The sequence below is a fragment of the Lutra lutra genome, chromosome 7 (genome assembly GCF_902655055.1).
Source record: "Lutra lutra chromosome 7, mLutLut1.2, whole genome shotgun sequence".
NCBI classification, from domain to species: Eukaryota; Metazoa; Chordata; class Mammalia; order Carnivora; family Mustelidae; genus Lutra; species Lutra lutra.
The window spans coordinates 4,709,743-4,844,779 of NC_062284.1; the positions used below are offsets into that span (position 1 = coordinate 4,709,743).

At 44.1% G+C, this 135,037-nt stretch overlaps 1 protein-coding gene across 1 annotated transcript; it reads left to right on the forward strand.

The window, feature by feature from the left end:
* The first annotated feature begins 14,697 nt into the window (after positions 1–14,697).
* On the forward strand, positions 14,698–116,179 carry IQGAP1 (IQ motif containing GTPase activating protein 1). The gene is made up of 38 exons (XM_047735760.1): positions 14,698–14,854; positions 16,601–16,700; positions 47,172–47,328; positions 49,171–49,248; positions 53,661–53,737; positions 59,588–59,655; positions 60,585–60,698; positions 61,269–61,447; positions 62,139–62,223; positions 67,300–67,463; positions 68,290–68,374; positions 69,078–69,241; positions 69,443–69,603; positions 69,981–70,105; positions 71,844–72,007; positions 84,035–84,125; positions 84,318–84,485; positions 85,275–85,417; positions 89,729–89,899; positions 90,607–90,690; positions 90,787–90,858; positions 90,951–91,020; positions 91,398–91,606; positions 92,678–92,833; positions 93,075–93,238; positions 93,753–93,977; positions 97,308–97,448; positions 97,541–97,625; positions 98,635–98,867; positions 99,450–99,582; positions 100,777–100,879; positions 101,406–101,541; positions 101,938–102,025; positions 104,640–104,852; positions 105,800–105,966; positions 108,025–108,147; positions 111,760–111,868; positions 113,855–116,179. The coding sequence occupies exons 1-38, from the start codon at positions 14,800–14,802 to the stop codon at positions 113,966–113,968; spliced, it is 4,974 nt and encodes a 1,657-aa protein (XP_047591716.1). The 5' UTR covers positions 14,698–14,799; the 3' UTR covers positions 113,969–116,179.
* The last annotated feature ends 18,858 nt before the right edge of the window (positions 116,180–135,037 follow it).

A 135,037-nucleotide genomic window follows, 5' to 3' on the forward strand; every position in this document is an offset into this window, starting at 1 on the left:
GTACCTATTTCTTTTTTTTTAAGATCTTATTTATTTATCTGACAGATGGAGATCACAAGTAGGCAGAGAAGCAGGCAGAGAGAGGGGAGGAGGCAGGCTCCCTGCTGAGCAGAGAGCCCGATGCGGGGTTTGATCCCAGGACCCTGAGATCATGACCTGAGCTGAAGGCAGAGGCTTTAACCCACCGAGCCAGCCAGGAGCCCCATAAAGCACCTATTTCTTAAAGCCCCTTTGAAGTACTCCTTTTCCATGAAATATTTCCGGATTTCCTCCATCAGGCAGACAGGATCTCCTCTGGATCTCTGGAACCCTTTCTATATCTTGGGTTTCACCTACTTTTTATTTCTTCCTGTGTACTTGTCTAAAGGGCAGAGACTATGTTTAATTCCACTTTGTACCCTTGTTTGTACCTGGTGCAAAGTAAACATTTCATAAATTTTTGTTGAATCATACTCCTCCCCTACTTATAAAATCTTTAATAGTTTCCTACTGTCTGTAGGAGAGAGTTGGCTCTCCTTATTGTAGAAAGTAAGACTCTGACATGAGCTCTGGCTCTGACCCTCCATTCTCGTCTCTTCTGGTATGACCCTACTGTTCACCCCAGATACGACTCTTCATCTACAGTGAGGCCCCAGGCCACGGATGTCCAGCAACTCTCCCTGCAGCCACGATCCCACCTGTCTTAGCGGCCCGTCAGATTCTCTAAAACACAATCTGGGGACCCTGAAGCCAGAAGCTCGCTTTTACTCCTAAGCAGAGCTTTTGCTCTGAATCTGTCATCTGTGGTCGGGGTATATAACATTTCTTCCTCCATGTGAAACCCAAAGCACTTCAGATTTTAGCCTGGAGTCTGGCCCCAGCCAAGCTTGTCCCAGCTCTTCAGGGTCACAGGTGTCTCACAAACAGGATATAGAAGTACGGGACCAACCCCACATTGTATCTCTTCACCTTACTCAGTTTAATTCAGTAAACACTAATTTCGCGCCTATGACATCCAGACCCAGACCAAGGTGCTGTGGATACAGCTATAAACGGGACAGTCCTCTCAAGAGGTACATAGAAGGGCCCCCGGCTAACTCAGTTGATGGAGCATACCACTCATGATCTCGGGATTGTGAGTTTGAGCCCCACATTACACCACATTGGGTGTAATGTTTACGTAAAATAAAGAAATAATTAATTAATTAGTTCAAAATCTTTTTTTAAAAGATTTTATTTATTTATTGACAGAGAGAGAGATCACAAGTAGGCAGAGAGGCAGCAAGAGGGGGTGGGAAGCAGGCTCCCCGCTGGGCAGAGAGCCCAATGCGGGGCTCAATGCCAGGACCCTGAGATCATGACCTGAGCCGAAGGCAGAGGCTTAACCCACTGAGCGACCCAGGCACCCCCAAAATCTTTTTAAAATTTTTTAAAAAGAGAGAAACACATAGAATAGTTTAGGGAAACAGACCTACACAGAGTTTCAATACAAAAAGGAATATGTGAGGGGCACCTGGGTAGCTTAGTCCGTTGGGCATCTGATTCTTGATTTCGGTTCAAGTCTTGATCTCAGGACCCTGGGATCCAGCCCCACATCAGGCTCAGTGTTCAGCAGGGCGTCTGGTTAAGGATTCTCTCTCCTTCCCCCCTCTGCCCCTCCCCCTACTCATGCGTGTGCACATGTGCTCGCTCTCTCTCTCAAATAAATAAATCTTAAAAAAAGAAAGAAAAGAATATGGGAGCTAGAGAAGGGCTATCCCGAGCATCAGGGAAGGCTCTTTGAAGGAGGGTGTCGCTTAGGGGAGCTGGTATATAACTGACAAGATGAATGTGAGGCACAATCATGAAATTAAGCTTTGTTTAAGCTTTACACGTGAATTCTCCTCCATCAGATGCTCCGATACATGAGGGTGTTGCCAATGATTCCACTAAAATGAACAACACGATCAGTACTTATGGGTCAGAGAGCCTCGCTCTGTACTGTGCAGAACAACCTAGAACTTGGCCGTTATCTCACCAGACTGGATGTGGGTCAGCTAACTAGTGTCTTAAGGAAGAACATGGCTGGCATATGTGTGTGTGTCATTTTTTTCTGCGATAGTCTTTACATATGCTTCAAGTCTTGCGGTACTTTAAGTTGCTCTATTCTAGCAATAGAAGTGGTGGTAGAAATGTTCCCAGTCTGCCTGTAATCTCGTGAAAGGCCTAGTAAGATTGTCTCTTCTCCATATATACAGGAGCCCACAGGAGAGTGGCATTCCACCAAGGACCTGAGCATTCTGCCACCTGTGTATAATCTTTAAAGGGAATGAGGAACGGTGAGGGGAGACGTTATTTATAACCCCTCTCACCTGAAGCATCCACCCATTACCCAACCGATAACCTGTCATAACTGAGGAAAGAGTTGATCACACTCCCTGCAAGGACTGGGTGTCTTTCTAAAGAGGTTTCACCTGGACTTCTGTAAGCATCAAGTGGCCTCCGCTCTTGGAGACGAGTGAGGGAGCTGGGGGTAAACCGGACACATGCACACATGGGTATGCCCTCGCACAACACGTTTTTACAACTCCCTGGCTTTGTTTACACTATTTGTCCAACTTGAGCTTTCTCACACTTTCCACGGGTCATTCCTTGGAAGACTTGTTTAAGTAATACCTCTTCTAGGAAACCTTCCACCATCTAATAAAAACCAATGGTTCTTGGGGTGCCTGGTTGTCTCAGTAGAGCATGTGACTTTTGATCTTGGGGTCCTGAGTTCAAGCCCCAAGTTGGATGTAGAGTTTACTAAAAAAAAAAAAAAATTGGGGCGCCTGGGTGGCTCAGTCGGTTAAGCATCTGCCTTCGGCTCGGGTTATGGTCCTGGGGGTTCTGGGATTGAGCCCCTTGTTGGGCTCCCTGCTCAGCGGGGAGCCTGCTTCTCCCTCTGCCCCTCCCTCTGCCTGTGATCACTCTCTCTCAAAAATAAATACAAAAAAATTGTTTTAAGATTTTATTTATTTATTTGAGAGAAAGAGAGTGCCTGAGGGGGAAGAAGTTCAGAGAGAGAAGCAGACTCCCCATGGAGCTGGGAGCCCGATCTGGGACTCAATCCCATGACTCTGGGATCAAGACCTGAGCCAAAGGCAGTCACTTAACCAACTGAGCCACCCAGGAGCCCCACATAAAAATTTCTTAAAAATCAACTGTTCTCTGCTCAGCGCTCCTAATGATTTCTCGATGTCCAAAAGCTACATGAGAGTCCTTCGTCATGTCTGTGCTCATCATGTTCCCTGGTGGATACGGCCTCACAAACCTTCCCGCTCAGTTCTCCTGGTAGCCGCTACCGCAGACAGGGGGAGGCATATCAGCAGACAAGTGTGTTCACGCACGCCGGCTTTCGGTCAAGTGCAGTGTGAATCCAGGGTACATCGCTAATTACCTGTGTCATCTTTGGAAAATGAGTTAACTTTTCTGAGTCTGTTTCCTTATCCTTAAATTCGGAGAATTATAGTAGTTCCTGTCTCACAGGCCTGTTATGACAGTCAAATAAGATGACTCACAGCAAGGATTTAGAGCCGGACCTGGAAGGCACTCATTACAAGTTAGCTGTTGTAACGAGCAACACACTGTCGTCCTGTAGATGTTTAAAAGGCGTGTGGTGAGGGAACCCGGCAGGTGCGGGCTTGTCTCAGGATCCAGGCCTGCCAAGGAGGTAGCTCCTTGCTTCAGCCTCCTCTTCTCTCCAGACTTTGATGAGGCTACCTTCTGAGCTCTTGGTTCCTCACGGGTCCTTACATTTGTCCTCTCTCTTTCTCCTTGAAACTGTACTAGTGCCTTGTGGCCTACTCTAACCCCAGTCCGGAAACCAATGCCCCAACTCCATTCTGGGCTGACTTCCTGGCTTCCTCCCACAGCTCCAGGTCTCTGTTCTTAGTTGTCCCTAGGCCAGGACACAGATGTTCACAAATGTTTTTTGAAGGGTTTCCAGAGGGAATCAGGCATGTGTAAAAAGTGAGTAACAACTCCTCACTGATAGAGGCCCATAAACTGGGAGGTGGTACTGAATAGCAATTGGCCAGAGATTTTAGAATCAGAAAGACCTAGGCTTGGTTCCGAAGTCTGAATCTTATCACCTTGAGCAAAATACCTAACCTATGTGTACCTGTTTCCTCACTTATAATATGAGGATAATTATATCTCTCTCACAGAGTTATTGTGAAGATTACATAAGACAATATATATAAAACACCTAGCACATTCTAGAACATAGCCAGCAGTTGGTAAATGGCTGCAACCATGAACAGGTAGTTAAAACGCTTTGCTTCTTTCTGAAAACCAGTGAGGTTGAAGTATCTAAAGTCAGACTACTTGCCAGGGGCTCTGCTCAGACGTAAGATCCAGAGAATCTGAAGTACAAGGCAAAAATTATTTGTCAGAGAGAGAGGGCAGAAGTAGGGGAGTGGCAGGCAGAAGGAGAAGCAGGCGCCATGCTGAGCAAGGACCTTGATGCGGGACTCGATCCCAGGACCCTGGGATCATGACCAGAGCTGAAGGCAGATGCTTAACTGACTGAGCCACCCAGGCACCCCCATTTCATGCAAAACTTAATTGTCAGCATATTTGGTAAGACTACCTTTGAACCACCTCATTCCCCTCCAGAGTCACCCAAATATCCCTAGGAATATGTATTAGTTTCCTGCTGAAATCTGGGCAAGCTTGACTGGATTCTTTGCTCAAGGTCTTATAAGGCAAAAGTAAAAATATTCACTGGACTGGACTCTTATCTTGAAGATTTGGGGAAGAATCAAATCTAAGCTCACTTAGGTCGTTGCAGAAAAAAGTCCCTTGTAAACGTGGATCGGTCGAGGTGCCTCTTTTCTAGCTGGCTCTTAGCCAGGGGTCACTCTCAGCTCCTCAAGGTTGCTGTCAGGTCCTTTCCATGTGGCCCCCCCAATTCTTAAAACTGGCAATGGCCCACCTGTGCTTTGAGTCTCTTTGACTTCTACTACCAGCTGGAGAAAACACTCTGCTGTTAGAAGGCTCAAGCGTTTACCTGGATAATCTCCCTATTTGAAAATCAACTGATTAGGGGTGTTTTGGTTTTTGCCTCTGGTTTCAGCTCAGGTTGTGATCTCAGGGTCATGAGATCGATCCCCAATAGGGCTCCAACCGCAGTGCACAGTCTGCTTGAGATTCTCTCTCTCCCTGTCCCTACTGCTCATGCTCTGTCCCTCTCTTAGTGACTAAATAAAATCTTTTTAAAAGAACATTTTTTAAAAAGATTTTATTTATTTATTTGACAGAGGGAGAGAAAGTGAGAGTGGGAATACAGGCAGGGGAAGGAGGGGAGAGAGAAGCGGGCTTCCCTCGGAGTGGGGAGCCTGATGTGGGGCTCGATCCCAGGACACTAGGATCATGACCTGAGCTGAAGGCAGATTCTTAACGACTGAGCCAACCAGGTGCCCCGTTTTTTTAAAAAAATATTTTAAAAAAAGATTTAATTTAGTCACTTGAGAGAGAGAGAGAGAGAGACAGAGACAGAGGCAGAGGATGAACAGGGAGAGAGAAAAGGCAGCGGAAGAAGCAGACTCCCTGCTGAACTGCGAACCTGATGTGGGGCTCAATCCTGGGACCCTGGGATCATGACCTGAGCTGAAGGCAGACATTTAATCATGTGAGTCACCCAGGTGCCCCTAAATAAAAAAATCTTTTTTAAAAAAGCATCAACTAATTAGTAACCTTAATTATATCTGCAAGATCTCTTCAAAAGAGTACCTCAAAAGAGTAGTGTTGTTGTTGTTTTTAAAGATTTTATTTATTCACTTGACACAGAGAGAGAGAGCACAAGCAGGGGGAGCTACAGGCAGAGGGAGATGGAGAAGGAGGAGCAGACTCCCTGTTAAGCAAGGAGCCTGACGTGGGGCTCAATCCCAGAACCCCAGGATCACGACCTGAGCCAAAGGCCGACGCTTAACCAACTGAGCCACCCAGTTACCCCCCCAGATTTGTGTTTGACTGGATGCCTAAGGACTGGAGATCTTGGGCAGCCGTCTTAGAATTTTGCCTGCCACAGCATAGTTACAATCCCCTGAAACCCACCCCCCCTCAGTCCCTTGAGTTCCTTGACACGGGACCTTTGGGGTGTTGAGAAGCTATTGCCTCTGATTTCTCAGCCTCATTCACAAGATGCTGGTATCCAAAACCCTGTAAGTTCTCATACAAGGGACCAAATCAGTCAAAAGTGTTACTGTCTGTCCTAGGGAATGCATCGTTCTGGAAGATTTCTGTATAAACTCTATAAAAAGCAAATCTTAAAATTCTGACATTAAGGATGCCACATTTATTAACTATTCATGTTGAGTTTATCTACCCAAATGTCTGTCTTTGAAGAGTTAATGATCTGTTTGGGAAGATGGCTAAATAAATTACTAATTATAATTCAATGAGCTAAGTGCTATAGTAGATTCATATAAGGTTATAGACTTCCTGGAATCAAAGACAACTTTAAAAATATATATATATTTAATTTGTTATTTGAGAAAGAGAGTGAATGAGAGAGAGAGCACAAGCAAGAGTTGGGAGGGTGGGGGGTGTGGGGAGAGGGGACGAGGGAGAAGCAGAATCCCTGCTGAGTAGGAAGCCTGATGTGGGGCTGGATCCCAGGACCCTGGGATCGTGACCTGAGTCAAAGGCAGAAGCCTAACCAACTGAGCCACCCAGGTGCCCCTCAAAGACAACTTTGTTGTTGCATCATCAAATTCCAACAGCCTTTTGGGACATTAAGAATATCCTACGGGCACCAACTGGCTCATGGAACTCTTGATCTTGGGGTCATGAGTTTGAGTCCCACACTGAGGGTAGAGTTTACTTAATATTAATTAAAAAAGACTATTCTGTCAAACGTATATGTCCTAAAGATTTTATTTATTTATTTAGCCGGGGGAGGGGCAGATGGAGAGGGAGAGAGAGAATCCCAAGCGATTCCCCTGTGTGGGGAAGCCCAACGTGGGGCTCGATCCCACAACCCTGAGTTTATGATCTGAGCCAAAATCAGGAGTCAGTCACTCAACTCACTGAACTACCCAGGTGCCCCTCGAATGTATATGTTTTTTAAAAAACTTGACTTACAATAGCATATGTTTATCACTGGAATTACTTACTAGCCTCTTCTCTAAACCAAACTTAGAGTAAAGACTCTAACTTTTTTGGATCCACTAAACTTTTCTTGAAGAGTGAATCTGTCATCAGTTCTAAGTCTGAAAGTTCTTTGACCTTTCCTGAGAAATTTGTTAAGATGTGCAAACAATGACCATCCTGTTACTTTTCCACCTACTTCTCAATCTGGTAGTTGACTAGTTTTTTGTTTTTCTGTTGTTGTTTTTTTTTTTCCAATACTGATTGTAAGACCTATCCTGATTGCAGAAGTATTAAAATGTGAAAAACTTGGGGCTTATTTTTGAAGATATATGGTTTCTAAAGGCTACTGAAACATGAATGAGGAAGTGATTAAAATTTTGCCTGGGTGAGGCGTGACATTTGACTTGGATCTAGGAAGTTGAGTAGGACTTTCCCAGGCAGATAAGGGGATTAAAGGTATTCCAGGCCTAGAAAAACTTCTGTCCTGGTGCTTATCTGAAGCTATACTGTTAATGTTACTCTACTTCCAGGAGTCTGTAAATTCCTTGAGGTCATGAACCAATTCCATCTCCCAAAATGACCATTTGGCTAATTATTTTGTAATTTAATTTTATTTGATTAATCTATTTCAGAGTTACTAAGTTGATTCATATTTATACTTACTGACAGAAGGAGTATTTTGCGTAATTCATCATAGAAAACTTGGTAAATACAAAAAAGCAAACAAATTCCACACAAATCCATTGGAATTCCACCACCTGGAGAAACCATTGTTAATGGTGTATATGCTTCAAGGCTTTCTATTTCTATACTTTTAAAGCAAAAATGGTATCATATTTATCAGTTCATAATTTGCTATTTTCACTAAATCATCGTATTAGAAATACGGATCATCATTTGCATACCCAGCATCCCATTGGAGGAAATACTGCCTAGCTCATAGTTTTCTATCCTTAATTGGCTCTATCTCCTGACTACAACTAATTGAACTAAAGGGTTGGCATCTGATTGCAGGACAGCCCACCTGTGGGCGGTCAGAGACATACCCATGAGGTGAAAAGATGAGCTGGGCCAACCATGCTTCTGGGTTATAGAATTGGGCGACTGAGACTATCCTCAAAGAAGCTGATGGTGTAAGGATGCTGTGACCTTGAATTAAAGCCCTGGCAAGTCAAATAAATAGAAGTCAGAGTTGTGAAGGAGCAGAAAAAATTAGAACGGAGGAGGCTGACAGTCAAAAAGAGGTAGGAGCAGACCTGCAGAGAAGTGGAGATACCTTCAACCTTCCATTAGTCCTGTTTTTCTTTCTTTCTTTTTTTTTTTTTAAAGATTTATGTATTTATTTGAGAGGGAGGGAGGGAGGGAGAGAGAGAGTGAACAGGGGGAAGAGAAGGAGAGGGAGAGAGGATCCTCAGGCAGACTCCCCACTGACAGTAAAGCCTGACATGGGGCTCGATCCCAGGACCCCGAGATCATGACCTGAGCTGAGAACAAGAGTCAGCCGCCTTACCAACTGAGCCACCCAGGGTCCTCTAGTCCTGTTTTTCTCGCTCCAGTTCCCATCCATACATATCTTTATTATAATGGCCTCTCTTCTAGTCTATTTTCTCTGGAGGTAGAACAAGTGGGTCTCTATCTCCTGTAGCCAGTCAAGCATGACCAGAACAACAGATCATCCCAGTTATGACTATAGAGCATTTTATTGTGTGGAAGCCCTTGCTGACTTAAAAGCCTAGCAATGGGGGCACCTGGGTGGCTCAGTGGGTTAAAGCCACTGCCTTCGGCTCAGGTCATGATCCCAGGGTCCTGGGATCGAGCCGAGCCTCACATCGGGCTCTCTGCTCAGCGGGGAGCCTGCTTCCCTTCCTTTCTCTCTGCCTGCCTCTCTGCCTACTTGTGATCTGTCTGTCAAATAAATAAATAAAATCTTTAAAAAAAAAAAAAAGCCTAGCGATGGGCATTTAGCTCATTTCCAATAAGTATATTTATTGCTAATTTTTGCACATTAAAAATAATTACATTATGGGGGGGTCTGGGATGGCTTAGGAGCATGATTAAACTCTTGATTTCAGGGTTGTGAGTTTGAGCCCTATGTTGGGGGTAGAATTTATTTAAAAAAAAAAAAAGAGGGGGCACCTGGCTGGCTCAGTCGGTTAAGTGCCTGCATTTGGCTCAGGTGATGATCCTGGGGTCCTGGGATCCAACCCCTTATTGGGTTCCTTGCTCAGCGGAGAGTCTGCTTCCCCTTCTCCCTTTGCTTCTCCCTTCCTCCTCCCTCTTTCCCTCTTGTGATCGCTCTCCCCCCCTCTCTCAAATAAATAAGTAAAATCTTTGAAAAAAAATTCCATTGTGATACATTCCAAGAGAGGGACTTCTTGGTGGAAGGAAAGCTGCTTAGCGTCACATTGGACTTCAGCAAGATTGTATCCATTTAGTCCAACCAGCTGTGCAGGAGACGGTGGCTTCAGGAGACGGTGGCTTTTCTCAGCCCCTTGCCAACAGTATCAATTAAAACAAACAAAACATTGCTACTCTGATAGGCAAGAAGTACTAAGGGACCAATTATGATCTTAATGTGCATTTTCCTGAATCTCCTGTTTATTGACCAGGCACTTGGGCTTTGTCATTAGACTTGGGGTTTGAGTTCAGGATCTACCTCTTGCTATGTGGCTTCCGTTAAATTACCGGTTCTCCATTTCTCACCTATAAATTGGAGATAATGGATAATGATAGTTCTTTTTATTTATTTGTTTATTTATTTATTTATTTTTGCAGGGGTGGGGGTGGGGTGAGGCAGGAGCAGGGGGAGAGGGAGAATCTTCTTCTTTTTTTTAAGATTTTATTTATTTATTTGACAATGAGAGAGAGAGATCACAAGTAGGCAGAGAGGCAGGCAGAGAGAGAGGGGGAAGCAGGCTCCCTGCTGAGCAAAGAGCCCGATGCTGGGCTCGATCCCAGGACCCTGAAGACCGTGACCCGAGCCAAAGGCAGAGGCTTTAACCCACTGAGCCACCCAGGTGCCCCGGGAGAAGGAGAACCTTAAGCAGGCTGCATGCCCAGTGCAGAGCCCAATGCCAGGCTCCATCTCACCACCCTGAGATCATGATCTGAGCTAAAACAAAGACGCAGATGCTAAACCAACTGAGCCACCTAGGTGCCCCAGTTCTTTTTCTTTTTCTTTTTTTTTTTTTAAGTAATTTCTACTCTCCTAATTGAGCCAGCCAGGCAGCCCTGATAGTTCTTACTTTGTAGGATTATTATGAGACTCTGATTAGAAAATAAATACAAAATATTTAGTCCAGTAAAGCCTTAGTACCTTTCAGTTATTCTGATTATGAAGAATGACTTAATTTGTGACCCTCAGATGAAGCTTTGTGACATATCTGAAATTCAGTGGAATATTGATTTAAATACCAGTTAGAATTGCATGGTCCTAGGAATAAGAAAGAATGCATGAGGGGTGCCTGTCTGGCTTACTGGGTAGAGTACACAATTCTTGACCCTGGGGTCATGAGTTCAAGCGGCACTTGGTCCTAAAGTTTACTTAAAAAAAAAAAAAAAATGCATGAGCCCACTAGGTTCATATCCTTTATCATTAGAAAAAACATTTATGTATTTGGATTCCACCCATTACAAAGGTCTTTAGAACTCAAATAAAAACACATGTATGTATTTTAAAAAGCGAAGAAATACAAAATAAAATCAAAAGATAAACTGGGGGCGCCTGGGTGGCTCAGTGGGTTAAGCCGCTGCCTTCGGCTCAGGTCATGATCTCAGGGTCCTGGGATCGAGTCCCACATCGGGCTCTCTGCTCAGCAAGAAGCCTGCTTCCCTCTCTCTCTCTGCCTGCCTCTCCGTCTACTTGTGATCTCTCTCTGTCAAATAAATAAATAAAATCTTTAAAAAAAAAAAAAGATAAACTGGGTAGGACTTGAAGATTTCTAAGAGTAGTCAGAGGAATAGATAACAAGTTTTGCAATCTATGACATAATACGAAAAGAAGCTCAAAGTGACAGTTGGCACAGTGAAAAGAATGGCTCTGAAAGTTTGCAGGTCCAGGAGTTATGTCTGGTGGAAACCTCTGATCAAAAGTAATCTTAATTGGGGACGCCTGGGTGGCTCAGTTGGTTGGACGACTGCCTTCGGCTCAGGTCATGATCCTGGGAGTCCCGGGATCGAGTCCCGCATCGGGCTCCCAGCTCCATGGGGAGTCTGCTTCTCTCTCTGACCTTCTCCTCGCTCATGCTCTCTCTCACTGTCTCTCTCTCAAATAAATAAATAAAATCTTTAAAAAAAAAAAAAAAGTAATCTTAATTAATTAGGTTGGAAACTTTCTTAGCAGCTCTGTACCTTTCAACTCAGAGAAGCTTTAAAATTAAGTTCAGAAGAGTTTAATGGGGTAAAAACTATGGGATTAATATGTTGGGATTCGGAAGAAATGCGTGCATATTTCACATTTTATGCACTGTTAATGTTTTTCTTTCTTTTTTTTTTTAAAAGATTTTATTTATTTATTTGACAGACAGACAGAGAGAGTGAGCACAGGCAGGCAGAGTGGCAGGCAGAGGGAGAGATAGAAGCAGGCTCCCCGCTGAGCAAGGAGCCTGAGGAAGGACTTGATCCAAGGACCCAGGGATCATGACCTGAGCTGAAGGCAGCCACTTAACCAACTGAACCACCCAGGCATCCCAATGTCAATGTTTTTCTTTTTAAGATTTTAAAAAAAGTTTTAATGTAATCTCTCCCCCAACATGGAGCTTGAACTCACAATCCCCTCCCTGCTCAGTCGGGAGCCTGCTTCCTCGTCACTCTGCAGCTCCCCCTGCTTGTGCTCTCTGTGTCAAATAAATAAAATGTTAAAAAAAAAAAAAAAAAAAAGACTCAGATTCTCTACCAACTGAGCCAGCCACGTGCCCCTGAACTTGCAATGTTTAAGAAAATTTGGCTCAGTAGAGTGACAGCCTCATATGTATAACTGAGTTGGTTTTGGACTTAAGCTTTTGGGTTGAACTCTTACTAATTTTGCACACATAACTGGGCCATCTAAGAGAAATTTAGATTCATTTATTTGTAAGTTTGATCTATAAGGATTGCTAAGCTTTGAAAGTTCCTAGGTTAGACAGTTGAAGAAATTGTATAGAAAACCCAGTAAATTAACTTTATAGGCATAATTTTAAATGTTTGGAGATGTTGAATTAACTAAGTTTGTGAATGGGACCAAAAATTGTTCAAAGTTTCTGAAAAGTGATTGGTAAAATATGTCAGGTATAGAATAATAAAATTTCTAAGCTGAACTTGAGTGTTTAGGAACTTTTGAATTTGTAATAAATCAAACCTTTGCCTGTTTTATTTATTTATTTTTTGAGAGAGAGCGAGCACCAGTAGGGGGTTGGAAATGGAGAGGGGGAGAGAGAATCCCAAGCAGACTCCACACCCAGTGTGGGCGGGTGTGGGGGGCTTGATCTGACGACCCTAAGATTATAACAGGAGCCAAAATCGAGTCAGAGCTTAACCCACTGAACCACCCCCACACCCCAAATCCTTGCCTGTTTTTTTTTAAACTTTATTTATTTAGTTATTTGACAGAAAGAGATCACATGTAGGCAGAGAGGCAGGCAGAGAGAGAGGAGGAAGCAGGCTCCCCGCTGAGCAGAGAGCCCGATGTGGGGCTCGATCCCAGGACCCTGAGATCATGACCTGAGCCGAAGGCAGAGGCTTAACCCACTGAGCCACCCAGGTGCCCCCCCTTGCCTGTTTTTTAATGAAAGGTATTTCGTTCTAGGTTTTCAAGATTCTCACTTTATTTTGAAGAAAGACCAAAGAGATTGCAAATGGCTAGATCAAAAAGCCTCCAGTCAGGGGATGCCTGGATGGCCCAGTTTGTAGAGCCTGTGACTCTTGATCTCAATCCCCACACTGGGGGGCAGAGCTTACTTAAAAAAAAAAAAAAAGCTAGGTTGTGAAGGGGCTTATTTGACATACTAAGGAACTTGGACCGTATTCTGAAGGGTGTAATAAGGAAACAATATAAAAAGGAGGAAAGCAAGGGCATTTGCACTTTAGGAAGAATATGCTTCTGACACTGGGGAGCTGCCTGGCAGAAGAGGCCATAGAGATGGTGACAGTCTGAGCAGTAGGACAGAGGTGATAGAGACAAAAGCAAGGCACTTCAGAATGCTGACTGGATGTAGGGCGTGAGGCAGGGAGCCAGACTGTGTCCTGAAGGCCAAAGAGCACTTGCATTAACAGAGAAGATAGCAGGAACAGTCTGTGTTCAACACATTATATTTGAAGTGTCTACAGGATTTACAGGTGAAAACGTCCATTACACAGCTGAAAAGACTGAGTCAAGTCATCCACAGTCTGGTCTGGAGATGTATGTTTACAGCTCTTGGGCAGTATAAGGTGAGCAGGAATAAAAATACCGAGAAAGTGTGGGCAAAGGAAAAAGGGAAGAGGTTAAGGACAGAATTCCGTAGAATACCAGTACTTTAAGGGCAGGCCACAAGCCAAAAAGGAGAAGGGACATCCCTAAAAAGGGCAAAGAATCCCCTAAAAAAAGAACTTGCCAAGAACAGAGGCAGGGAAACCAAGGGAAGGAAGCTTGGACAGATCTCCTGCCTTAGCCACCACTTCTCAGATAGGAGCGGGGCTGAGCAGTTTGCCAGCGAATCTGGGAGGGGACAGGCCAGACCGTGCATCCGTGGTGGCAGTCTGGGTCCTGCTTTCATCCCACAAGAACTTTGGGCCACTGCAAAGGAATCCTTCCTCCAACCCTTTGGTGCAAAGGAGTTTAGCTGGGTAGACAGGAGAAAAGAGGGGACCGTCCTTTTATTTCAAGCCTTTTTTATTTATTTATTTGACAGAGAGAGAGAGAGATCACAAGTAGGCAGAGAGGCAGGCAGAGAGACAAAGGGAAGCAGACTCCCTGACAAGCAGAGAACCCCATGGGGGCTAGATCCAGGACCCTTAGACTATAACCATAGCTGAAGGCAGAGGCTTAACCTACTGAGCCACCCAGGCACCTGATTTCAAGACTTTTTTAAACTTTTATTTTTATTATTATTTTTTAAAATTTTATTTATTTGACACAGAGAGAGAGAGTACAAGGAGGGGAAGCTGCAGAGAGAGGGAGAGAGAGAGAGAGAAGCAGGCTCCGGCTGAGCAGGGAGCTCTACGTGGGGCTCCATCCCAGCACCCGGGGGGGTCCTGACCCGAAATGAAGGCAGAGGCGTCATCCACGGAGTCCCTCAGGTGCCCCTTTCTTAAACTTTGAAGTGGACTTATTTAATGCTGAATTTCATCCCGGCCCATAAGCACTTGTTTCTTCTGTAACACCTTTTTCTTCCGCGCAACCTCTACTCTACTCTACTCTGGTTTAGGAACACCTCTTTTTCCCCGTAAATCGGCCTTTTCAGTCCCCGACCAGCCCATGGGGCGGTGGCCCGCAGGGCAGGGCTCCAGGGCGGGGGGCGGCCACCCCGGCAGAGCCGAGAGGACCTGCCTCCTTCCTTCCGCCTCCTGAGGGCGTCGCTGCGCGGGGCGGGGCCCGCAGGGCGGGGCGCGGGGGCGGGGCGGGGCCGGACGGCAGGGCGGGGCCTCAGCCCGCCGGGCAGCCCGCGCACTCTGCAGGAGCTGTAGCTGCCGCCGGCCGCGCCTTCAAGGTCTCACCGCTTCCTCAGCAGAGACCCGGGCTCGGCCGCCATGTCCGCCGCGGACGAGGTTGACGGACTGGGCGTGGCCCGGCCGCACTATGGCTGTGAGTGCGGGGGCTCTGCGGCACCGGGGCTTGGGGGCCGGGCTCGCTGCCTCCGGGGCGCCGGTTTCCCGGGGGCTCGGGCGGGCGGGAGGGTGCGGCAGGGCGGCTGCGGGCCGCGCGGACCCGGAAGAGCCGACCGGGCCGGGCGGCGGGAGGGAGGGGTGGCGGGCGGCGAGGCGCCCAGCCGGGTCTCCGAGGCGGTGGCGAGGACGCGGGCGTCCTCCTCTCCGGGACCCGGACGCCACGACCCTCGGCCCCACCCAGCGCCTCCCGCCTCGGAGTCCGCCTCCGGGAGCCGCCGAGATTTGGCGCGGGGGGGACGACCTCGGGTGAGGTGGCAGGAGGCCTGGGCAGGGCGTGTCCCGGAGACCCGGGCTCCCTCGCGCTTCGCGGGGAGGCGCTGCCCCGACTGCTGCCTGCGAGCTCGCCCCGGGGTGCGGACCTGCCCGGCCCCAGGCCAGCGGAGAGGGGCGGCCCCGGGCGGGCACTTCACCTTTCTCGGGCTTAGTTCCCTCGCACAATTTAAAAAATTAAAACAAGAAAGAAAGAAAGAAAGAAAAAAAAAAAACCCAACCCCATGACTTCCTCATTTTCTGAACCTCATTTTCTGCCGCTGTCCGTGGGACGTCATTGAACTGTAGGTGGGAGAGCTGTGCCGCCGGCCGAAGGCGAGCCCTTCGGAACCCGGAGATTTCGTTTTTAGTGTGTATTCTCAGGATAAGGGTCCGTTTTTAGGGTACTTTCACTCAACAGTTATGTGTGCGGTACTGTGTCACTTTGTGAAATTAAAGATGAGTAAGATCAGGCCCTGCCTTCCAAGAACGTTTTAATCAGACAGGGACAGGTGTACAACCTAATGACAGGCAGGTGCAATAAAGATAAAAGGGGCAGAACCGGCCCGGCAGTAGGGTGGGTGAGGAGGAGGGGCTTGGGGGAAGGCAGTGGGAACACAGGTAGCCGCATTTCAGCAGGGAGCCTTGAAGGAGTGAAAGTCCGACGGGGCAGGGCGGGGTCAGAGAGGAAACTCGAGGAAAGAGCATGAATTAAGGTCTTGAAGGGTAGAAGGGCACAGTGGTGGGATGAGAAGGGGCCGGGAGAGGGAGAAGAGTTTCTAAAAATAGTTGGGGCCAAACTGGGAAAGGCCTTGAGTGCCATCCCAAGGAATTTGGAGTTTATGCCCTATCCTGGGTGTCCATGAAGGAGGCAGGTTGACACGGATTGCCTGGGTTTGAATCTGGATCCAAGCGCTGATTAGCGGTGGAGCTAAGACCAAGCCAGCCTGTTACCTCATCTGTAAAACAGGAGGGATGATCACAGGACTGCAGTGAGAGGATGCTCGGAAAATGCTTCGCACAGTACTGCCATTTAGTTCTCAGTGATTGCTGGCTTTGGTTATTAATAAAAAAGGGAAAACAACATGATCAGCTCTGTATCAAGAGAGAGTCTGGCAGATAGACCAGAGCAGATCTGGGCCAAAATCTAAGTCCGTATACTTTTTTCAAGTTACAATAAAATTTATTGTTTATATAGTAAATAATGTTTATGTTCTCATAGGGGATGAATGTATTTGAAACCCCGTAATTGCCATTCTAGGAAAGTCATTGTAGTACATCCGGCTGTCCATGTATCTCCACAGGTTACCCTGCCTCTTTCGGTGACTAACAGGAATTTGATGCTGTGGCATTCTTTTATCGCTCAGAAGGGTTACAGGTCCTTGTGTTTACGTTCTTTTCTTTCATGTTCTAGCTGTCCTGGATAATGAGAGACTCACTGCAGAGGAGATGGATGAGAGGAGACGTCAGAATGTGGCTTATGAGTACCTTTGTCATTTGGAAGAAGCAAAGAGGTAAAGATTGGCCGGCTGGAGAGAAGGGAGCTGTTATGGTGTGAACACAGATAAAGGTCTCTCTGAATGTGTTGTAGGTGTGACTGGAGGAGGCTGGTAGTTTGAAGGAGTAAGTATAGGTAAGGTATTTATTCATGGGAGCAAGTAGCCTTGATGGCAGTTTATTGTGAAACTCTTTGATGGGACTTAAATATTCTGAAAAATTTCCAGATATGTGTTGTTTGGTTTTGTGCTTATGATGCACGTTTTGGGCACTACCAGCTGTTTGGGAGAAATAGCAGTTTTTGTGTGTGTTTTTTTTAACTTTTTTTTTTTTTTTTAAAGTAGGCTCCATACCCAACATGGGGCTCGAATCAGGACCCTGAGATCAGGAGTCACATGCTTTATGCCTGAGCCAGCCAGGTGTCCCAGAAAGAGCATTTTTGAAGTTTGAAGTTCCTGGCCTTAATGTTTCACGGGTTCTTCACTTGTTTTAATATATGAATTGGATTCATTTTCTGCTTGGTAGTGCTCTGGGAACAGGCCCATCCATTTGGCAATGTTCAAAGTTTACCAAAGTCAGCATCCTCTGCTTTCTTTGTAAAGTGAGTGTATAGGGCAGCTTTCCTTTTTTCAGATGCTCCAACACCTTGCGGTCTTATTCTTAGAGTGTCAGTTCGCAATCAGTGGTTCATTTCTTTTGTTCTGTTGCCTGTGCTCCTTTACAAGGCCCCAGGGCAGATAGATGTAATTACAGATCATGTTTCCTATATGTGAGCTTTGGTGGAAAAGGCCAGTGTGGGATAATGGAAGGTATTTGTGATCAAAGTCTAATGAAAATCAAGGGTGTTTCAAATGGTGCTAATAAAGGTATTTTTGTTTGGTTTGGTTAATTCTGAAAATCTTAAAACAGTCTAGGAAAGTTCAGAGAACAATACAAAAAAAAATCCTCATATTTCTGAAGTTACAAGTGTTAGTCCTTTTCCTTTTCCTCTCAAAAGACACAGTTGGAGTCCCTTTTGTGCCCCTCCCTGGTCCCATTTTTCCTTTTTCTATCCCTGGTGTTACCTCTGACATGCTTTAGGTGTCTTGAATCCGGGCTTCTTTTCTGAGCTTTAAAGCTTTTCCTTTAGACTGGGGGGAGGGGATTAATGATGATTTAGGTGGGAAGAATGATAATAATACTTATTTTTCTAAATAGAAGGTTTAAACAGCAGGAAGTGAATATGTAATTAGAAAAGGGGATGTTTCAAAAAAAGGGGGGGGGATGTTTCTCATACAGAGTTTGTAAGGGCCCCATGGAGGGGGAGATTAAGTCCTCTGTTACTTAAACTGAACTAGATCTAGTTTTGGAAGGTCAAAGAATCTGAAAGCTGCAGCTGGCATCTGGGAGACCATCTTGTGCTCTGTTAAGCCTTTGGTGTCTCTGTTGAGGTGACTTGGGAATGAGAGGGAAGAACCCCAGCTCCCTTCCTTCCTCCATCTGAAGCACTTCTGCTTTTGTTTTAATCTTGGGTTTCCACACTGAAATTCCCTTTTAACACAGGCTGTCTGGGCTGCCACTGATGTAGTTCAGCTACTCCTCTGCTTGAACTCTTTCATTTCAGCGAGGACACCAGAGCCTGCGTTTGCATGGTCTACTTGTAGTTTTCTTGACCGATCAGTAGCTTTTTTAAAAAAGTCAATTCAGGGGTGCCTGGGTGGCTCAGTTAGTTAAGCAGCTGCCTTCAGCTCAGTTCCTGACCCCAGGGTCCTGGAATCCAGCCCCACATCAGGCTCCTTGATCAGTGGGGAGTCCGCTTCCCCTCCCCACTGCTTGTGCTAGCTCTCTCTCTCCAAAAAAAAAAAAAAAAAAAATTCATACAGTGGTTCTTAACCAAATGTGTAGTTAGTTAGATCATCTGGAGAACTTAAAAATACAGATATTTGGGCCTTACCATAGAGATTCTGGTTCAGAAAATCTGGGCTGAAGGTCTAGACATCTGTATATTTTTGTTTTTGTTTTTAAGATTTTATTTATTTATTTGTCAGAGAGAGCAAAAGCAGAGGGAGCAGCAGGCAGAGGGAGAGGCAGGCTCCCTGCCGAGCAAGGAGCCCAATGTGGGATTCTATCCCAGGATCCTGGGATCATGACCTGAGTTAAAGGCAGACGCTTGGGGCGCCTGGTTGGCTCAGTGGGTTAAGCCGCTGCCTTCGGCTCAGGTCATGATCTCAGGGTCCTGGGATCAAGTCCCGCATCGGGCTCTCTGCTCAGCAGGGAGCCTGCTTCCTCCTCTCTCTCTGCCTGCCTCTCTGCCTACTTGTGATCTCTCTCTGTCAAATAAATAAATAAAATCTTTAAAAAAAAATAAGAAATGCATTTAAAAAAAAAAAAAAAAAAAGGCAGACGCTTAACCGACTGAGCCACCCAGGGTTCTCTACATCTGTATGTTTTAAAGGCTTCCTGTGGTGCTGCTGGGCCCCCTTCACTGAGAAGCAAGATCCAGAAAGCTTTTAGAACTCGGCCTTGTGCTGGATTATGATAGTCTGACCAGAATGGTGTTTTCTGTCAGTCACATTTCCTTCTCCAAGTGCTGTAGCAGCAAGGCGCATTTCCATCTGCTCTGGAGTGCATTCCTTTCTGTCAGGTGTTTTTCCCAGAATTGAAAAGCAGCCTATTTCCTTAACATCCATGATCACCTGGAGGGTTCTTTAGCTGGACGCTTTTGCAAACTTAGGAAGTGACCCAGGCAGTGAGACATTGGTTACAGTCTTTATTTTTTATGCTTTGGGTTATAAGGAAGGGTATAATCGTGGCACATTGCCCTCTTGGCCTGGCGTTGTGGAAATGTGCCTGGTTTGTTTTATGGAAGCAGTCACAAGATGCCGTGGTGGTGGTGGTTATTGTTTAAAGCTTTGAAGAGAAAATCAACTTTGGAGGCGTGTATTTAGATTGTACTACCAGAAAGGGCTCGGAAGAAACCCCTAGAAAAGAAAACTACGATCCCTACTGGCCATCTGAAGTGGGTGCTGCCACCCCTAAAAAGCGTTTGAGGTAAACCACAGGCAAATCACCTGCCCTTCCGTATTAGCTGGGGCTTCAGCTCCTATTGGGTTTCCTGCCCTGGTGAGCTGGGCTCCACCTCGTGTGCGGTGAGGGCCGCACTTTCCTGTCTAGCCAGAGCCTGGCTTACCTTTTTGGATTGGCCCGCATCCTGTTTCCTTCACAACCTCCACACCTCCCAAGTTGGAGGAGCCCCAGAGCCTGGAATTTACACCCCTTCCAAGTCCAGGGGGAAAGATCAGAGAGATCCAAGGGAGAAAAGGTTCCCCTCTTTGGTTCTGTTTATAATACCGATGCTCCTCCCCTTCGAGTACAGGGGCTCCATTGTGTATCCTAGGACACTCCGTTTTCTCCCCTACCTGTAACAGAGCTCCTTCCCGAGAAGAGAGGAGATTGTGTAGAGAGCGTGAATATGAGTGTGTGGAAACAGTGAGTGGAAGGCTGCATGTAGAGAAATGACAGTGTGTTGTGGTGTGGATTTGTGTTTCCCTCAAAGGTTAAGTGGGAGAATTCAGGAGTGGTTCCATAGAAGAGTGCACCAGGAGTGGTTGGAAAAAAGAGAATATAGAGATTTCGCTTTTTCCTATGTTTTGGAGAGTAGCTTTAATATAGAAATGAATAAAATATCATCTGAGGATTCAGGGCTTTTTGCTAAGGACTGCAGAGCAGACCAGGCACTTTAAATGTGGGTTTATTTTTTTTAATTTAAAAAAAAAATTATTTATTTGACGAGAGAGAGATCACAAGTAGGCAGAGGGAGCGGGGGAAGCAGACTCCCCGCCAAGTATAGAGCCCGAAGTGGGGCTCGATCCTAGGACCCTGAGATCATGACCTGAGCCGAAGGCAGAGGCTTAACCCACTGGGCTACCCAGGCTCCCTAATGTGGGTGTATTTTTATGGGTTTATTTTTATCTTTTTGCCTGTTCTGATGGTGCCTTACATTTGTTTTGGCTAAGGGGCAGTTGTAGAGGTGAATAACGTTTCCACTTGGGGAGACAAAATTTAAATGCATGAGGTACAGGAAGTTCTTGAGTCTTGATCAGAAGGAAGTAATCGAAGGAAAGGTTAGAATGTCCACGTGAGCAGCCCCAAGAAGAGAACACATTGGGCCTGGCAGAGCCGGCAGCGTGCAGGTGAGGACAGTGCCTGAGAGGAGCCAGGAGAGAATTCAATTAGGTTAAAGGTCCCAGTACGAAGGGTGATCCTAGCAGTCTTTGAGTTTGACAATGAAGTGTGCCTTCTTTCAGAGGCTTGCTGTCTTGGGCCACCTTCCTCTTGCTGTGTCCCTACCCCAGCTGAAGGGGCAGGGTACCCCAGCCCCTTGTAGAAGGGGAACTAGGGGTTCTGGCTGGTTGGAGACCGTCAGAGATGACATGGTGTTAACAAGAGTGTAGCACCAGATAGAGACACTCTTCCTTCTGTAATTTGGGGGAATTGAGAAAGTATCATGGAAAGAAATCCAGTCTTAAGAACAAATTCTCTTTTGTGCTTATGTCTTTGTTGTTGGCATTGAACAGGATGGGCTCTTCAGATCTCTTCTCCTCTTCATGGGATCAGAATTCCAGTAACATCTGGATATATCCAGGCTGGCACACCGCGATCATGAAAATAAGTTAAAGACATTTAATTAGGCAAGAAAATAAAAAATGGATAGGTGAGGTGGCTCAGAAGTACAGCTTGCCCACCGGCTTCTAGAATCCCCAAATGGAGGAATATCACTTCATTTGTAGGAGGCTGATCCATGCTCTCCTCTTACAGATGGGAAAACTAATTTAATTGCCTCATGAGCCCCTGTGTGAGTAAGGGGGCCACGTTAATGTAGTTACTTAATGGCACGTTTGACTGAAAGCTGGGTATACTCATGTATTCATAGTTATTCAAGTAAAGTATGGGGTGGGATTTAGTCTTAACTCTTTTTTTTTTTTTTTAAGATTTTATTTATTTATTTGACAGAGAGAAGAGAGCACAGAGCAGGGGGAGCGGCAGGCAGAGAGGGAGAAGCAGGCTCCTCGCTGAGCAGGGATCCTGATGTGGGGCTCAATCCCAGCACCCTGGGATCATGACCTGAGCTGAAGCAGACACTTAACTGACTGGCCCATGCACCCCTAGTCTTAACTCTTAAAATGATGACACAGATGAAAAAATCTCTATTCTCTTTTCTGAAGCTTACCTTGGTGCACCTGCCTTGGATAGACTTACTAGTAAGAAGTTGGTTGCATTTAAAAGTGTATTGGGGTGCCTGGGTGGCTCAGTGGTTAAGCATCTGCCTTTGGCTCAGGTCATGATCCCAGGGCCCTGGGATCCACCCCTGCATCAGGCTCCCTGCTCAGTGGGGAGTCTGCTTTTCCCTCTCCCTCTGCCTGCTGCTCCCCCTGCTATTCTCTTTCTCTCTGTCAAATAAATAAATAAAATATTTTTTAAGAAGTATAAAAAAAAAGAAGTATTTGTTAAAGTTCAAACTAAGAGTGCTTTTGCACATGGTAATAATGTTACAAATGGGAAGATTAGCTCCTAGTGTAGCCAGGAAAATGTTTTACTGCTGTTTACCCTGTGGTGTAGCTGAGACACTTAGCAAAAGTTACAATTTACAAATGTGGAGAGTAGGGACACCTGGGTGGCTCAGTCAGTTAAATGTCAACCTTCGGCTCAGGTCACGATCCCACAATCCTGGGATGGAGTCCTGCATCAGGCTCCCTGCTCAGTGGGGAGCCTGCGTCTCCCTCTGCCTGCTGTTCCCCCTGCTTGTGCTCACACTCTCTTTTTCTCTTACTCCGACAAATTAATAAAATCTTTTTTAAAAAATGTGGAGAGTAACCTGATACATATTAGGCAGTCATCTGTCGTTAGTACTAAGTACTAAGAAAGGTCATATGACTTTAGTCTCATAATACTTATAATTAAATGAAACAGACATTTTAAATGTCTGAACAAAATGTTTTTAAAATCTTGACCGTTGAGATACGTGAAGTGAAAAGAATGAGGACTTTCAGTTTTGGCAGGTGTGATTTCTGATTCTGGTTTTGCAAGTTGTTTAAGTTGCAAAGTGAGTTGGTTAAGCATCTGCCTTTGGAGTGAGCCCAAGTTTGTACTTTGCAGAATGGAGACACCCCGCATCTTACGGAGGTGCCTAAGGTGCTGTGAGGGCTACGTGCCCAGCACAGTGTCTGAGCTACGGTAGGGCTGCAGTGAACACTCAGTAGGTATATTGTCTGTCCTGGTCCCTGGGGCAAAAGCAGATGTAATACGAAGATGTTGAAGTGTTAGTAAACGTTTCTGGAGAATTATCTGGGCACTTTCAAGGTCCTAATGGTTGGTAGCTCTAGTTTTTCACTTCAGATTTAAGCTTTTGTTTGGAAGGAAACACCAGAAATAGAGGGTACCTCTAGGGAGTGGAGTGTGGGGGTGGAGGGTGCGAGAAGACTTTTCCTTTTTATTGTAGAACACTTTGGTATGTTTAAAATGCTTTTTACAGTGATCATAAATTTTGTAATACAGAAGAAAGGAAGGGCTTAAGTAAAAGGAAAAACCATCTATATAATTTTTAGATCGTGGCATTCACAAAGTTAGATTTTTAAATTTCTATAGTATTGTCTTAATTACTATTTTCAGTGGTTACATAACATCCGTAAGTTATTTAGGCTAATTCCAGTTTAAAATCATTGCTTTGATTGCTGGATAGTTTAAACATTTTTCCCATGTACCTGTTATCAGTTTTATTTTATTGTGCAAACTGTTAATGATGTTTGTCTAGTAGGGTCATGAGGTTAACTTTCATGAACTGTCATAATATGGACATCAACGTTCTGTTGTATTTTTTTTTTTTTAAGATTTTATTTACTTATTTGACAGACAGAGATCACAAGCAGGCAGAGAGGCAGGCAGAGAGAGGAAGGGAAGCAGGCTCCCCGCTGAGCAGAGAGGCCGGTGTGGGGCTCGATCCCAGGACCCTGGGATCATGACCTGAGCTGAAGGCAGAGGCTTTAACCCACTGAACCACCCAGGTGCCCCCCTTCCGTTGTATTTACAACCAACATTTTCTCTTGGTTTTCCATTTTTTTTTTAGATTTTTTTTTTTTTAATTTATTTGACAGAGATCACAAGTAGGTAGAGAGGCAGGCAAACAGAGAGGCAGGGAAGCAGGCTCCCTGCTGAGCAGAGAGCCTGACTCCGACTCCGGGACTTGATCCCAGGACCCTGAGATCATGACCTGAGCCGAAGGCAGAGGCTTAACCCACTGAGCCACCCAGGCGCCCCTGGTTTTCCATTTTATTTGTTTTGTTTTTTTTTTCCCACTGTATAGAAGTTTTATTATTTTAATTTTTTCTGACTATTTTATTTTTAAGTAATCTCTACACCCATTGTGGGGCTCCAGCCTACAACCCCGAGATCTGGAGTCGAGTGGTCCACTGAGCCAGCCAGGTGCCCTTTGTACAGAAGTTTTAAATTTTATGCAGTTGAGGTGTTAAATCTTTCGCTTTGTAATTTCTTCTATAAATTCAATGCATAGGTAGTTTCATTTCTCTAAAGCCTTGCTAAAGTGTGAAGTTTGTATTGTTGGCTTTTCTTTGATTTAATGGTTTAAATTTTTTAGGAATCTAGGTCTTTAAATCTTACGGTGTTTTCTAAATTATTCTGTCATTCGAAAGTAATCTTGGGGCGCTTGGGTGGCTTAAGCCTCTGCCTTTGGCTCAGGTTATGATCTCCTGGGATTGAGCTCCCCTAGTTGGGCTCCTTACTCAGCGGGGAGTCTGCTTCTCCCTGTCCCTCTGCCCCCACCCCACCTCATGCTCTCTCTCAAATAAAAACAAAAAACAAAACAAAACAAATAACCCACAATCTTTTTACTAGCTATTGGCAATTGATATCTACTTTGTCAAATATTAAATTGTGTATAGTTCTGTTTCTAGACTCTTCATTCTTCTATGGCGAAATATATTTCATTTTCCTTTTTTTTTTTTTAAAGCTTTTATTTATTTATTTGATGGAGAGAGATGACAGCGAGAGAGGAAACACGAGCAGGGGGAGTGGGAAAGGGAGAAGCAGGCTCCATGCTGATAACGGAGCCCAATTCAGGGCTCAATCCCAGGACCTTGGATCATGACTTGAGCCAAAGGCAGATGCTTAACCCACTGAACCACCCAGGCGCCCCCTGACTTGATTTTCTAATGTCTTGATTTTTTTCCTGGTTCTGTTAATGACAGTTGCTCTGTCCTACTGCAGTTTTCATTTTGGACTGTTAACTCCTTTTCCCTCTCTGTTCTTGTTAACAGATGAAATGGTCTTTAATTAGTTCATGAAGAATATTGTGACATATATAGCATTCTTTTCAGGCAGAAGAAAGGAGCTTGCAGCCAGGAGTTGGGTTAAATAGTTCACCTGTTCCCCTTATTTTCAGTGAGTCTTGCAGTGGGCGTGGCCACAGGAAACCAGCCTCAGTCGGCCAGCTTAGGTATGGGCTGGCTTAGGTATGGGCTGTCGTAGGTCAAGGGTGGGGAAGTGTAACTGGGCTGAGCGGGCCGTCCTCTGATCAAGTTTGGCATGTATTTCTTCTGGTCTTCGAGGTCAGAGTAACAGTCGTGTTTATATATTTTAATGTTCCCAATGAAAAAAATAGTAAAAATACATTTGAGGGCCTACATTGGCATGTTCTAGGAGTTTAATTTTCTGGCTTTGCATGGTGACCTGTCCCTGATTTCAGCGTAATTTCTTCTGCTTCAAAGTTTAGCACTTTGGGGATATTGGTCGGTGGCAGGACCTGTTTGGAACATTTTTAAGCCATGTGGCATTGGATGAACTCCTTGCTGTTTCCAATTGAGCTGCTGAATAAACTCCTTCACAGGAAGTATTTGTATAAGAAAGTGCTGGTAGGCAAAGTGAGACCATCCGGAAGTGATTCATCTGACTGGGGCTGTTTGTTTAAAATTTGGGACTTGGTTGCCTAGAGACGATATCTCTGAGCAGACTGAGTGAAGTGCCACTTGAGTACGAGGCTGGGCTCCCCACCTGATTGAATCACGACTCTGCCGCTTGGTTTTTCTTCCAGAGGAGGTCCTGGTATTCTGATTTGATCCCTTTGCCTTGACGTGTGTGATTCAAACATCATAAACATATAATAAGTGAAAGATCTGGTTAATGTTTTACTTTGGAGAAAAAGTTTACTTGCTTAAGCTTGAATGTTTTTAATTTTTTTTTCTTTTAATTCTATGTCGGGAAGAATTACTTTGTCATTTTTTAATAAGGCATTTTATTACAGAAACCTCAATAGATACTTTCACAACAGCTAAAAGGAAACAGACTAAAACCCCAAAACCCAACCCTGCAGTTTGCAAGGACGTCATACTAGAAGGTATTTTCTGTCTGCCCCAAGATCACGGTCCTCCTCTGCCTCTTCACTGTCACCCTTGGGACCATTTGTTACTATTTCGTGAGCACTTACTGCACTCCAGGCGCCGTGCTCAGCGCTTTCCGTGTGTGCTCTGACCAGCTAGTCTTGAAGCCCCTCGAGGTACTTATTCTTATCTACATTTAACAGAAAAGAAAGCAAGGCTCCGGAGGCTGACTGGCCCATCCAGTAAGTGGTAGATCCGGATTTCAGGTTTGGCAAGTACTTACAGGGTCAGTCTGCCACTTAGTCCTACTGCTTCTAAAAATACTGACCGCAACCGTCACTACCGGTAACACAGCAGAATGATGATGGACTTGATATACAGCACGACTGTGAGATAGGCATTATTTTTATGGAGGGGAAAAAATGAGTTAGTATCCCTTGTCTGATGGTCTTGTAACTCTCCGCTCACTTCCGAGCCTGCTCTGGGTGACCCTAGTACTACAGATGCTGTCATCCTCTCTAGGCCTGGAAGGGGTGACATGTCAGTCCACCGTTTAAGTCTGCTGGTTCCTGGAGTTGGTAACTGCCAGGCTGTCCTATGGGCGAGGTACTGTCCGCGCCTGCCTGCCGCTCACTGCGGTCTCTGGCCTGCCCCTCTGACTGTCTCAGGACAGTTCTCTGATTGTCTCATGTCTTTGTTTTGTTTTGATTTGTCTCATAGCTTAATGTCTGACTAGAGTGTTGGACTCTGTCTTATACTTTCTTTATTCAGTGGAGAGCTAAAGATAGTGATGGACATACATAAGTAGCTATTAAATGTTTGTTGATCGGTAAAAGATTTAGTCATGCTTATGAGAGATGTAGTAAACATAGGGCCTCGTGGCTGGCTCAGCCAGTGGAACATGCAGCTCTTGATCTCAAGGTTGTGGGTTTGAGCCCCAAGTTGGGTGTAGAGATGACTTAAAAAATAAAATCTAAAAAAAAATATGATAAATGGAAAATCTAAGTTTAGGGAATTTTACAGGTGTCTAGAAGCACAATACTGTCCTGTGACAGATGTGTATGGTTAACTTTTTTGACCTATCTCCTGCTTACAAAGACTTTCCCTGGAAGTGGAAATGGATGCAGTAGAGATGATGGAGTAAAATATGGGGGTTCTGGGGAGGCCAGAGAGTTCCCAGTTGGTTTTCTTGTTCACAGCCTGGGATCTACTTTTGATTCAGCTTAGAAAAGCATTTCTTCTTCCCACTTGCTTGTTTTTTAAATAATGACCTCATGCAGACAGGAGTGGCAAATTGGATAGGAAATTGCCTTGGATTGTTTGGCAAGAGCTGTATTTTTTGGTGTTGTGGGTGGAGGAAAGTCCTGTCTAAAGGCCTCTATTTCTTCTTTACTCAGAATACCTTCCTGTTGACTCACTGGAAATCATAACGAAAAGCAGAAGGAGCGCTGGAGAGGCAGCTGCCAACCCAGGGCTTGGCTTCTGTTGGGGCAGATGTCTGGGGACTGAGAGGATGCTGGCTTTAGGCAAAATTGTAAGACTTTTGTAGTGGAAGGAGAATACTATTGTTGTGATGGGTATTTATCCATAATGTAGAAAACACCTATTTCTGGGGATCATTACTCAGCCACATAAAAATCAAAATATTTTCTTAGAATAGGATTAATTAGTGTTCCTAAAAACTGAAGCAGAAGAAACTGAAGTATAAAGGGAGGGAATGGGGAAAAATTAGAAAAGGAAAAATTGAAAAGGAGGAGGAAAAACCGATGATCACTGTAGTAAAATGATATGAAAATAATTTAAATAGAAAAAGCCTCGGGGCTCCTGGGTGGCTCAGTCTTTAAGTGTCTGCCTTTGGCTCAGGTCATGACCCTGGTGTCCTGGGATAGAGCCCTACATCATGCTCTCCGCTCAGCAGGAAGCTTGCTTCTCCCTCTCCCACTCCCCCTGCTTGTGTTCCCTCTCTTGCTGTCTCTCTCTGTCAAATAAATAAATAACAAATCTTAAGAAAAAGCCTCACAGTATAGCCAGTCATTTCATTATGAATAACATATGCCGGGGTGCCTGGGTGGCTCAGTCAGTTAAGCATCTGCCTTCTGCTCAGGTCATGATGCTGGGGTCCTGGGATCAAGCCCCTCATCCAGCTCCCTGGTCAGCAAGGAGCCTGCTTCTCCCTCTCTCTCTGCCTCTGCTCTCCCAACTTGTGCCTGCTCTGTCTCTGTCAAATGAAATTAAAACAAAACAAAACCCAAATAACATGCAGGTCAGATGACCTTTAGAACAGCTATAAAGAAACAATTTACTTACTACTTACAGGACTATTGTAACAAAATGTCTTTCTGCCCTGAAAACATACTGTTCTATCATTAGTTTGGACAGTGTTTCTTTTTCTTTTTTTTTTTTTTTTAAAGATTTTATTTATTTATTTGACAGAGAGAGATCACAAGCAGATGGAGAGGCAGGCAGAGAGAGAGAGAGAGAGGGAAGCAGGATCTCCGCCGAGCAGAGAACCCGATGCGGGACTCGATCCCAGGACCCTGAGATCATGACCTGAGCCGAAGGCAGCGGCCTAACCCACTGAGCCACCCAGGCGCCACTGGACAGTGTTTCTTAATCATTGGTTGAATTGGTAGTGCTAAGCAGTGGTTTGACTTTGAGGGTTTTCCTTTAAAAACTTGAGAATTCCCCCCAAAATATTTTTAGGCAGATTTTAGCTTTTTAACTAAAACTTTTTTCCTAATCATTAAAAAAAAAAAGAGAGAGATACTACATGAACCTGTCTTAGAGTCTATGCTGGGGTATACAGTGAAAAGCTGTGTCCCAGCCACCCAGTTTTTCTCCAAATGGAACCACTGTCATGAATACGTGTGCTTCAGTATTCAGTTCGTATAGATACAAGTCACTTTTATTTCCTTCTTTAGAAGCGATAGTGCACTGTACATTTTGCTTTGCATCTTGTGACTTATTCCACGTGAGTACATTAGAGTGCTGCATTTTTTTTAAAGATTTTATTTATTCATTTGAGAGAGAGAGAAAATGAGAGCAAGTGAGCATGAGAGGGGGAAGGTCAGAGGGAGAAGCAGACCCCCGCTGAGCAGGAAGCCCCATGTGGGACTCGATCCTGGGACTCCAGGATGATGACCTGGGCTGACAGCAGTCGCTCAATCAGCTGAGCCAGCCAGGCGCCCTAGAGTGCCTCATTTTTGTCTCCACATTTGCACAGCTCTTCTGTGTGTAGATTTAACCTACCGCTGCACATTTCCCCCAGCTTTGCTATTATTATTATTATTTTTTAATATTTTATTTATTTATTTGACATAGATCATAAGTAGGCACAGAGACAGGCAGAGAGAGAGGGAGAAGCAGTCTCCCCACTGAGCAGAGAGCCCGATGTGGGGCTCGATCCCAGGACCCTGAGATCATGACCCGAGCCGAAGGCAGAGGCTTAACCCACTGAGCCACCCAGGCGCCCCCCAGCTTTGCTATTATAAATAGTGCTCTAGTTAGCAACTTTTTGTGTTTGCCATCTTGCACTTGTGCATATTCTTGGGCGGTAAATTTCTAAAAGTGGAATTTCGGAGTCAAAGGGAGTGTGTACATTTAGTTTTGATAAATATTGTCAACTTTCTCGGTGGGGGGTTGTTCCATCCTCAATATATGAGAGGGCTGGCTTACCCATAATTTTACCAGCCTGGAGTATTAATAGTTTTTTTGAGTATTTGTGAATTTTGTAAGTGAAAAATGGTATTTCCTTGTAGTTTCATTTTCAGATTATCTAATTTTGAGTGAAGCTGAGCATCTTTAAAAAAAACTTTAATTAATTTTTTCTTTCTTTTTTTTTTAAGATTTTATATATTTATTTGACAGAAAGACACAGTGAGAGAGGGAACACAAGCAGGAGGAGTGGGAGAGGGAGAAGTAGGCTTCCTGCTGAACAGGGAGCCCCATGTGGGGCTCGATCCCTGCACTCTGGAATCATGACCCGAGTTGAAGGCAGTGGCTTAACCCACTGAGCCACCCAGGCTCCCCTCTTTTTTTTTTTTCTTTTAAAGGTAGGCTCCACACCCAATGTAGGGCTCAAACTTTTAAAACCAGGCGCTGAAGAGTCATGTGCTCTGCCAACACAGCCAGCCAGCCATCCCTGAGAGTCTCTATACGTGTCTAAAAGCCAGATGTATTTCTTTTTCTGTCAATTGTTTTAGTTGAACTCTTTGCTCGTTTTTCTGTTGAGTCATTGGCTTTTCTTTCTTTCTTTTTCTTTTCTTTTTTTTTTTTTAAGATTTTATTTATTTGAGAGAGAGAGTGCAAGAGAATAAGCACAAGTGGGTTGGGGGCAGAAGGAGAAGCAGACTCTGCTGAGCAGGGAGGCCATTGTGGGCTCGATCCTGGGATTCCAGGATCATGACTTGAGCCAAGGCAGGTGTTTAACCAACTGAGCCACCCAGGCACCCTGAGTTTCTGGCTTTTCTTACTGATTTGTAAGAATTCTTTATATATTGAGGGAATTGACTCATTAATAGAGTCAATAGAGAATAAAAAATTGACTCATTAATGGAATGTGTTTTAACAACATAGTTTTATTTCATTTTGTTCAGGTTTCCCACTAATGCTATTTCCCATTAATGGAACTACGCTGTCCTGTACCTAGACAGTCCATTTGCAACGATACCCCAGTATAGGATGTCACATTTTATTACTGTTAAAGCTCATCATTAGATTCAAGGTATTTTGAAAGGAGAACTGTCATGCAGTGTATTAACCATCCCTGCAGCAATAAGGCAAACTCAGATTCAATCAATACACATCACTGATAAGTGCCAATAAAAATGTTTTACCTGTAACACTCCCTAAAGAGCTTTCTTTGAATTTAAAACCTAACAGCTCCTTTCTTCATTGAGATAAAATTCGAAACATAAATTCGCCATGTTTAACCATTCTAAAGTATGCAATTCAATACTTTTTTCAATATATTCACAATGTTGTGCAACCACCATGACTATTTAATTCCAGAAATTTTTCACCCCCAGAAAGCTCACCCTCATCTAGCAGCTCTTTTTGAATATGGTTTATTCAACCGGCTGTATATCTTAACCCCTCACAACCTAGTCCACATTTATCCAACCTGTCATTGAAGTTGCATGAGACATGCTTGTAAATGCCTTGCTAAAACCTACACATTACTGTGTTTCTCTGATTCACCAATCTGGTGACCCTGTCCAAGAGGAAATGACGTTAATGTGAAAGGGCTTGTCTCGGGAAGTCCTGGCTGAATCCTAAGTGTCACTTCTTTCCTCACTAAGAGCTCATAAGCCATCTGTGTGACACTATGCTAGGAATTCTGCCTGAGACTCGTTTGCTAGACTACAATTTGTGAAACCTTCTCTTCCTTTTTAATAATTAATACATTTGCCCTTCTCCACTTTTAAAAACCACATTAAAACCAAAACAAAGCAAAAACAAAAAAAAAAAACCCCACAATTCTGTTCTGCCTAATGCCTTAAAGATTACTGATGACAGCTCATCAGTTATACCTACGATAATGGCTTTAATTTAAGCTAAGCCAAGAACGTGAGAACTCGAAGAATAGAAAGAAACTACAGATAAAACATGTAACAGTTGAGAACTGACCATAAACATGCCCCAAATTCTTACATGAAATAATCCCTCAAGTCCATTATTCTGGCAAAGAACAGCATTTCCCAATCCAATATATACTGGAGCAGGAGTGCCTGAGTAGCTCAGTTGGTTAAGCATTGGGCTCTTGGTTTGGGCTCAGGTCAGGATCTCTGGATGGTGAGCTCCAGCCCCGGGACTGGCTCTGTGCTCAGCAGGGAGTCTGCTTGAGATTCTTGCTCTCCCTATGCCCCTGCCCAGCTTACACTCTCCCTCTCTCCCTCTTTCTAAAGTCAATAAATAAAATCTTAAAAACAAAAACCCACAACTCTGGAACACCAGTTCTTTTAAGAAGGACGGTCTGTGAGAAGAGTCTGATCGTAAACTGGGTTTGAGAAATACTGTTTACACTATCTTCTCCCTTGGAGAGTCAGAACTTACAGCCCATGATAATGATTAACCCACAGAGGAAATAATCTGTTTAATTTGGCTTAATCCATAATTTCTAAAGTTTGACTACTAAACGCTTTCTTTCTTAATGCCGTAACACTCATTAGTAGAATATACCTCAAAAAATAGTGATCTGGAAAGTCAGCCACACAGTGTTCAAATCCTGAATTGTATTCTCCTTTAGCACAAAGAATAAATTATGGTAGTTTGGCAAGTTGATTCATCTCTAAACAGTATATATGCCAAAGCTGTTAATCTAAAACCTGTTTCCTCAATGCCAACTTCATTACACACTATTAATCTTTTTTTATGGCACAATACAACTTGCTTGAATGTACTCTGGAAAATTCTAGCTAATTTCTCTGAAATGATCTTTTTTTTTTTTTTTTTTAAAGATTTTATTTATTTATTTGACAGAGAGAAATCACAAGCAGGCAGAGAGGCAGGTAGAGAGAGAGGAGGAAGCAGGCTCCCTGCCGAGCAGAGAGCCCGATGCGGGGCTCGATCCCAGGACCCTGAGATCATGACCTGAGCCGAAGGCAGCGGCTTAACCCACTGAGCCACCCAGGCGCCCCTGAAATGATCTTTTTATGTTAAATTAATAGAAATGTGTCATATGCAAAAGGAAGAGGTTCTTTCACTGTCCTCTGTGTTGGTCAGGGGCTACCTGAAGTTGGTCTTCAGGTCTGGAGGCCATAATTTAAGAGGGATCTTGACAATAGTCTAGAGTAGGGATGGTAGATAGTGGTGGGATTCTTTCATACCTGCAGCAGGCCCTGCTGATAAATCAGAATCCTTTTCAACATAAGACCTGAGGAGCCACTCCCAATCAGTAGGAGTTGGTCCACTGGTTGAGACATGATTATTGCTCAAGGACTAGGGCATGTTGAATGAGCCTGACCAGAATGATCAGAGGTCTGTAAATTATAATGTATGAGGAATCATTGAGAGGACTCAGATTATTTAATATGGAGACAGTAGTTAGGGGGACTCTAGAAATGTAGAATCTCAGAAGTGCAATAGTCATCCAGTATAGGAATTCATTCAACTGTTAACATCTTGCCTATGTTATTTTTTAAAAGATTTATTTATTTGAGAGAGAGAGAGTGAGCATGTGCACAGAGGGGAGGGAGAGGGAGAGAGTCTTAAGCAGACTGTACTGGGTGCAGAGCTCGATCTCATGACCCTGAGATCATGACCTGAGCCAAAACCAAGAGTCAGATGTTTAACTGGTGTGCCACCCAGGACCCCCAACATTTTGCATACATCATTAAAAAAATCCCTGAAAATTGGAAGAGGGGTTTAATTTGTCACGTGTGGTCGCAGAGGAACAGAACCAAGCAATGGAAATCTGCTTAATATGAGGAACTTTTTTTTTTTTAAGATTTTATTTATTTATTTATTTATTTATTTATTTATTTAAGAGAGAAAGAGAGAGAGGAAGAACAAGTGGCAGATAGAGGGAGAGGGAGAAGCAGGGTCCCCATGAGCCAAATCAGATTCTTAATCGACTGAGCCACCCAGGCTCCAAATACGAGGAACTTTATAACAATAAGAATAAAGATATGGTGGGGCACCTGGGTGGCTCAGTCAGTTAAGCGGCTGCCTTCTGCTCTGGGCATGATCCCAGGCTCCTGGGATCAAGCCTTGCATCAGACTCCCTGCTCAGTGGAGAGTCTGCTTCTTCTTCTCCCTCTGCCTGCTGCTCTCCTGCTTGTGCTATCTGTCAAATAAATAAATAAAACCTTAAAAGAATAAAGATATGGTAAAATCTTTACCAAATATAAGGAACTTTTTAACAGTAAGAAATCTCAAAAAAAAAAAAAATTCCCAAAAAATGTGCTTTGGAAAAATCCATGTTGCAGAAGATTTTTAAGCATAGACTGTACAACAGCTGATGGAAGATTTTGTTCTAACCTAAGTACTTCTTGAGTTACTCAGAACAGTTTTTATTTTCATTTCCTGTGTTACTAAGAGGTACTTTTATTTTAAATGAACATTAAAAAAAAAAGATTTCATGATTTATTTGAGAGAGAGAGAGAGAGAGAGCACGAGACGGGGGAGGGGAAGAGGGAGAAGCCGGGAGGCTGACCAATGTGGGGCTGGATCTGAGGACCTCGGGATTGTGACCTGAGCTGAAGGCAGACATTCAGCTGCCTGAGCCACCCAGGTGCCCCTAAGTAACTTGATAACATTCTATTGCTCTTCTTCTTTTTTCTGACATGGCTGAAACAGTGGGGAAAAGCACTTTGTATAAAATAAAACAGGTAGAAAGCATTTCTGGGCTCTGTTCAGGCCCCTCTGAACTAGAACTGCAGAAGATGACAGCAGCTTAACGCAGCCTGTCCTTAGCGGGTGTGCAAATTGATCGCACAGATAGGGCATCACCATTTCAGAAGTTACTCAACATCAAAGGCTGAAAGGTCTAACTGATGTCACAAGATGACCTATAGCTGCCAGTGAAATGATGCAGTTAAATGTGTGAGAGTTTAGATGAGAGAAAGGTTATTTTATGGCTGAGTTTTGCAAGGTAAGCTGAAATTAGAAGGGAGAGAAGGCAAAGCCTAAATACGCATGTTTTTGTCTTCCTTTAGAGTTGAGAGTGTCTTTTTCTCCTTGGTATCCAGGAGATACTTCCATAGGGCTTTTCCACAAAGTAGATGCTCACTTGAATTGGGGCAAAGTGTGTGGAGTGTGGGCGTTGGGGTGGTGAAGGGAATTTCAGTATTGTGGGGATAGGAGCTTATGATGAATTAGTATTAGTACTTGGTTATGATTGAGACCTAAGTACTGTAGTCCTGAAGCCAGAGGGAAGGAACACTTTGTGTCTTTCAGTTACTTACTGAGCACCATGCTTCAGAGATAAATCAGAAAAGGATCCCACCCTTATATACTTAAATAACTATATTAAGAGGTTAAGAGGTCAAGTTTATTTATTTTTTAAAGATTTTATTTATTTATTTGACAGAGAGAGCACAAGTGGGGGAGTGGCAGGCAGAGGGAGGAGAAACAGGCTCCCTGCAGAGCAGGGAGAGCCCAATGTGGGACTCGAACCCAGGACCCCCGGATCATGACCCGAGCCAAAGGCAGTTGTTTAACCAACTGAGCCACTCATGCACCCAAGAGGTCAAGTTTAGAGGGAGTTTGGAGGAAGGAGAGCTTATTTTCAAGGGTAGATCATGGAAGAGTGCATGGAGGAGGTGACTTCTGAAAGTAACATTTGAATTGTCAGATGTGAGGCTGATCAAAAATTTTACCAATCTGTATTCTCAGTAGTCCCCTCCATCCCCAGCTTCTCGTTATGGCTTGATGACCTTCACTCTCTCTACAAACTCTTAATTTCTCTGATCCTAACAAATTTATCCCATGTCATTTAGCCTGCCAGCTTTACCTTCCCTGTAGCAATTGGAGAAGTATCTTTCTTCCTAACTCTTTTTTTTTTTTAAAGATTTTATTTATTTATTTGGAAGAGAGAGCACAAGAACACGAGCGGAGGGGTGGGGTAGTTGCAGAGGAAGAGGGAGAATCAGACTCCCCGCTGAGCAGGGAGCCAGCCGTGGGGCTTGATCCCAAGATCCTGGGATCATGACCCGAGTTGAAGGCCAGTGCTTAACTGACTGAGCCACCCAGGCATCCAAGTCTCTATCTTCTATGCATGGTTTGGATCCTATCCCTTCTGTCTTCTAGGGTCGTTATTCCGGTATTGTTAAGTATAACTTACGTTTTTTTCTGCTGATTCTTTTCTCTGTAGTAATAAACATCCTCATCCATTCAAGATCTACTCCCTTAATATACTAGGCCCTACTCTGATTATTGTCCCTTCTTTTCTTCTTTTAGGAAAAATTTGTCTTTACTCCCCGTTGTCCACTTCTTTATCTTGAACTCCTGTGGGTGTGATTTGTGTGCCCTCTTCCCCCACTGAAATTTCTCTTGCTCAAATCACTGATGACCTAATTGTTATGTCCGTTGGAAAATTTTCAGTACTATTTGAGAGAGAGAGAAAGAGAATGCACCCACACACTGAGTGGGGAGGAGCAGAGGGGGAGGGAGAGAAAGCATCTTAAGCAGGCTCCACGCCTAGGGAGAAGGCCAGTGCGGGGCGCAGTCTTCCCGACCCTGAGATCATGGACCTGAGCTGAAATCAAGAGTCAGATGCTTAACTGACTGAGCCACACAGGTGCCCCAATATGTAGCTTTCCTAATCTCGGTGGCATATGACACTCTACTCTGTTCACTTCATGAAATTTTCTCCCTTTTAACTGGGTGGCTTTTATACCTTTTTTTTTTTTTTTTTTAAGATTTTATTATTTGTCAGAGAGAGAATGAGCACAGCGGGAGGGGGGGCAGCAGGCAGAGGGAGAAGCAGACTCCCCACTGAGCAGGGAGCCTGATGAGGGACTCGATCCTAGGACCCAGGGATCATGACCTGGGCAGAAGGCAGATGATTAACTGACTGAGCCACCCAGGCTCCCCAGCTTTTTATACTTTTTGAATTTTAACCTTTGTATATATATTGCCTGTCAGAGAAAGTAAAGTGAAAGTAAAGTAGCACCTCCTCCAGGGAACACCCACCCTTACCCCAGGTCTGAGTTAGATGTTCCTGTCTTGTGTTTCTGCCACTCCTCACCACCGTTTCTTTTTTATATAGCTTTTCACAATATATTATAAATGCCTTATACTTTTCTCTTCCCCAATATACTGTGAGCCTCAGAGGGCAAGGAGTATGTCCTTAGTGAGTATGATAGTTAACCTCTCTGTGATCTGTTCTCACTAAGTACTAGATCTGAAAATTAAATTTCTGACCCATGACTTGTTCTGAAGGCTCCCCTTGTTCCCCCAGGGCTCCAGCAGCTGCAGCCGTAGGTGCTGAGGACTGAGAAGTGCTTTTGCAAAGAAATAACTAGCTGTCTTCTGCCTCGTAGAGGACTCTCACCTGGTCCTTTTCTCTCAGGCTGCTCACGGTCAGCCGTGACCGTGACCGCAGCTTCTGAGAGTTCGGATCACCTGAGGTCAGCTCAGCTGGAACATTTATTTTATTTTTCCACTTAAGGTTAAAAGGTCTTTCATGCTTTGTGATAGATGGTAAAGTAGAGACGGAGGGCTCTATAGGCCAGCGTGGTAGTTTTCCCTGGGGTCCGCATCTGAAGACTCTGGGAATGTGCAGTTAATCCTCTTAGCTTAGGGACTCTCTAAAAAAACTTCATTGAAGTAATAATTTACATGCCATAAAGTTCTCCTATTTTTTAATGTACGACTTAATGATATTTAGTAAGTTGACCAAATAGTGCAGTTGTTACCTTAGAGTAGTTTCCGTCACCCCAGGAAGAAGGGGGCTCTTGAAATAGGATAACCAGGGCACCTGGGTGGCTCAGTGGGTTAAGCCGCTGCCTTTGGCTCAGGTCATGATCTCAGGGTCCTGGGATCGAGGCCCGCATCGGGCTCTCTGCTCAGCAGGGAGCCTGCTTCCCTCTCTCTCTCTCTCTCTCTCTCTCTCTCTGCCTGCCTCTCTGTCTACTTGTGATCTCTCTCTGTCAAATAAATAAATAAAATCTTTAAAAAAAAAAAAAGAAATAGGATAACCATTAACATTTAATTTCTGCCTATAGACTTGATACAATTTATCCATAGACTTGATACAATTTATCCGTTCGGCAAAGAGTAAAGTTTCCCTTCTGTTTCTCAGTCTTTCTTACAGCTGTTCAGATTGGCTTAGTTCACACTCAAGTTTCTTTTAAAAGAGAAACTGTCAAGGTTTCTCATGTGCTTGCAGGGCTTGGAAAACAAGCCTTTATCATTTCTTGCTTGGATTACTGCTGGTGCTTCCCTCCATCTTCCTCACGCCTTAGGATACCTCCTCATCCATATGATCTGTACTGCTTGGAGTGACCTCTCAAGTTATATCCGATCATTTCATTCCTCTTTTTTTTTTTTTTTTTTTTAAAGGAGCCTCTATGCCCAGCCTGGAGCCCAGTACCCAGTGCAGGGCTTGAACTCAGAACCTTGAGCTCAAGACCTGACTGAGCCGCCCAGGCGCCCCTGATCATTTCATTCCCGTTTCAGATCCCTCTGAGGGTCTGCACATTCTCTCCGCTTGGCCTGACATGTTCACCCCCCTGACCACCACCACCACCACCCCACCCCACACACAGTCCTTCAAGACCTAAATGCCCTTCTCTCTGAGAAAGTAGTGCTAATGCCCTTCCTTCTTTAGCTGGTCAGGAGTTCTCAGTCGAATACTCTGCCTTTGTTTCCCTTAAGACGCGTTCCTACCACGCTGGGTTGAAATTACTAGGCTGTTTCCAGTGCCTCAATGGTGCTTAGACATGTTGGTGTCTGAGTAGAATCCTGATTGCCAGGAAGAGACTGCCCAGCTTGGGACGTTTTCAGCAGCGAGTAACCCTGGAATGTGGGGGCATCTGCTGTGCAAGCGGGGTGTGGTGACCAGAGGAGCGGCTCCTGGAGGAACCGAATCTCATGGTTTGGAGTAGTCATTTCCGGCATTGGTATGTTCCCCTCTGTATTGCACTGAGCTGGGAAACCACTGAAGTCACGTGCTCAGCAGAACCCGTTCAACTTGTTTCCTCCTCACAGACCCCTAATTCACATTCCCGCCCTGATTCTTTTCTCCCAGTGTGTGCTGGAGGTCTGGGCTTGTTTTAGGGCTTACCGCACCAGGAGTTCTCTGAATACTGGTTTCTTTGTCTTGCTCCGGGGTGGAGCGGGTAGGGCCCAGCCTCTAGTCCCTTTGACAAATGGTCTCAGCAGGACAAGGAAGGCAGGGTACTGGGTGTTCCTGGGATCTGGCTCTTGCACACACGTCCTCCTGTGTGTGGAACACGGGTGCACAGCGCCCATGACTTAGGGCCCCTGGGTGTGTGTTTGCATATAGTATCTCAGTTAATGCTCGCAACTACAGTGTTTTCACGGACAGGAAACTGAAGCTCAGAGAGGCTAGTTAGGTAAGTTGTCATTCTAACTTCCTTCCCTCATTACTCAGGGAAGAACTGGGTCTGTTTCTCTCCATAGCTGGTGCCCCCGTGTTCTTTAGAACGGTGCCTTCTTCCTTGGCTCTTTATTTCTCGTCTCTGCGGTCCCCTCAGCACTTGTTGCTTTCTTGCAGCCTGCAATTAAGTGCCTCTTCCTGAGTCACAAAGAGAGAGAGGTGCCTTCCTAGGACATGGCACCACCTCAGACCAACCCTTTCTCCATTCCTCCAATTTCTCTTCCCTTCTTAAACTTCCTGAAGTCTGCCTTTGCCGTTTCTAGTTCCCCCTAGAACTTGCTTTTCTGGTTGTAATCTCCCTTCCCCTGCTCACCACTCCACTAAGATGCCCCTCATGGGGATCACAGATGGCCTTCTTCCGTGTTTGGTACATCCTTTTTCCTAGGCCATCCCTCTCTCTGCAGCAACGAAGTTGGTGACCTCTCCCAGCTTCCTTCAAAGTTCTCCTTCCCTGCGGTCATGTGATTCTCTCATGTTTCTCATTTTACCTTAGTAGCCCCTATTTGTAATACATTTAAGTGTTGGTGTTCTCTGAGGCACAGTCTTGACTTTTTTTTTTTTTAGAGTTATTTATTTATTTAAGTCACCTCTATACCAAACATGGGGCTCGAACTCACAACCCCCAAGGTCAAGAGTCACATGCTCCTCTGACTGAGCCAGCCAGGCATCCCCTGGCCGTATTATATGTTGCTTTACGGTCTGTTTCTCTGGTGAGCTCATCCACTACCACCCCCCCGCCCCCCATGGTGCCACTCTTCCTGCCTTGTCTCCAGCTGGGTCTGTCCCCTGAGTTTTCCAGACTTGTGTTTCCACGGCCTGCAGGTTGTCACCACTTGATGTCCTGTTCGTGTTTCGAGCTGAACATGTTTCCGGCCTCAATTTATCGTTCTGGCCTGCTTCTGCCTGTGGCCCCGCCTCGCTGCCTGGCGTCCTCTTTCATTTAGTCATCCGCGCCGCAAGTCGCCACATCATCTTTTAAAATAAAACAACCTTTTGCCTTTTATAGAAGTTTCTGAAAGTTTACTAAACATGGTACATGTTGCCAGATTTTCTTCTGGAACAGTGTGAGAATGTGGGGTTTCCCCACGTATTAGACAATAATAAGTCACTATTGTTCCTTTTTATCTTTGCGGGTCTGATAGCCAAATAATGGTGTTATTGTTACTTTAATTTGCATTTCTTTGATTAGTAGTGAGATTAAGAATTTTTCCTGTAATTATGGCCATTTACTTCTTTTGTGAGTTGCCTGTTTATTTCTAGATTTTTCTAGGGAAATACTTGTCATTTTATTTATTTCAAGCATTTAAAATGTATATAGGAGATTGTTAATTTCTTGTTATGTTGCAGATTTTCCCCTCCAGTTTATCTTTTCTCTAAAAAAATTTTTTTAATTGCCTTAAGTTTAATTTTTAAAAAAATTTATGTATTTACTTGTCAGAGGGATAGAGAGAGAGAGCACGATAGTGAGCACAGGCAGGGGGAGTGGCAGGCTGAAGGAGAAGCAGGCTTCCTGTGAGCAAGGAGCCCGATGTGGGACTCGATCCCACCACCCTGGGATCATGACCTGAGCCAAAGGCAGGCACTTAACCGACTGAGCCTCCCAAATGTCCTGAAGTTTAACTGCTTTTTATGTAGCCACTTTATTTCCTGTTTTTGTTTGTTTGTTTGTTTGTTTGTTTTGTAGAGCCTAACACAGGGCATAAACCCAGGACCCTGAGCTCAAGACATGAGCTAAGATCTAGAGTCAGTTCCTTAACTGACTCAGCTACCCAGGCGCCCCTCCCTCTTCCTTTATATCTGCTGCCATAAATTTGTTTGAAAAGGCTTTTCCTCTTTCAGGATTGTACAACCATTCATCTGTATTTTTTTCCTCCTTTTATCTTACTCTTTAAATTCTCTAATCCATTTTTTAAATTTAAATTTAAATTTTTTTAAGTTAACTCTACCCCCAGCTTGGGGCTAGAACACATGACTGAGATGAAGAGTTGCATGCGCCACTGACTGAGCCAGCCAGGCCCCTGAATCCATTTGATGTTCTGTGTCATTAGCAAGATGTGAAGTCAGGACTTAACTTTGCTTTTTTTCCCCTTCTTTTTCTTTTCCTGTTGTCTATAAAGCCATTGTCTCCCCCTCCTACCCTTTACTCCCATCTGTCTAACCAGCTGTCAGGAGGGGTCAATTTTTCCCTTGTAATTACTCACCAGTTTTCTTTCCCTTCCCACCATTGCCCTAGTCAAGGACCTTAGTGGATTCCTCTGACCAACCCACTCTTTTGTTCAAAAACTTCAGTGGTTCCCACTGCCTGAGAATTAAAATGCTGGTGCTCCAGATACGTCTCTACTATGGTAACTCATCATTCCCCAAATACACCAGTTATAGTCATGCTTTACTTATTTTTTTAAAGTAATTTCTACATCCGATAGGGGGCTTGAACTTTCAACCCTGAGATCAAGAGTCATATGCTCTGCCAGCTGAGCCAGATGGGCGCTCCTGTTTTCGTGCCTTTTTGCCCTTCATTTTTGCTTTATCTCAGATATCACCTTTTCCCATTTTTCTTCTCTCCAAATACAATTTATCTTGTAAAGCCTAGTTGAAATATCATCCCACTGTAGCTAGTTGTTTAATCATCTCTGTTCCCAGGGGGTGATCTCCTTGAAGGTGGGTGCAGGCATTTAGCACATCTCAAGCTGCTGATAGCTGTTGCATGGTGTAGTCCATTAGAAATGTGTCCTGTGGGGGACAAGGGGCTCCTGGGTGGCTCAGTCAGTTAAGTGTCTGCCTTCGGCTCGGGTCATGGTCCCAGGGTCCTGGGATTGAGCCTCACATTGGGCTCCCTGCTCAGCAGAGAACCTGCTTCTCCCTCTCCCTCTGCCTGCTGTTCTGCCTACTTGTGCTCTTTCTTTCTCTGTCAAATAAATAAATAAAATCTTAAAAAAAAAAAAATAGAAATGTGTCCTGGGGCACCTGGGTGGCTCAATTGGTTAAGCGGCCCACTCCTGCTCTCCGCTCAGGTCGTGATCTCAAGACCCTAGGATTGAGCCCTGGCTGCACTGGGCTCCGAGCTCGGCGGGGAGTCTGCTTGATTCTCTATCTCCCTCTGCCCCGCCACTCTTTCTCTGCATATATAATAAATCTTAGGGGTGCCAGGGTGGCACCCCTAAGCATTTGCCTTTGGCTCAGGTCATGATTCTGGGGTCCTGGGATCAAGCCCCAGGTCGGGCTCTCTGCTTAGTGGAGAGCCTGCTTATCCCTCTCCCTCTGCCTGCCACTCCCCCTGCCTGTGCTTTCTCTGTCAAATAAACAAATAAAATCTTAAAATAAATAAATAAATAAATCTTAAAAAAAAAAAGGAAAAAAAAATGTGCCCTGAATGGATGTGTAGCCATCAGAGTGGACAGGTGTTTTTTTGAAAGATGATTTAAGGGGCGCCTGAGTGACTCAGTGGGTTAAGCATCTGCCTTCTGCTCAGGTCATGATCCCAGGGTCCTGGGATTGAGTCCTGCATCAGGCTCCCTGCTCACCGGAGAGCCTGCTTTTCCCTTTCCTCCCCACTTACACTCTCTCGCTATCTCTGTCTCCGTCTCTCAAATAAATAAGTAAAATCTTTAAAAAAAAAAAAAAGTTGATGGGCACCTGGGTGGCTCAGTGGGTTAAGCCGCTGCCTTCAGCTCAGGTCATGATCTCAGGGTCCTGGGATCGAGCCCCGCATCGGGCTCTCTGCTCGGCAGGAAGCCTGCTTCCTCCTCTCTCTCTGCCTGCCTCTCTGCCTGCTTGTGATCTCTCTCTGTCAAATAAATAAATAAAATCTTTAAAAAAAAAAAAAAAGTTGACTTAAAATATGTATAAAACAGAGCTCCATAGAAATAGGCTACATGTGAGAGGTAGATAAGATTATTACTTATGAGAATTGTGATCTATTTATATTAAAAACAAACCTTTATATAAACTCTCATTTTTCACACTAATTGTGTCATTGTCACCAGTGCTTAGTGTTTAATGGGCTTTTCTCTGGGTGCTTGATATAGGAAAGTCTGCTGATGAGGTGGAGTGCTATGGGACGGGGTGCTTCAGGAAGCCCAGCTTCAGAACCTGAGGTTTTGTTAGTGAATGTTCTGTGGTGGTAGCTATTACAGTTATTGAAGGAGACAGTAGATTGTAACAATAGAGTTTATTAATTCTTTAATTTTTTGGGTATTAACGTTTTATCAGATACATGATTTGCAGATGCTTTCTTCCTTTTCATAGGTTGCCCTTTCCTTTTATTGGTGGTTTCCTTTGCCTGTGCAGAAGCTTTTTGTTTGGTGTAGTTCCACTTTTGTTTATTTCTGCTCTTGATGCCTTTGCTTTAGCTGTCAAATCCAAAAATATTGCCAAGACTGATGCTAAGGAGCTTACCTGTGATATTTTCTTCTAGGAGTGTATGGTTTCAGGTCTTAACGTTAAGTCTGTAATCCATTTTGAGTTGATTTTTGTGTATGGTGTAAGGTAGGGATCTATGCAGATTTATTTAAAAATGTATTTATTAAGCAAGGGGTACCTGGCTGGCTAATTTGGTAGAGCATGTGACTTCATTTCGGGGTTGTAAATTTGAGCCCCACAATTTGGTGTAGAGATTACTTAGAAATAAAATCTTTAAAAAAATAAAATGTATTCAAAAAGCTAAATTAAATGCTTATGTTTTATAAGAAAGCTTTGTGTCTGAGTTGAAAATCAGTGTGGACTTACACTAAAATACCTAAAACCCTATTTAGTGGACAGAATCTGGAGAGATACTAGACTTTTTCCTGTATGGGATACCTGCAACTTGGCCCTGTTCATTCTGCTCTGTGGGGCTGAGCCCTGTTAGGTTTTTGGAGTGATGGGGTAAGAGTAACAGTGGTCTAGTGAAGAGGATTCTTAACTAGGAATCAGGGACCTGATTGATTCTGCCTTTGCCAGTAGCTAGTAGTTGACTTGGACAGATAGACCTTATACTTATAAAATGAGGGGGTTATATAAGTAGACACAGCCTTTGGCCAAGCTTTTGAACAATAAAAAAAGTTTCTTTAATGTTTATATTTCTTTAATTTTGGAGTTAGACTTCTAAGGTCCTTTCCTTAGGAGTTAATTCTAAATACAGCAGAACATTGTGCACAAAGATGTTCCTTGCAGTATTATTTAATACCTGAAACTATTTGGAAGTGACATAAGTGTCCAACGTAGGTGACCAGTTAAGCACTTTGGAGAATTTTTGTGTAACTCAGTCTTCAGAAATTATATAGTAACATGGAAAATATTCATAAAATATTGAGAGGTGTCTACTAATTTTCTTTAATGAATACATATTATTATATTGAAAAACAAAACAAAACCCAAAGGGATTTGCCCTAGAAGTGCTTTAAGTTCTTGGCTATCATCTTGTGATTCTGTGGTTTAGTGGCAGAGGGGGAAATCTCAGATGGGCTGTAGAGGACAGAAAGGGGGGTTTGTTGAATCTTCTCAGGACTATAGTAGAATCTAGACTTTGGCTAATATTAAAAATTAGAGTAACATAGCGCCCTACTGAGTGCTCTTCATTTTTCAAAGCAATATGGTCCCGATTTAACTTACTTTTATAACTTAATTCTTATAAATGAAACCCGTTGATACTCTCTTGTGAGACAGAGGTTCCCACCCTGTGTGTGGGAATATGGAGGGCAGCTTTGGGTTTGGGGCACGGAGAGACACTTCTGTATTTTGCCTCTTTATTCTAGCTCTCCCTTACCCCTTTTCATCAGATCACAGTTGCCTCTTCTTCTTCTGGCCTGACATTTCTGTGATGTGCAAGGTATTCTCTTCCACTCTACAAAACTTCTAGCTGTTAATCAGGCCTGCTTTACAGCAGTTTGCCTCTGGAAGGTGTGGATAAAAGCTTGTGGGAGATGACGCCATGGTTCCTCCTTTGACTTTGACTTTGATGTAGTCATTTCAGAGAAGAACCGAAACGCCTTTGGTAGCTAGCCTCGTTCAAGGCAAAAGTAATGCGCTGTGCTCTTTATCCATAGTCTATGTGTTTACCTTGTTTTGAGGAGAAAATAAGTAATTTTTTCTTCATAACGTGAAGGGCTGTTCTTGGCTTAGACTGCAGTTGTTCTAGGCTTGTTTCTGTGAATGAGAACACAAGTTCCACTGTCCCCTGAGAGCTGGGATTGGCAGGAGCCATTTGCCATATCCTTTTTAGCAATAAAATATTGGAAGGCTGATAACAGGAGATGAATCCTGGACTACAGCTGTTTTCCATACCAGTGAGGTGCATTCTTTTCCACTTTGCCCTTCTGGTCATTGGGCTCTTGCAGAGGTTTGGATTTTGTAGCTCTTACCCATTGGTATCTGTCTTAACTACCATGGCAGCCCTTCTGGAAAACTCATTTGTGTGTCCCCCTTCCTCCCCCCCGCCTCCTACCGCCATGATTTAAGTTCCCAGTACCTGAAAGAAAAGCCAGTGGTAAAAACTTATTATCACTGGGTATAGGGAATGATGAGAAAATTCTCTGGCCCATGCATACACCCCAGCCAGTATTTATTTAAGTACATACTATGACTATTTATAGAACTTGAGAAACACAGAGAAATTGTTCCTTTTCCTTACTGTTTTGTAAAAATTCTGAGCAGTAATCTCAGTTTGGAAAGTCAGAATTAATATAAGAAAGTCTATTCTGAATTATAAAAGTAGCAATTTTTAGAACTATCATAAATCTAAGGTCTGTTGTGTATCATTCAAGCAATTTATTAATAAAAGAATTACATAAAAATGCATATGGGGAGCCTGGGTAGCTCAGTTGGTGAAACATCTGCCTTCTGCTCAGGTCATGCTCTCAGAGAGTCCTGGTGGTCCTGGCATCAAGCCCCTGCTCAGCAGGGAGTCTGCTTCTCCCTCTCCCTCAACTCTCTCCTCGCCCTCCCCCTTGGTCTCTCTCTCTCAAATAAATAGTCTTTAAAAAAAGCAGAACCAGGGGCGCCTGGGTGGCTCAGTGGGTTGAGCTGCTGCCTTCAGCTCAGGTCATGATCCCAGGTCCTGGGTTCGAGCCCCACATCGGGCTTTCTGCTCGGCGGGGAGCCTGCTTCCTCCTCTCTCTCTGCCTGCCTCTCTGCCTACTTGTGATTTCTCTCTGTCAAATAAATAAATAAAATCTTTAAAAAAAAAAAAAAAAAGCAGAACCATCGGGGTGCCTGGATGGCTCAGTTGTTAAGCATCTGCCTTGGGCTCAGGTCATTATCCCAGGGTCTTGGGATCAAGCCCCACATGGGGCTCCCTGCTTGCTGGGAAGCCTGCTTCTCTCCCTCTGCTGCTCCCCCTGCTTTGTTCCTATTCTCACTCTGTCTCTCTCTGTAAAAAAAAAAAAAAAAAAAAAAAAAAAAAAAAAAAATCTTAAAAAAAAAAAAAGCCAAAGCATCATCTTTAAATGATTTTTATTTTCCTACACTTATGTTGGTAGAAAATACATGCAGATGTCCATTGTTTTATCTTGAGCCTCCCTGAAATCTCTTGAGAAATGTTTTAGGGGGAAATGCAGTCTCCTCCCCAACCTCTGACAAACACACATTCATTTTTACTGCTTCCATTGGCATTTCCTTCCCTGTTTCAGCTGAGATAATTGACTATTCATGTAACCCCCAAACACCCTTAAAAGCTGGACCTAGAAATTCTTTGTGGATTCCGAAACTGGAAGAGAACATACATTTGAATCTTTGAACAACTGAAGTGCTGCCGTCAGCTGTACATGACTTTGTTTAGGAGTTCTGCAGGAGTGACCTCGGGTTAGGGCCTGAGGTTTCTGGGCAGTCAGGGGCCGGGGAGCCAGTTGGCTCTACTGCCGCAGAAGGAAGCAGGGTAGAGAAGAAGGTGGCTTTGTTGCTCAGGAGTTTTCCTAAGATCTGAGTGGGTCAGGACAAGGATGTGTGTGAAATTGGATCTTAAAAGAGTGTTGCTTATGTGGAACTTAAACTCCTCAGGGAGAATGGAGTGAGTCTCAAAAGTCTCTTAAGGAGGGGATCAGACCTTCCCTCTGTTGTCACGTCCTTTCCCTTTTGTGCAGGTGGATGGAAGCGTGCCTCGGGGAAGACCTGCCTCCCACCACAGAACTGGAGGAGGGGCTTAGGAATGGGGTCTACCTTGCCAAACTAGGAAACTTCTTCTCTCCCAAAGTGGTGTCCTTGAAGAAGATTTACGATCGAGAGCAGACCAGATACAAGGTGAGTCCTTCCTTGCTTGGGGCTTAAATTTCCTTAAACTTGAAAGAGAAGATTTGTGGACTTTATCCTGTCCCAGAGTTATTGAGAAATATGTGTGAGTGTGTGTGTTCCTTTAAAATAAAACACCTGGCAGAGTGGAGAAGATAATGCAAAGTCAGGTATAGTAATGAAAGGTGGCTCTCTGTATTTTTTTTTTAATTAAAGATTTTATTTGTTTATTTGAAAACAGAGATCACAAGTAGAGAGGCAGGCAGAAAGAGAGAGGGGGATGCAGGCTCCCTGCTGAGCAGAAAGCCTTTTTGGGGCTCGATCCCAGGACCCTGGGATCATGACCTGAGCTGAAGGCAGAGGCTTTAACCCACTGAGCCACCCAGGTGCCCCAACTCTCTGTATTTTTGATACAATTCCTGTGATGGGGTATGTCTGGAAATCTTTATGGTACATGATGATTTTTTTTTTTTTTTAATTTCTTACAAGGTAGAGGAAGTAACTAGGGGGAATTACAACTTTAATTTTAACCAAGCACTGAGATCTATTGGCAAATTAAAGCAATAGCCTTGCAACTTTAGGGGGGAAAAAGATCCCTCTGTGACATTAAAATTTGAGGTAAATTGGAAAAGCAGTCCAATTTCAGGAAATCGAGGTTGGTGAGAGGCTTTGATTCTTGTGGCCCAGGGCCCTGAAAAAGAAAAATCAAGTTGGGATGTTGACAAGGACCAGAATCTGCTGTGGGGGAGCTTTCTTATGAGCAGCTATTTGGAGAAGGATGAGTGTAAAAGGTAGAGGAAGATTGCAAAACCAAGGGCAAGATGTAAGTGGGTTGACTGTGGAGTTGGGCCAGAACTTGGAATGAGCTAAGGATGAAGACAGAGTCTAAGGAGGTTTTTATGTTCTATGTTTATGTTCAAAGGACAACAAGGAAGGTACAGGTCCTCAACCAAAATTAACATTCCAAACCAAACAAACCAAAAATTAACATTCCTTTTTCTGAAGAGAGTTCTAGAGCTGTTCTGTGGAGCACTCTACAGTGTGGACAGAGCAGTGAGACATTCATTAATTAATTTTAAAAGATTTATGTATCTTTAGAGAGAGCGCTAGAATGAGTGGGCGGAAGCGGCAGAGGGAGAGAATCCCAAGCAGACTCCCCACTGAGCACTAGAGCCCAAGGCGGGTCTGGATCCCATGACCCTGGGTCATGACCTGAGCCAAAACCTAGGTCAGACACTCAGCTGACTGAGCCACCCAGGCAACAAGACATTTAAAACAAGAGTGAAGACTGCGTGGCAATAGGAATAGTAGTCCTGCCCATCTTCCCCTTGAGAGTAAATCTTTCTCTAAAATAACAGACCTAGAGATGTAGAGTGGGTTTTGTGTGTGTAGTATGAAAACCCTGATTGATATATTTAATGGTATCTGTCGATTTGTGAGTATTTTCTACATGCCAGATACCACCCTGAGTGCTCTATGTACATTTTCCCATTTCATCTTTACAACAAACTGGTGAAGTAGGTGTTACAGATGAGGAAGCTCAAAGAGGTGAAGCGACTTGCTCAGTGTCACCAGTAGACAGCCAAGCCAGGGACTGAATCCAGGATAACTGAATCCCGAAGACTGTGTTCTATAGACCACGTTACACAGGAAGATTCTCTAGATGGTTCTCAGATGAAGGGAGCTGAGATGTGGATTCGACTTTTTAGGATTGGAATGTGAACATAATGCTATAGACTTTCAATTTAAGGGGACCTTGCAAAGTCACATAAGGGAAGTTTTGCAAAGAGAGTCTTTATTTGGTATTTGCTTCAATATTGCCAGCAGTGCCTAACGGTCTCTTATTTGTTCTAGGCAACTGGCCTGCACTTTAGACATACTGATAACGTGATTCAGTGGTTGAATGCCATGGATGAGATTGGATTGCCTAAGGTAACTTACGTGAGATTCCGAGTTCTGGCTTACGTGAGGCTATGTTGGCACATAGTTGTCATTCTGCCTGTAAAGTTATTCTCAATTGAATCTTTAATGATATTCTTTCTTTCTATTTTTTTTCTTAAGTACTAAAGGATCTCTTTCTTCTGTTTGTTTTAGGGAATAGTTTTGTTCTTTCTCTTTTTTATTCCCTATCCCTGCTAACCTCACCCTAGAGAAGTTCCCTATGATGTCATTGACTTTTACTACATCAAACTGTAGACTTACATTAAAATTCACATGCCGTGAAATCCCATCTTTTTAAAGTCTACAATTCAGTGTTTTTATTTATTCACAATGTTGTTACACTAAAATTTGACTTTAGGAAATAGGAGGAAATACTTTAGAAGTTTCATTTTATAGCTACAGAATACTCCTTTGTCTGTAAGAGAACATGATGGGCTATTGTTTTATGTTTCCAGTTGTAGAGGCAATATGATGGCATTTACCTCCTGTATCTTGTTTTGGTCAAGGCTGTAGTCTTTGTTTTTTAAAACATCTTTCTTGAGGTACAGTTGGTATGCAGAACCTGCATGTGTACAGTTGAATGGGTTTGGAGTAAGTGTGTGTCCTCGAGTGTTCTGCTCAGGAATTTATTTTATTTAGCACCACTCTTCGTGAAATTTGCCATTCCAGCCTCCGCATCCCCTTCTGCTCCCCATCCCTGGTCCTATCCTGAACCCTGAAGGCCATGCGACATCAACTCTTAGAGGCATGGACATCTCTTTTGTTTTCCATATCCTTTGACCTAAGAATTCTACTTCTAGGAATTCATCCCACCCCCAAAATCAGACAAGCCCGAAAAGATGGGCACATAAGGGTTTTTCAGCATTGCTTAGAATAGAAAAGATAGCAGCCACATGTTCCTTCACTGGGGGCATTAACTGTGTGGCAGCCAGTCGAATACTAGTACAGCTCATTAGAAAGGGTGATATTAGTCTGTATTGACAAGGGAAGTTGTCTGTGAGGTGTTAAGTGGGAGAAAAAACCCGAATGGGCTAAGGTTATAAGAGTTTGTGTTCTGGCTAAGGTGAGATCACTATTTTTATGTAAAAAAATAGATCTCTTTTTATGTATGTATCATTTTATGTAAAAAATTTCCCTTTTATTCTTGGGAAAAGTCTGTAATGGGATGGGATTTCTGTGTGATGGCATTAAGGGGCGTTTTTATTTTCTTTATAACTTCCTGTGTAGTCTGAATTTTTGTAACCAAAGACAGATTGAAAGAAGTGAGGTAGGGAGGATCCGAGAGGGGCTAGAACCACTGGGAGACGAACATTTGAATATTCAGTACTTAGCTAGCACCAGTCAGTTTTGCATATCTGTTTTGAATTGAGTTAAATCCAGAGCCAAGTCTTGGCAGAAGACTAGCCTTTGTCCTCTTTTTTTCAGAGCAGAATGCTGAAGCTCTCTTCCTCACACTGGTAGGTTTGAGAATTAGGCCCACAAATGTCAGGAAATGCAGTGTGTCAACTTCTTACGCCTACTTGGCCTTTCTGTGCACCTGTATCTTGTTGTACCTGTTTCTTTTGTAGTATGCCTGATGGGCAATGATGATTTAACCTCTTTTAAATGGTACTAAGAGCTTTGTTAATATATGCTATTACTAGTAGTATTGTTACTACAAAATGCTTTTTTAGTGATATAATTTTACTACTTCTTTTGTTTACTAATGGTAGTATATTGTCCTGGACCACAGCTATAACAAACATAGAGATCCCCAAAGGCTTTCAGAGACAATAGGGCCATCATGGCTATCAGCCTGGAAATGTCCACTCTATATGATTTAGGTCCAGAAGACTTGTAATGTGGATTAATGATACTTAGCCTAAAAATTGTTGCCCATAATACAATGTATGATATATAATTGACAATATATATAATATATATAATATAATATAATAATATATATAATTGACAATACATATATAGTGTCTGTAGGGATATCTTCCCTAATTTTTTAATATGGTACATGTAGGCTAACTATAGAAGCTTAATGTGGTAAGTTTTTGGTTCTTCTCACTTTTGTCTTTTTGTTATAATTGGTCTTGTTAGCCACCTCTTCCAGAAAATATTTTGTGATTTTTGTCTTTGATTTTTTTTTTTTTTTTTTAAGATCTTATTTTTAAGGGGCGCATGTGTGGCTTAATCATTAAGCATCTGCCTTCGGCTCAGGTCATGGTCCCTGGGTCCTGGGATTGACCCCTGCATCGGGCTCCCTGCTCAGCAGGAAGTCTGCTTCTCTCTTTCCCACTCCCCTTGCTTGTGTTTCCTCTCTCTCTCTGTTTCTCTCTGTGTCAAATAAATAATTTTTTTAAAAAATCTTTAAAAATAATTTATTTTTTAAGTAATCTCTAGGCCCAGTGTGGGACTCAAACTCATAACCCAAAGATCAAGAGTTGCGTGCTCTCCTCACTGAGCCAGCCATGCACCCCTGACTTTGATTTTTAAATTGTTTTCAATCTACTCAACTCCTCCTCCATCTTCCTCTTGTGTTCTACCTCCCATTTCCTAGTTGTGGGGGTTCCTTAAGCTGCTGTCCTTATTTACTTACATTCTTGTTCTCATGGTTTCAGTTATTTTGAAGGCTTTGCTATAAGATAAACACACTGTTTCACATGGCTGCTGGACAGCTCTCGGATAGTTTTCTATTAGCTAGAATTCCTCCTGTCTGAGAGTAAACCTTCCTTTTCCCCCAAGTGAACCTCCCCTCCTCTATACTAAATGGTAGCCTGTCCTCAATTCCCCTGTCATCCCATCTCAGAATCTTGAGGTTACCTTGAACTCCTAAATGCAGTTATGCACCAAGCCTTCCTCATGTATTTGAAATGTTTCTTTTATCTGTTCAGAGAGGTTATCAGTGTGCCTCCTGAGCTTCAGTTTCTCCATGATTCAATGTACCCTGTGTCCTGTCTCCAGCCAGATCGTCTGAGGCTCTGTTTTTATCCCTGGCTCCACAGCTAGGACTTCTCTGGGGCCTGCATATCAAGTTCAGACTTGTCTGACTTTCGAGGCCCTCATAATTAGATTGCATCCTACCCTACCCAGCTGTATCTTTCTGTTACTTTCTAAAATGTATTCTGTGCTGTTTTCGGGAAGGGTGGCTCAGGGCGACCGTGATCTTTACCTTTCAGGAGATGATGATATCTCCATCTTGGAAAGTGAGCGTGCAGAGTTTGAAAAATGATCAAAAGACAGTTCGGTGCATCCCATCTCTCGAGGGGGGCGGTTCTTTCTAGTCGAGAGTCATAGGTATTGTGGGAAATACATGAAAACAGACAAACATGGTGGGTGGAGGGCTCTGACAGGCCCATGGTGCTGCAGGCCTCCTCCTGCTGCCTTTCACTGCTCATCCAGATTCTTCTGATGGCCTCAAAATTCTGTCTTTCACTTCTCCAGACCATTATCATCTCCTTTCTCCCTAAATTATAGAACAAATTACGTGGTGCCACATCACCATGAAAATAAGTAGATCTTGAAATTCAGGATTATACCCAGTCTAAATTTACTATGTTCCTGTTTGACCTCATTTGTTAATTCATTAAATGTAGAATCCCTTCCATGACCTTGGCTCTGGGCTTGGCATTGAAGATACAGCAATGAATTGCATAGACCTGATCCCTGCCTTCATGTAGTGTCTAGTCAATCAGATAATAACACAAGTAATTGATTATTTGTGACAAGTGCTAAGGAGAACCACCGGTCTTCCACATTCCCATATATCCTCTCTTTCACCTACTTCATCTGTGTATCTTTTTTCTTCTCCCAATCATGTAACAAATTTTTTTTTTTTTTGAAGATTTTATTTTTAAGTAATCTCTGTACCTGGTGTGGGGCTCCAACCTCACAACCTAGAGATCGAGTCACACACTCCACCAGCTGAGCCAGCCAGACGTCCTTGCATATAACACATTTTAATATTTTATAGCTTTTTTCCAATGTCTAAATGTAGTAGTTCACACAACTGAAAGCACTCCAGTAAATGCTCATTGTTGAGTTATTCTGTGTCTAGGCATGGTACATGGTAACTGGGCAGATCGCAGTCCTCCAGAGCTTCCCACATTGGCCAGTGGTTTAAACTGCTCAGCGCTGCGTGTCATCTACCCATTCTGAGTCTGCAGGAAGCAAATCCCTTTCACATACCTGGTGAAACTCAGTGGATTAACCAAATAAGGCTTTTCCAACTCGTGCTTTTTATTCTGTATTATAGCGTTTTATTCTTTGCATTACTTAAGATGAATTGTCTGTTCCTAATGAAGTTACTTGCTGAATGCCAATAATGTTTTCTAATCGTTTTATTTGTATAATTGGTGGTTGGTGAACAATGCAGTGGATGGATACCTTACTCTGCTTCTTTTATTCCTCCTTAGATTTTTTACCCAGAAACTACAGATATCTATGATCGAAAAAACATGCCAAGATGTATCTACTGTATCCACGCACTCAGGTAATCAGATTTTCTTGGTAAAATAAACAGACTGCTAAAGTGCCAGAGGTGGGGGCTTGGGGGCGGGCGAAATGGGTAAAGGGAGTCAAAAAAACACTTCCAGCTGTAAAACAACTAAGCCCTGGGGTTGTAACTTACTTCCCAGGGATTTGCGTTACTAATGATTTAGTGTGTGCTTGAAAGTTGTGGAGACAGTAGGTCTTAAAAGTTCTCAGCATGGGGCGTCTCAGTGTCTCAGTCGCTTCAGCATCCAATTCTTGGTTTCAGCTCAGGTCATGATCTCGGGGTCCTGGGATCAAGCCCTGCATCAGGCTCCCCCGTCGGGGGGGGGGGGGGAGTCTGCTTCCCCCCTCTCTCTCCCTTGGTCCCTCCCCCAACCCCACTTAAGCACACACGCTCTCTCTCTTTCTCTCTATCTAAATTAAATAAATATATCTTCAAAAACGTTTCTCAGCACAAGGAAAAAAAATCCGTAATTCTGTGTGGTGATGGATGTTAGTGAGACTTACTGAGGTGACCGTTCTGCAATATATACATATATTGAATCATTATGTTGTACCCTGGAAACTAATGTGATGTTACGTGTTAGTTCTGTCTCAGTAAAAAAGAAAGCAGTGTAGGAATAATGTCTGACTTGAATGTATAGCTTTTTGTCCATGGTGCAACGAGAAAGTTCTTACATTAGCTTCAGGATTTCCAAATAGAATGGGATACTTTTGTCTTAACAAAGTGGTGAGAAACAGCTGTGTTTTTCTAGGGACTAGGGAGAAGGGATTTATTTATCTCCATAATAGCAGATAATTTGGCTCTGAAAACAAAGTGTAGTCTTTCATTGTTGATCTAGTATTCCTGTGAACTGTGCATTTCAGCTGGGATGCAGTTCTGTTCTTTTTAATTAAAATCTCTTAAGAATTACAAAAAGGATGTACATTTCAAACTTATCACTGTTTACTGTTTTGCCACAAGCCAGTAGCTGAATTACAAAATACACTCACCATGTCTTAATAATTTAGTAGTGTAATTAAATTTTATCAACATCTTCAGATAATGCCAGCAACTGTCAAATGGTTGATTTTTAATTTACTTAGTTTTCTAGGTCCTCGCCAAGCCATTTGTTCATTAAGTAATGTTTATGCGAAACAGATATAACAGATAGGAACTGAAACAAAATATAATTTTTTCATAATTTCATAGTAGATTCTGAAGATGGCTTAATTTCAGACCCTTGGCTGTTGGAATCGGCAAAATACTGTATTGGAAGGAAGAGGCAATGTGTGTGGAGGGAGGGTGGGGTTCAGTAGATATGATAGCACCAAGTGGAGCGGGACAGATTTACCTGGTGGCCGCAGGGCTATATGAGAAGGTGGTCGAAGTGAGCGGGACATGTGGCTGGGGTTTCTTTGCTCGGGCTGCCCATTTTATGAAATTATAAGGCATCCTCTATGTGTGCTTAATAAATGTTAATTACATACATGAATATATGTATCATATTGACCCATGAGAAGCCTGTTGTCTCAGGTTTGATCAAATATGTGCCAGACCCTTTGGATCTCTGGAAGCCATGTGAAACCCACAAAAGAACGAACGTAGCTGAGGACCAGGGCACCGCCACGCTCTTGTGCCTTTGTTTATTCTGTTTGCACGGCCTGGATACCCTTTACTTCCGAGTTTAACCCACGTTCTTCTCCAGCTGCTACTGTGGATTGCCACATTTCTGGATGCCTTTTTTTTACTTTTTGTCCCTCAGACAGAATTAGCTGCTTCCCGTCTTTGTGCTCTTCTGGCGTTTGCACAGACCTCTTCAAGTGCGTGGCTTTCCATCATCCTCGGGTGTTTCGTTCTTGCTGCTGGCTTGCCCTGTACTCCTTGGGGGCAGGACTCCCCCTATCTTTGTGTCTCTAGTACTTAGATGCCTCACATGCACTAGGTAGTCAAAATCATACATTGTAACAAGCCTTCCTTCTCCTTCTCTAGCTCAAGGGGATATCTTCTGCCCTATAAATGAAAAAAGAAAATGGTACTTTCTTTTACCAGATGACTGTTCATGTTTGTCTCAGTGTATCCAGTCAAGTTTTATTTATTTATTTATTTATTTTAAAAAAGATTTTATTTATTTATTTGACAGACAGAGATCACAAGTAGGCAGAGAGGCAGGCAGATAGAGAGGAGGAAGCAGGCTCCCTGCTGAGCAGAGAGCCCGATGCGGGGCTTGATCCCAGGACCCTGAGATCATGACCTGAGCCCAAGGCAGAGGCTTAACCCACTGAGCCACCCAGGCGCCCGTCCAGTCAAATTTTAATTCAGTTCCCATCTTCTTGGTGAGGTTTTGTGATTTCAGTGACTCCCGCTCATTCCTCTGTCTAAACACCTATGTTTCTTTGTTTCTTAGTTCTGTTGTTTCTTGCATACATTCACTGTCTTTCTCTCTATTACATTATTAGCATCTTAGGGACAGAGGTCATGCCTTACATTGCTTTGTACCAAGGTACACATCATAACGGACAAACAAAAGTAACACAAGATTTAATAAAAAACAGAAGTGGGTGTTGTTTAGGGGAATGTTCAGATTGTAGCAATTTCAAGTGTATGTGTCTGAGCCAAAATCAGATTAACTCTGAGTGTTGTGATTGGCTCAGTGTTAGAGTGAGGTCTGCCTTTGTTGATAACCTTGTGAAGGTCGCACCTACAATGGATATCTGAACGTGGCCAGCAGGAGGCCCTGCTGGCGGAGCTCCTCTCTGTGAGTTCTGCAGCCACGGTTCTCCAACGTCACCAGGGTCCCAGGCCCCCAAAGTCCCTGAATTGGAGATGAAGCATTAACTGTGCCTTTCTCAGAATCGGAAAGGGAGGAAGTCTGCTATTATTATTCATTTCTCTTCAGTATACAGCCTGTGCTTGGAAATTATATACAGAGCAGTGTGTTCTGGTTGGTGATTTATGATTTCTTTCCTCCCTGGAGTGTTTTTCCTGAAGGGCTGGCCGCTGTTGATAGGCAGGCAGTGTATACCTGCTGGGAGCCTCCTCTTCAGCCCGTGGTACAGCAGTGTTCGAGAAAGGCACCTCGCTTCACTGTGTGTGGTGAGGCCCCTTCTCCCTTTTGGATTTGCAGTAACAGAAAAGTATTATTAGCTCCTTGTTTTCTCCCTTCCTGCCTTTCTTTCTTCTTCTCTTTTGAGATAGTCACTGTATTTAGTCCTGCTAAATTACTTTTCTGGATTACATTCCACCCTCAGATAAGACCCCAATTCTTTTATTCTTTTTTTAAATTAATTATTTTATTTATGAGACCGGGAGCACAAGCAGGAGTGCTGCAGAGGCAGAGGGAGAAGCAGGCTTCCTGCTGAGCAGGGAACCCAAAGTGGGGCTTGATCCCAGGACGCTGGGATCATGACCTGAGCCACCCAGGTGCCCCAAGACCTCAGTTCTTTATTTCCATTTCCTCTGATGTTTTATCTAAGAACTGATTTTGGGATTAAATTAGCCCATAATCCTAAAGAAATGTAAAAGCTGAAAATCATCTTGAAGTTTGTTTCAAACTCATTTGTTGGCAAAATCTGATCAGAATTAATTAAAGTTATTTAGAATATTTGTCTCCTTACTGTGATTATGTGTATGTTTCTCTGCAGAGTAATATATTATAAAATTATAATTATAAAAAAATAATATATTTTTTCAGGGCTGCTGCCTCAAGTCTTGCTGGTGTGTTTTGTAATACTGTATATACTTAAGTGAACAGATATTGTATAATACTGTATACACTATAAAACCTTTCTAATATCTGAGAAATCCTAAATTCATATCTGGCCCAAAGAATTTAGATCACGGACTGTGGACGGTACTAGATTCTGTTTCCTAAGCAACTGCTGTGTTTGTGTTTAAGAGCCTTTATAAACAATCTTTGAGATCAGCATAGTGATTTCTAGGTTGCTCTGCAGGCAGCAAAGATAAGAGGAATCCACACCCTCCTTTCCCCATTACTATAAAGTACAGGTTCAGTAGGAAAAAAAGAAAAGGAAAATGAACCTGAGCTCAATCATAGGCTGGCTGTTGTCCCCTAACAGTTACTTGTAAAACTGGGGAGAACAGGAGCAAAGATTGGAAAGGGGTGTTCACTGGTAGGATTGAAAGTTTCAGTTTCAGTTGACTACTCTTGGTTCTGGGCAAAAGGGTCAGAGTGACCATTGTGGTTATATTCATAACTCCAGCACCTCCTTAAAATATTCTCAATAATTGAGGTAAAAGAAAGATGGTGCCTATGTCTTAGCTTCTCTTCTGCTCTACTCATAGCTCGGAATGTCTTAACAACTTTAATTTACCTTTGAAAGACCTAAAAAATGAACTCACTCTTCTTGGGCTTATAAAAGTGACATTCTTGAAGTTTCTTGATGTGTGGCAATCACTTTCTGCTGTCCATGTAGAAATAAAAGAGTGAGAAATTCCTGAAGAAATTTGGAACGTGGGTAGGACGTATTATATGGGAGAAATAATATATATAGTGGGTACATGGTATAGATCCAGAATGTTATTGGCTATTTTGCTTTGGAAAATTTTGTTGAACAGATTTAAAGTCATTTGAGAGAAGAACATTGTATAATTCCATTTTGAACATCTTACTCTAAAAAACACTTAATCATATGCATATGATTCATACTTGTAGTTATCTGAGAAAATAATTAGCTACTCTGAATGTATAAATTCGAATGTCTTTTCCGAATACTTGACTTTTTTTAGATTATACATTTCTGTTTATCATATACAGTTTAAGTGCTGATCAGTTCTGTGAATGCAACATACATGATCCATATTCGTGTTTAGATCAAGCTGAGGTTTACAGATTATTTACACAAATTGTAGGTCACTCTGTTGAGTTTCTGTGATTTGTTTCCTAAGCGTTTTTAATTCCCTTACTGCTAGGCCGTCCGTGTCTTGCTCGTGTCCATCTTTGTCAAGTGCACTTCTTGTTGATTCTGATCTGCTGGGTCCTTAGAATCCAGTTATGGTCATTCAGGCTTGTAGACATTTTCTTATGCACCTGTCTGTCTGAAATGTCAGTATTTATTAATATATGTCAGGTTCCGGGTAGACAGTGGTGAACAAGACATTTATTGTTCCTGCCTTCATGAGATTTAAAGTTGAATAGATTTCTTTTTTTTTTATTTAAACAATAAAGATAAGATGTTTATTTAAAATTCATGAATTACCTGAAACGTTTCCATCAGTAATATGAATTCAGTTTAAATAAGACTTTTTATTTAAATCATTTTCATGACACTTTAAAAAAAAATTTGTTTATTTGACAGAGATCACAAGTAGGCAGAGCAGTGGACAGAGATAGAGGGGGAAGCAGGCTCCCCACTGAGCAGGGACCCCGACACGGGGCTCAATCCCAGGACCCTGAGATCATGACCTGAGGTGAAGCCAGAGGCTTAACCCACTGAGCCACCTAGGCGCCCCCATTTTCATAGATATCTTGTTAGTTAAAACTTATTGATCATAGGAGGGTATACAGAAGTGAAGGTTTCTCCACCTAGATAGACTATATTCACATGTATGATAACATCTAATTGCACACTGGATTTGTACCAGAACTGGGACTTGAACTTGTGTCTTCTGATTCCCAGCCCAGTGCTTTTTGCATTGCATCATGTGACTTTCTAGAACAATATGATGTAAAACTCAGAAAAGGTTCTGAGATAAAGTACAGTAATTGCAAAGGGGGATATGGCAGCATGCAGGGATATATATGTTCAGAATGTTTGTTCTCTTTATGATGACTTTCCTCCTTAATCTAAGAGCAGCAGCTGGGTGCAGCTGGGAGTCCTAACTCTTTTTGCATATCGTGTATTCTAGTTTGTACCTGTTCAAACTGGGCCTGGCTCCTCAGATTCAAGACCTCTATGGAAAGGTTGACTTCACAGGTAAGGAGTTACAGACTTGGCAGGAAATGCTTGATTTATGTGGAAATAGCCTGGAGAGTCAACAATACCAATCTTAAAGACATAGGGCTTAAAAAAACACTCTGGCAACAGAGATCAAAGAAGTGTAACTTGCTTCTCCTGGTGCATTGAGAAGACAGGTAAACTGGGAATTTCGAACTCTGTTCTCTCATTTTAGGAAGTACCTACAGTGGGCAGAGCAAGGGGTGACAATTTAGTAATTTAAAAATTTAACTTGTTTACCTTATTCTGTATGTATTTGCTTTTGTCAGATGCTTGAAGAGATGGGGGCTTTGGGAGAAAAAGAACAGTGGTATTATTGGTTGGGGTAATATAGATTCAAATCCTTTGAACTGGTCATTATTCTATAGACTTGGGAATTTTAAATTTAATAAAACTTTTATCTGTGACATTTTTCCTTCTGGGGAAGTTGTTCACCAGACCTGGGGAAAAGGGCCAAACCTTACATGTTGTTTTCTTTATCATTTGGCTTCCTGCCTTGGAAGCAGAATGGTCCCATAGCAGCTTCTGACTTGGTGTGTAAAGACATCTGGCTGGCTTGTGGGTCATTTGTTCCTGAGCTCCCTTCACAGCTGCTCCTTCCCAAGTACATTGTAGGAAATGCCACAAGTAGCAGTTTTGAGCAACTCTTTTCTGTAGGGCTCTTTCTCATGTTACACTGACTTTTGGTGCTCTTGATAATAGTAATAATAGTTAATATCTACTGAGTATATGCTTTGTGCCAGGCACTATGTTCAGTGCTTTCCATCTATCATCTCATTAAATCCTCGTAACAGTCCTAGGAGGCTGCTGCCACTTCATCCCATTGTGTAGTTGGGGAATCTCTTTCCTTCTCTGAGTTCTGGAAAGGTGCTTAATTTGCTTGCCTGGGTCTTCATCTTTTCCTGTAGAAGAGGAAATCAACAACATGAAGATCGAGCTGGAGAAGTATGGGATCCAGATGCCCGCCTTCAGCAAGATAGGGGGCATCCTGGCTAATGAGCTCTCAGTGGACGAAGCTGCGTGTAAGCAAGGAGAAACTTTGTGGGTTCAGATGGGTTTGTTGCTACCACCTTCAATCAGGAATACTGTGATGGTCCCAGACGTTAGGAGTTTTGCTAGCAAGCTTAGGTCGGTAGAGGGAGGTCAACACTGCTGTGGTCTTCTCTGCTACTGTTATTTGGAAGTGAGTGATTTTGATGAAAATGAAAGCATTAGAAAGTGAGTTCTACATTTCACTGTCTCTTTGGGTTTGTTATTTTTGTCATGGTACTTACGTGATGATTGAGGGTGAACATTGCTATAATACCTGCTTGCAAAGCTCTTTAACGAATATTTCCCTGTGAGATTCCAAACTCAGCATCCCAGACATGGGATCACAGGGAGAGCTGTGGCTCTGTGCATCCAAGAGGAGACTAGGCTTACTGGATTCAGGGAGCCATTCCTCCAACTCCAGTCATCATTTCTCTATCACAGTGAGCCTTTTCCTGCAGTAGGGGGTATGATGTTGTTCTGGGTGTGTCATGTACCTCCCTTACTCTATATAACCCCAGTGTTCCATGTTTTGATTTTTTAATTTAATTTTATTTTCTTAGTGCATGCTGCCGTTATTGCCATTAATGAGGCTGTTGACCGTAGAATTGCAGCCGACACATTTGTGGCTCTGAGAAACCCTAATGCCATGCTTGTAAATCTTGAAGAGCCCTTGGCTTCCACATACCAGGATGTGCTTTATCGGGCCAAGCAGGAGAAAATGACCAACGCTAAAAATAGGGTAAAAATGGAACATTTCTTCTTTCTAATTGATTTATATTCTTTCATTGTTTGATATGAGTCCATTTTAAAAATCAGTTTTCTTGAAGTATAGTTTATACACAGTAAAATTTACTATTTTACATGTATGGTTTGATGGGTTTTGACAAACGTGTGGTTACAAAACCATCAACCCCAGAGTCCCCCGGTCCCTCTTCACAATCAGCCTCCACTCCCCATCCCTAACCCCAGGCAACCTCCAGTCTGAATCGATCCCTGTATTTACCCTTTTAAGAATTACATATAAATGAAATGGATTTACATAGTATGCAGTCTTTTGGTATTAGATTCCAATTTGACTTTTATTCTTTAATTTTGTGTGAACCAATGAGAAGCTCTGAGATCTGGTCTTTGGGTGTGCCGTTCCGCTCAAGTCCGAGGGAAGGATGCAGGCTCCTGAGTGAGCAGAGTTCACCAGGGCTTCCTGCTCCTGCCCAGTTCTGGAAGCTTCCTTGGGCTTGTTGTTAACAAGTGGGTCTGCTTTTTATGTTTTTAGTTAAGAGCTGTGTAGCATTGCACCGTGTGCTCCATTAAGGATTTTAAACCACACCCTTATTCTTTGTTCTCTCCTGGCTGGGGGAGCAGTATAAGAGTGTTTCTGAGGTCTTCTTAGAGACCTGAACTGATTCATTGCACTTTTTACTCACTTTCAGACAGAAAACTCTGAGAGAGAAAGGGACGTTTATGAGGAGCTGCTCACTCAAGCTGAAATTCAAGGCAATATAAACAAAGTCAACAGTAAGTACGTCCCTGGGTTGGGTACCTGCAGGGATGCTGCAGAATAATGTGGGTGTTGATCTGTTCTTGGACTGACAACATGGTTTATTTACCTTAATTTTATTTTTATTTTTTTAAGACTTTACTCATTTATTTGTCAGATTGAGAGAGAGCGAGAGAACGAGTGAGCTCAAGCAGGGGGAGGAGGCAGGCAGAGGGAGAAGCAGGTTTCCCGCTGGGCAGGGAGCCCAATTTGAGACTCAATCCCAGGACCCTGGGATGGTGGCCTGAGTCGAAGGCAGATGCTTAACTGACTGAGCCACCTAGGCGTCCCTAAGTTTATTTTAGACATTAGTGGATTTGTTTACGAACTATTGCTTCTGCCTTTTTTTGTGTACATATGTCTTCTGTTTCAGATGCTATCTTCCTCAGGCAGGCCCTCCTTCTATCTGCTATAGCTTCTAGAACTCCTCTTGTTGGCTAATTTCACTCTTTTACCCTGTATTAACACACTTAAAAAAAAAAAATCTAAATAGGGATTTTATTTTTCCTTACTTATTTTTTTAAGTAGACTCCATGCCCAGTGTGGAGCCCAACACAGGGCTTGAACTCATGACCCTGAGATCATGACCTGAGCTGAGATCAAGAGTCGGACGCTTAAATGACTGAGGCACCCAGGTGTTCCTATTTTTCCTATTTTTATTTTTTAAAAAGATTTTATTTATTTATTTAGAGTGAGAGCAGGGAGAGGGACAGGGGGAGAGAGAGATCTCAAGCAGACTCCATGCTGTGAGTGGAGCCCGGAGCGGGGTTTAGTCTCACAACCCTGAGATCAGGACCTGAGCCAAAACCAAGAGTTGGAGGCCTGATGAACTGTGTCACCCAGGCACCCATATTTTTCCTATTTTTGAAAGTAATATTATAATTTCATCTTTATTTCAAAGAGTAATGCAAGTTATCCAGATATAAACCAAAACCACAAAAAAAATTAGACCTCCATTCCCTAGAAATAACCGGTATTGATTTTTTTTTTTTTTTTAATTTATTTGAGAGAGAGAATGCACGCACAGAAGCAGTGGGGAGGGGCAGAGGGAGAGGAAGAAGCCAGCTCCCCACTGAGCAGGGAGCCTGACCGAGCCACTCGGGTGCCCCACTACTATTGATATTTTTATGCATATCTTTAAAAATATATTTAAACAAAAATGAGATTATACCATTCTTACTGATTTTTCTCTATATGTGTTACATACTTTTGAGGAATTTATGTCTTAAAAATGTCATTTTCGTTTTGTCACTCTTTTGCTATAGAACCTGCATTGATTGGTTCCTCACTACTTGCCCAACAAAAAGCAAATCCCTAGCCTAGCGGAGTTTTTTAAAGATTTTATTTATTTATTTGACAGACAGAGATCACAGGTAGACAGAGAGGCAGGCAGAGAGAGAGAGAGAAGCAGGCTCCCCGCTGAGCAGAGAGCCCGATGTGGGACTCGATCCCAGGACCCTGAGATCATGACCTGAGCCGAAGGCAGCGGCTTAACCCACTGAGCCACCCAGGCGCCCCCCTAGCGGAGTTTTTAATGTGGTATTTTATGCATACAACTCTCTGTGTAAACTCATTTGCCTAATTGTGTCCCATATTCATTCTCTTCCTTTCTTGACTCATGAAAGTGTCTCGCTCTGGAGTGGCTTGGACCTGGGACTTGCTCTCTGGGCTTCTTACTAATAGTTGTGTGACATGGACCCCTGTGGCATAGAATTGTTCTGCCGATGGTGAGATAATGCATACAAATTGCCTGGTATTTAGTGAGTACCCATAAACATTGGCATTATCACAGCTTTTGCTGATTGTGTATTCCCACTATAATGCCCTCCTGCCTGATCTCTTACCTGACTCAGATTATACCCGGCATTCACAGTCCGCCTCACTTCGCACCTGCGCCCATTCTCACTCTCCCGTGGCATTTATAGACTAACTGCATAATTTTTCTTTTCTTTTAGATTTTATTTATTTGACAGACAGAGATCACAAGTAGGCAGAGAGGCAGGCAGAGAAGGGGGTGGGGGGAGCAGGCTCCCTGCTAAGCAGAGAGCCCGATGTGGAGCTCGATCCCAGGACCCTAAGATCATGACCTGAGCCGAAGGCAGAGGCTTTAACCCACTGAGCCACCCAGGCGCCCCTAACTGCATAATTTTCTGTGCAATTATATGTTGTCTTATATTGTTTGCCTTTGTTTCTGACATCTCTAACTTCTTGAAGTACAGATTACTTAGGAGTCCTGCTTCTTTTGAAATCCCTGTAATTCCTAGTGTAATGGTTAGACTCACCAGAAGAACTAAAAAGCTTATTTGATTTCAACCAGACTTGACCTTGTTTTGCTAAAGAGGATAATAACAATAGTAATAGTAATCTGTGTCCTCTGTGTTCACTGGGAGGCACTAATTTCTCCCTTGAACCAAGAATCTGAATAACTAGAGAGAACTTTACAGGATTTTACCAGCTCCGTATGATTGGGGGCTTTAAATCCCGACCAGGAGTCTTTTTATTCTGTTCCATCCTGATTCATTTAAGATAATGGTTTTCTGAATAGAGTAACAGTTGTTCCATTCACGCGTGGGTGATGTGTTGTGCTTTATCTATCTGTATGAATCCTAAGCCAGCAGATACAAACCAGAGTGTCCTTTTATCTTTAGTTTTCTCTGTGAGAAGAAAGTCCAGCATGTTTCTTGCTGCGTACACTGCATAAAACACTCTTTGTTTTAATAAGGCTGTTTTTTTCCTACTATGTTGTTTAGGATTTTATAACCGTTGTAGCTTTACCTGGCTAAGTCAGTGAGAGTCGGTTATAAACCTCTGGGGGAAGAGCTGTAGCCATATGTGCTTACAGTGTTCCTTTTGGGATGCCCCGGATGGCTCAGGGGGTTAAGTGCCTGACAGGGTCTCATCTCAGGTCACGATCTCAGGGCTGTGAGATGGACCGCCCCCCAACCGTGTTGTGCTTGAGATTCTTTTCCTCTCCCTCCGCCCTTCCCCCTCCACTGCCTCTCTCTAAAATAAATACTTCTTAAAAAAATTCCCTCAAGTAGCTTTCAGTGTAGCAGGGAAGATGGACCTGCAAGTGAGTAATTTCAGAGCAACTTGCTTAGAACAAGGTATCAAAGGTGTATGAGGTGCAGTCGTAGAAAAAGAAAGGAATAATGACTTCTCCTTGGAGGTTTGTGTAAGAACCTTCACTGGATAGACAGGTGAGGATAAGGCAGGATTCCCCAGAGAGGGACAATCTTTTCCTAACTGGAGAGCAAGAGAAGGTTGTGTGCTAGAAAGATAGGGAACTTTAGGTCCCAGGAATTATCTTAAATATAGATAGGATTCTTTCCCTGAGGGTGTGAGACCAGCATTGAAGCCACTGCCCCAGGAGAAAGCTGCAGGCCAGATAGTTAAAAATGAGAATAAGTTTTTATTTACCTTTTTAATAGAACAAGGAAAATTAGAACTTAGTGGAAGAAAGTATTTAAATAATGTTCTAAACTTCATCATCTTTATAGTATGAACGTTAGTACATGCTTATTTAAATTTATTTATGTAGTAAGAATGCTTCTAGTAAAAGCATAGTCGGCCAGATGCTTTTGTAGATGGATGATCTCAGATTCTCATCGAATACCTAGAGAAGGCCTGGTTGTTTACCTGTATTGGTTTTATTTTCTGTCCCCACTCCTGTAAAAGCTCTACCAGGACGGATATCATTTGTTCTGTTCACAGCTGTGTTTGGGGCACAAGGCAGGTGTTGGGTAAATGCTGTTGAGGGAGTGTGGGCGGGTCATTGGCTAATGGTCACAGGGACCTGCAGCCAGGACTCCAGCCGCCGGTGCCTTGGTGCGGTGATGAGTTAGCTGAGCTACAGGTGTGATCACTGGGAAGAAGTGAAGAGTCCCTTAGGCATTACAGAGATTTAAAAATTTTTAAATTAAAAATATTTTTCCTTTTAACACCTCGTATTAATTTTCTTTTTGTTTTTTGTTTTTACTAACATTGAAACATTTAAAATTTTTAAGTGCTGCTATGCTCCAGATATTTTGATTTTTAGTATTTTATTATTGATTTGTTTTGCTACTTCGGAGATAAAATCAGATCCTTGGGTGGAGCATGGTGGGAGAACTCTGTTTTCTTCTAAAAATGGGGAAACTGAAAATAATACAGTAATGATCACTTCCCAGTGGCTGTTATTTTTGAAGTCAGAAAATACCTTACTCTGACTGCCAACCTAAGACCTTGTTGATTTTACAAAATACAAAGTGCTTTCATGTATGTGATTTCGTTTAATCTTAACACAGTGAAGAATGTGTCTTTATTGTTTTCAGATTAAGGAACTCCTAGGTTTTCACTGCCAGATGTTAAAGACCTCTTGTGACCACGATCCTCTCCAAGTAGAGAATTCAAGAGGGTGTAGACAGCCGCTACCATTCCCCGGGGTCAGACCGCCCCTGCTGTCTGGGCACTCACTGTCCTGGTGTGTTCAGGAGGTAGTGGAGTAGTGAAGGGATTCAGACTGATGCTGTTAAGAAGGAATGAAGGCTTTTTAGTCTGGGCTGGACTGTCAGAGGGAAAGAGGGACTGGATGTATTTAAGCGTCAGCACTAGGGTGAAAGCTTTCAGTTTGGTTTGTTTTGTTTTTAAGGAAGATTGCCCAAAGATGTAGTACATTGCTGTGGGAGAAGCCTTCTCCTATTCAGGAGTTTCATCTAATAACAACTTGGTGTTTAGAGAGCATTTAGACATGCATTGGTTTGGGTTGGCGCCTCTTCTCTTGCTGCCCATATGGGTGCCAAGGTGTCTGCATCTGGAAGCTCTTTAGTAGGCCTGAGGCGTGTCCAGGAATCCATTAACTGACGAACAGCCTTACTGGGGACCCCTGGACCTGGTGACTTTAAGGTTCTCCTCTAGTCCCAAGATCTTGTGCTTCTGTGATATTCCAGAACAAAGGCCATCTGAACTATATTTCCCTCATCTGAAATCAAGATTGGTTTTGGGGAAGGAAGAGTATTTTAGGCTGTGATGCTCACATAGTGTTCTCATAAACTGTGGCCTTTTCCCCTCCTCAGCGTCTTCTGCCTTAGCAAATGTGGACCTGGCTTTGGAGCAGGGCGTGGCACTGGCCTTGTTCAAGGCCCTGCAGTCTCCAGCTCTGGGCCTTCGAGGGCTGCAGCAGCAGAATGGGGACTGGTACCTCAAGCAGCTCCTGAGCGACAGAGAGCAGAAGAGACAGGTAAAAGTCGGGCGGGCCGAAGCCACAGGCGTTCATGCACAGACATGTGACTTGTGTGTTGTCCTTTAATGATTTTGATGGGGCCTTTTCCCCCTGTAGTTAGAATATAACCTATGGTTTTTAGTATGACATTTTTCCCTGCATACAGATGAAGGTTTTTAAAATATCCTCAGGTAAAAAACACACTGTCTTTAGCTCTCTTTCGCTTTTCCAGTTGTAAGCTCTCTTAAACAGGTAGTACCTCCCTCCGAACCTAACCACCCCTTCACTGGAAACATGCTGCTTGTCCCCCAACTAAAAGCCTTGAGGAAAACCTGAGTCTCTTTTACTTTCTGACTTTGGGGATTTCTACTTAAAAGAAAGCACACATTACTAATTTCTTCCGGCCAGCACTGGGAAATGCTTAACGTGCAGGAAGAGTGGACTGTGGAATTGTACTCAGTGGGGTTTGTAGCACAAATGCGAGTGGCTTCCTTTTTTGTCTGAATGGGGACAAGCAAGTGTACATTTTGCAGACTCCCAGCATATACCAGCCAGAGTAAGCAGCACTGATGTGCTATTGAGTCTATAAAGCCTCTTGTGTCAATATTTTGATGCCTCTCACTGTTTTTTTTTTTTTTAATGTGCTTGTGTCTGAAAAGTCACTCTACCCCAGATCTGGCGGGGCTTTGGCTCTCAGGAGGACTGCCACTTTCTCCGCACGGAGCCTGATGCTGTCACTTAGTGCCGTGGTTCTTCGCCTCTGTGACTGCTGTGAAGATACCACCGTAAGGCCTGGAGGCAGAGGCATGAGAATCTTCACGTAAATGTTCTTTGCTTTTCTCAGGGTGGCCAGGCCGATCCCCTGCAGAAGGAGGAGCTCCAGGGTGGCGTGGATGCTGCAAACGGTGCTGCCCAACAGTATCAGAGAAGTACGGGTCCCCTCCCTGAGACCCTGAGTGGGGCTTAGGTCCCTGGGGCGTCTGAGGTCAGCTCCCATCACTCCAAGCCTGCCAGCCATAATCGGGTACAGGGTGCCTCTGGCAGGAGGGCTCCTCTAGTTCTCAGAGTAGAACCCGAGTCCCTATGGGCTCACTTCGGCTAGCAAGCACTTGAGCATTGGAGGAGACGACACTTCAGGGCTTGGTGGGTACCTTCTGGACGGTGAAAGAGAGAGAAGGACATTCCCAATGTGGGCAGAGAGGAAAGGGAAGTGTGAGCAGAGATGCGGATGCTGAAAGATGTATTGAGGCAGCAGTGGTTAGAATAAGATCTTTGTAGATAGCTGGGCCCGAGCTGTGTAAGACAAAGGCTTGGAAAGATTGTGGAAACCTTTGAATGGCAGCTTGAGAAGCTGGTACTTGAGTCTCCAGGCTGCCCGGGATGGAAGAGATGTTTTAGAAAGAGGTGCAGGACAAATTGGAGTGGAAACCGCTTTATTAGGACGTGGTTGGCATAGCGGACAGTTGCCCTGCACACAAAGGGGGAGGCTGTCTTTTTAAAGATGAAAGTTCCACTTCAAACATCACAGTTCTCAGTTCATCCGCAGAATATAACTCTGTCCTATGAGAACTGCGTCTCCTTCCCCTTGGGCCTTCCCAAGCCAGCTGCATTTCTGGCCCGTTCTCTGCGCAGGGCTGGCAGCTGTGGCAGCCATCAACGCTGCCATCCAGAAGGGTGTTGCCGAGAAGACCGTCCTGGAGCTCACCAATCCCGAGGCCCAGCTGCCGCAGGTGTACCCCTTTGCTGCTGATCTTTATCAGAAAGAGCTGGCTACCCTGCAGCAGCAGAGTCCTGAAGTAAGTCAGCCCCGCCTGTGTCGGAGAGCGGAGTGGAGTGGGGGTGAACTTAATCCCCACTTCTCAGTGTACTTGGCAGAGCTTTTTTTTTTTTTTTTAAACCAGAAACTTAGACTTCTTACGGCTTAATTGAACCTCTGACCTCCCTCTATATCCAAGACTGTCTGTCATCACCCTTTTCCCCTTCCCTTCTCTGTACAGCATAGCCTCACCCACCCCGAGCTCTCTGTCGCCGTGGAAATGCTGTCCTCAGTGGCCCTAATCAACAGGGCGCTGGAGTCGGGGGACATGAACACAGTGTGGAAACAGCTGAGCAGTTCTGTGACAGGCCTTACCAATATTGAAGAAGAAAACTGTCAGAGGTGGGTGCCCAGGGCGGTAGATGGGATCCGTGGGACACCGTTACTCTGTCTGTACTCTGTTGAGGGTCAGCTCTCTCTCTCACAACTTTGGGGTTGTGAGTTTAAGTCCCACATTGTGTGTAGAGGTTACTAAAAAAACAAAAAAGCACAACCTTAAAAGAAAAAGTGCTATCTTTGCATTTTCTTGTTTTGCTGAAGGTAACTCCTCAGTCTCAAAGCTGCCCCCTAAGATATGTGAGGCTGTCAGAGCCCCTTAGCTGTCTTTGGTCCTTGGATGCTGTGTCTCCAGTCTTCTCATTCCTGTCACCCCTGACAATCCTAAAGGTCCCTTTTCTTACATTGTGCTTAATCGCTTTTTTTGTTGGGGGGCGGGACAGGTATCTGGATGAGCTGATGAAACTAAAAACACAGGCACATGCAGAAAACACTGCGTTTATTACATGGAATGACATCCAGGCTTGCGTGGACCATGTGAATCTGGTGGTGCAGGAGGAGCACGAGCGTGAGTAACGGGCCCACCCATCCCCTCAGAGAATGAACCCGTGCCAGGTGGTGGGGTTCTGTGAGCTGCTTCTAAACGCCGCTCCAGCTAAGGTTGCATATTGTTTCCAAAACGTCAGGCAACCGCTCCAGTCAAGTGGTATGTAACCAGAACTTAAACTCTCAGGAGTGACTTGAGCGTGATCTGTTATTTTTAAATGTTTCATAACAGGTAGTTCTGACACTCACCACCCCGCCTTGGGTCATCCCGCGTGGGTGTAGGGCTCGGTCTTCCCTAAGACTCCTCTCGTTTCAGTCACCAGCCCGGGCTCTGAGGCGTTCCCAGGTCACCACACTTCTGAGCCACTGGCTGTAAACTCAGAGCTTCCCTCAGCAACCCCACCTCAGGTCCAGTCATGTGCTGGAATGACTTAGAGAACTCGAGAAAGTGCTATATTTATGATTATAGTTTTTTAAGTAAGGATACAAATCAGGACTGGCCAAAAGAGGAGACCAGTAGTGATCCCAAATATAGCGGGGACCCAAATGCCAAGCTTCTGTGTCTCAGGCAGCGTCTTCGGGATGTGAATCACAGTGAGGGAAGCTCTCCTGAACTTTGGCCAGGCAGAGGTTTTCAAGGATGATTGTGAAGGATTGATCAGTGGCCACGTAATTAAACTCCATTTCCAGTCCACCCCACCCCCTCTCTCGAGATAGGAAAGCTGGGCTGATACCACAATATCAAGGGGCTCAAAGCCCCCGTATTCTGATCACATGCTTGGTCTTTCCAGCATGACCAGCCCCCATGCTGAGGCTATGAGTGGGAGGAGGGGAGGCCACCTCTTTAGCCTAAACTCTGGGGTGGTCCTAGAAGCCGGGGTGGGAATAACAGATAATTATACATAATCCAGTCATTTAGGAAGTTTTTTTTTTTAAGATTTTATTTATTTGAGAGAGAGAGATCGAGAGAGTACGAGATAGGGGAGAGGTAAGAGAAGCAGACTCCGATGAGCAGGGAGTCCAATGCTGACTCAATCCCAGAACCACAGAAGCATGACCTGAGCCAAAGGCAGTCGAGGAACCAACACAGCCACCCAGACACCCTCATTTGGGAAATTCTAATGGGGTTAGTGGCACCTTCCCAGCAACTGAGGTCAAAGGTCAACTGAGTTTTTATTATACCACAGAATCTTTACAGAAGTAGCACAGCTGCCCGAGATACCTGAGGAGTGAACATTTCTAGTTTTAATTTGTTTTCCTCTGAAAAACAGTGCATTGATTGGTGAGAAGAGCCTTGCCTTAGGGTTGGGGAGCCCTGGGGTGGGATCCGCTGTCCACTTATTCAAAGTGGAATTTCGAGGAAGAAATCTCTGAGCCTAGTCTTTTCTTAAAGATGTTGAATCAGGGACTTTTTACGAGCCCTTGAATGCTAACATTTTGTGAATCAGAAATGGTTTCAATCATACTTGAAAGCTATACTATTAAAGCCAGTTTTGTCAAAATTCTTTTTCATGTAGAGCAATTAAAAATAAAACAGACGTGAGGTTTCAATTGGACTATGGATACCAGGGAGTTTGTTTTAAATGAAACAAACCAAAAATTTTTAAAAATTTAAATGTTGCTCAATATTACAGGTGGCAAATTGTAATTTGAGTCATGATAGCGCTTGGGTAGATTTCTGATTACTTAGCATGTTTAAAAATTGATGTGTTTATATCATTTCTTAATTAAAAAAATAACCTTTGTCCCTTCATATTTAGGGATTTTAGCCATTGGTTTAATTAATGAAGCCCTGGATGAAGGTGACGCCCAAAAGACTCTGCAGGCCCTGCAGATTCCTGCGGCCAAACTTGAGGGCGTCCTTGCAGAGGTGGCCCAGCATTACCAAGACACACTGATCAGAGCCAAGAGAGAGAAAGCCCAGGTGAGTGGAGTGAAGTTGTCCCTTTGTGTTCAGAGAACTTCCTCCCTCTGGGAATCAAGATAAAGGTAGGGCTGTTTCCTGGACACCTTTAGATTCAGAGCACTGGAGGGACGTGAGATATGACAGTACATGTTTCGACTTTGTGTGTGTGTGTGTGTGTATGTGGTTCTCTGTTGTTTTTGTTGTAAACACATCCCTATCTCTTTCTCTTTTTTTAAGAGAGGGAAGGGCTGGGAGGGACAGAGGGAGAGGGAGAAAGAGAATCTTAAACAGGCTTCATGCCCAGTGTGGATCTTGACTTGGGTCTTGACCTCACAACCCTGAGATCATGACCTGAGCTGAAATCAAGAGTCAGACAGATGCTAAACCAATTGCGACACCCAGGTGCCCCCCTTCTTGTGTCTCGTTAAGTAAGTTCTGTGTCAAAGTGTAAGATCCAAAAAATGTGTAATTTATACAAATTGTATAAATTTGTTGTTTATTTGTTGTATAAATTTTCAAAAGTTGAGCATACCGGGGAAAAACTTAACAGAGCAGTGTGCAGCATCCCATTCTGCTTCGTCCATCTCCTCTGCCCCACCTGCTGGGAACCACCATCCTGATTTTTAACACCACAGTTGAATTTTTGCCCGTTTTAAAACGGTATTAGAACGGTATATGAGTCCATTCATTATGTACTCTTTTGCTTCTGGTTTCTTCTGCCCAAAATAGTATTAGTGAAATTCATCTGTGTGGTTGCAGGAAGCAATAGTTTGTTCATTCGTATTGTTGGGTCCCCTTCCGCTCGGTGGTTCTAGATTCTGCTGTTGGAAATCTTGAATCGTTTCCCACTTTTTGGCTATTACAAATGGTGCTTCTTTGAATATTTTAGTACATGTCTCTTGGTAAATACATTTATCATTTCTGTTAGGTGTACATTTAGGAGTAGAACGTATGTGCCATAGGGAATGCACGTGTGTTAAGCGTTAGCAGATAATGTCATGTTTTTATGATAACTTTATTGAGATATAAGTGACGTAGCCTAGATCTCACCATTTCAGAGTGTACATTTCCGTGGTGTTCAGTCATCACAGAATTGTGCGACCGCCGCTGCAATCAACTTTAGAACACTTTTATCACCCCAAAAGGAAACCTGGCTCTCATAAGTCACTTCTCATTTTCCCTCAATCTCTCCAGCTCACGGCAACCAGAAGTCTACCTCCGTCTGCGGATTGGCCTATTCTGGACATTTCACGGACATGGAGTCATTAACATGTGGTCCTTTGTGACTGGCCTCTTTCACTTAGTGTGGTTTATCCAAGTTGTAGCGTGTACTGGTAGTACATCATTTCTTTTTATGGTCAAATTATATTCCATTGTGTGGCTTTAGCACCTTTTATCCATTCATCAGTTGATGGACATGGGTTGTTTCTGTTTTATAGCTATTAGGAGCAATGCTTCTATGAACATAGAGACTTTTGTAGCCGATTATAACACAAACATATCATTTAAAAAGTTTGTCTTACCTCTCAGCTAGTTTGTTGAGGAAATGGACAAGATTTATACCTCTTTTTATCATGTTGCTGAGTAGGAAGTTGCTTTGTATGTAGTAGACCCTCAGATATTTGTTCCATGGTTAAGGCATAATTCTGTTTTTCTAATTGTGATTGATCTCCTTTTAGGTTCTTCCTAACTAATAACAGTTCGTTGTTGGAAGGACGATACCTTTCTTTTCTGACTTAGAGGCTCCCTACAATGAGGTTCTGGTAGCAAGCAGAAGAAATAAATGAAATTCTTTTTTTTTTTTTTTTTTTAATTAAAAAAAAAAAAATGTAACTTCTACACCCAGGGTGGGGCTTAAACTCACAACCCTGAGATCAAGAGTTGCTCTACTGACAGGGCCAGCCCGTTGCCCCTCTAAAAGAAATTCTTAATTTAGGGGGTCAGATTCTTTCTGGAAAATCAAAGGTAGAAAAACAGACCAGGGCTTCTGTGTTATTGGAGCTTTTGTATAATCACACCTATGCAGGCTCTGTAAGTTTGGGTTGGGACAGAAGAGTGTGGGTATTACTATAGTGTTGATAGGTCCCCTTTGATTCCATTGTCAGGAGAGTAGTTGGCATTACCATGTCCTAATCATGTAAATGTGGCAAGTACAAGGTTTCATTTAAGAGGCACATGATTGTGCTGAATGTTGAAACACAGCTCCTGTTGTGTAGTCAGGAAACTTAGAAAAAGGGATCAACTGATTTCATTTACTTGGGTGAGAAGCAGTTGGCTGTAGGGAAGTTGTAAATGGAGTTCTCTGTCTTGGATATTAATTTGGGATCATTTGGATCAGAGCCTCTCAAACTTGGCTGATTGTTAAAACACTTGAAAAGTCATTTTTAAAATACAGATTCCTAAGCTTTAACTCTGTTCCTGCTGATTCAGAATCTCTAACTTGGGGCCTGGCTGCAGTAGTTTTGGGGAGGCCAATGGTGGCGGCGTTTGTTTTTGCTACCATGTAAGTCTGGAAGGAATCTTAGGTCTGATGGACAGAGGTGTGGGCTTTGGGCGAATAACCTAGATCTGGTTTGCTAAAAAAAAGGCAACCTCTGAAAAAGGAGAGAGTCGTTGGAGGGTATAACTTGTACCTGCTCTCACTCATGCTGTAAGCCTGACTGCTCCTTTTGTTTGGGTCCTGGCAGTTAAAGTTTTAGAGGATGTGACTAGAGTTTGAAGCATTTCCTTTTGCTGGGAAATAACTTTGAGAGTTCATCAAAGGAGGAGAAGGGAGGGGGGCAGGTTAGAGGAAAATTTGCTTCATACTGCCAGGCTTGGCTTTAGTAGACTGCATATTTGGTAGAATTGGCTTTTTTTTAGGCCTTAGCTTCGTAGTTCCTCTAGCCATTTTGGGAGTGGTTTTAAAAATAATCATCTGAGTTCTAAATTTAGCAAGCAAAAGATCTTAATTTAAATTTGGTCTGTAGTTTTCTTTTCTTGTGATATCTTTGTGTCTGGTTTTGGTATCAGGGTAATACTGGCCTCATAGACTGAACTGGGAAGCATTACTTCCTCTTGGAGGTTTTAGAAGAGTTTCTAAAGGGTTGGTGTCGACTGTCTTTAAACATTTGGTAGAATTCACCGGTGAAGTCATGTGGTCTTGTGTTTTGGGTTTTGTTTTGTTTTGTTTTTGTCGAATGTGTTTTGATTACTAATTCCATGTCTGTATTTGTTATAGGTCGGTTCAGATTTTCTTCAAGTGTTCTCTATGCTTCCTACTCTTTCTCATTGCCTTCTGGGAATTCCATTATGCATATATCGGTATTATAAATTGTGTCCACAGGTTTTTGAGGCTTGGTTCATTTTTCCTCATTCTTTTTTCTTACTGTTCCTCAGACTGGAGATTACTCCTCAGACTAATTTAAATTGACCTATCTTCAAGTTCACCGATTCTTTCTTTTGCATGCTGAAATCCCTCTAGTGAATTTTTCATTGCAGTTATTGTACTTTTCGACTCCAGAATTTCATTTCGTTCTTTTTAAATAAATTTCTGTCTCTTTATTGTTATTCTTTGGTGAGATATTGTTCTTATCCTTTTAGTTCTTTAGACATGGTTTTCTTTAATTCTTTGAGCATATTCAGAATATCTGAATTAAGTCTTTGTTTCCCTTTTTTCCTGTTTGAACCATGCTTTCCTGTTTCTTCCCCCTCCCCAACTTTGGTAGTTTCATAGAATTGTCTTTTCTTCTTCCTTTTTAAAATTTTAATTCCAGTATAATTACCATACACTGTTACATTAGTTTCCGGTATACAAGACAGTGATTCAGCAATTCTGTGCATTACTTAGTGCTCATCATGGCGGTGATCTTTAATCCTCATCTCCTGTTTCGCCCATTCTCCCACTCACCTCCATTCTGGTAACCATCAGCACATTCTCTATAATTGAGAGTCCAGTTTTTTGGTTTGTCTCTCCTTTTCCCTTTGCTCATTTGCTTTGTTTCTTAAATTCCACATATGAGGGAGGTCGTATGATATTTGTCTCTGACTGGCTTATTTTACTTAGCATCATACTCTCTAGTCCCATCCATGTTATTGCAAATGCAAGAGTGTTTTTTTATGGCTTCGTGGTATGCCATTTACCTTATCTCCTTTACCCATTCATCTGTTAATGGGCACTTGGGCTGCTTCTGTAATATGGCTATTGTAAATAATGCTGCAGAAAACACAAGGCTGCATATATCTTTTCACATAAGTGTTTTTGTATTCTTTGGGTAAATACCCAACCGTGGGATTACTGGGTCATGTGGTAGTTCTGGGTTTTTTGTTTGTTTGTTTGTTTGTTTTTGTTTCTTAATTTTTTAAAAAAAGATTTTATTTATTTATTTAACAGAGAGAGAAAGATCACAAGTAGGCAGGGAAGCAGGCTCCCTGCTGAGCAGAGAGCCTGATGCAGGGCTCTATCCTAAGACCCTGAGACCATGACCTGAGCCGAAGGCAGAGGCTTAACCCACTGAGCCACCCAGGCACCCCTTTGTTTCTTAATTTTATTAATTTATTTGAAAGAGAGAGAGAGAGAGCGCGCGCAAGCGCACTCTTGCGCAAGCACACAAGCAGGGAGAGGGGAAGAGGGAGAAGCTGGCTCCCTGCTGAGCAGGGGGCCCAACATGAGGCTCTGTCCCAGGACCCTGGGATCATGACCTGAGCCCTAAGGCAGATGCTCAACGAACTGAGCCACCCGGGCGCCTGTGGCAGTTCTATTTTTAATTCTTTTTTCTCAAACAAGGGGTCTCACGTGTATATTATTGAACCAACCAACTATTGCTGAAGCCAAGTAGCAGAAGAATCATTTCCCCAATAAAACATGTCTATCGTTCAGGTAGTAGCGATGCTCACAGAGAGAAGAAACAAGTTTGTGCTCTTCATGCAGAATAAATGTGTGCGCCGTCTCGTGTGTGATCCCTCATGAGCGCAGTCTGGTTCTTCAGTTCCTCCCTGGAGTTGTACCTGATTTTATTACCAGTTTTCATCCTTATCCCCTGGGGAATGGAGTGATTCCGCCTTTGTTTCTTGGCCGGAAGTTGCTTGATCCTGAAAGTCTTATGAGAAGATGCGGTGAGGAACAGCTGCACATACCATGATGGTGGGCAAAAGGAGAGAGCTAGGTTTAACTTTTTGAGGCATCTCCGTACTGTTCTCCGCAGTGGCTATACTGGTTTGCATTCCCAGCAGTGCAGGAGGGTTCCTTTTTCTCCACATCCTTGCCAGCGCTGGTTGTTTCTTGTCTTTTCGGGTTTTTTAGCCATTCTGACAGGTGTGGGTTGGTATCTCATGGTTTTGATTTGCATTTCCCTGATGATTGTGACATTGACATTCCTGGGTCTGTTAGCCAACTGTGTGTCTTTGAAGAAATGTCTTTTCATGTCTTCTGCCCATTTTTAATCGGGTTATTTGTTTTTTGGGTGTCGAGTTGTGTAAGTTCTTTACATATTTTGGATACTGACCCCTTATTTGAAATGTCATATGCAGATATTTTCTCCCATTTGGTAGGATTTCTTTTAGTGTTGTTGATTGTTTCCTTGCTGTGTGGAAGCTTTTTATTTTGATGTGGTCCCAATAGTTTATTTTTACATTTGTTTCCCTTGCCTCAGGAAACATATCAGAAAAATGTTGCAATGGCCAGTATCAGAAATTACTGCCTGGGTTCCCTTCTAGGATTTTTATGGTTTCAGGCCTCACGTTTAAGTCCTTAATCCATTTTGAGTTTATTTTTTTTTTGCATGATGTAAGAAAGTGGTCCAGTTTCGTTCTTTGGCATGTAGCTGTCCAGTTTTCCCAACACCATTTGTTGAAGAGACTTTTTTCCCATTGCATATTCTTGCCTTCTTTGTTGAAGATTAATTGACCATGTAATCGTGGGCTTATTTCTGGGCTATATACTCTGTTCCATTGATCTACGTGTCTGCTTTTGTGCCAGGACCATGCTATTTTGATGACAGCAGCTTTGCAGTATAACTTGAAATCTGGGATTGTGATACCTACAGTTTTGTTTTTCTTTTTCAAGATTACTTTGGCCACTCGGTGTCTTTCGTGGTTCCATACAGATTTTAGGATTATATTAGTCTGTGAAAAATGTTTTCAGTATTTTGTTGGGAATTGCATTAAATCTCTAGGTTGCTTTGGGTAATACGGATATTTTAACAGTATTTCTTTCTCCTAATCCATGAGCATGGACTGTCTTTCCATTTGTGTCATCTTCAGTTTCTTTTGTCGCTGTTTTTTTAGTTTTCAGAATTCAGGTCTTTCTCCTCCTTGGTTAAGATTATTCCCAGATATTTTATTATTTTTGGTGCAATTGTAAATGTGATTATTTTCTTAGTTTCTCTTTCTGCCGCTTCATTATTAACATATAGAAATGCAACAAATTTCTGTATGTTGATCTTGTAGCCTACAATGCTACTGAATTCATTTATCAGTTCTAGTAGTGTTTTAGGTGGAGTCTTTAGGGTTTTCTATATCATGTCATCTGCAAATAGTGGAAGTTTTACTTCTTCCTTACCAATTTGGATACTTTTAGTTTCTTGTCTGATTGCTGTGGCTAGGACTTCCAGTACTATGTAGAATAACAGTGGTGAGAATGGACATCCCTGTCTTATTCCTGACCTTAGGGGGAAATTCTCAGTTTTTCACCACTGAGCATGATATTAGCTGTGGGTTCTTTATATAGGGCCTTTATTATGCTGAGGAATATTCCCTCTAAACCTACTTTGTTATGGGTTTTTATCATGAATGGATGTTGTATTTTGTCAAATCATGCTTTCTTGTTTCTTTGCATGTCTTTTAATTTTTTGTTGAAAACTGGATCTTTTAATAATTGGGTAACTCTGGAAATAAGAGTCTATCCCTCAGGGTTTATTGTTGTGTTTGTTACTGTTGTTTGTTTGGTGACTTTCAATTCTGTTAAGTCATGTGTGGCTACTGAAGTCTCTGCTTGATTAGCTACAGGTCAGCTAATGATGATGCAGAATATTTTAATTTTTTGAAAAAGATTTTATTTATTTATTTATTTATTTATTTGAGAGTGAGTGAGTGAGTGGGGTCAGCGGAAGGGACAAAGGGAGGGGGACAGGTAGACTCTTGGCTGAGTGTGGAGCCCAACACGAGGCTCCGTCCCTCAACCCCAAGATCATGACCTGAGCAGAAACCAGGAGTTGGACCTTTAACTGACTGAGCCACCCAGGCACCCGTAGGCAGAGGATTTTTAAATGCCTAGAATCAGTAAAGCTCCAGCCTTTGCAGAGGGCCAGTGTGCATGTTGGGACACACCTTCAGTACTCAGCCAGGCAGTTTACGGTTCTGCCTTAGCCCTCGCTTCATGCTTGCACAGAACCTCAAGGTCAGCCAGAGGTGAGCCCTTACAGCTTTACCAGATCTTTTCTGAGCATGCGCACAGCTTGCACGTGCACCTGGCCTTCTGGATTTCCATCTCAGGAGCATGTCAGAGACTTTTCAAAGCTCTCTGCACGTCTCATTCTCAAACTTTTTTTTAAAAATCTTTTTGGTTACTTATTGTTTGCCTAAATTTTTATCCACTGCTATAGACATCTGTGATATTAAACAAGTGCTTCTTTCTGTTTTTGGTAAATGGCCCTGGAGAAAAAACTGTTTGTACTGGGCAAGCTCTAAGTTCAAAGGAAGATAGCCTTGCTGTGGCTTTCTAGGGTTCTCTGGAAACAGATGAGGCTCTGAAGGATGAGTGTGTGTGTGTGTGTGTGTGTGTGTGTGTGTGTGTGTGTGTGTTTGGTGGGAGATAGGTAGGAGTGGAGCCATTTGAAGTGCCACAAAGCTCACAGTTGTTGAATTGTCCCAATTCAGTGTTTTTTCTTGAATAAACTCTGTTTGCTGCAAGTCTTGGTCAATTTTTCAAGTTTTGAAAAAGATGATTTTTGCCAGGATTTTATTACTTTCATGTAGGAGAGGATTTTCAGATGTCCTTACTCTACTATTTTCACTAATAGTCACTTTTCTCTTCATTTAAACTTGGTTTAAACTTGGAATACTTGCTACAAGTAAATTACTAGTCATTGGTCAGTAATATCCGAATGCCAAGCCATGGGTATCAGAGATTCTGAAGGAACCCATTTTATAATTACAGATCTGAATGACTGGTAAATCTCTGTTCTGTTCCCCCACCCTATAGTATGTCTGAACACAGACAGACATACATGCATGTAGCTAAAAATAAGCTGGTATGGGGGTGCCTGGGTGGCTCAGTGGGTTAAGCCTCTGCCTTCAGCTTAGGTCATGATCTCAGGGTTCTGGGATTGAGTCCCGCGTTGAGCTCTCTGCTCGGCAGGGAGCCTGCTTCTTCCTCTCTCTCTCTCTGCCTGCCTCTCTGCCTACTTGTGATCTCTCTCTGTCAAATAAATAAAATCTTAAAAAAATAAGCTGGTATGCACCTGTGTGACTGTTGCACAATTGTTGGGATACTGAAATACTTTTGTTTGGCACACTGCTTCTGTGCCGTAACTGAAGGATTACTATACCTAATCCAGCGGGCCACACGATTCTGCTGCATTCTGGAAGTTCAGTGCTTGTGCATAATTGATGCATATGTTGTAGAGATTCAGGTTCATGTATGTGTGTGTCTACATGTGTATATGGCATGTGTGGCAGAGTTTATATGTGGCATGGTTTGCATGTGTGACGACAGATAAACTCTTACATATGTTACATACATGTACACATGATCCTCTGCAGCCTGGATTTTATTTTTCCTCACACATGCAAACCATGCTGCATATAACAGGAGAGACTTCTAAGGACGTGTTAAGGGGTAAGAAGTGCCCTCTGGAGGTGTGCAAGTCTGTGCTTTACACACACACGTGCGCGTACATGTACGATAGCCGTTCTTTTGCCCCTTGTCCCTTTCCTTTTACCGTAATTTGTGGCTTCTCCACCTCTTTTACCTATAGTCACTGCCCACTTTTTTGGCTCTTATTTCTGGTTTCTGTCTCTTCACCTCTCCTGAAACGGAGCCAGTTGGCTCAGCGTTAGCGTTGTTAGGGGCAGTGTTTCAGCATATTTTATGTAGCATTTTCACTTTAAATCTTTTTTATTTCCGTAATCTCCACAACACCTAGCCCAGAGTTTGTAACTCCCTGCTCAGTGATTTGTGTTAATCTTGGCTGATCTCTTTAGAGCGTGCAGGGGCATCTGGGGCTTTTGTCATCTTACTGGATCTGATCGGAGCTGAGTGAACCTGTTCTTTCCTTGCCCTGGGATGAGGTGATGTATGTCGCCTCTCTTTCCCAGTATTTCTGTATCATTTTTTCCCAGACACGCCTGCGACACCCGTCTGTTCTTCTCTTGCCTTCCATACTGTAGCTCTGCCCCCTGTTTCTTAGGGGAGGATGTGAGGATGTGTGTTCATGGTTCTGCTCTAGTCCGCCTGGGGCAGAGAGAAGGCACGACTCTGAATGGGCAGAATTCTTAGTAAGCTGTGCCTTCCTGTGCCAAACCTCCTGGCTCTGCGTGTAGCAGATTCTGCTCAGAGGTATCTGTCTGATGGGTAATTAACTTAAAAGCGAACCCCAAAGAGCCTAGTTCTGTGGAAATACTTCTGTTTTTATGTGAGAGGATTTTCAGGCTTCCTCTGTTGGAGCCTGCGCCTCCAGCCCTCTCGCTGAGGATCTCCCTGTTCACACCATCCCAGAGCTGTGGCTCCCTCATCCTCCTGTGTCACCCTGAAACTCTTGCTTGGCATTTCCGGAATTTGTTCGGAATTTGTTCGTGTGATTTTAGGGGGATCGTGTGTGGCCATTTTCTGTTTGCAGTAACGGACAGGGATGGGCGGTAGAAGCGTGCGAGCTTCTGCAGCTCTGTGGTGATTTGTTCCCCACCGTCACTTTCTTAAAATTGGGACAGTGCCCCCTTGGGATTCTAAGCCCAGCACTTACCATAGTTTGCTTAAATGATCTTTCTTTGCAAACTGCATTTCAAAGGAGTAGATCATTGCTTTCAGTGTCAGTGGCCTGCCTTTGGCCTTTCCTGTCACCAGTGTGCTTTATAAATGGCAGGAATTGGGGACGGCTTGGCTCTGCCGAGTGAAACATTGTGTCTCCCTCCACAGTAATGTGGGGGGCAGGTGAGGCCTTCTCTGAGCTTTGGCGAATTCAGCTGGTCGGCCTCCTGCGGGTGGTGAAAAGTTCCACTTGGCCTCGGAGCCCAGACCCTGCTTCATCTGGCACCATCGTTGTGGTTCCTGCCCCCCCACCCCCACCCCCACCCTGTTGTCTCACTGGCAGATCGTATTTACACCAGACAGTCAGAGTGGGGTTTTGATCTGCCATTTACTCCGATGGCTAATAGCTTGAGCCTGAGAAGCAGTTAATTTTGTTGGCTCTGCCAGGATCGTCTCAAACATGACGCTGTCAGCCTGGCCGTGTGAAAACCTGAGGTTCCTCACCTCTTGTGGAGAAGACTCACGTCTTCATCTACCGAATTGGAAACATGAGCGAACAGACAACCCTGCTGGAGACAGTTGAAACTTCTATAACCTCAGTACGATCCCTGAAAGCTAAGTCGGTGTCAGAGGTTTCCATCTCTGACTCTCAGGCTGAGACTAGGCAGATGGCAGGGTATGGACCGTGTTGCCTGGGCCCCCAGAGCACGGAGTCCCGGGGCTGCTCCCAAAGCCACTTGCCCAAATCAGAGAGTGGTAGCCAGATTCGTGGACACTGGAAGATACTAGAGAAAGCTATTTCTGGCAGTCCAATTCTACTTAAAATGCCTTTCAGAGGGCGCCTGGGTGGCTCAGTGGGTTAAGCCTCTGCCTTCAGTTCAGGTCATGATCTCAGGGTCCTGGGATCAAGTCCTGCGTCGGGCTGTCTGCTCAGCGGGGAGCCTGCTTCCCTCTCTCTCTTTGTCTGCCTCTGCCTACTTGTGATCTCAAAATCTTAAAAAAAAAAAAAAAATGTCTTTCAGAGCAAATGATTGCCAGTAAGCTACTGAAAAAAAAAAAAATTGGGGGCACTTTGGTCAGTTAAGCATTGACTCTTGATTTTGCCTCAGGTCATGATTTCAGGGTGGTGAGATCAAGCCCCATGTCGGGCTCTGTGCTAGGTGAGGAGCCTGCTTTAGATTCTCTCTCTCCTTCTCCCCTTCACCCCCACCCCCACCAGCTCATGTGGTCTCTCTCTTGGGGGAAAAAAAAAAAAAGCCCAAGACGTATTTAGAAAGAGGGAGGTAAGCCAAAACTGCTATTTCATTTGTGTCCCCAGTATTCAACTCAGACTACACTGTGGACCTGTGAGGCCTTTGTTGGCCATGCCAAGGAAACTAATCACCATTTATTATGTTTCTGTGTGAAAATGTGTTTTTAAGTTTCCCACAACTGATTTAACATTCAAGTTTTAGAATCTAAAGGGGCAGGGTATGTTAGATTGCCTGTAATGGCTCCTGGATTTACCTGTGATAAAGTCTGATGCTCTTAAAAACAGTCGTCATAGAAAATGTCAGTGTTGTTGCCCAAGGGGGCTTTTTAAAAAGTACCACATGGGGGCACCTGGGTGGCTCAGTGGGTTAAGCCGCTGCCTTCGGCTCAGGTCATGATCTCAGGGTCCTGGGATCGAGCCCCGCGTCTGGCTCTCTGCTTGGCAGGGAGCCTCTCTCTCTCTCTCTGCCTGCTTGGTCTCTCTCTGTCAAATAAATAAATAAAATCTTAAAAAAAAAAATAAATAAAAAAAATAAAAAGTACCACATGTTCATATTCATAGGGTGGCCCCTGTCATACTAATGAAGTCCCTGGGCCCCTTGCCAGTTGGTCCTTCCGCCACTTCTGCTCCTCTTGCCCTCCCACACCATTTGCCTTTATCTCGCGCGCGCCAGCGCATCTGAGGCATGTCTCTGGCCCTCTTCTACCAGGTTGCCGATGCCCAGCCTCTTCCATTTGACTATTTGGTGTGTCTGATGTGTTTGAAACTCCTTCTTCACGTGATTGAGTGCCCAAAACCCCCTTGATGTCCTGTACCCTAATTTGTTGTTTTGCTTTCTCATGGTGCGTAGGAGACCCAGGACGAGTCAGCTGTGTTGTGGTTGGATGAAATTCAAGGTGGGATCTGGCAGTCCAACAAAGACACCCAGGAAGCACAGAGGTGTATGTATCTGTGGTTTATTTCTGTTCCCATGGCGAGTGGGGGTAACGCCGTGCTCTTGCTTCAGCGTTCAGCTTGGTAGAGAGATGGGATGTGGGCAGGGGCAGTTTGCCAGGAGGCGGACAGTGGGTGAAGTAGTGTGTGGCTTTAGACGCTTTCTAAACTGTTCTGGTGACATTTCTCTTCCGGGATAGTTGCCCTGGGAATCTATGCCATTAACGAGGCAGTGGACGGTGGTGATGTTGGCAAGACACTGAGTGCCCTTCGTTCCCCTGATGTCGGCTTGTATGGAGTCATCCCCGAATGTGGTGAGACTTACCAGAGTGACCTTGCTGAGGCCAAGAAGAAGAAACTGGCAGCAGGTGAGTTTTGGGGACATAAATATGTGCCCTGAAAGGAAAAGCTTGACTCTGGGGGGGATGGGGGGGTGGAGGCAGCTGTAGGGAAATATACTTTAGTATAGAGGCACAGTATTTAGGCTTATTTTAGAGCTCCTAAAGAGATAATATCCCTATTTAAAAAAAAAAAAAAAAATATATATATATATATATATATATATATATATATATATATATATATATATAAAATTTTCTCACCTCCCCACCCCCTTTGAGAGCAGCTGTGTTAAAAAGGTCAATTTTCTGAAAAAGCAAGAAGGATCCAAGTATTTGACAATTTATCTTTAACAGGGCAACATTTCATAGGGCAATCAGAGTTCTGATCGCCTAAGTCCATAAAGAGTTAAAAGTCGTTTATCTGGGAATAAAGATAAGATTTTTCATCCTGTTGCATGGCCTTTTTGTTTATTAACTGGAGAGGCTGAATGGTTGCAGATCTTCTTATCGGAATGGTTTTCTGACATGGAAGGTTTTAGATGCTGATTTGGAAGGAACAAAGTTAGTCAAGGTCAGGTCCACAATTGGACTTCATATTTTCTTTTTATAACATAAAAATGACTGAGCTAAATGAGACGATAAAACTGTGATTTTAGAGGGACTTAGGATGCCCCTTACTCTTGTGGATGCGAGGTACAGGGTTTGGAATGGTTCTGTTTAGACTGTTACCCGGGCCAGAATAATCCTGCAGTGTTGGATGCATGAGTGTGGGATGTGGCTCCGGGTCTCTTTTATCCATCCTTTATTTTCTGTCAGGAGATAATAACAGCAAGTGGGTGAAGCACTGGGTGAAAGGTGGATACTATTACTACCACAACCTGGAGACCCAGGAAGGAGGATGGGAGGAACCCTCAGACTTCGTGCAGAATTCAATGCAGCTTTCTCGGGAGGAGATCCAGGTAGGTCACAAAAAGCTGAGAGAACGTGTTCTAGAGCCAATACTAGTGAGGAGGACAGGGCCTGTGCTTAGAAGCCCTGAACTAAAATTAAGGCTATATAATGAACTGTGTGGGCTAGTTTTTTCCCTAGCAGTTGAGGAGATGACTAAGTACATATATTAGTAAAGCATCTGAGCTATAGAATGAAGTCTGGTAAATTGTGTGCTCACTAAAGAAAACTTGGATGATCAGGAAAAAAGAAAAATGAAAAGTTGCTTGAACTGCTTGTGAAATGCAGTGACTATTAATCTCTGATTTACCTTCCCAGTCTTTTCTGACTGTCCCACAAACTCCAGGCTGTGCTGGTTTTTTTTTTAATTTATTTATTTATTTTAAGATTTTATTTATTTATTTGACAGAGATCACAAGTAGGCAGTCAAAGAGGAGGAAGGAGGCTCCCTGCTCAGCAGAGAGCCTGATGTGGGGCTCGATCCCAGGACCCTGGGATCATGACCTGAGCCAAGGGCAGAGGCTATAACCCACTGAGCCACCCAGGCGCCCCCAGACTGTGCTGTTTTAGAATATAATCTGCACTTTCAGATAAGCTCAGTGTTTTTTTATAGCCGCTTTTAAAGTGCTTTCCCCCCATCCTCTGTGTGTTTGTTTATGCTGGTCATTCTTACTGGTTGCTCATGGATTCATTGGTTACTCCCACCTCCATGAGTGTAGCAGGCTCTCATCTAAGCAGTGGGGGTGCAGTCATGGACAACACCGGTCCCCACTGTCATGAGGTGTCCCTTCCCTGCCATGTATATCTGTCAAACTTCTACCTATCTCAATTGTCACCTCCTCAATGATTTTTTTTTTAAGTTTATTAAGTAATCTCTATACCCCATGTGGGGTTCGAACTCATGACCCCGAGATCAAGAGGTGCACACTCTTCCCACTGAGCCAGGCAGGCTTCCCTCCTCGATGAATCTTTTTAAAATTCTCTTCCTTTCCCCCTCCAACTTCATTTGAAGCCCCCCGCCCAAGAACTTAATAGTAATTCAGAATTGAACCAACTTGGGTTTGAATTTTGGTCATGTCTGTACTTGTCTCATGCCCACTTCTGGTTTTTAAAGTGAGCTTCTAAGTTTGCAGGGTTTGTGTCCTTGATGGGCTGTTGTGCACTTTTAACATTACTTGGTCCTGGGCTCATGCGCATTAAACCAGAGTTGTCTAATAACATTAAAAGAGAGGAAAAGGTATGGAGGGGAGATGTTCAGGGAGCTCCCCTAGGTCATAGTTAGAAAGGTTAATTTTATTTTCGTTAATTTTTTTAAGCAATCTCTACATGTACCGTGGGGGGCTCAAATTCATGACCTTGAGATCAAGAGTCAGGTGCCCTGTGGACTGAGACTCCTAGAAGGAGAGGCCAGTACAGGCCGGCTGCTTCTGTTGGGCAGCATTTCCCAAATCCTGGGAAGAAAAACTGCAGTGCCCACACGTGCAGAAAGTGAGATCGTCCCTTATTCAGAACACCTAGCAGAGGGATGCATTTCTGTCTTGGGCTTGAAGTTCTCTTCTCACCTTCTTGGTCAGTGTTGCACCGTCTTTCCTGATTATTTCACCGTGAGGAAATTTAAGGAAAGCGCTCAAACTCTGTAATGGGATGTAAAGATGTGTCAGTCTCTGGGTTCCTGTTCTTCCCGGTATGACGGTGAAGACAGCAGGGGACTGAGGTCCTGCAGCGTGAGGCAGACAAACAGGTGCCCGAGAACCGGGATGTGGAGGGAACGTTGAGGAAGCAGTTAATTTTGTTCTGGAGAAAAATGGCGCAGATCATATTTTAGCAGGCATGGAGAAGGGGAAGGGACTATGTGGGGAAAGAGCCTGGCGGAGCATGGGCCATTTACTGGGAGATGAGCAGTCCTGGGCCTGTTTACTGGCATGTGAGGAAAGGCCTCGGTGAGTTTCCAGGGCCTGACGTACCCCAGTAAGGAACCAGGCCACTGCTTCTAACAGTAATTTTTAACTTTGAGTCGCACACCCCTTCAATTATCTCATTAACTTCCACAGAGATGCTCCTACTTAATGTTTTGCAAATAGACCTAATAGAATTTTAAACAGGGGAGGGATGTTCCTTCACTTTGGTGCAGGCACTAACCTCCTTAAAAAAAATAGTGGCCCTCAAATTGGATTCTCCCACTTTCCATTTCTGCACTTTCCACTTCTGCAGTTTGGATCTTCATGGAATCCTTAGTCATTTTCTTCTCCAAACCTTATCGTTCATCTTGTCTCTGATTTTATTCTCCCAGTTCCTCAACCACCTTGTCCTCCTTCTCTTCTCATAGTTCCAGTTATTCTCATATGGAACCTGGATCTGTGCTTTTCTGAATTGTCTGCGGGTATGAGATGAGGCCTAAGAATCTGCATTTCTTTTTTTTTTTTTAAGATTTTATTTATTGATTTGACAGAGAGAGATCACAAGTAGACAGAGAGGCAGGCAGAGAGAGAGAGAGGGAAGCAGGCTCCCTGCCGAGCAGAGAGCCCGATGCGGGACTCAATCCCAGGACCCTGAGATTATGACCTGAGCCGAAGGCAGCGGCTTAACCCACTGAGCCACCCAGGTGCCCAGAATCTGCATTTCTGACCGACTCCCCCTTCCCGACGCTGATGCTATTGGCCCCAGGGTACATTTCTGATAGTAGCCTACATATGTAGGCATGCTGCCTTCATTGTAGGGAAAAAAAGGATAAATATTTTTAAAATCCTGTGGAATTTTCCTGATTTGGCCTTGCCTACAGATTTGTCATGTGTTTCTTCTTGCTGAATGCATGAAAGTTAGTCTGGCCCCTCACTAATTCATCCCTCATTACCATTCACTTCTTAGCTCACAGCAGTGTGGTTTCCCGTCCAGCTTTTACTTTGGTAGAATTCTTGCTTTAGAACTTACGGATAGCCTTTTAACTGCCAGGTTCACTTAGGAGATCTCCTCCTGTTTGACCTCTCACTGTGTTTTCTTCCTTAAACTTGTGGCTCTTTTGGGCTCTTTAGTGCGATTCTCTTCTGGTTTTCCCGCTTTCCAGGGCTCCTTCTTAATCCTTATGAATCACGATAGGATGCCCCCGGCCTCCTTCCCTTCCGCTTGATCATCTCTGGGGCCTCATTCAGGTCCGTGGCTCTAGCTCTCTCTTTGGCGCTTATGAACCCCCAAATCTTGTACCTCTGGAATTCAGTTCTCCTAACCGCCAGGTCTGCCTTTCCATTTGCAGTCTAGACGTCCAGCAGGCATCTCAAACACAGCCTCAGAAAAACAGGCCCCAATAGTATATAAAGGTGTATTTTTTTCTCCCATTAAATAATTCTGGAGTCTGGCAGTCCAGTGAAGGTGTGGTGACTCCACAGCCGTCTGTTCCCAGGATCCGTCTGTCTGTTCTGCCTTTCTTAGCATGCGGTTTCTACTCTCAAGGTCACCTTGTCATCCAGAGTGACCTCTTGGAGTATCAGCCATCCAGTTACCAGTTCAGGCAGGAAGTTGGAGGAAGGGAAAGAGCAGAGAAGGCAGGATGTCCCCTATCTGTCTCTCTTCGGGAGCCTTCCCAGAGGTCTCCCCAGACAACTGCATACACTGCGTGGGCTGCTTCCATCCCCAGCTCATGGAGTCTTTTACCTGCACATGTTGGTGGCCAGAAAACGATACCAGGGCTCTGATACCAAGGAAAAGGGGAACGTGGATATGAGGGGGGTAACCACATGTTCCCACTGTCCTCGCTGCTGCCACCCCCGCTCAGCCCTGGGTCACCCCTCACTTGGATTACAGTAACAGCGTTCTGATTCACCCACTCAGGCTAACCTGCCAGCTGCTCTGATAACAGTGCTGCTTCTCTAAAAATAAGTCTCCTGGCTCTGTTCCTCTCTTGGAAGGCGTGCTGGTTCTCTAGTGCCTGTGGTCCCAATCCACACACTCTGGGCTACTTTTCAAGGCCATTTGCAGTCCTGCCATTTCCCCGTGGTGTCCTTCCTCCACTGTGGCATTCTAGGGGCTCCTGGGGCTCGGTACCCAGTCCTGTGTTATACCTGCCATTCCGTTCTCTTGTCAGCAAGCACGCTTCTGGCAGGCAGTGTTGGGTCGGTGAGTGTGTAAAGGTCACATGTGTGTTTGTAACTTTTTTTTTTTTTGGATGTGAGAACAACTTGGCCCCAGGAAATAGCCCTGAAGTCTTCATTCCCACTGCTTCATTAGAGACATGGGACAGACTTAGGTGTGAGGGTTGGTGTGTGTGCGGCAGAGGAGAGTGGTTAAAGTGTCCGTTCCCCCCGTGTGTGTCCTCTAACGTGCTTTTCCAGAGCTCCATCTCGGGAGTGACGGCTGCGTACAACCGAGAACAGCTCTGGCTGGCCAACGAAGGCTTGATCACCAGGCTGCAGGCTCGCTGCCGTGGATACTTGGTTCGAAAGGAGTTCCGATCCAGGATGAACTTCCTGAAGAAACAAATCCCGGCCATCACCTGCATTCAGGTATCTCAGCCCATTCTGCAGACCGCGTTGAGGGGGAGCTTCAGGAGCAGGGGTAAGAAGCCGCTTACGATCGTAAGACCAGCTCTTACGATCCAGTGGGAGTGGTTTTTGCCCTCTGACTTCTTGGTCTCTCCCTTTTTTGACAAATACTTCCTCTTTGCTATTGTTGTGATCAGAATGATCACGTGGGCTGGATGGTTTTCAGGGTGAGTTGTCTGACCCAGATGGGGTTCTTCCTAGGTACCTTGTTGTCTTCTAACACTGCTCTTTTGTGTCAGATCTGAATCTGGTCTGACAACAGTGACAGGGTAGTGTGGTGTCACTGGAAGAATTCCAAGTTAGCAATCAAGGCCCCACCCCTGCCAGGTGGTGGTGAGCCCCTCTCAGTTTGCTTCCTCGTTTGTAAGTCGGGATACTAATACTTACCTTCCTCACCTGATTTGTTGTAAGGAGCCAATAAGAAAACCTGTGTGGGTGGCCTTGAAAGGCCTGAAGTGCTGTGCTAACGTAGCGGAAGTGGGAGGTAACCCTGTGTTCCCCCGATGGAGGGACAGCCCACGCCCTCATTCCCCTGTCGCTTCTGGGTATGGTTCTTTGGAAAGCTTCATTGTGAATTGCATTTGGGTAATTGACAAAGATGAAATTTTTTTTTTAACTCCCTCTGATCCTTGGAAAGTAATATGTCTGCTCACATTTGATGGTTTCAGTCACAGTGGAGAGGATACAAGCAGAAGAAGGCGTATCAAGATCGCTTAGCTTACCTGCGTGCCCACAAAGATGAAGTTGTAAAGGTATGGTAGTCCGGCAGCATTTCTCAGCGCGGGACATGAATGTGCTCTGTGTTGAGAAGGGGGACTGTTCTAATATCCAGGATCCCTTCTCCTCAGATTCAGTCCCTGGCAAGGATGCACCAGGCTAGAAAGCGCTATAGAGATCGCCTGCAGTATTTCCGAGACCATGTAAGTACCCTTGGGGATAAGGACCAGTAGAATTAGTTTTGCTCTATTTTTGGTGAACAAATGAACAGAGGAATTTCTTCTTTGTTCCTTAGATAAATGACATTATCAAAATCCAGGCCTTTATTCGGGCAAACAAAGCTCGTGATGACTACAAGACTCTCAGTGAGTAACTGTGCTCGGCAGACAAGAGTTGAGGCAGTGGTTGAGAGCTACCAGGTTCTGGGTATTCTCCACGGATCTCTTTTCAGGTCCTGAAGGCAAGGCTTGGGGGCTGGGGTGCTGCTTGTGATGTAAGTCCCTTTGCTAACCCGTGGCTAGATGTCTTGATGCTTTCCGTCTTAACCATTGTTATAGTAACATAGCGATGGCATGACCGAGAAGGCTACACGTGCCAGTTACCTTTGCGCATCTCAAAAATAAACAAGTATCTTATGTGTGTGTTGAGTTATTTTTTTAAGATAAGGCTGACGTTTCCCCAGGACTTAGAACTTCTTCTGGTAATTGCATTGTGTGTCTGACACACGCTTTCTTTCTGTCAGTCAATGCTGAGGATCCTCCGATGATCGTGGTCCGAAAATTTGTCCACCTTCTTGACCAAAGTGACCAAGATTTTCAGGAGGAACTTGATCTTATGAAGATGCGGGAGGAGGTCATTACCCTCATTCGTTCTAACCAACAGCTGGAGAATGACCTCAATCTCATGGATATCAAAATTGGACTGCTTGTGAAAAATAAAATCACTCTGCAGGTATGGTCTGGCGCCTGCAAAGGCCTTGGGCCCCTTTGTCCTGCTTGGTTCCCCCTGTCTTACCTGTTCTGACTTGCAGGTAGGGTGGAGGCTGGCTTTCTTCTCAGCTAATGCCTTCTTTAAAACTTACGTAAAAAAAAAAACAAAATAATTCAGTAGCAAAATTTTAAATAGAGGAAAAGATACAAAAATCATCCCAGAATTCCACCCCCCACGGTCATTTTGTATCTTCCGTTTTTGCTTACTGTTAGGGGATAAGATGCTTCACATGTGATCACTAGTCCTAAATACTGTTTTTAATGGCAGCACCTACCTGACATTTCATTATTTTCAGGTTTTTATTACAAATAACATTGTAGTTAATGTCTTAGTGAATACATAGCTTTTGTGGTATTTAAGACTTTGTTTTTTGGGGTTTTTTTTTTTAGATTTCATTTATTTATTTATTTGACAGAGATCACAAGTAGGCAGAGAGGCAGGCAGAGAGAGAGAGAGGAGGAGGAAGCAGGCTCCCTGCTGAGCAGAGAGCCCGACACGGGGCTTGATCCCAGGACCCTGGAATCATGACCCGAGCTGAAGGCAAAGGCTTTAACCCACTGAGCCACCCAGGCGCCCCTTAAGACTTTGTTTTTAATATAGATTCCCAGAAGTTGGTTTTCTGAGTCTATGGACATTTTTGTGGTGCAGGTTCTTTTTTTTAAAGATAACGTTTATTCAGTTGAGAAAGAGAGAGACAAAGAAGGCACAAGCAGGGGGAGAGGCAGAGGGAGAAGCAGGCTTCCCACTGAGCTGGGAGCCCAAAGCGGGACTCGATTCCAGGACTTTGGGATCATGACCTGAGCCGAAGGCAGATGCTTAACCATCTGAGCCACCCAGGCGCCCTGCTGCAAGTTCTTAAGAGGGAGCTGGAAGTAGGAGATTTGATGGGTGTGCTGAAAATAGGCTACAGTGTAGCGATTCTAAAATAGTTAATGGGATCTGCAAGCTTTTTTGGTGTTCCAAGACCTTTCCCGCAGTGCCCAGTTTCATTTTTCAAAGCTTTTTGATTTATGTGTATGTTTTCATTTCCAGGATGTGGTTTCCCACAGTAAAAAACTTACCAAGAAGAATAAGGAGCAGTTGTCTGATATGATGATGCTAAATAAGCAGAAGGGAGGTCTCAAGGCTTTGAGCAAGGAGAAGAGAGAGAAGCTGGAGGCTTACCAACACCTCTTTTATTTATTGCAGGTGAGTGGTTCCTGGAGCCGCTCTTGTAAGGCTTAACCTGCTTCCTTTCCCACAAGAAGACCTTAGCTAACATGCATCTCTGTGAGAGCATTTCTGGCTTCCACTGAGGGGTGAGCAAAGGGCTGTCTCACTTTTCTTGATTACTTCCACACATTCTAATGCTTCCAGTTCAACAGAGTTTGAATATCCGCGCCAGCCCTTATATTACCTAGAAATTACATATCCCTTGGTTTTATTTCAGACAAACCCTACCTATTTGGCAAAGCTGATTTTTCAGATGCCCCAGAACAAATCCACCAAGTTCATGGACTCTGTAATCTTCACCCTGTACAACTACGCGTCCAACCAGCGAGAGGAGTACCTGCTCCTACGGCTCTTCAAGACGGCGCTCCAGGAGGAAATCAAGTACGAGCAGACGGCTGCTGGGCTGGGACCCCGTCCCACTGTCACACTCACTCACAGTTTGAGATTCAGGCCTGCCTATCCTCTGCTTGACCTCAGTTAACACTGTGATCTAGGTGAAACACTGGCTCAAGAGAAGCTTCTAGTTTTTAAATCACAAGTACAAAGTGTTGCTGCTTCAAGGAGGTGGTAGAGTAAGAGATTCACTGAAGTGATTTTAGGAAGATTCTATATTAAGATAATGATTTTTTAAAAAGCAGATCCAAACATGAAGATGCCACATTTTTATCTTAGTAAAGGTCCCATTCGTGTTCCTGTGATTGAGTTTGCAAACAGCAGGAGGGTCCTGGGTTCAGGTCAGTGTCAGGCAGTGTTTCTAGAGAAAGAGCACGTACCTCCTTCCTTCCAGTGGTTTCTCTTTCCAGGGGATAGGGCCCTTCTTTAAGTAGATGTTCTGTCTGTATGTTGATAGACTCCATGATTAGTTTAATTTGAATTTGTGTCTGATGTTTTGTAGGTCAAAAGTAGATCAGATTCAAGAGATCGTGACAGGAAATCCTACAGTCATTAAGATGGTTGTGAGTTTTAACCGAGGCGCCCGGGGCCAGAACGCCCTGAGACAAATCCTGGCCCCCGTCGTGAAGGAGATTATGGACGACAAGTCTCTCAACATCAAAACTGACCCTGTGGATATATACAAGTCTTGGGTTAATCAGATGGAGTCTCAGACGGGAGAGGCAAGGTAAGGCAACTGCAACACCTTTTTGGTATTTTTGTTATTTTCTTTTTCAAGCATTTAACCTTTGATTTATAAAGTAATACTTGTTCAAATAGTTTTTCCTTAGAAACCTCCTCTTTACATTGTTGACCTGGTGATTTATCCCTGCACAATTTATTTATTATCCACAAATATTTATTGAGTGCTTGCTGTGTGCCAGGCTCTGTGTAGGGCATACGTACAGTACGAACGGAACAGATAAGCCCTCTGCCCTCTGTTCGTGGTTTCTTGCATGGGAGAGACAGGCACCTAAACATGAAATGACAGATTGAGAGTTTTATGAAGTCTTGCCTCGGGAACTATAATGGGGAGTACAGGAGGGAAGTAACTTGGGTCTAGTGGTTAGGGAAGGCGTCTCTGAGAAGGTGGAATTTCACATAACTGCGGCCTGAAGGTTAAGATGGGGCCAGTCTTGCTGAGAGCCAGGGGCAGGCACTTCATGTCTGAGCGCTCTGAGGTGGAAGGAGCTTGGGGGTCCCGGATCTGAAGGGACACTGGCATCCCTGGAGATGCAGTTGGACGGGAAGACTTAGGTGCGTGAGATCAGTGTGTTTTGTTAAAGGGGAGGAGATGGTGTGGGGCGGCCCTGGAACCCTGGGGGTGGGTTGGACTAACATAACTCAGGATTTCTGGCCCAGGGCAGCTGTTTAACCACCAGCATGAACACATCTAGAGAAAGGTGTGTCAGTAGAGTGTGCGATGCTGGGAAATTACAGTTCCTAGAGCCAGCATGTGTCTGGTTTTCTCCAGCTTGAGTGGGAGCGGAGAGGCTGAGCAGCTTGGTGCAGGTGGTTTTGGTTTTTCCAGGCAATCGTGGAGCAGGTCGAGGTCAAGGTTGTGCATGAAGTTCCCTGGAGCTGAGCAAGGGTGGCTCTCCGTATTGTCGCTACTTAGAGCGTCCTCTGTGGGCCAGTAGCTGAAAATCCTGGATCCCTCAGCACACGTGGACTTCAGCTGGTGTTTCTCAGCCACGCTTTCTCAGGGAAGGAAGCAGGGCGCTGACTCCATCCTGGGTCGGGCTCCTTCCCGTCCCGGATTGAGTCATGGACGGGCACAAGCTCCCGCTCTGAGCTCTGCTGCCCAGTGTCATGCTCTCCAGGTGCCTGGCCCCCAGGCAAAGGGGAAGGCGCACTCTGGATTGAGGACTGATGCTCTGCTGACTCTGAGAAAGGCCTTATCCCCTCGGGATCACTGGGCACCTGATCTGTTCTCAGTAAAGTGTGTGTCACCAGGAGGTGGGTCATTGCTGGGTGTGGTGGAAAGTGCATTTGTGTTTTGCCCTGTAACCTGAGGCTTAGATCTGGGACTGTGGTTGACAAATGCCGTGCTGGACTGAGAAGTTTTGCCCACAACCCAGGGTGCCCCTGCCCGACAGGACACTGGCTCAAGGGTGCAGAGCTACCCCTTCTCATGGTCCACGAGTCAGGCCGTTTCAGATCAAAGTTCTGGTAGGCATGTCAGGGGTGTTTCCCCCACCCCACCCCTGTGAGCGCCTGTCACAAACTAGTGTCCTACTTTGTCGTATTTTTCATAAAATGGAAATTGATTTCAACACATTTTTTGCGAGTGATAGCTGGGAGGTGTAACAGTGCAGTGGGAGCCGATCCTGCCTGCGGGCATCGCGAATCCCTGAGCTTCAGGCGCTAGACACAGGGACTGGGACCTGGTCCCCTCTTGGGAATGTTTGCCTCTAAAATCTGAGAAATGTAACGTTCTGTTCTCTGACTTCACTCATTGTGCTGAGCACTTTCATTCCCTTTGCTCATTACTATTTTTTACCAAATGTCAGTTACACATAAAGTTAAACATTTTGTTGATATAAAAGGTACAGAACACATAACTTATAAATAACAAAATATAGCTACTCTTACAAATTCCACATAGCCAGTTGTTTCAAACAGAATGCTTTTACTGATTTTCGCTGAAGTCTGGTGTTGGTAGTCTGCTTAGTTGTAATTCGACATAATATGACAAATGCCATTGTATCCCTATCTGCTTATATCTGTTTGCTTCTGCTCCTGTGACAAATTGCTACAAACTTGGTGGTTTACACCAACAGAAATTTACTCTCTCCTAGTTGTGGAGACCAGAAATCCGAAATCAGTATCAACGGGCCAAAAGCAAGGTGTTGGCAGGGCCGGGCTCCCCCTGGAGGCTCTAGCGGGAAATCCGTTCCTCGCCTCTTCAGTTTCGGGGGGGGGGGGGGCGCTCTTGGCATCATTGATTCGTGGCCGGATCACTGTAGTCACGTCACCCTCTCTTCCCTGCCTGTCAAATCTCCCACTGCCTCTGTCTCGTTAGGACACCTACGATTGGATTTTAGCCACCTGGATAATCCAGGATAATCGTTACTCCTTTTTGACCTCTTTGGCAGTACCAGAACCTTGATCCCAGCATTTCATTCTTGTCTTTTAGCCCCTCCTATCCTTCCCAGTTAAGCCTAGCATGTCTACTATATTTTCTTGCCAGTTTCTCTAGACTCTCTCTGAGGGATCTTATCAGCTCCTCAGGCTTCAGTTTCTGTATGTAACTGTCACTTCTCTTACCAATACCCAGAGGGTCACCACATCCCACTGATTGTGTCCCCTTAGCATCTTAGATCTGTCCCCTTGGTCCCCACTGCTGCAACCATGCTCATGCCCTCATTATTTCTTAATCAGGCTGTGGCACTAACCCATCTTTCTCATCGGGGACTGTCCGTCTTTAATGCATTCTTCGTGGGGAGCCACAGAAATCTTCCTCAGGCTCAGGTCTCCTGTCCTCTGGTGGCTCTCCCTGGCGTCCAGGAAAGTCCATACCTCTCAGTGTTACATACCAGGCCCTCTACAACCCGGCCCCTCTTTACTTGACCACTTCATTTCTCCTCTTCCATTGCTCTGCATTTGAGCTTCCTTCCTTCTCCCTTTTCCCCGAGTTTGGGTGTCTCTTCCGTTCCTCCCATCTGAGTGGCAGCCCCCTGCCCTGTGGCACCGGTTGGCTTATTGTATGGCGTAGTGTGTTTACCAGTATCGGCGTGTCTCTCCCACCAGACTGTGAGAGACTCGGGAAGCTGTCATGTCTTATGATAGCTTTTATCCCAAGGGCCTGTCACAGTGCCTGGCACGTAGTTCTAGGTACCTTGTGCACATCTGAAAAGCCCGAGCTCAGATTCCGGCCCCACCGTTGACCGGCTGCACGAGCACCAGCACCTTAGCTGATCTCTCTGGGTCCTTCTGTTTCTGAAAGACACAGTCCTGCCTCGGGCTCTTCCTGGTTGTTACCTAACCCAGCTGGGGATGATTTTTGCTTTCCCAGCAAACTGCCCTATGACGTGACCCCTGAGCAGGCTCTGGCTCATGAAGAGGTCAAGACACGGCTCGACAACTCCATCAGGAACATGCGGGCTGTGACAGACAAGTTCCTCTCGGCCATCATCAGCTCTGTGGACAAAATCCCGTGAGTGCCATGAGTCAGGAGCCCGGATAGAGCCCAGTGTGAGTGCCCTTCTGCCCCCCGGCCGCTCTCATGGAGTTTTGTCCATCCCACAGCTACGGGATGCGCTTCATCGCCAAAGTGCTGAAGGACTCGTTGCATGAGAAGTTCCCTGACGCCGGTGAGGATGAGCTGCTGAAGGTAAGACCGGACACTGGCCCGTCCTTGTCCTCCGGCAGCCCGTTGAGGAGAGCCCGACTGAGACCTTCAGCTACTGTGCAAGCGCAGATTCTAGCAATAGTTCCCCGTTGGTTGTGAGCTCTTGAAAGTGATCGTAAATCATAAATGATACCTCTCTTAGTCCCTGTGTAGCTCCTTTACTGTTTGGCACACAGACGTCTAATAAGTAGAGGAGGATTTTCCTGTCTGAAGAGAAATTTCTCAGGTCCTATCTTTTCGCTGAAGAATTGCTCCCTCTGCTGGTGGTCGGGTGAATGGCAGCAAGCGCCGTTGTTTCTGTTAAGGCTGTTGCTGATAACTGTCTTTCTTGGCTATGCTCCTTCCCTTTTTTTTTCCTCCCCTTAATCTGAACGCTTTTTTCTTCTCTCTCCTAGTTCTGTGCTTTCCTACAATGAGGCCTCGATTCTAGACTTTCTATTCAGGTGAATTAAATTTTTTTTTTTTTTTTTTTTTTAATGAAACTCCAAGGGAAATGCTGTGACTATCCTTGAATTCTTCTGTGGAGATGTGTGTCGAGTGACTTTAATTTCAGAGGCATGAACTTGTCCACTGTTGAGGTCTGCAGCATGAGGATGGTGGGGGTTGAACAGATGACACTATGCTAATTAGGTCATGCGGGCAGCGGCAGCCCGATTTGCCGCTGTGATAATGTGAACAGGGGTGCCCTAAAACACTCAGTGACAGACTTTAAGTCTGTCATCGTTACCTCCTGAAGCTGCTCTTTCCTTGTAATGATACTCAGTTCTGTTCTCGTTCTCTTTTTCTCTGTATCTAACCGAGGGATGTTTGGTCGTGCTAGTTTCAGACCCTGAGAGGAAGTGTGTCCATGTATGCATGTGTGGGCGTGTGCATGGTGTTTACTTTTCCCCACAGGACTGCATTTTCTGGTTTTCTTTGCTAGCTAAGTCGTTTGTGGCTTACTTGGTGGAGTGGTTTTTAACACCCATCTCTCTTTTCCATCTGTTCGCAGATTATTGGTAACTTGCTTTACTATCGGTACATGAATCCAGCCATTGTCGCTCCTGATGCCTTTGATATCATTGACCTGTCTGCCGGAGGCCAGCTCACCACGGACCAACGCCGAAATCTTGGCTCCATTGCCAAGATGCTCCAGCATGCAGCTTCCAATAAGATGTTTCTGGGAGATAATGCGCACCTGGGCATCATTAACGAGTATCTCTCCCAGTCCTACCAGAAATTCAGGTAGGGGAAAAGGAACAAGGTGCTTGTGGGCGTGTTTCTATCTCTGAGTGTCGGGACAAAAATAGATACCACACTTGGCTTTCCCTGGACCCTGCTATGCTGCCGGATATGTGTTTGATGTGCTCATAGCCTCTGGATGTGAAGAAGAGGATTTTGAGCTGTTAAAATATATTCCAACAGAATAGCCCACACTTAACATAAAAGCAGTGAACCCGCATAGGCAGGTGTTAATTTGTAATCAGAGAAGAACTGGAGAGTGCTTTCAACATTTGCAAATTAAACATTAGTTGTGAGTTCAGGACATTGTCTTAAAGTTGGTTTGCCTAATGACTCCCGTGTTTGCAAACGGTCTTAAATTACGGGTGAGCTGTTCCTGTGGGTGGAATTAAAACTGGGTGGAGGGCGAAGTTATTAGAACCACCACCCCGAGGCCAGGAAGAGCAGCGAACACGTGCAGCTTCTCAGAATCTTTGGACCGACCGTCTTCTCTTTGAACGCCTCACTCCAGAGGTTTATGGGATGTCTTCTCGCCGGCTCTGCACACGTGTCACCTGGGGATCTGGCTCTCATGTTTATTTTCAGACGGTTTTTCCAAACTGCTTGTGATGTCCCAGAGCTTCAGGATAAATTTAATGTGGATGAATATTCTGATTTAGTGACTCTTACCAAACCAGTGATCTACATTTCTATTGGTGAAATCATCAACACCCACACTGTAAGTATTTTTTCTTTAATTACTTAACATCCTTGCTCCGTCCTTGATTGCCTTCCCTGGGTGCTGCTTACCGTCTCTGGAAAGCCAGATACCACCCCTTCCTTTGGTCTTGCTGACATCACATCTGCCTTGTTTCCCTTTGCGTATTAACAAGATCTGCTCAGTGTCTCAAAGTGATCCGAGGCCCTCTGCATCGGAGTCACCTGGGCTGATGGTCACAAATGAAGTTCCTGGACCCCACGACAGGCCCACTGAAACACAGTAGCCATGGGTGGGCTCCAGAGTCACCGTTGTGAGCACTGATCTGTTTGTTGTGGCCCTCGGTGTTGATTTTTCAACATCTAAAATACCCACTTTTTCCTCTGTGGCCCTTAGAGTGATTTCCCTTGGGTGCTCTTTTCTTCCCCAATATTTTTGTAATTCATTCTTTTCTCATTTGGAGAAACAGAACAGGAAATGAGGAAATACATAAAAAGTAAAGCTTGGGTGGCTCAATCAGTTAAGTGTCTGCCTTCAGCTCAGGTCATGAGCTCAGGATCCTAGGATCGAGCCCCACACTGGGCTCCTTGCTCAGCAGGGAGACTGCTTCTCCCTCTCCCTCTGCTGCTCCCCCTGCTTGTGCGCTCATGCATTCTCTCTCTCTCTCTGACAAATAATTAAATCTTCCAAAAAAAAAAGGTAAAGGAAATTTCAGGTACTATACTCTCTGAGGATATCCCTTAGGACAATAGTATCTTAAAGGCTCTGCTTCAGTGCCCCCAAGATGAGGCCATGGGTCCAGTGTACTTTGCTCTGAACTAAGAGATGACATAAGCAGCACACATTAAGTACAAGTGTACATTTGAGTTTTTTTAATTTGTTGTAGGGTACATTATAACTTTGGATTTTGAAGTCTGTGGGGTTTGTCGTTCTTGCCCTTGTAGGGTATGCTTAAATCCCTCTTATCCACAAGGTAGAGAGAGTACTGGTATTTCTTCTCCGTGCGTTATCCCCTAAGTCATCCAGCAGAGGCCAGCGTGATGCTTCACGTGTTATAAGGTTGACTTGGCTTGGTTTGCTAGGGATTGGCCCGTCAGTTCTTTGAATGCAGGAGCTTGGTTATCAGAACCTTCTGTGCTGTCGGGCCTCATTGGTGGGGCTGAGGGCCGATGGGCTGTGTTGCACATGGACTTGACTCCTGGATGTTCCATGCAGCTCCTGTTGGATCATCAGGACGCCATTGCTCCGGAACACAACGATCCCATCCATGAGCTGCTGGACGACCTGGGCGAGGTGCCCACCATTGAGTCCCTGATAGGTAAAGTTCTGGCTTAACCACCCAGAAGGTGACAGGGAAGGTGCTGGAGGAAGGCTTGACTGCCACCTTCTCAGTCTCTGTGTCCTTCCAGCTCTGAGTGTGCCTGAGGGAAGACAACAGATGTGTCCCACCCCTGTCTCTGAGGAGCTGAGGTCCAGTGGAAGGGGGACTTTTACACATGGATATTATACACATAATCCTATAAGTAAATTAGAAGTCCTATAAAGGAAATGAACAGGATATCTTAGAAATTTGTCATATTGCAATGACTGAAATGACTTGTTAGCATTTATGAAATTGTTATTATGGATCCTTTGCTTTTGTCATTTGGCCTTTAGTTTCTTTATTTCTCAACAAGAAGGTGTCCTTGCCACAGCGGAGCTGAGCTGCTGGCTTATTCACGTATCTCCTTAGGCCCCTTAGGCTGGCATTCCTATCTCCTTAGGCGGGCATTTGAGTATCAACATCTCTCCTCCAGGGTCTCCTCTCTTTGTTATGCTGATCCTCTCCTTTCCCCAAACTGCAGGAGAGAGCGCTGGCAATTTAAATGACCCCAATAAGGAGGCGCTGGCTAAGACAGAAGTGTCCCTCACGCTTACCAACAAGTTTGATGTGCCTGGCGATGAGAATGCAGAAATGGATGCTCGGACCATCCTGCTGAAGTGAGTGCTGGGAGTGTTGGGAGTGGGAAGAAGGAGGTAGACACAGCACAGTGATGCCTTGGCCTTGGCGGACATGTTCACTTGTTCATCCCTAAAGCCATCACCGCGACCTTTTAAGCCTGTTGTGATTCCGGCCCCCCTTATCTATTATACTCGGCGCAGGGCTTACCTGCCTCAGTTGCTAATAAGAGGCTGAGGTGAAACTCACCTGAGAAATCCTCAGCCTGGTACCTGCGCTGTCATCGCATGAACAAGCCTGGGGCCTCGAGTGCCTTGTGCTTGGCAGCTGCCCAGCAGGACCTGTGTGAGGCAGCGTGTGTATGTTGCTGCTTAGCTCCGTTCAAGGGAAGGTGGGAGATCTGGTGACGGTGACGCTCTCCCCCCATCTCCTTTCAGCACAAAACGTTTAATTGTGGACGTCATCCGGTTCCAGCCAGGCGAGACCTTGACGGAAATCCTGGAAACCCCAGCCACCAGTGAACAGGTAAAACTTAACAAGGGGCACAGGAGCTCCTGTGATTGGTGCGGGCCACAGGCGAGTAGGTGGGACCTGGATCCCAGGAGATGCTTCCCTGCAGGCGGCCCAGAACAGTGATCCCGTCCATGAGCTATCAGATGACTGGGGCAAGGTGGTGGTTGGAGCCTGCTGAGAAAGTTGTTGGCTCCCATGTCGAGAGGCAGCTGTTCTCAGGGCATAAGGCTCAAGGCTTATGCAGTCTGTGTATGTGTTAATTTAATTAACTGAGGCTGAATTGGCAAGTCTGTCTAATAATCGATTGAATATTATTGTATCATTAGAATTTTGTTAAGTGCCTTGGTAGATAGAAGAAAATTTCAGAATGTAGCTCCTGAACTCACTGAACTCATGATCTAGTTGGAGAAATGTGGCATACAGATCTGAAATACTTAGAAAACCATTAAAAATTGTCTTTGATGTTGGCTATAAAAATAGCCAAAGCTCAGGAAAGAGGCCAGTGAGGAGCAAAGCGTCAGAAGACGCGGGACTTGAGCCACACTCAGGAGGCATGGATGGGACTGGGTGTGCACGTAGACGAGAGGCATGTAGACGTGGGCGGGAGAGTCCACGCAAACAGAGGCATGAGGGAGGGAAGGGCCTGATATAGTTGGTCTGACATTTCTAGAATGGAGACGTGGGTGAGGGTGAGCAGGGAGGAGTAAGACGGGAGAACAAATTAAGTAGAACCCCTGCTTAGCACTGGACAGATGCAGAGTAAAGGACTTCTGTAACCCTGGGACCATTACCTACTCTCACAGCAGACGGTAGTCAAGCAATCGAGCTGTGGGATCAAGTCCGGCCCCGCTGGTTGTGGGGCAGCTTGGCAGTAGGAAGTGGTGAATGAGGCACTTCCTGTCTAAGATCCCTCTTTTGCATTTGTAGAATGTGAAGAATAGGTCATTTGTTTAAAATGTTGAGCGTAAGTATCCTTTTTGTTAGACGAGAGTTTACTTGGAAACATGATTATGAAGCAGGAAAAACAGGAGCTGCTCCGGCAGCACTGGGAATGGGGCCCTTACAACCCCGCCCCCAGGGTTCTGGGTGCCTGTGGGTGTCCCTTATCGCAGTACCCAGGACTCCTTGAAAATCACTGTTTTTTTTTTTTTTAATATTTTTTTATTTATTTGACAGAGATCACAAGTAGGCAGAGAGGCAGGCAGAGAGAGAGAGGGAAGCAGGCTCCCTGCTGAGCAGGGAACCCGATGTGGGGCTTGATCCCAGGACCCTGGGATCATGACCTGAGCCGAAAGCAGAGGCTTTAACCCACTGAGCCACCCAGGCGCCCGAAAATCACTGTTTTTAATGAACTCTCAGCTCTTACATGCTATGATTGATTACTGACTAGATGTGTGGGAGGGACGAGAAGAGAATCAGAACCAACCACTGCAGCTTGTTTGACGGGGAGGAAAGGCAACCCCGTGTTTAATGCGAGCCTGCTGCTAGTGTGGTCCTTTCACCTGGGTTCTTTCATGTACTCCTCCCACCGCCCCTGTGAGGTGAGTCTTTTCATCCTCTTGTTACAGCCATGGAGTCTAAGACCGTTAGAGATCACATAACTGGCCCACGGCTGTCCGCGTGTCGAGGCAGAACCCATCTTGGGTCAGACTCCGTCTGACTCCAAGGTTTATGCCCTTCGTCTTGTGCTATACAGAGTGGTCTTGACAGCAGGAGGAAGGGGCATTCTGGGAGAGGGAGTTGCTCCAGTTTGGGAGGAGTCACAAGCCATTCCAAATGGGAGCATCCCGGTACAGACAGTTCAGAATGCGGTACCAGAGGCTTAGCCGCACAGATGTGAGATCTGTCTGCATAGATCTGATGAGTGAGGTTTTGAGAATGAACAATTGGAGAGAAACTGCCACAGGTCCCTTGGAGGTACAAAGCCATGCCTAGGGCAGGGAGAAAGTTCAGAGGGTACAAATGAGGGGTGGTAGTTGGGCATGAGAGTAGAGATGCAGAAGCCAGATTGCAGAGAGCTGAAGAAGGAAGAAAGCACCAGAAAAATGGATTAGTGATGTGGGTCATGTTGGGCAGAGACATAATGGGCAAACGCTGGATGTTGACTGGCTAAAGAAGAATCACGGGAAGGACTTTCATTCTCTAGACACTGGCATTTGTAGCACGCTTGAAAGCAGAGGGAGGCCTTCAGCATGATCCAGCCTGGTCAAGGTGGCAAAAATCATCGACTGAGCACTGGTATCGCATTGTTGTTGGTATAACATTCACCCAAGGGCGAAGCTGTGTTTCAGGGAAAATTAAATGGCTCTCATGTCTCAAAATGTGATAGGAAAAAAACAAGGGGTTTTGTAGCACTGGAGCCCAGTCTCCTAACTGTACGTGAGAATCCAGGACAGAAGTCCCATGAGGCCGTGTGACTTCAGCGATGTAATCTCTTCTAGAGGAGATCCGCCCGTGCTCCATGCGGTTTCTCTCTCCGTTGTCAGAGGGCAGGTTTGTTCCCTCTGTTTCCAGAGTGAACTGTCAGAGCTGTATAAATCTGGGTGTGGATATGCTCAGTAGACTCGGGTTTTGGGTTAGTGCGCTGAACTTGCCAGCGACTTCTTTCTCTTTTCTGTGTCTGTAGGAAGCAGAACATCAGAGGGCCATGCAGAGGCGCGCTATTCGTGACGCCAAAACTCCCGACAAGATGAAAAAGTCCAAATTCGTAAAGGAAGACAGCAACCTCACCCTCCAGGAGAAGAAGGAGAAGATCCAGTCGGGCTTGAAGAAGCTAACGGAGCTTGGGACAGTGGACCCAAAGAACAGATACCAGGAGCTGATCAACGACATTGCCAAGGTACTGCGTGCGGCGGGGACAGGGGCGGCCTGGCCATGCGCAAGCCTGTCTCAGCGGCTTGTGAGGTGACTGTAGCCGTTTGGAGGACAGCATGCCTTCAGTGCACAGGCAGGTCAGGGACCTCTTCTCTGAGGGCTTGTTGTCAGCTTCTCCAGCACAGGGACCTTGCCTGCCCTTTGATGACTTACTTCATGGCCTATGTCACTAGGGAGAGACCCTAATTAGAACTTCCTATGCCTTGATTTGTCTTTGGCCTTAAGGAAGTCCTCTAGATCTTTTTAATGACTGCTGTGACACATAAATTCACATCCAGTGGGTCATGAAATCCTTGATTTGTGTCAGTCTTCCCAAGTAAGGGGCTCTGGTGTGGGCCCAGAGTGTGGGGCTGGCGCACTGCTGGCCCAATAAGGCAGTGCCATGCACGCTAGGGAGCTTGCTAATTGATACAGTAAGATGATCTTTTCTTCCCTCTCCTGACACCGTATTTAGAAGTTAAACCAGCTTTTCAAGCAAATTACAAGAACATAGAACTCTGTAAAAGTAACATATTTCCCTGCCTGTAATATAGACAGGGAAAATACAGACAGCAAAAAAGATTAATGAGATCTGAATTTCTTTGCTAATTTTTGAACATAAATTGCTGTTGTTGGAATACCTGGGTGGCTCAGTTGGTTAAGCATCTGCCTTCGGCTCAGCTCATGATCACCCAGTCCTAGAATCGAGCAGCAGGGAGTCTGCTTCTCCCTCTGCCTCTGCCCCTGCCCCTCCCCCCACCCATGGCTTGTTCGTGCATGTGCTCACACTTTCTCTCTAATAAATAAATAAAATCTTTAAAAATTGCTGCATGTGATCACGCAAGCAGTTAAGTACTACTAGGCTCTGCCATGGATGATTTGAGAAGCATGTAACACCTACTGTCATTTTCCTAATTTTGAAAATTGTCTTAGGACATTCGGAATCAGCGGAGATACAGACAGAGAAGGAAGGCCGAGCTGGTGAAATTGCAACAAACGTACGCTGCTCTGAACTCGAAGGCCACTTTCTATGGAGAGCAGGTGGATTACTACAAAAGCTATATCAAAACCTGCTTGGATAACTTGGCCAGCAAGGGCAAGTGAGTGTATATATATAGACTTTTTTTTTTTTTTTTTTTTTTTTTTTTTTTTTAAGAATCAGCATCAAGGGAAAAAGAAATAGACGCAACTGAAGTGTCCTTGGAAGTTCTTACTTAAAACATATGTGTTTATTTTTTGCTTTAATTCTTGTTTTTGCTTCTGATTGTTTGCATGATTACCTAGTTCCATTTGTTATTGTGTGATGTAAATAAATAATGGAGGGGGTACTTCAGGGTGCTTATTTCTAAACATCCCTGGTTCTAAAATATCTTCTTGGCCCTAGAAATGAAAGAATCATGGAAGGGGGTTAGTTAGTGCTCCCCAAACCTGGCTGTGCCTCAAAATCACTTAAGGAATATGATAGACATTTTGATCCCCTGGCCTCTCTCTACACCTCCTGGGGCCAGGATCCCAGACCCCAGCTTTTTCCCAGCTGGCTCCAGTGACAATTAGCAACACGCCCATCTTATAGGGAGGGAAACTGAGGACCCAGAGAGATGGGGTGGTAGGTCCAAGTTCTACTTGCACTGCTATCTAGGGTTAGTTTATTTTGTTGTACTTCTCAGTTTTCAGTTTAAGAATTTTCCAACTTCAGAAAGGTTGAGAGAAGAGAGCAATATGTACCCTTCACCTATTTTTGGCATTTTTCCACATGAGCTCCCCTTGTCTGGCTTCCTTACTCTTCTGCCTGCACTCTGGCTCTCTCTTTCCCTCCCTGGAAGACCGAGGTGAGGCAGGGATGAAAGTCAGGCCCACCCAATCCAGCTTGTGGGGCTGGTTCCTGTGACCTTTTGGCCTTTCCCCATCATTCTTTGAGCACTTCTTGACTTCATATAGACACAGGTGTTCTGGCTCAACTTGTACTTTCCCCTCCCCAGGCTTGGAATTAGCCATTTCTCCAAGTGTTCCTGGTGCTGTCTAATGAAGAGTGGTGTTTAGAGACCAAAATCCACGCACTAGATGTACTCGTTGCCACAGGGTCGTCGTTGCTTGTAGGCATTCTAAACAGACAGAATGGCTCTGTGGTACCCCATTGCATACAGAGACACAGCAATTGATGTAATCAATCTGTAATGGTCTGTAATGGTAGACACTTGTGTTGTTTCTAGTTATTTACTTAAAAAAATTCTGCACCAAATACCAAAACCTCTCGTACCTAGGTTATTTTGCAGATGTGGACGTATTTTTGAGGGTAAATTCCTAGATGTGGAATCACTGGATCAAAGATTTTGTACAGTTGTAATTTCTATAGATCTTTCAGTTGCCTTCTATGGTGGCTACTCCCTTTAACTCCTGTACCAGCATTCCCGCCCCATCTCTTGAGGGCCTTCTGTGGGAGCCCCAAATCCCAGTTCTCAGGGATCTCTAGTCTTCCCATGTTTATTTTTGAAAAATCACTTCTTACCTTGATTATCCCAATAGCCTCCTAAGTTCTGTTTCTCTTTACTTGTCCCCATTCCTCTGTATTTGCTATACTGGTTTAAAGTCTTCTAAACATTACTTATTCTGAGATATATTTATTTTTCCCCTGCCAGGGCACAGGGCTTATAGGGACTCCCCTGAGGTTCAGTATAGTTCCTTCATGTTGGTGCTAGAAGGTTAAATTCATGGTGGGTTTGTAAGTACAATTAAAGGCAAAAGCAATTTAGTGATGTTTCCTCTGCAGAGATTGCTCAGGTTAATCCTAATACTTACTTGCCATTTTAGAATCAGTATGTTACTTAGGCTGGTGTATGGGAAGTTCGTTTTCTGACCTCATATCCTTGAACTATCGACAGACTTGTAGTACACAGTTACATATAGAAAGTGATAATGGGGGGCACCTGGGTGGCTCAGTGGGCTGAGCCTCTGCCTTCAGCTCAGGTTATGATTCCAGGGTCTGGGATCGAGCCCCACATCGGGCTCTCTGCTCGGCAGAGAGCCTGCTTCCCCCACCCTCTCTCTGCCTGCCTCTCTGCCTACTTGTGATCTCTCTGTCAAATAAATAAATAAGATCTTAAAAAAAAAAAAAAGAAAAAAGAAAGTGATAATGGTGTGATTTTTTTGTTTTTAAACAGGGTCTCCAAGAAGCCTAGGGAAATGAAAGGAAAGAAAAGCAAAAAGATTTCTTTGAAATACACGGCGGCAAGACTACATGAAAAAGGAGTCCTTCTGGAAATTGAGGACCTACAAGTGAACCAGTGAGTATTTACTTTTTTACTTTGTTTTATATGTTGACTTTATTACCTCTTTATCTTACTGCTTTTATTTCTGTTATGTGGTTGGTCATTTTCGTATATTCTATCTACTTATATATCTGTTTAGGACAGCACTAGGCCTAATAGTCAGAGTTAATTTGTCTGTCACAGAAGGGAAAGTATTTCATCTCCTTTGTTGTGGAATATTTGCCCCAGGCTGTGTTCGTACCTGCTTATGTGGGCCCCATCTTAACCTTTCCTCTTTAAAGGAGGATGCCATTTCTTATTCTCCTGTGTCTAAGCCAAGAATCGATTAGAATAACAAGAAGAGGAGTTTACTTTATTCCATTTGAGGCTGGGAATCAGGGGTTTACCCTCCTTCTCTTTCTTGGGATGTGCCAGCTTGCTGTCGACATGGTTCCCGAACCTGGCCTGGCTGTCATTAGCAGGCATTGTTATGTACCGACTCAGCTGGCCCTGTGACCTCTTGCAGCTGAGCTTGCCTATTTAAAATCTGGTAAAACAACAGGTTTGTTTGAGATGAAACGTAATTTTTCTCTTTTTTTCTTATTTTATTTATTAGATTTTATTTATTTGATTTATTTATTTGATTTATTTATTTGTCAGAGAGCACAAGCAGCAGGGGAAGGGCAAAAGAAGATGGAGAGGGAGAGCAGGCTCCCCACTAACCAGGGATCCCAATGCGGGGCTCGATCTCAAGACCCTGAGATCATGACCTGAGCCAAAGGCAAATGCCTAACTGACTGAGCCAGCAAGGTGTCTCTGTAACCTGGTTTCAAAGCCTTTAACAGCAAATTAAAAAGAAGAAAGACAGGCAAGAAAAAGTGGATGACATTTGAATAGTAGAAAATAATGACAAAAAGAAGGGAAGAGATATAAATATGAGATAAACTCAAAAAATACATAAAGTGCTCAACACCAAAAAAAAAAAACCTCAAAAGGACCAAGGTCCCCAACTGAAAAATGACTGGAGAAAATACAGATAGTATGCCATGATTCACAAACACACATACACATGCAAATTCAACCAGACTCTAAAAATTCGAAGTTTTAAAATGGAATACTATTCTTTAACTACTGAATTCAAAAACATGGAAAAGTATGTATGTATTATTATTAATTACTATTTTTTAAGTTAACATATAATGTATTACTTGTTTCGGGGGTACAGGGCTGTGATTCTTAAGTCTTATATAATACCCAGTGCTCATTACAACACATACCCTCCCCAATGTCCATCACCCAGCCACCGCATCCCACCCAATCTATTGTTAGATTTCAGCAGTGCCCATGGGGAAGGCCAAGAGAATTCCCGTGATGTCATCCCTTCAGAATACTCCCCTCCAGCAACCCTCAGTTTGTTTCCTGAGATTAATATTCTCTTATGGTTTGTCTCCCTCTTTGGTTTTGTCTTATTTCATTTTTTCCTCTCTTCTCCCTACAGCCCCCCACCCTGCCTCTCAAATTCCTCATTATCAGTGAGATCATATGATAATTGTCTTTCTTTGGTTGACTTATTTCACTAGGTTTAATACCCTCTAGTTCCATCCACATCGTTGTAAATGGCAAGATTTCCTTTTTGATGGCTGCATAATATTCCATTGTATATGTGGGCCCAGCATGCTTCCGCTGTGCTACTCTGCTACCATTGTATATGTGTATGTATGTATATGCATATGTATATATGTATGTATGTATGTATATATACATACTACACACTAAACTACACACTTAAAATAGTTAAGATGGTAAATTTTATGTCTTGTAGTTTTTTGTTTTTGTTTTTAAGATTTTATTTATTTGGCAGAAAGAGACACAGCGAGAGAGGGAACACAAGCAGGGGGAGTGGGAGAGGGAGAAGCAGAGCAGGGAGCCCAATGCCAGGACCCTAGGGCCATGACCTGAGCCAATGGCAGATGCTCAATAACTGAGCCACCCAGGCATCCCTGTCTTATGGTTTTTATAATGAAAAAATATTAATACTCTGACCAGAAATTCCATTTTGAGGCATCTGTCATAAAAAAACAATCAGAGGTAAAAACCAAAGATTTACATATAAACATGTACCACAAGCATAATAATGTAAACAGTAAAATCAGCTTAAGTATTGTACAGTAGGTGAATGGTTAAATTTTAACTCTAACTTGGAATATTGCGTGGCCATGAAAAAGGATGCTTTCAAAGAATGTGGAAAAACTCTCAAAATGTTACCCGAGTAAAGATGGGTTACAGGACTATATTTATAACTTATGCTAAAAAAAAAAAAATAGGTAGATAAGTAAGTGGGCGGTTAGATAAACTTTATGTGAACAGAGGCGCAAAAGAACATACACTAAGTATTTTAGAGGTTGTCTTTGGCTTGTGAAGTTATAGGTGCCTTTTCTTTTTCTTCTTACCAATTTCCGAAGTTCAGTAATGAATATATGTTACTTCAGATCAGAAAACCTAAAGCAGTGGGAGCTTGCTTCTCCCTCTACCTGCTGCTCCCCTGCTTGTGCTCTCTTTCTGACAAATAAATGAATAAAATCTTAAAAAAAAAAAAAGATAACAAAGCAAACTGGTTAAAGTAAAATTATCACAGGAAGTTACCTTCAAGGAGTGACCAGTGAGGACCTCTTGTTGAATCAGATGCTCATGTTCTCATGCGGGGACTTTGTGACCTCTCTCATAGCTTCTCCTTGGCCTCTTTTGCATCATTCGTGGTTCTCAGCTCTGTTTCTGGGAGATAAGTTTTCTCCGTAGTTGAGTTCTAGAAATCCGGGCTGATGTACTTTGATCATCTGGGGAACAACACCTTCTCCTGTTGCCATAAAATTTCCAAGCTCATGTAAAAAAAAAAAAAAAATTCCAAGCCAATTCGTAACAGGTTGAGAATGAATGATACCTTAAATATTTTCAGGAAATAGCAGTGTATCTTTGGTGTTACTGGGTACCCAGTGCCTTGATATCTAGGGCAGCTCCCCTCATGGCTCTTCTTGTTCTTACTCCTTTTAGTTTCCTTACGCACTCCTTGCAATTGTCAAACACGCGTGCATTCACACACTCACCCTTCCTCCCTCTCTTTCCTCTTGATTATGCTTTTATCATTAGATTTCAGCAGTGGCCACAGGGAAGGCCAAGAGAATTCGTGTGATGTCATCCCTTCAGAGGCCTTCGTGGCCATCCTCAGTGGTCCCTCTTGCCGTGAACGCAAGGGCTGTAGGCAGAGGTTGCGGCCTCTCCCAAGGTCTTCAAGTGCGTGTGGCACTTAGAGTGGCAGCCCCTCCCTGCTTCACCCGTGGAAATACTTTGGACCTTCAGTTTGTACCCCTTTTCACTCTTAAAGATTTTTTAAAAATTTTTATTAATTAGAGGGAGCATAAGAGGGGGGAAGGGCAAAAGAAGAGGAAGAAGCAGACTCCCCGCCGAGCAGGGAGCCCGACAGGGGGCTCGATCCCAGAACCCTGAGATCAAGACCTGAGCCCAAGGCAGACATTTAACCGACTGAGCCACCCAGGCACCCCTTGAAGATTGCTAATCTCCTTTCTACATTTCGTAAAATATTTTTATACGAGAATGTGAAAATCACACCCTTACGATGTTATGTTTCAACAGGTTTAAGAATGTTATCTTTGAAATCAGTCCAACAGAAGAAGTTGGAGACTTTGAAGTGAAAGCCAAGTTCATGGGCGTTCAGATGGAGACGTTTATGTTGCATTATCAGGTGGGTACACACCATGCAGAACCGAAAGCTCTGATGTGAGGTGGTTGTTCTCAGCGAGGCAGGAGAGTAGGTGAAAAGGAACTGGGTCGGGGACGGCTGTCCACACCCCCAGTGAGCTGGGCCGCATGCAGCTGGGGAAGGAGCAAGGGCTGCTGTGCTTCTGCCATGGTCTGCACTCCCGGAGAGCTCTGGCAGACCGGGATATCTTCTCCAAGCTTTTGTCTGAAGCTTCTGCTTCCTGTTGTTCAGTAGCTTGAAATGTTTTCTCTCATTTTGATTTGATGTAGCGGCTTAAAGGTGTATTTGTGACAAGCTGTGTGCAAATTGCGTCTTTGTAAACTAAATCCCATTTTAAATTCAGGAAGAACTCTGCAGTGAATCATTTTATAACATAATATTAGCTAATTTTTATTCTGTAGTATCTCTAGGTTTTACACCTTAGCAAAGCCCCCAGGTACCTCGAGGCCTCCTGGGCTCTGTCCTCGTCAGCCCCGTTCCCTTCTCACTGTTTTACCCTGTTGGCCTGGGCAGGGGCCCTCTCTGTACCTGCTGACCTCCCCCTTCCCCCAAGTCCTTGTCCTTTCTTCCTCTATACATGCTACCACTCTGACCAGCGCTCCCCACACTGTGAGCTCCGTAAGGACTGTAGTGTATCTTCGTTGCCTTCTCAGTGATTCCATGATTCCATGGTGCACATGCCCAGGTGCTTCCGTGAAAGGAGAGCCCGTCAGGCCTTCAGGGTCCCCGGGGCTGTGCGGGCTGACCAGCCCGCCTCGGGTGGCATGCTCATCCGTGCACAGGGGCATTAAATATGGAGTGAGGATCGGGTGACCCACCAGGGCCTTCATTCTAATGGAGCCCCTAGGATTTTTCCAGAAGCTGAACTGGTTGAACTTGAACTTGGGGGTTCTTTCAAGCACTCTGATTCTTGCTCTCTCGTCGCCTGCCTCTCTTCTGAAGTTTACGGGTGAGACCGCTCACTTCCTAAAGGTGCTCCGGACAGTGGAGGGCAGTGGGAGAAGCAGGGGCTTTACTCGGGTCCAGATCCACTCCGTCTTTAAGCTTCTTCTTTAAACTTGGGACAATCTCACCTCTAAGACTTTTATCAGGACTTAGAAAGATACTATCTGATGTGCTTACCCAGTGTGGAACTCATACAAAGTAGACACCTAATAAACAGGTCCTTTCCCCCCTTGCCTTCAGAACATAAAAGCTTTCTCATGTGAAATAGGAAGTAAGACTCTAGCAGACCCCATCGCGACGCCCCAAGTGGCCGTGTCCTGGTTTTATTATTTTTTTTTTAATTTTTTTATTTTTTTCAGCATAACAGTATTCATTATTTTTGCACCACACCCAGTGCTCCATGCAATCCGTGCCCTCTATAATACCCACCACCTGGTGCCCCCAACCTCCCACCCCCCACCCCTTCAAAACCCTCAGGTTGTTTTTCAGAGTCCATAGTCTCTCATGGTTCACCTCCCCTTCCAATTTCCCTCAACTCCCTTCTCCTCTCCATCTCCCCTTGTCCTCCATGCTATTTGTTATGCTCCACAAATAAGTGAAACCATATGATAATTGCCGTGTCCTGGTTTTAGTGGCGCGTGTGTTTATCTTAGATTGAAATGCCTTCACCTTCTGCAGGTGACCCATCACTTAGACAAACTGGAGAAACGATATTGTCGCTTCTGAAGTAGGAAGTCTGTGTGTTGAATGAACGTGCTGCTTTTTCTTACCCTGTTTTGTGTATTTTGATATGAACCATGTGACTTCTTAACTCCCAGTGGACCAGGACGTTCTGTTGAGCAGTGTGCCCTGTTCCTCGGGCTCTCAGGGGGCTTGTGCCGGGGACGGTCCTGTCGTGGGGCACTCCTTTCTCACCCCACTTCACGTCTGTCTTTCCTCGTTCCTTCTGGGTCCCTCCTCCCTACCTTGTGTCTTGTCTCGTGCCACAGGCTTGTTTGACGGTCCAAATATTTCTTTGAACAGGACCTGCTGCAGCTACAGTATGAAGGCGTCGCGGTCATGAAATTATTTAATAGAGCTAAAGTAAATGTCAACCTTCTGATCTTCCTCCTCAACAAAAAGTTCTACGGGAAGTGATTGATCTGTTGCTGCTGGCCCAGAAGGATGAAGGAAAGAAGCTCCTCACGGTTCCCTTTCTCGGGTCCTTCTTTCCTCACTGGAAGCAAAGACCCACCCCCGAGCAGAGCCTCGACTTGATACACTCCCAACACCACCCTCTTAACCCCTCCTGATCTCATGGCACTTCTGCTGCCCTGTCTTCATAGTGAAATTGTATTTCAGGCTTAGTCTAACCCTCTTGTTCCTTCCTTTTCTTCCGTCACTTAGGAAGGAGCAGATGCTCCACTAAAATCCCTCTTGGTTGGTACAGGCTGAGAGGCCGCATGACCCTCTTGTAGGCTTTGGTGTTTGTGTGAATTAGCAACAGGGTTGGTGGGACTTGAATTCTTGTTATTTGGAAGTGGGCGCACTTGGCACTAAGGACACGCTGGAAGGCACACAACTCAAATGTCAGATCATCTCCAGTCACTAGCTTGTCATTTAAAGGTGAAGTTCCTGTACGTTTCCATTCTGTCGGTCAGATGAAGGGATCCAGGGGCTCCTTGGTTCTCTTCCATTCTGATTTCCTTTATGCACAGGAGCTAACAGAAGTCCCTGTTCTGGGTTCAAAGGAAACATTTCTAGCAAAGGGGAGAGACGGCTTTCAAATGTCACCATTAAATGTGAGCAGTGCTGTTGGTGTAGCTCTGATCAGGGGGTGGGAGAGCCCCACTGATAACACCCGGCTGCGGGGGAAGGAGGGGTGTCACAACGGTCCTCTGGGCCTGCTTTTTTTTGTGCTGGTGCATGGAAGGGGGCTCCATTTCAGAAGGTGGTCCACTCAGCCCTGTCCCTGGGGCATGGACGGGCCAGCCCTAGAGTAGGGTGTAATTGTCTTCAAAACTGTTTTATATCTCAAGAGTGCCTTATTAAAGTGTAGATTTACTTCTTGAAATGTGGGTGATAGGAATTTGGAAGATTTATATAATGCTTTAAAAGCCTTTAGAATACTGTAAGAAAAGGGTTTTTAAAAATTGGCTTATTTGTATATCTGAACTCTTAGAACTTTCTTATATAGCTACAACACTAGGATTTATCTACAGGGATGCAGGGATGTAATCCTGCCTTAAATAGACCCGAACAAAAACAAACAAAACCAGCCACTGGACATAAACTTGGTATTAAGATCGCTTTTCCCCACTTTTTTCCCTTCTATTGCTACCCATGCCTGCCATGCCTTTATTTTATAAGCTCCCATTTTTCTGGGTTTAGTCAAAAACAATTCAGTTCTAAACTTTGAGCTTCAGAAGCTTTTGTTATTACATAAAAAGTCATATACTTAGGAAAAAAACAAACAAACAACTGTTTATCCAGGAAAATATGTTGGAAATCATGCTACTGAGCCTCTGTGTCCTCTGATGTTTTGGTTCAGTATTCTTTTATCATAAAACATAAAGTTTAACAAAATAAACTTACATTTGAAAATTTATTGATGTATATTAGAAACAAATAAACTGTTTCGTTAATAACAAATCATGTGATGTGTTCCTGTTACAAATGTAAGTGTTGGAGATGTGTCTTTCCTGAGAGACCGTTTGCTCAGTCGGGTCCACCGCCGTGCAAATGCGAGTTGCCTGCGTTCTTGGCGCACCCCAGCCAGGAAGTGGTGAGGTGTGGCGCGCCACCAGCCTGACCTGATTTTTTCCTGCATTTCTGAAGATCGTTTTTCAGTGAATATTTTCCTCAGCTTAAAAGCAGATGCTGTGACAAGTAGCATCACCTCAAAAACTGGGACCAACCAAAGCATCAACCCTTTCACTTTAACAGGAGACCCATCCGAGATGCCCGTCGGGCCTCCACGGCAGACCGCGAGCAGAGTTTACAGCTCCTTTAGTAAAATATGGTGTTTGGATTATTTGTGAGGATTGTAGTTCCCTTGATACAGCTCCTAATGCAAAGTAGCACAAAACGCACTTCAAGATCTTGGTGGTCGCTGGGTAGCATTACGGTTCGGATCGCACGGGAAGCATCCAGACGAGCTCACGTCGCGGCATTGACACCACGTAGCCCTTCGGCCTCCGAATTATTAGCCGCCGCCTTCTCCAACTCGTCCCTCCGCCTCTGACCTTCTCTTCCACTGGCTATGGTGACATTTCTCGTGAATTTACTTCCAGCCATTCGGACCGCCCATCAGATTGCTGCACACAATTGCCTTTGTATCTCTGTATGAAATAAAAGGTCATTTGTTCATGTTTGTGTTTATTTTTCTCAGTTTCATTGTTAGCAGTTCCTGTTCAACAGTGTCGACCAAAGCGAGATTTAATGATTGAAAACCACAACAGAAAACAACCCCCTTGCCAGTCCTTCTGAAGGAGCCAACCCGAGTCAGCTACCCGTTCACTGAATCACCGCAAAGCGATGTTTAGCCTGGGAGGTTAGCCTTTTTTAAGTGTCATCTGCTTCAAGGAGCCTCCCAGAGGAAGAGATCAGGGTGGGGAGAGCACACGTCCTCCTGCCGCTGGTGAGCTGACAGCCGGAAGTTTAAAACCGCTACAGCATCTGATCTCTTAGGAGTGGCAGCACCCCAGGTCCCTCAGGGGAAGTCACCAGAAGGGACCTGGGGAAGCTTCATATGGAAAGAGTAAACAGCAAAAGGGAGGGGGGTGCTTCCTTTTAAGTAAGGCCCCAGGGCACAGCCTCACTCAAAATACAAGTATGTATACAGGCATCCCATTGTGTTTATAAACTGTGGCTAGGCTCTATTGGAAAATTAGGGACTAAGAAATAAGAGGGAAAACAGAATGCTTCTAAAGTAAACAGCAGTGGGAAATAGAAGACGGCATTCCGTGTGAGTGGAAGCGTGGTGGGCGCCGTGGTAGGAGCAGGACCCCCCAGGCCCAGCCACTTGCCCCCTGAACCCCACTTTTCTCCTGAAGTGGGGGAGCTGCTCTCTGCAGCTGTGTCACTGAGACAACTTGGGCTCCATGTTGTCCTGCAGAGAAATCAAGGGAGGCAGAAAGGTGCTTCTCAGGACCAAACTGTTAAATAAGGAAACCAGGACCAGGGGAAAGGAGAGGAAGCCCCAGTGATGCAGGCAGACAGTGAGTGCCCCCGGCAGCCGTGTCCCTCCCAACCTTGATGCCTGTGCAAACCCATGAGGAATTGGGGCAACGTACCCCTCCACAGATTTTAAACCCGACATCTGTATTTTGTAACCTTTTAATTATGAAGCGTGCAAGTGCCCACATACTGAGAATTTCAAGATAAAAATTCCTCACTTTCGAAGGTATGCAGCAGAACCCGCTGTCCATTTTTCTTTACACCGAGTGCTCACCACAGTAAATGCGGTCCCCCTCTGTCACCAAGCATTGTTACAGTCTACTGACTAATCCCTATGCTGTATTTTCCTTTTTTTTTTTTAAGATTTTATTTTTAGTCATCTCTACACCTAATGTGGGGGCCGAACTCACAACCCCGAGATCAAGAGTCGCCGCTCCTCTGACAGAGCCAACCAGGCACCCCTGCATGCGGTACTTCCCCTCTCCATGACTTACTCCTTGGCAGTTTATACCTCTTAATCCCCTTTATTTCACCTGCCCACCCCCAACCGTCAGTTTGTTCCCTGTAAGTAAGAGTTTGATTTTTTTCTTGCTTCATTTGTTTTGGGTTTTTTTTTTTTAGATCCCACATGAGTGAAATCATATGGTATTTGTTTCTCTGACTTAATTCTCTTGGCATAATGCCCTGTAGTTCCATCCATGTCATCTCAAGTAGCAAGATCTCTTTCTTTTTTATAACTGAGTAATATTCCATTGTGTGTGTAGCCCATATCTTTTTTTAAATTTAAAAATTTTTTTTATAAACATATGTATTATTAACCCCAGGGGTACAGGTCTGTGAATCGCCAGGTTTACACACTTCACAGCACTCACCATAGCACATACTGTAGCCCATATCTTTATCCATTCATCCATCGGGGGCCGCTTGGGCCGCTTCCATATTTTGGCTATTGTAGATAAAGCTGCTATAAACAGAGGGTCATATATCTTTTTAAATTAGCATTTTCATTTTGTTTGGGTCAATACTGAGAAGGGGAATTACTGGATCATAGGGTAGTTCTATTTTTAATTTTTTGAGAAACCTCCATACCATTTTCCACAATGGCTGCACCAATTTACATTCCCACCAGCTGTGCCCGAGGGCTCCTCTTTCTCCACATCCTCACCCAGACTTGTTATTTCTTGTCTTTTTGATTCTAGCCGTACTGACAGATGAGAGGTGATAATCTCGTTTGATCTGCATTTCCCTGATGAATAGTGATGGTGAGCTTCTTTTCAAGTGTCTTTTAGCCGTTTATAAGTCTTCTTTGGAAAAATATTCAGATCCCCTGCTCTTTTTTTTAAGATTTTATTTATTTATTTGAGAGGGAGAGAGCGGAGGGACAGAGGGAGAGTGAGAAGCAGACTCCCCACTGAGCAGGGAACCCAACTCAGGACTTGATCGCAGAACTCTGAGATCATGACCTGACGCTTAACTGGCTGAGCCACCCAGGTGCTCCTTTCTCTTCATTTTTTGATCAGATATTTTTTGCTTTTGAGTCGTGTAAGTTCTTTTTTTTTTTTAATATCAGTTTTTTTTTTAAGATTTTATTATTTATTTATTTGACAGAGAGAGAGATCACAAGTAGGCAGAGAGGCAGGCAGTGGGGAGGAGGAGAGGCGGGAGCAGTCTCCCTGCTAAGCAGAGAGCCCAATGTGGGGCTTGATCCCAGGACCCTGGGATCATGACCTGAGATGAAGGCAGGCTTAACTCACCGAACCACCCAGGCACCCCTGAGTTGTATAAGTTCTTAATGTATTTTGGATATCAACCTCTTACCAGATAAATCATTTGCAAATATCTTCTTTCATTCAGTAGGTTGCCTTGTCATTTTCTTGATGGTTTCCTTCCTTGTACAAAAGCTTTTATTTTGATTACAGTCTCAATGATTGGTTTTTGTTTTCCTTGCCCAAGAAGACATATCCAGAAAGGTGTTGCTAAGGCCAGTGTCAAAGATGACTGCCTATGTTTTCTTCTGTGAAGAGACTCTTTTCTCCATTGTATATTCTCTTCTCCTTTGTTGTAGGTTAATTGACCAAAGAAGTATGGGTTTCTTTCTGGGTTCTCTATTCTATTCCATTGATCCATATGTCTATTTTTGTCCCTTATCAATTTTTAAAGGTACACTTTAAATGTACCCTTACACATTTTTCCTCTTTTTTTTTTAAGATTTTTTTTATTTATTTGACAGAGATCACAAGCAGGCAGAGAGGCAGGCAGAGAGAGGGAGAGAGAGGAGGAAGCAGGCTCCCCGTGGAGCAGAGAGCCTGACGCGGGGCTCCATCCCAGGACCCTGGGATCATGACCTGAGCCGAAGGCAGAGGCTTTAACACACTGAGCCACCCAGGCGCCCCTCTTTTTCCTCTTTAAACTCATGTTTCCATTCCACTTCCCTGAGAATTTTATCCTAACGTAATATTTAAAGCTTAAATCCTACTTTTTATTAGTCTGTCATGATTATCTAACAGAAATAAATATTTAATTTCCTTTGACTATAAGGCTGTTAATGACATCCAGAAAGATACTTGTGTCATTATAGTTCTCGTTAGTGAATATTTTATCAAAGTTGTGTATTGTCTGGACAGTTGTATAAATAAGGTATTTGAAATGCGTTTCTTAGTGAGATAAACGAAGAGTTTTTAAATGAAGGTTTAAGAAACTTGTGGATAAACATTGCTACTTGTTAGAGTGAGATAGGGTTCATGGCCAGCTCTCTTCTGGTTTTCATTTTTATAAATGTAAGCGCTGAGAACCTTTGCCGCCAAATAAGCATATGGCAGTGGAGGGTGTTGTGTTAGAATGATGGCATCCATTTGGGGAACTCCTTAGTTTATCCAAAGAATCTCAATGATTTATCATAATTAGAACACGATTAGGTCTTCCAATTTTGTTAAAAGCCAAAAAAAAAGAAAAAATACCTGAATTTATTATTCAGTCATGAGATCATCCACTTTTTCCAGACTTGGGAAGTAGACAAGGGGCTTCACTAAGATTTATTAAATATCTGAATTAAAGTCATAACCTTTTGACTTAAGGACAACTTATTTAACCCAATATGCTAAGATGCTTGGGGGAAATGGGACTATTTTAATATGCCTTCAGCACTACAATTTTTAAACTTTCTTATTAGGGAAAACTAGCATATAAATAGAAGGAATCGTATAATGAACTCCCATGTGGCCTCAGTGGTTATGCACCCATACTCAAACTGTTCTCCTCCCGAATGCCACCCCAAGCCCCCTTAGGTTGTTTTGACAAATCCCAGATATAGTCTCATTTCACCCATAAATACTTCAGTATGTGTCTCTAGCATAGTGTTTCCAATTAGGGAGCAGTTGTGTTCCCAGGAGACATTTGGCAATATTTGGAGATATTTTTTTGTTGTCCCAAGTAAGGGAGTGCTGCTGGCATGCTACCCATTTAGTGGGTAGATGCCAGGGGTCCTGATCAACACCTTACAATGTACGGGACAGTCTCCTCTACAAAGAATTATCCAGTCCAAAATGTCAGTAGTACCAGGGTGAGAAGTCCCCCTCTTTCCATAGAAGCACTTAAGAAAAGTATCTCCAAACCATTATCACACCTAAACACTCATTTAAAAATACCAGCTAGGGCACCTGAGTGGCTCAGTGGGTTGAGCCTCTGCCTTCGGCTCAGGTCATGATCTCGGGGTCCTGGGATCGAGCCCCACATCGGGCTCTCTGCTCAGCGGGGAGCCTGCTTCCCCTCTCTCTGTGCCTGTCTCTCTACCTACTTGTGATCTCTGTCAAATAAGTAAATAAAATCTTAAAAAAATAAATACATAAATAATAAATAATAAAATAAAAATACCAGCTATTCGGCCGGTGTTTGCATTTCTCCAGTGTCTTGTGATTCCTCAAACAGTTCATATGTTTGAATCAGGTGCCAAACAAGGCACACATATCACATCTGGTTGACAGGTCTTCTAAATCTTCATCTATAAGTTCTCTCTTTAAAAAAAAAAAAAAAAAGATTTATTGGGGCGCCTGGGTGGCTCAGTGGGTTAAGCCGCTGCCTTCGGCTCAGGTCATGATCTCAGGGTCCTGGGATCGAGTCCCACATCGGGCTCTCTGCTCAGCGGGGAGCCTGCTTCCCTCTCTCTGCCTGCCTCTCCGTCTACTTGTGATCTCTCTCTGTCAAATAAATAAATAAAATCTTAAAAAAAAAAAGATTTATTTATTTATTTGGCAGGGAGAGAGAGAGAAGAGAGCATGAGCAGGGGGAGTGGCAGGCAGAGGGAGAAGGAGAGGCAGACTCCCCATTGAGCAGGGAGCCTGACATAGGGCTCAATCCCAGGACCCCAGAATCATGACCTGAGCCGAAGGCAGACGTTTAACAACTGAGCCCCCAGGCGCCCCTAAGAGATGGATTTCAAGAAGAACAAGAAATATTCAGATTTGGGCTTTAGACACAGGGAGGAAGAATGGGGACAAGGGGGGGAAGACTCAGGACAACGGGTGCTAAGGTCTTCTGTGTGTCCCTTTGGACCCACTGCCCACCCTCACTTTCCTCTGTGCCCCAGGGCCGCTGGCTGTGTTTGGTTGCATTTGGCCAATGGCAGGCATCACAGGGAGACTGGAGGACTGGGGGAAGGCAGCATTCAGATTTCTTTCTCCAGACTGCTGCACTATCTGCCTTTCCCTACCAAAGGCCAGAGCTCTGGGCGGGTGGCTCTCACCCAACACTGCCCTCTCCCTCCGGCAGGAAGCAGTCCCTCCCCACGGCCCTGGGGCACACAGTGCCAACTGCTGTAACTAGCCCCGGGGGAGCTTCCTCTCTAAATCCTGCCCTCTTTCTTTATTACCTTGTCTTCAAATTACCAGTCTGAGTGTCCCATCTGTTTCCTGCTGGGACGCTGGTACACAAGTGGGCCAATTAACGTCTCACTGAGTGAGAGTTCCGGGTGGAGGAGGGCAGAGGCTGAAGTAGATAAAGATAGTTAGGATGGGGGTGCCTGGGTGGCTCAGTGGGTTAAAGCTTCTGCCTTTGGCTCAGGTCATGATCCCAGGGTCCTGGGATAGATCCCTACATGGGGCTCTCTGCTCAGCAGGGAGCCTGCTTCCTCCTCTCTCTCTGCCTGCCTCTCTGCCTACTTGTGATCTCTGTCTGTCAAATAAATAAATAAAGTCTTTAAAAAAAAAAAAAAAGATAGGATGGACAGAAGTGTGTGAATTCTGGGGATATTTGGGAAGTGGAGTCGGTATGCTGGCTGTTGGGAGCCATGGAACCGTGTGCAACACAGCCAGGAAAGGGCTCAGCAGGAGGTATTCTACCGTCAAGAAAGTTTGGGAAGCCCCATGTTCCATCTTTCTACACGCAAGTCATAAGAGGCATCAGCAATTCAAGAAGCCTTAGAAGTCACACAGGAAACCTGCCTAACTTCGGATTACCTAACTTTTTCCCCAAATGGATTGTACAGTGCAGTCCCAACCCTTTACTTTGCAGGAAACTCTTGTTGGCCACCTGTGAGGCTCTGTGTTCCATGAAACACACTCTGAAATGCTGGAGAGAGGGGAAGCGGCAATCAACTCGATCTTGAGCTTTTAATAAGTAGTAAATATTACTTAGGAAACAAGTAAAGATGGGCATTTGTATCTCACGTTTGCTAAATGATTTTGTATTCCATTCTACATTTCGGGTTGGGTAAAACTATTTTTTAAACCTGTTTGGCCTTAAGTTACAGATATGTATTCTCTATTTTGCCCCAAATTGTCTGTGAAATAGTTTTCATACGAAAATGTAAGCATGTGTACTTGTTAAAGATTGTTCATAGCCACTGGCCTTTGTCTCTGGAGAAACACATTCCCAGAGGCACTGAGGTCTGGCGGGCAAGGAAAATCTGCAGATAGACACATAACAGAACACATACTAGAAAGGAGGATGTGATAGGAACTAAAGGATAACTCCTCTTCTAAAAATCCAACTAACTAAGAAAGAACTAGCTTCCAAAAGTGAAGAAAACCAGTGCTTAAAAAACCCCTTTCCGTGAAAAGAAACCAGGTTATTTGGAGAAATGGCTGATTCTGGGGCTGACCACAGCAGTACAAGATGAGCCTGGATCATCTTGTTGCGTCCAGAAGAAAAAAAAAAAAAAACAAACTAAAAAACAGAAGGGGACATATTAAAAGGACAGGGAAGCCAGCTTGAAGGTGAAGTCCAGGATACTTTATTTTTTTTTTTAAAGATTTTATTTATTTATTTGTCAGAGAGAGGGAGAGAGAGCAAGCACAGGCAGACAGAATGGCAGGCAGAGGCAGAGGGAGAAGCAGGTTCCCTGATGAGCAAGGAGCCCGATGTGGGACTCGATCCCAGGACACTGGGATCATGACCTGAGCCTAAATACAAAAATAATAACAGTAATGGATCATATCCTAATGGATAAAATAAGATTGAGTCCATTCTGATACAGCAAATAGAGAAAGAACAAGAATCATCGATGGGTGCTAAAATTATTGGATGCACGTTTGTTGAGTAACAAGATATTTACTTAGTCTCAGAGTGTCTCCCTTCAAGGGTCTTACTGATTAGAGGGAAAAACAGAAACTTCACAGTGGAGAGAGCCTACGGACATCCCCTTAACCACATCCAAGCTTACCATCAGTCGTGGGACACCTAGACATAGTCTGCCTCCTGACTGATAAACTGAGAAGAACACGACATCGTTCCTATGTTATTCCTGCCCAAAATGCATCATCTGAAACAAACCGTGAGAAATACAAGACAAACCCTAGCTAACGGACATTCGACAAAGTAACTGGCTTGTCACGTCAAGAATTTTCAAAGTCATGAAAAACATATACAAATTGAGGGGTGCCTGGGTGGCTCAGTCAGTTAAGTGACTGACTCTTGATCTCAACTCAGGTCTTAATCTCAGGGCCATGAGTTCAAGCCCCGTGTGGGGCTCAAAGCCTATTTTTAAAAAAATAAAATAAAATTGAGGGTGCTTGGGTGGCTCAGTCAAATGAGCATTTGCCTTTGGCTCAGGTCCTGGGATCAAGTCCCATGTCGGGCTCCCCTACTCTGCAGGGAGTCTGCTTCTCCTTCTACCCTTCCCCACTGCTTGTGATTTCTCGATCTCTCTCAAATAAATTAAAATCTTTTTTTAAAAAACTGCATAGGTGTTCCAAATTAAAGGATGCTAAGAAACATGATACCTGAATGTGGTGAGCTATTTCAGGTTTTCTTTTGCTATAAAAAATATTACAGGGACAGTTGGTAAACATTTTAATAAAATCTGTAGATTAGATAACAATACTGTTATCAATGTCAATTTCCCGATTTTGATAATTACACTGTAATCATGTAAGAGAATATCCTTGATTTTGTAAAATCAACACTGACGTATCTAGGGAGAAAGAGGCCCTGTAACAGCTTACTCTCAAATGGTTTAGAAAAATGTATGTAGGGGCGCCTGGGTGGCTCAGTCAGTTTAAACATCTGACTCTTGATTTTGTCTCAGGTTATGATCTCAGGTCATGATTTTAGGACCATGGGATCCAGTCCCACACTGGGCTCCGTGCTCAGTGATGAGTCTGCTTGAGATTCTCTCTCTCCCTCTGCTCCCCCACCCAAATCTCTCTCCCTAAAACAAATAACTCTTTTAAAAAAAGAAAAAAATAGATAAGGAAATGATAAAGCAAGTGAAGTAAAATATTTGAGGCATCTGGATAAAGAGTATGTGATAATTCTTTTTTAATTAAGAAAAAATTCTTTAGAGAGGGTGAGGGGAGGGCAGAGGGAGAGAGAGAATCTTAAGCAGGCTCCATGCCCACTGTGGAGACCAGTGCAAGGCTTCGTATCACAACCCTGAGATCATGACCTTAGCTGAAATCAAGAGTCAGTCACTTAATCAACAGCAACCTAGACAACCCTCTTTTTTTTTTTTTAGATTTTTTTAAAAGATTTTATTTATTTATTTTGAGAGAGAGCACAAGTAGGGTAAGGAGCAGAGGGAGAAGCAGACTCGAGTTGGTTGATGGGCAGAGAGAGAGGGAGAAGCAGACTCTCCACTGAGCAGGAGCCCGATTTGGGGCTCAATCCCACGATCTTGGAATCATGACCTGAACTGAAGGCCGACACTTAACCAACCAAGCCACCCAGGCGCCCCTTAGATTTTATTTTTAAGTAATCTCTACACCCAACATGGGGCTTGAACTCACAACTCTGAGTTCAGGGTCACACGCTCCATTGAATGAGGTAGCCGGGCACACCAAGAATTCTTTAAATTATTGCAACTTTTCTAGAAGACTAAAATTATGTAAAATTTAAAAGCTTTAAAGAAATGAGGATCCTTAAGTGCAACAAGAATGATTTTGGCTGTAAGAAATGAAAATGACTTCTAGTGACTTAAATTTATTTCACATAAATCTAGAGGAAAAATAAGTATTGGTTCAGCTAGTCAACAATGGCAATGTTGTTCTTTATTTTTAATCTTTCTGAATACTGAGGGTTATTTTTTTTAAGATTTTATTTGTTTATTTGATGGGGGGTGGGAGAAGCAGCTCCCCGCCGAGCAGGGAGCCCAATGCAGGACTCGATCCCAGGACCCTGGGGTCATGACCCAAGCCAAAGGCAGTCACTTAACCAACTGAGTCACCCAGGTGCCCCTGAGTTTGTTTTTATGGTTTCTCTTTCCACGGTGGTGAGATGGCTCCAGAGGTCCAGGCATCACCTCCGTATTCAAAATATACAGAAGGAAGGGGCAAGCCACAGCTAATATGTCCCTCGTCTCTGAAGACCAGAAGTTTTCCTGGAAGCTTCCCAGAAGGCTTGCCCTTCCATCTCAATAACCAAACTGGCCATGTTGCCGACCTCATGGATGAGGGAGGTCAGGGGGTGACATATGCCTGCCTGTTCTCTGCAACAGAACACTGGAGGGAGTGTTTACCAAGCTAAGAGGTTGACTACTTTTAATTTGAAAACAATGAACTGGGGACATCGGGGTGGTTCAGTCAGTTAAGCATCTGCCTTCAACTCAGGTCACAATCCAAGGTCCTGGGATGGAGCTACTTATCAGCCCTGCATCAGGCTCCCTGCTCAGGGGAACCCACTTCTCTCCCTCTGCCTACAGCTCCCCCTGCTTGTGCGCTCGCTCTCTCTCTCTCTCTCTGACAAATAGATAAAATCTAAAGAAAAGAAAAAGTATTAATTCTTTGATCCACCCTATGAGTCCATTCTTTTTTTTTTTTTTTTAAGATTTTATTCATTTTTGGGGGCGCCTGGGTGGCTCAGTGGGTTAAACCGCTGTCTTCGGCTCAGGTCATGATCTCAGGGTCCTGGGATCGAGCCCCGCATCAGGCTCTCTGCTTGGCGGGGAGCCTGCTTCCTCCTCTCTCTCTGCCTGCCTCTCTGCCTGCTTGTGATCTGTGTCTGTCAAATAAATAAATAAATAAAATCTTAAAAAAAAAAAAAGATTTTATTCATTTTTTGAGAGAGAGTGAGTAAGAGAAAGAGCACATGAGCAGGGGGAGAGGGAGAAGCAGAGGTCCTGCTAAGCAGGGAGCCCAACGTGAGGCTCGATCCTAGGACCCTGGGATCATAACCTGAGCTGAAGGCAGATGCTTAATGGACTGAGCCACCCAGGCACCCCTATGATTCCATTCTTAATGGCAGCATTTCTTAAGGTTTGGTTCCCAAACTCCCTGTAACAGAATCATTTGTTATAAAGGCAGAATCCTGGGCTACAATCTAGTCTGCAAAACTCATAATCTCTGGGGATGGGAGCCAGGAATATAAATTTAATTTTATTTATGTATTTATTTAAGATTTTATTTATTTATTTGACACAGAGAGAAAGGGAGCACAAGCAGGGGGAGTGGCAGGCAGAGGCAGAGGGAGAAGCAGACTCCCCACCAAGCAAGGAGCCTAATGTGGAGCTCAATCCCTGGACCCTGAGATCATGACCTGAGCTGAAGGCAGATGCTTAATGGACTGAGCCACCCAGGCGTCCCAGGAATATAAATTTTAAACAAACACCTGGATTCCAGCAAAGTTGTGGACAAAGGTAAATGGAAAATAGTAAAACACCTAGAAACACTGGATAAAACATAACAAAAACTGTAATGCATACTTGAACTCACAAGAAAAGAAAATCCTCAAGTGACTAAAAATCAAATTGTAAGCCTGTAGTTATCTCTTCTAGTAATCTAGGAGCTTCAAGTTTTGGGTTTGTTTGTTTTTTAATTAACTTAACTCCATACTTCATTCACATTTCCTTGGTTTTTACCTATTATCTTTTTTCTGTTCCCGGGTTCCACATGACATTTAGTCATCATGACCCCTTAGGTTCCTCTTGTCTGTGATGATTGGAGTTTCAGTTTTTAAGGCCCAGAGAGTTAGACCTGGAACCCAAGTCAGGACCTCAGGTGTGTGGGGAGAAGCAGTCCTCTATGGGACCTGAGAATTCTCGGATGTTCTGGTTGGTTATGCTGCAAACGCAGATCTCTGATTTTTTTTTTTTTTTTAAGATTTTATTTATTTGAGAGTGAGCAAGAGAGACAGAGCATGAGTGGGGAGGAGGGGCAAAGGGAGAGGTAGAAGCAGACTCCCTGCTGAGCAGGAAGCCCGATGTGGGGCTCGAACCCAGGACCCTGAGATCGTGACCTGAGCCGAAGGCAGACACATAGCTGACTGAGCCACCCAGCCGCCCCTCTGATCATTCTTTACTGGGCCATTTCTCAGGGTTGTGTTGCAGCAGGCGGCCTGGAGGGATGAGGTAATGCCTTTTTCTGGCAAAAAGAACAGGCTCATTCTTCTCCTGTTACAGAACCCCCTGCATGTGTAGGCATCCGTGTGGGCCCTTCTGCATCACCCCTGTGGGACTTGGTGGGTAAAGGGAATTGACACAGAAATGATGCTCGTGCTGCTTGCTGGGTGGTGTCTTTTACCCAGGAATCTCTTATCTCCTCCCAGAATCCATGAATCAGTAACCGATTCGCGCATTAACTTGTAAAATTTCAGCCTGAAATAGTGAAATCTGCCCATTGGCAAAATTAACAAAGAAGCTTGGCTGGGCTCTGGGAGGGAGGGAATCCTTGAGAAACCAAAAATTTGGCCCCACCTGGGTTTAGGGTCTGCATTTACAATATCCATGTAATAAAAATCCTCATGTCTAGTAATTGATTTTTCTGTGGCTCATGAAAGAAAGCATGACTATATCTGAGTCATATTCCCACTACCCAGGATTACCACTGGAACCCTCCCCCCCACAAATCAAGCCCCCTTAAAGAGGAAATTGTAGTTAAAAACTTTAGGAAACAATTTGCCATATGCAAGAGCCAGTAGATGCAACAAATAAGATCAGAGCTCCCCCACACAGGCTAATAGAACTACATGCTGAAAGGGAATATAAAATTGTATAACTAAAGGCATAAAAGAAAGGTGGGGAAAAGTAAGAAAAGAACAGGACTCTGAATAAAGATCAGGCTAGATTTGACAAGATTAGCTAGAAAAGTGGTAGTGCTTTTTAAAGATTTTATTGATTGATTGATTGATTTGAGAGTGAGCTAGAGAGCTCAAGCAGAGGGAAAGGGAGAAGCAGATTCCCTGCTGAGCAGGGAACCTGACAAGGGGCTCCATCCCAGGACCCTGGGATCATGACCTGAGCCAAAGGCAGCCATTCAACCAACTGAGCCATCCAGGTGTCCCTAGGAAAACATAATTCTTTTTTTTTTTTTTAATTTACTTATTTAACAGACAGAGATCACAAGTAGGCAGAGAGGCAGGCAGAGAGAGAGGAAGGGAATCAGGTTCTCCGCTGAGCAGAGAGCCCGACGCGGGGCTCGATCCCAGGACCCTGGGATCATGACCTGAGCTGAAGGAGAGGCTTCAACCCACTGAGCCCCCCAGGCACTCCAACATAATTCCTTTTAAAAAATATATTTATTTATTTGACACACAGAGAGAGAGATCACAAGTAGATAGAGAAGCAGGCGGAAGCAGGCTCCCTGCTGAGCAGAGAGCCCCATGCGGGGCTCGATCTCAGGACCCTGAGACCATGACCTGAGCTGAAGGCAGAGGCTTAGCCCACTGAGCCACCCAGGCGCCCCAGAAAACATAATTCTTATTTATTTATTTATTTATTTATTTATTTATTATTTATTTATTTGACAGACAGAGATCCCAAGTAGGCGGAGAGGCAGATAGAGAGAGAGAGGGGAAAGCAGGTTCCCTGTTGAGCAGAGAGCCAGACGTGGGGCTCGATCCCAGGACCCTGGGATCATGACCTGAGGCGAATACAGAGGCTTTAACCCACTGAGCCACCCAGGCGCCCCAGAAAACATAATTCTTAAAGAAGAAAAATCTCAATGGACAGGTTAAACAGCCGATTAGATAGAGCTGATGAGAGAAGCTTATAAAATGGAAGATAGATCTAAGGAAATCACCTAGAACGTAGTACAGAACTAGCATGGAAAAATGTGAAAGGAAGGTAAAAAGAAATGAAAAATAGAATGAGAACCATTTGATATGCATCTAACTGAACTTCTAGAAGGAAAGAATAGCGAATATGGAGAAGAAGCAATAGTTGAAGAAATTTAAAAATTTTCCTAGAACATTTGAATGGTGTGTAGCAGAGTCTTCCAGTTTCTGCAGGATCTGTTCTTCCCTCATCTAATGCAATGGTCCTCGGCCTCACCTGACAACTTGTTAGATCTGCAAATTCTCAGCCCCATCCAGACCTTCTAAATCATACACTCAGAAATGGGGCTCAGGAATCTGTGTTTTAATAAGCTCTCCAATGATTCTGATCAATGCTAAAGTGTGAGAACCACTGTTCTATCACAATAGAATCCTGATTTTTAAAATTTTATGTATTTATTTTAGAGAGAGAGAACACAAGAGAGCATGAGTGGGTGGGAGACAGGGAGAGGGAGAGAGAGATCTTTGTTGTTGTTGTTTTGTCAGAGAGAGAGAGAGCACACAAGCAGAAGCAGGTTCCCAGCTGAGCAAGGAGCCTGACACTGGACTTGATCCCAGGACCCTGGGATCCTGACCTGAGCTGAAGGCAGATGCTTAACTGACTGAGCCACCCAGGCATCCTGGGAGAGAGAGAATCTTTTTTTTAAATTTAATTAAATTTATTTATTTGACAGAGAGAGATCGCAAGTAGGCAGAGAGGCAGGCAGAGAGAGAGAGGAGAGAGAATCTTAAGCCGGCTCCACACTCAGCAGCATGGAGCCCATCCCAGGGCTCGATCTCATGACGCTGAGATCACAACCTGAGCCCAAACTGAGAGTCAGGTCTAACTGCTCCTGTACACACTTTTGACCAATATTTGTATTTTTAGGTCTTTCCCTTCCCTCCTCTGCTGCCTCTGGTCCACTTTCTAAAGTTCTTTGATACAAATTATCTCGCCACTTATTAGCTTTTCCCCTTCCCCTGGTCCTCAGGCATTTTGTTTTTGGCTTTCTTTGTTCTGCTTTGGCACTTACCGTCGGTCCATGTGTGGTGGGCCATAGCTAGGCCTTCCAGAAGAAAGCCCCTACTTGGACAAAGTAAAAAGTTAAGGCATAGGCAAGGAGAGCTTGAAGAAGTTGGACACACCAAGAATTTCAAGACCCTGAACCTGAACCCAGACTCAGCACCCAGATGACCCAAGCTGCTTTCCAGGTGCTGATACTGGTACTTCAGCAGACTGGAATCACAAACCTGGGAACTTTATTTCAAAACTCCTCAAGCCTGCTGACCATCACCGCCACCACCTTGAGCATCCCTATATGAAGAGCAGAAGGAAAAAAAACGGGAATTCACACTCACTAATATGTCTCCTTTGTCTGAGTCAGGCATTGGCAAACTCCTTTTTGTAAAGGGCCGGAGAGTAAATAGTTTGAGTTTCACAGGCCATAGGGTCTTATCTCCTTGTAGCTACTCACCTTGGCCATTGTAGCAGGAAAGTAGCCACAAACAACACATAAATAAATGGATATGGCAACTTTCCAATAAAACTTCACTTACAAAAACAGACGGGGAGACAGATTTGGCCCACTGACTGTAGATGGCTGACCCGTGGGCTAAGTTATTCTGAGAACTTTTCATGTTTGATAAAGATTATAAGAGAATTGCTCAGTATTTGTGGGAATCAGTTATTTTAAATGAAGAATTTTGAAGACTTTTTGAAGAAGATTTTAATTATTTATTTGACAGAGAGAGACAGAGAGGGAACACAAGCAGGGGGAGTGGGAGAGGGAGAAGCAGACTTCCCACTGAGCAGAGAGCCCTATGCGGGGCTCGATCCCAGGACTCTGGGATCATGACCCGAGTCAAAGGTAGATGCTTGATGACTGAGCCACCCAGGAACCCCTTTTGAAGACTTTTAAAAAAATCTTCTGGCCTCTTTGGTTGCTGGTGCTGTTAGCTTAATTACTGTTCTTCCATAAATCATCTTTCTCTTGTCCTTGGTAGCTTTACAGTTTTGTTATACTATGTTGAACTGTGGATTTTGTTTTATTTATCTTGTTTGGAACTCCATATACTTCTGTCTGAAGATGTATATCGGTGAGGAATAGATTTGGCTATAACAGAAAACCTCCCAAAAAGGGACCTTAAGCAGGATGAAAGTTTATTTCTCTCTCGTGTACAAGTTAAGGTATTACTGGGGCACCTGGCTGGTTCAGTCTGTAGAGCAAGTGACTCCTGACCTCAGGGTAGCGAGTTTAAGCCCCACATTGGGTGTAGAGCTCACTTAAAAAAAAGTCAAGGTATTTATCTTGTTGCTTTGCCATTCACAACCTCAACTTCATGGTCATCTACATTCTAAGCAGCAAGATAGAGGAAGGTAAGACTAGGGAAAAGGGCAGATGCACTATGTTTCTTAAGAGAGGTTCTCAGAGGCTGCTACATTAACTTCTTTTTATGTCTCTGCCATTGAACAGAACTTACATGGCCACATCTAAATATAAGAAAGTCACATGCCCAACTAAAAATCAGGATTTTATAGGACTCCTAGGTGGCTGAGTTGGTTAAGTGTCCGACTCTTGATCTCAGATCAGGGCTTGATCTCAGGGTCACAAGTTCAAGCCATGTGTTGGGCTCCAGGCTGGGTGCGAAGCCTACTTAGAAAAATAAAAGAGCCACATGCAGGCACACATAGCTTACAGTCAGTTTAAAACTAAGTGGTATTTGTTCTTTCTTACTTTTTTGTGATGTTGATAGTAATATTTGTATTTTTAAAAAATACAAATCATTTAGAAATGTGTAAAGCAGAAAATAAAAGTTTCCCAGTAGTCCCTGCATCCCCAAAGGGAGCTATTGCTAACCATATCTTGATATGTTTATACAAATTTTTCTATTTAAGTATAAAAGATCCTGGTTTGATTCCTGTAACAAAGGCCAAAATAACAGGGCTTTAAACAAAATCGATGCTTATCTCTCAGTCATGTAATGATCTAGAAGCAGTGCAGAGCTAATACTGTGGTTACACAGTGCTGGGATCCTAGGTCCCTTTGCTACCATTCTTCTGCATTCTCAACACACAGTTTTTATCTGATGATCTAAGATAGCTGCTCCCGATCTAGTTACAACGTCCATATTCCAGCTAGTGAGCAGGAGAGAAGAGAAAACAGGCCACCCCCCTTTTCACGCAACTGCCTGAGAAAGTTGCCTATACTACTTCTGTTCACATCCTCTCAGGAGGAACATAATCACAAGACCATACTTATTTGCAAAGGATACCCTATTGGGTGGAACATAATCACATGACCATACCTCTTTGCAAGGGAGAGTGGGAAATGTAGTCTGTAGCTGGCTTTAGTTCGGCAATGATGAACCCAGCTAAATCTCCAGATTACTTTTAATAAAGGAAGGAGGAGAGAATGAGTATGGAGAGACAACTAGCAATCTCTACTATAGAATATTTAAATATATATATATATATATATATATTTAAAACGTGTTTATTTCCAGAAAAAAGTAATCTATACATATTTATCATCTCTGTCTTAATTATGATTTTAGAGTCAAGGATCACCAGAGATTTGGGGAAAGCCTCTAGATGGAGGTCAAAATGAACAACAACAACAAAAAAAATGAACTCAGACAAAACAGAGGCAGACAATGTAAGGAGTAGAAGAAAAGGTAAAGACATAAATAATCTGTAATTAATAGTTCATTCATGCAATGAGTACAGGATGTTATTAAAAAAAAATATTCAGGGGCACCTGGGCCGCTCAGTTGGTTAAGCCTCTGCCTTTGGCTCAGGTCATGATCTCAGGGTCCTGGGACGGAGACCCAGGTCAAGCTCCCTGCTCAGCAGGGAGTCTGCTTTTCCTTTCCCCTCTGTCCTCCCCTATGCTCAGTCTCTCTCTCTCTCTCTTCTCTCAAATAAGTATAAAATCTTAAAAAATATATTCAGAAACTAGGAAAAAGCTCTTAGAAGTTAAAAATATAGCAGAAATAAAAATTCAATAGCAGGGTCAGTGGATAAAGTTGAGAAAATGTATCAGGAAACAGGGACAACAAAAGAAAAAGAAACAGAAAACAGAAGAGAAAGTATACGAAAATTAGCAATTTAGAAGACCTGTTAACTGACTGGTAGATTTTCCAAAAAGAGAGAGCAAAGTAAATGAGAAGAAAATTATCAAAAAATAAGATGATTTTGGGGTCCCTGGGTGGTTAAGCAGCTGACCTTGGATTTCAGCTCAGGTCATGACCTCAGGGTCCTGGGACTGAGCCCCTGGGGGGGATCCCTGCTCAATGGGGAGCCTGCTTTTCCCTATCCCTCTGCCCTTCCCCCTGCTCATGCTCTCTCTCTCTCTCTCAAGTAAATAAATAAATCTTTTAAAAAAATAAGACAATTTTTCAGAACTGAAGGACACGAGTGTCTAGTTTCTACATACACATCACTGCCCAGCACAATGGACAACAACAGAAGCCCCACACCAAGGCATGTCATCGTAAAACATCAGAACATTAAGCCTTCAGAGAACGGGGGTGACAAAACAAAAATAAACAATAAGGCCCTCAAAAACCGGGTCACCCACAAAAGAGAATGTGAATGGCCTTCTCAATAGCAGTGTGAGAAGTGAGAAAACAGGGGAGCAATGTGTTCTCGGATCTAAGTGAACAGGATTTCCAATGAAGAAGACTATGCTTAGCCAAACTATCACTCAAATATGAGGGTAAGATACACACACACACACACACACACACACACACACACAGTTGCAAGGGTTTTATGTACTCTTCTTTGCTCAAGAAACTAGGGGGGGATGTTCTTCACTACAGTGAAGAAGTATGTGAAGCTCTAGCACAATGGGGCTGAGGGGGGCCAGGGGTTTGCGGGAAGCAGGTTAGAGGATGGACAGGGGGTGAAGGGACCCCTCAGGATGATGGTGGAGGCCACAGTCGGCCCACATAGCAACGGGTCTGGGTGGGACAAGAAGTCAAAGTGCCCTGGAAGGGAAGGTCCCCCCAGACCATTCACAGATGCAGTCATATCTCCCAGTATTCTGCTGGAGAGTGGGAGAAAAGGATTTGTAACAGGTTGAGAGAAATCTAAGCAAATAAAAACCAGAGGCAGTAATTAACTTCCCCTGCCCGCACAACTGTAAAAAAATGAAACTATGGTATGCTATGTAAGCACTTACCACTGATTTACCAAAAATTATTATATAATGACACTGAAATAATGGGAGCAGGGAAGATCATACTTTTGTTGAGGATACAAAATAGCCAGAGCGTCCTTCTTCACTGTAGAAAATGAATAGTCAATATCTAAAACTGAAAAAAAAAAATCACAAAACAGCAGGACAAGCTTATTTATAGAGGGAAATGGGAATTACTTCTTTTTAAAATTGTAGGCCTTGGGGTGCCTGGGTGGCTCAGTTGTTAAGCGTCTGCCTTCTGCTCAGGTCACAATCCAGGGTCCTGGGATCAAGCCCCAAGTCCAGCTCCCTGCTTGGTGGGGAGCCTGCTTCTCCCTCTCCCATCCCCCCTTCTTGTGTTCCTTTCTGTCTCTCTCCCATGTGTGCAAATAAATAAAATCTTTTTTAA

What these genes read in the sequence shown, in the direction of transcription:
- IQGAP1 (XM_047735760.1), top strand. Translation starts at nt 14,800, where the DNA reads ATGTCCGCCGCGGACGAGGTTGACGGACTGGGCGTGGCCCGGCCGCAC. An exon ending in GGCCCGGCCGCACTATGGCT is followed by an intron (nt 14,855 to 16,600) that starts GTGAGTGCGGGG and finishes TTCATGTTCTAG; the next exon opens with CTGTCCTGGATAATGAGAGA. An exon ending in GAAGAAGAAAACTGTCAGAG is followed by an intron (nt 69,604 to 69,980) that starts GTGGGTGCCCAG and finishes GGGGCGGGACAG; the next exon opens with GTATCTGGATGAGCTGATGA.